Raw genomic sequence first — 132138 nt, forward strand, 5'->3', positions numbered from 1 at the left:
GATCCTTAGTTCATGCACAGATAAACTGTATGTGTTTATGAATAGTACTGAAAACAACTTAAAATGGATAAATTTCATTATGTTGCTAGATGAAAGATGATTTATACAAATATAACAACAGAAACAACATAAAGAAGATGTATCATTTATAATTCTATACTTCATATATGACATCATTAAAAATAGCTAAGTAACAAACTGGAAAAATATTTGCAACAATATTCTTAATATATAAAAACTAGTCAGTAAGAAAAGTGCAAATAATGTAAATATCAAAGTCAATGAAGGAAGAGACAAGTTATGAACAAGTGTAAGAAATGCTTGACTCTACTAATAATGAGATGTGAATCAAAATCGTATTTGCTAACAGTAAAATTGTAACATTGTTGTAGAGGGCACCAGGTCCTTCTGCTCACAGAAAAGCACTAGGAAAAACGAGGAATGCTAAACGTGCAGGGTTGTCTCGTCGATGGAAGAGATGTATACCTGTTTCTGCCCAGAAAACTCCAAGTAGATGTAGTTTACAGTATGGTGATCTGTGCTGTCTGTAGGGCCAGGCCACACCCAAATCCCCAGACTACTGTGTTTATCCCAGACCCTCCCTCCTTAGACCTTTATCTTGAGCACTGTTCCTCAGTCAGTGGAACCCATCCTTAGGGGAGATGTCACATGTTCAAATCCTCCTCTAGGCCCTGAAACTATAGAACCCATTCTTTTGTTGTTATTTTTTGTTTTTATTTTTCAAGACAGGGTTTCTGTGTATCCCTGGCTATCTTGGAACTCACTCTGTAGACCAGGCTGGCCTTGAACTCAGGGAGATCCTCCTGCCTCTGCCTCCCAAGTGCTGGGATTAAAGGTGTGCACTACCACTGCCCAGCAAAACCATTTTTTTAATTATTTAACCTTTATTTTATGTGCATTGCTGTGAAGGTATCAGATCTCCTGAAACTAGAGTTACAGACAGTTGTAAACTGCCATGTGGGTGCTGGGAATTGAACCCAGGTCCTCTGGAAGAACAGTCAGTGCTCTTAATCGATGAGCCATCTCTCCAGTCCCCAGGCAAAACCCATTCTTATAAAAGAGGTCAAATCAAAGAGTTTTGATGTAGTCATACCTTAAGCTCTATTGGGGTAATTGTCACCAGAAAACTTTTTTCCAAAGTTGTACAGTACTTAAATATGTCTTTAAATAAACTTCCCCAGGGTCAGACTCCAGAAGTTTGAACCAACACTGGCTACAGAGTCCTGTTGAACCGGATTTCCTTCTTGCCTCACATGGAACATTATTCTGCTGTTCCTGGTGTCTGCAGAGATCCACACACATTGTGTCCTAGTAAAGTACTTAATAAGAGAAGTGCTGTCGTGTCACTGGCAGGAAGACAGGATTGTTTTTGATAGGAAACCAGGTGGAGACATAACAAGACCATTAAAAATGTTCACATGCAGGGCTGGGGATGCATTTCAGTTGGGAGAGTATGTTCCTAACATGCAAGAGGCCCTGGCCTTGACCCCCACCACTTGGAACAGCCCTCAAATCCTGGCATTCTGGAAGCGAAGGCAGACTTGAATCTGGACTAGTGTTCACATCCAGCCTGGGAACAGACACCTTTGCTATCTCAGATGTCACAGGTGTGACGAGACGAAGAGGGTTTGCCAGCCTTGACCTAGTCCCGCAGTAAAGTTCTAGGGTTCTCTATAGCCACAGCCCGGCTCACAGCCTGACAGTCCATCATAGTACCCTCCACAGTAACCAGAGAGAAAAGCTGTCCACCAGGAGCTCAGCCCAGTCCTGCTCAAATGCAGGCTTTTCAGAGTTCCTGTGAAAGTGATTATGTACAAGGCAGCCCAAGACAATCAACCCAAGAGAGGGGAAACTATGAGAGCAGAGTCAAAATGCAACTTTAGTGTACTGAACGTGCTGTGTACAGTAGTGAAGACCACGAGATACCTAGATTCCCCTGCACAGTCAGTCACTCTGTGCCTCAGTTTTCTCTCCTTTAAAAGGGAACATATTACTGCCTACCTTCGAATGTTAAGTATAAGAACGCCTGCTGCATAACAGAAGGAAACGTGTGTTCACCTTTGCATCGCTATTCTCTTTGTAATTCTGGAGGTTCGGCGGTTATTCGACCGACCACACCACCGTGTGGGCACACGCAGAGGTCAAAGGCCCTGAAGGCTGCTGTGGCTGTTCTCTACAAGGGTCTCCTCCCAGGGGTCGACGGAATTTATTGAAGCCTCAGGCCGTGAAGTTTCCTAGCGGCTCCGAAATGAATCCAGGTGAGCAACTTGGGACCCAAGCCATGTCTACTTAGGCTACTCAGGGCCAGAAAGCTCCGCATTTGAGCGAGCCGTAAGGAAACGACAGCTACTTTGTTTCCCACCAGAAACCACAGGACCCATGCCAGAGCATCTCAGGAGGGTCTGTCAAGTGCTCCCAGAACTAGAAGGGGATAGCTTTGCTTGAACCACATCTTATGCCGTGAGCTAGACTCTACCCGGGCGTGATTTGTTTAGGCTAGGCTAACACCAGCTGCACTCAGTGTGAAAGACACATGGGCTGAGTGGCCTTCATGGCTTTCACCTATGTGGGGTCCCTGCAGGAGAGGAATGAGTGCCCGACCTCCGGGCTCTGTGGCTAAGGATGCTAAAAACTTCTACCCTCAGGATAGTGGTGGACTGAAGGCCTGCACGGATTTTGAGCTCTCAGAAGGACTTTTGTAGTAGCAGAGCTACAAGGGCAGCTTGACCCAGGACAAGTGTCCATTCTAGAAGCCTCCACTGCCTCCAGTGAGTAGTTCATACGGCAGCTCTTTTCTTCAGGCAAAGTAATCAAACTGATTTTGGGTAATCTGTTCATTCTCCCTCACTACTCAGATTCCCCTGGGACCATAGATACTAAGGATAAATTTGCCCAGCTGGCCCCAACCCATTTGCTCCTCAGGGCCAGAAAGAAGACAAGACCTCCAAACCTGGGCTTGGTGCTCGGTTCACAGGGCTTCCCAAAGGGGATATTTGGCTACCCTTGAGACATACAGTGACTAGAAAAAAATTCCAAGGAAGCAGGCCACCAACTTCATGGACTGTGTTACAATGGCTTGAACCCGAGGTTTAAGTTGAAGCTTTAATCCCAATGTAATATTTGGAGATTAAGCCTTTGGGAAGTCATTGAGATTAGAGGATGTCATGAAGATGGGGACCCCATGATAAAAGTAGTGTTCTCACAGGAAAGACCACCAGAATACTCATTTTCTCCCTCTATGTGAGAACTATCGGACAAGAAGCCCCCCCCCATCAGCTACCCTCTGGCAAACAGCATTCAACTTTCAGTTAACACAGTCCCAGTGTCTCCCAGAAACTATGCCAGATGCTGGGATCCAGCTATCAATAAAACCAATTAATCTGTCCTCATCCACTGCAGTAGAGCCTACAGGTAGGCTAAATGGACATTACATAAGAGCCCTGTCTGTGAAGAAAAGAAAGGTTTCTCCTGCTTCCCCACTTAGTCCCCTTAGGAAGAGAATCTGAACAGGAACCAGAGTTCAGCACTCTCTAGCCCCACTCTCCTGAGTAGTGAGTAACATGGGCTTGTTTCGGAAGAGCTCAGGAAGTCTTCATAATAGTGACTATGTGGTGGTGGTGGTTTGCTCCAAATGTCCTCAAAGCTGCTCAATAATTCATTTCAGGGCTGGAGCAATAGCTAAGTTGCTAAATCACTTGCTTTGGAAGCACAAGGACCCGAGTTCAATCCCCAGAACCCGTGTGAAAAAAGCTAGGTGGATGCATTCTTATACCCTCCCACCAGTCAGGCAAAGACAGGATCCCTGGGGCTCCCTGGCCGGCCAACCAGCCTAGACTTCATGATGTGTCCCTAGACATACACATACATGGACACATGGACCTGCTCACACAAATATGTACACAAAAATAAGCAATCCATTTCAGTTTTACAGTCCATGAGTATCTATACCCTTGAACTTTACTTATGACTTCATTCTGCTTTGCCACTGTTGGCTTAAACAACTCGTCTTCCCTGAACTCATCACTTCAATTGTCTTTTCACATGGGAGCATCTCCTCTCTGGTGTCTCCTTCGGTTCCCATAAACCACTTGGTTCCCCAGGACTGCTTCCAGCCTCATTAGACCATTTGGAGGATATCTTTGCCCAAATCTGCCCACATCCTCCCTCTATCCAAGAGCAAACCTTCTCCATCTGCCACTACAGGCCCAAGAAAGCCATGATCCCAGCACTTGCCCCTGCAGGGTGGACCCTCCTCGTTGACACTACAATTCATTAGTTCTCAAGCTCTTCCAGAGATGTTTTTCTCACTTGATACGACGTTTTTGAGAGGTAGGCAAGCAGATTCTAGCGTCCCTGTGTTGCAGGAAACAGATCCAGTATAACTAACACAATAAATCAATTACAGTGTCATAAATGAGGGAATTGAACTCTGGCTCCTGAGTTACACTAGTCCCATCAACCGCTATCCAAAGCTAGGCACTCCATCTCCTACTAGCTGCATCAGAGCAAAAGCTACCTCCTCCTCTTGAATTCAGAGTAAAATCCACATCCCCCACAGTCTACGTGACTCACACCTTCATGGTTGACCTTTTTTCTTCCCCAAGTTCCTCGATCCCCAGTGGTGAGTCATTTCTGCCCTGCTGCTACTGCACAGACTAGTAACTGCTCAACCTAACTCCAAGTTGCTGCCAAGCACTCAGCCACGCTCATGGAAATGTTCCATGTTTGACAACTTATTAAAGAGGGAAAACAGCTTGTTGTCCTCAGTCTGGTCGTTTTCTGACTCACTGTCTTACATTGTCCTGTGACTCTGATGCTCTGTACTCTTTGTCATTGCTGTCCCTGCTGCTGACAGCAATGACAAATGCAACACTAGGTTCCCAGAGCTGGCTTCAAACTCCTGGGCTCAAGCCATCCCCCACCTTAGCTTCCTTGAGGAGCTAGGACTACATTTGCATGCCACTAAACCCCACTAAGATAACCTTTAAGACCCAATGTTAGGGCCAATGAGATGGCTTAGCATATAAAGTTGCTTGCCATCAAGCCTGATGACGAGTTCAATCCTTGGGACCGACCATCTCTCTTAAGTTGTCCTCTGATCTCCACAAATATAACGTGGCCATGTACACCAACACATACACACAAAATTAATAGATGAGAGAGAGAGAGAGAGAGAGAGAGAGAGAGAGAGAGAGAGAGAATTTTAAACAGTTGAAACCAATTGGGCAGGGTAGTCCATGCCTTTAATCACAACACTCTGTGAGTTCAAGGCCAGCCTGGTCTACACAGCAAGTCCTAAACCAGCCAGGGGAACATAGTGAAAGCATGCCTTAAAAAAATCTTTTTTTTTTTTTAAATTTAAGGGTCTGGAGAGATGGCTCAGAGGAGGGTAAGAGCACTGGCTACTCTTCCAGAGGACCCCAGCTCAATTCCCTGCACCCACATGATGGCCCACAAACTGTCTGTAATTCCAGTTCCAGGGGATCCAACACCCTCACACAGACATACATTCAGGCAAAACACCAATGCACATGAAATAAAAATAAAATGTCAAATGTTTAAAGCCTGATTTGGGGGTCAAATTTCTCATAAACAATCCCAGCCCTTCCAATTCAGAGGTGCCTGCTTCTTACTGTTGTTTTCAAGGGTACTTGGTGTGTACACAAAATACAGTCTCCCATTGTCCGACAGTGTGATCTCATCTATTAGGACAGAGCTAAACAGACCCAGAAGCATTTAACCCAAAAGAGACTGAGTGAGAAGGATGGGGTAGGAAAGCCTTCTAAGCAGCTGGGCCAGCCTTTAAAACTGAGCAGGGGGTCTGGAGAGACAGCTCAACAATTAAGAGCACTGGCTACTCTTCCAGAGGACCTTGCTTTAGTCTTCAGCATCCTCATGGTGGTTCACGGCTGTCTGTTACTCCAGTTCCAAGGAGTCCTCTGACCTCTCTTGACCTCCAAAGGCACCAGGCATGTACAATGTACACAGACATACAAACAGCCAAAACACGCATACACATAAAAGAGAATAAACTGAGAGGGACCGACCCAGAGGGGGAAATGGGGAAGACACTCTATGCTCACATGAACACACGGTGTGAGAAGTTGACAGACTGAGAAGTTCAGCATGGCGGGAGGGAGGGTTGGGATGGGGTAGCAGTAGGAGATAAGCTTACAGAAGAGCCTGTGCCAGACAAGGAAGGACCTGAGTGGCATGCAGGGGTGATGGCTGTGTACTCAAGGAGACAGTCATCCTTGACGAATTCTCACAATCAGATTTGTGGGAACATTCTAGATGCAGAAGGAGACCTTTTAACATTGAAGGGAGCCAAACCAAGTTTTAGGATTAAAAACACAATAACATAGAATCTGTCTGAAACCCAGCACTATTTTCATCCACTCATTGGAACCAATGGGTTTATTTCCTTAAAAGGAAAAATTCTTCAGCAGCAAAGAATGCATTCACCAGTGTTCACTAGAGAAAATGTAACCTCTGTCCAATGGCCAAATGCCTATGAGTTCCTGTAGGGAACCAGTATTAAAGTGTTAGAAAAGTTGGGAGGCCAAACACACTGGATACTAAGAGAATCTGGGGAGTCAACACAGTGACAAGCTGCTAGCTACAACCACTTTAATAAAAACCAGAAGCCAGGGCATCAGCAGAGGACTGGGAACTCAAGACACCACCTATAGCAGAGAAATGAGAGACAAAATGTCAGACACCCCAGGGGTGAAATGTGACTAGAAGCCAACTGGTGTCAAAGAAGCTTGGGAAACAGGTCTGTGGCAGTCCCCTTGATATATGGAGTGGAGGAAATGGGTATAGGGTCTCACAGCACACAAGAAAATGTATGACACAGTATCCCAGCAATGAGCTTGAATGGTGTCTGAGAAAGAGAAGTCATTCTTTCTCTGCCCGTGGGAAAGAACCTGGTACCTCAGTCCCTCTAACTGTTCAGGTTTATTGTCTTTAAACCATAGTCTTCCAAAGAGCAGTTCCACCACACCAGGCCAGACCCACAGGCATCAGCATCTTAATCTGTGTTTACGCTTTGGGCAGCGGAATGGGCATTTCATCATCTCTGCCCACGGAGGATCAGACAAATCAGCTTTAAACTCTGTGCACCTTTCAAAACCTCTGGACTTTGCGCGGTATCCAGACTTCGGACCTTTGCCCCGCCCCGTGATCTGTCGGCACTTCCCCGGTTCCAGCAACTCTTTCTTCACAAAATTGATAGAATAAGAAACAAAAGTCTCACCGTGGTAAATGTACTCTACTAGCTGATGCTGTGACTAAAGCGCACATGTTTTTTGTTGCTTATTTGTTTTGTTTTGTTTTGTTTTCGAGACAGGGTTTCTCTGTGTAGTTTTGGTACCTGTCCTGGATCTGGCTCTGTAGCCCAGGCTGGCCTTGAACTCACAGAGATCCACCTGGCTCTGCCTACCGAGTGCTGGGATTAAAGGTGTGCGCCACCACTGGCCTAAAACACACATGCAACAAACATTAGGAGGAATAAGGCGAGGAGGCACAACAGTGCGAGCTAAATCCTCATGTGACACAGGAGGTTGTCAGGTTCCATGGGAAGTAAATCAATCAAGATGGACCTGCATGAGCCTATTAGAGACTTGAAGAAACCACCAGAATTGGAAACAGGGATGACTGAGGAACTGGGACTGTTGCCTTTGGGCAGTGGGCTGCAGGAGGGAGTGGAGAATTCTTCTGCATTCACTGGTGTTCTTAAGCCACCAGGGATTTCTGTACTCAGATCTTGTCTTTGGCATTCTCTACCTGGAATGCGCTTTGCTCAGACACTCGCTGCCTCATTCCTTCATTCCCTTCAGATCTTTCCCAAATGACCCAATCTTTTTTTCTCCATCTCCACCCATACCACTTTACACTGTTAATACTTACATGCTTTTCTTGCTCACATTACTTCTTGCCTGGCCAATCACAGTCTAATCTCCATGAAAGCTGGGGCTTTGTCTCATTCACCAGTCAATTTCTAGAATCCGGACCACGATGGGCACAGTTGACAGACTCAGTGAACACATCGCATGTGTTACCACGTGGAGAATGCTTTGGTGACTGACAAATGTCTTTGAAAAACTCGTTTCTTTTCTTGGGTTGTTATTTTGTTGTGTCCTCCTGAGTTAGTTCTTTAGTCTTAGCTATGGCTGAAGTTTTCCAAGAGGGTTCTTTTGTGTACTCCTTCAGAGTCCCTTGAATCCCACCTGGAAAAGTATGAGGCTCAACAAGTTCAAGGAACTAATGCCATTGGACAAAAGGAACCAAGTCTCCCCAGGATTATACTCCAAGCCCTGAGGATAAGGTTTCTGATGGCAGGGGTGGTGGCGATACCCAAAAAAGAACCTTCCAAAGGCAGTCAGTCAAACTCCACTGGGGAATGACATGACAAGTGTGGGGATTTGTCTGGAAATTTCAAGTGCTGAGTCTAAAACACTGAAGGGTTGTGGGTTAGACAGTATTGCTGCCTATTAGACAAAATGGCCTTTTCCAAGAACTTAAATTGCAGTCGGGGTGCCTTCCTTCAATCTCTGTTACAAAGACAGGTGATTCCTTGTGAAGGAGTCTAGAGGCATCTAACAGCACCAAAAACAGCCTCTCCTTCACCTGCAATTCTGCTTGAGTGGATCCCCACTCAGACTGAATAAGTAACTCAGCCAGGTGGGTAAGGCTAGAGTGCAGAGGAGGGTACACCCACCTGGGCTCCAGGCTGTGCGGTTCAGCTTGAGTGGCCACAGGGCTCCCTTTTATCTGCTTTATCATGGTAAACATACTTCAGAGTCTTTCAGCTTGCTGATCTCAAATTTGTGGATTAATGATTCCTCATCTGGTCTGCGAACCCTCCCTCAAGAAGTACTGCCCACCCCCTCCCCTTACTGGATTGTACTTTTTATGGTGAGCATGGATGCCAGGGTAACTATGGGAACTTCATATGCCCTATGTCACAGAAGAGCCACTGCAGAGAGTTTGGCATTAGCTGAGTGGTTACTCATTTTAATGTTATCTCTTGGTATGAGCACTTGGGAATTATGTGGGTATATATGAAGCTGAACTCCACTCACAAGTATATAGTGGATTGATGATGGTTGGATGTATAATGAAGATTTACACAGTATGAACTTTAGGCTTTACATTTTCTGTTTGAACTACTCAGATTGGCCATTATATTGCAAGAATGGCTAGACAGGTGAATTTATTGGGGGAACTTAGAGGAGCACAGGCCACTCACAGATAGCTGTACCACTGAGAAGTCCTCTGGGCAACTTCTGGGTAATACAGTATGAAGAAGTCCAAATTCCAGTTAGCATTTTACCTCCTATACATTCTAGCATCCTGCAAGCCATGCTAACAGCCTCATTACTATGGTTACCGCAAACCTAGCTAGTGGTGTATCGTTCTGCTTATTTCATTGTCATCACTATGGCTGAGGGTCTTCTGCAAGTCACCACAGCTTCTCTGTCACACCCAAAGGAGCAGATAATGTAGAGTGGAGAGGGTCAGGGTGGCTTGAACCCAGGACCAAGGCTTGAAATCCCATCAATCCCTGAGCTTGCCCCAGAGTCAGGCAGCAGAATCCCACCAAACCCTGAGCACAGAATCCCACCAATCCCTGAGCTTGCCCCAGAATCAGACCGCAGAGATCCACCAATCCCAAACTACCCTGGAAAGCTCCTACATAGGCTCTGTACCCTGTTCAGTTTGCTGCTGCTTCTCACCCTAGAGGCAGCCACCTTCCTGGATTCTTCCTTCCCAGTAAATCTCCTGAGTGAGGTTTGTTGTACTGTGTGACATTTTTGCCTGAGCAGAACCCAGCTGTAACAACCTTCATGGGAGGCAGAATAGAACAAAACTGTGACACAAAACTGTGGCACTTTTGCTGAGGAAGCTTTCCCCTAGAAGAACAGAGATTTTACACACTGGGTGGGGGTGGAGGTGGGGGGGGACGACATTGACAATGACACACACCCTAAGCAGAGATGTACCACTTTCTCTGGGGAAACTTTCTCCTAGTGGATCAGAGTTGTTGCACTCCAGGGGACCTAAGCAGAGCTGTAACACTTTTGCTGGAGAAACCCTCCCCTGCCAGAACAGATAGCACTGGCACAGGGAACTCTTTCCCCGGAGCAGGGCTGTAAGCTGCTATGCTTACGGTGACTTTGTGGTCTTCCTTGGCTCCCGACTGCCAGGATACCTTTCCATCTCAGCTGCAATGCTTACAAGATACACTGTGGCATGGGTGTGTTCCAATAAAATGTTATTTACAAAATAGACCCAGCAATTAGATTTGGCTGTAGTTTGTACTATACTTTAGTTTGCCAACATCTGAGATAAATAGTCAGTATATAATGTTCATTATATAATTCTTTTAGCATTTTTTAAGCAGAGTTGGAATTTATTAAGAGACTTTCACCAATTCTTTTAGCTTTTGTGTATAGTTTTTTAAAGCTTTTGTAATGAAATATTCAAAATAATATGTATCATATAAATGTTTAAACATTAAACACTTATAAATTGCCAAGTGTTGTCGAGCATGTATGTAATCTCAGCACGCAGGAGGATGGAGAATTTGAAGCCAATGTGATGAGCTACATAAAGAGTTCAAAGCCAGTCTGGGACAGGTTGTGAGACTATGTCTTAAGAAAAGTTCATATATTCCCTTCAAGTTCATTTTTTGCTCTATGCATGCTCTTTGATATCAGCTTCCAGATGATAAAATTTGTATATCAAATTATCTGACAAGCTCCTCAGAGTGAGCATTCAAACTTCCCAAGAGAAGATGATTGATCCAAATGTGGTTAGTTCTTGGCAATGAGAGGATGAAATTTTTCTTTCCTGCTTTTCCCAGCCAAAAATACACAGTGACTTTCACTTCACTGTGACCTTTCTATTTCTGCCAAGAAAGGGGATGTGGATTTTTTAAGGATACTAATATATATAGCATATGTGCCCCCTTTCCAGGATTTTTTTAAACGCACATTTAAGTTAACATTATCTAAAGCTGACAGCTGTGACTTTTCAAATTATTCCCCTTTGAATAAATTCTATTACCTGATGCTTATTATAATTTGACATATTTTCACTTCCTTCACACTGTGGATTTTTAAACTACGTCTTACGGAAGTTGTGACAAATTACTTGAAATGTTAAAGGGTTCTAAATCTGTATGATTTTAGGCTGTCACTGCTGCTGAACAGACCAAGACTATAACCAGACCACAAGATACCTTTGGCCTTCTTGAATGAAAAGGGGTGGGAATCTTTCTTAAATCATAATTCAAACTAAGCATGAGGAGAAACCTATAATGTCTTTGTCCCTCACAGAATCTCTCTTCAGTCCCATTAAGCCATCTAGCCCTGGGGCCAACTGTTCTCTATAGAAAACAAAATGTGGGAACAGAAAGAAAAATACCCCATGCTGTGAGACCATTATAACCACCACAGTCACCAGGTGCTTCTGTGGTGACGGTGACACTCAGCACCCCTCCACGCTAAATGCTGCCCACATGGGACCTCCCCACGGAGCTACGGTCACCTGACTCTTTTAAAAGCATGTCAGTGTAAGACCACAGAAACCTCCCTAGAGGACCTTGTCCTCTGCTTGGACTACAGTTGCCTCTAATCAGCAACCCAGTCTTGAGCTGGGGTATCAGTTTGGTGAAGAATTAAACAGAATGAGACAATGTAGCCTTCCCTCCCGCTTGGTGAGTCCACATGCCTGCTCTTCCATCTGTCTTACTGCCACCACTTCCTGACAGGAGAGCTGGCTTGCAGATGTCGACTTTGAGGACAGACTGTGAGTCAAGACATCAGGGATCTGCTCTTACGAATGCCATGAACAGCTATACATTTTGGTCAAGTTGCCTAATATTGCTGAGGTGAATTAGCAATGGCTACGCAGGTGTGTCCATGTCTGAGACCCTGGAGCCTGGGAAGACCCCTTAGTACAGTACCACTTTTGAAGGTTATTAAGGAAGGATCTTTTTTTATTTCCCTGGGTAGCTTTGGCTGTGCAGAACTTGCTCTGTAGACCAGGCTGGCCTCAAACTCAGAGATCCACCTGCCTCTGCCTACCAATTGCTGGGATTAAAGTCATGTGCCACCAATGCCCAGCTTTAAGAAAAGATCTTGAAGTGAGGAAATGATCCTTATTTTCTAGGTGGGGTCTAAATGTCATCACCGATGTCCTTAAAACAGAGGGTGAGTGGACTCCACAAACAGAGGAGGGGAAATGAAGCTCTGTATAGCAGGCACCTAGACATTGCTTTGCCAAGGAGCATTGACCCTCACAAGGGAAATCAGGTGAAAGCCTGGCATCTGCTTCATTTCAAGACTTTCTCCTTCACTTGGGAGTCAGAACTCTGCACAGGTATGCTAATTACACAAGGGGTGTCTGCACAACCTGTCTCAGCCCTCTCAAGGCACAGAAACAAGTCATAAACAGCTGAACTTTACAGGGCAGATCAGGTTCCATCCCCAGATGAGAGTAATTATCCATACTGGCAAGGTTGTGGCCCGGCACAGAAGCGATGACCTTGTGGGAAGCAGATTGATCCCTCCAAACTACCACAGCTGTAAGGACTTCTGGCCACTCTGCAGAGCCTGAGCTGACACAATGATCAACCAGGGCTGCTTAGTTATGCATACCTCTTACCTTATGCCTCAACTCTTTCTCTACTTAAACCCAAAGCTCATGCCAGTAACCCCGACAGACTTGGGGTCACTGGACTCCCTTATCTGTTCTTCCTTTTCATAACCGCCCCCATACCAAGGACTGAACCTAGGCCCTCACCCATGTGAAGCAAGGCCTCATTGCTCCTCTCTGTAATTGGCATGTTGGGATGGTGGCCAAGCCTAGCCCGTGGGCACTGCCCACAGTCAAGACTTTTGCTCTACACTCCAGATAAAGATGAAGATAGAGATTGGAGTGATTCAGCCATAAGCTAAAGAATGCAATATCCCCGTGCTTGAAGAGGTGTCTCCAAAAAGAATCAGCTCTCCAGACAATCTGATTCTGGACTTCTGGTCTCTACAACTGTGGGGAAATATATTGTCATTTTAAGCCACTTAATGTTTGGTTGTAGTTTGTAACAGCAGCTAAAGGGACGCTAATACGTCCATTAAGTTAAAGTTTCTTCCTCTGTTAAGCAGAGACAATGTATGCCTTGCTGGGTTGTTATGATAACAAATCCCATAAACACAAGATGCTAACTCCATGTCTGGCACAGCATACACACAGTACACACCAAAAGTTGTTCTGTTAGTATTGCCATCATTGTTTTTGAACCCAGAGAGAAAAGTAGAGGTAGCTTATCCCACACTGCATTTTAAGGGTCAAACTAATACTCAGTGACATCAGCTTCCTCTGGAGGAGAAAATGCAATGTATAATTTACTTCAAAATAGTGCCTTTAATTAAGAAGTCATCTTCTTGACCTATTGTGCTGATGTTCCACATCTATCCTTGCCAATAATTAAATAAGCCACGTTACAGCTTTTCAAGTATTTAATTGCACATTGACTATAAATTATATGTTCAAAATGGGAAAATAAACATTTCCAGCTGTTTTGGTAGCCCCAAAGCTAATTTCTAGAAAATTAGTTCTAGAAAAACTACAGGGCTTTTAAGTATGCTGCAAGTGGTTTAGGCCAGCATCACCCCTTGCTGATTTAGAAGTTAGGTCGTCACCAGGGCAGTTAGAGAAGCAGGGCATTCATGTGATAAAATACATTTGCTCCTTGAATCCAGAGGTGTACTGTGTTGGGGGATAATCAAAATACAAAAATAGAGAAGGCAGAATCCCTCCTTTGGACGGACACACAGGCCTGTGAAGGCAGTATAAGCAAATAGGTTTAAATTCAGATGATAATGGTGGGTCTGAAACTTAGCAAGGATCTGCTATCATGTTCCAGAAACTGTATGGCACTTTCTTATCTTGTTTAATCTTCATAGTGGGTTTTTAGCAAAGTTACTCGCCGAAGATAAAACAGTATAAGAACAAGAGCGTAAAAAGTTGAAAAGTCAGATGTGGTGGTACACTAGAGAGGCTGAGGGAGTCAGATCACTACATTTGAGGACAACTTAGGGCTCCATGGTGAGTTTGAGATCAGAATGTGCTATACAGAACTTTGATAAATGTTTAAGATTGGCTTATTTTATTTTGTGGGTATTTTGCCAGCAGGTATGTCTATGCACTATGTGCATGCAGTACTCATAGAGGCCAGAAGAGGGCATCAGAACCCCTGGATCTGAAGTTAGGCTTGTGAGCTGTCAGGTGGGTGTGAGAATTGAATCCAGGGCCTCTGAAAGAGCAGCCAGGGTTCTAAACTGCAGGGGCCATCTCTCCAGTGCTTTGATGATTTTTTGAAAGATTCCATAAGTATGTTACCACAGGACAAAAGCATAAACCATTCAAGAAAAAACTTTTCATTTACCCTCGCCCATCCAAGCCTGCCGCCGTCTTACAAAGCTCAGTAAATGACACCACCATCAGATGAATAACTCAAACCAGAAACCTGGAAACAAACATTGACGGCCCCCACTTCCTGCCTCGCAGATCTAACTGAGCACCAGTGTTTTCCAATTCTGCCTCCAAAGTAAGTCTCAAACCCATAATATTCTTTCCTCTGAGGTTTCGGGACCACCCAAGGCAGCTTTGTTTCCCCTGTTAGCTTCAGCTAACAGCTCTTTCATTGATCTCCCTTCTACTCCTCACTCATTCCCATCCATCTCACAGTCGCCAGAGAAAAAAAAATAGTCTTGAAAAGTAAACCTGATCAACACTGTTGAGTGCTGTCCTATTAAAATTAAGATAAAGCCAGGAAGCAGGAGGATTGCTGCACATTCAAGACCAGGCTGAGCCACAAAAGCAAAATAAAATTAGGATAAAAATCCAGAATCTTTACCACTCTTACACAGGATCTAACTTTTCACCCCTTCTCAACTTCCCATCTCCCTCCAGCAACCTGCTATTCTTTAAATTTTTCAGAAGTATCAAATTCCTCCCATTTCAAGGAGTCAGTATACATTCTTCCCCTTAGCAAGCCACTACAGTCTACAAGTCTACACTTCTTCCTGTGGCAAACATAGTTGGAAATTCTAAAATGACCGGTTTTCCGGCCACAGTTTGCTGCTGAAGACATTGCTAATTTAAGCCCTTCTCCCACCAGGAGTAGAGATGGTTTGAAGACCACCCCGGCTCCCCACATAGCCAACTGGCTTTCTCAGAAGGGCAACTTCACGAGTGCACAGAAATAATTGATTAAGCAATGCCTACTCAGCAACCACAAAGTTGGCAATGTGTTTCAATCACCAAGAGGAAGCAATGCGGAGAGGCCTTCGTGGGCACTGTTCAAATAGACTGAGAATGAAGAAGTCCATCCTCTGGGAAAGACTCGGCATGTGCGGGCAGAGCTCCGTCACCGGTGGTGTTGCAAGCACCGCTGTTTCACAGCCAGATGGGCTTCTTTCCTGCCATGCTTTCCAATAAAAGCGAAGAAGCTGAATGGTCTAACCCCATCTCTCCTGCACTAAGAGAAAGAAGCTAAATGAGCAGTCTGGGCTGGATGAGAAAACTTGGAAGGTGTCTGCAGACAAAGCAGGTGATTTAACAACTCTTCTGGGCTGCACTGTGTATGTAATGTCTGGATCAGTAGCAGCCATCTTGAAGCTATGAGCAACAAGCCAATAAGGAGGATGGGAAGATATCGGTCTTCTGGACCGACAGGTAACATCTTAACCTGGACTGCTTACTCCCAGGTCTTTCTGTTACATACGAAAACCATGGGTTGGGGATTTAGCTCAGTGGTAGAGTGCTTGCCTAGCAAGCACAAGGCCCTGGGTTCGATCCTCAGCTCAAAAAAAAAAAAAAAAAAAAAGGAAAGAAAGAAAGAAAGAAAGAAAGAAAACCAAACCTTCTCTGAGCAAGCCACTATTCTTACAGCAGAAAAAGTTCTACAATGACACTCTGTCTGCAGCAGGTATACGAAAACACTGCTCAAAGCCAGAAGCAGTGCCCTGGAATTGCTGGGAGCTGCTGGGGATGTGAGATGTGAGTTCTTTTCATCCCCACCTGCAGCCCACAACTGACCAGCTTCTAGTCTTTGCCTTCCCACCTCTCCTGTCTCTTCCAGTTTCCCTCATTTCACTTCTTGGATACTTCTTGAACCTTCTCACTTCCCCATTTTTTGCTTGTCCAAGCTATGAGAACTGAAAAGAGACATCTTATAAGTGTGTGAAACACGGTTGGTGAAATGGAGGGCTAGAAAGAAAACTGTAGGGCCAGAGACATGTTTTGGCCTGTGAAGGTGTGTGGCACCAAGTCTCATGACTTGAACTAGATCCCTAAAGTCCCCTTAGTAGAAGAGACAAGTTGTTCTCTTTCTGACCTCCACGTATGTACCATGGCACATACATGCTGAGAGACAGAGAGAGCGAGACAGAGACAGACAGACAGAGAGAGAGAGAGAGAGAGAGAGAGAGAGAGAGAGAGAGAGAGAGAATAAATGTAATTTAAAGAACATTGTGGACATTATATTTTTTTTCTGGTTTTTCAAGACAGGGTTTCTCTGTGTAGCCCTGGTTGTCCTGGAACTCGATTTGTAAACCAGGCTGGCCTCGCACTCACAGACATCCATCTGCCTCTGCCTCCCAAGTGCTGGAATTAAAGGCGTGTGCCACCACCACCCGGAGACATTATCATATTTCTAAGATGCATCTCAAAAATTTAAAAATACAGAACCAAACACTTGATTTTCTCCCCCAGATTGTTCCTAGTGTTCATTTTAATTAATGACATTTCCATTTTCCTAATTGTTTATGTCTTTCAAAAACTTGGAGTTATTCTTGACTCCGTTTTTTTTTCTCCCACAGTGCCACATTTGATCCATTAGCAAGTGCTGCTTGCTCCAACCTCTTAATATGTTCCAAACCCAATTATTTCTCGCCTCTTCTAGCTTGGCCTCAGCCAGAATTACGTATGCCTAAGCCACTGCAAGAGGCTCCTGCTTGCCTCACCTTTGCCCTCCTGTGGCCTGGTTTTCAAGGAGTCTCTGGAATAATCCTTTTGAGAATGGGAAACTTCAGCTGGGCAGTGGTGGCACACGCCTTTAATCACAGCACTCGGGAGGCAGAGGCAGGCAGATCTCTGTGAGTTTGAGGCCCGCCTGGTCTACAGGAAAGGTGCAAAGCTACACAGAGAAACCCTGTCTCAAAAAAACCGGAAGGAAGGAAGAAAGGAAGGAAGGAAGGAAGAAAGAAAGGAAGGGGAAACTTGCCACATCACTCTTTTTCTGAAATCTTCCAATGCTGTTTGCTTTGGTTTCATTTTGAGACTGGGTCTTGGTATATGACCCAGGTTGGCCTGGAACTCTCTACTAGCCCAGGCTAGCTTCTAACCCACAGTCTTCCTGCCTCAGTGTCTTGAGTGCTGGGTTTGCAGGTGTAAGCCACAAATATCTTTTTGGTGGGTGGAGGGGTGGAGGGGTTTGATTTTTAAGATTTTATTTATTTTTTGTGTGAGTGTTTTGTCTGTCTGTCCATATGTGTACCACATCCATGGCTGGTGCCCAAGGAGGTCAGAAGAGGGCATTGGATCCCTGAAATTGGAGTTACAGGCAATTGTGAGCTGCTGGGAACCTAGCCCTTGTCCTCTGCAAGAGCAGAGAGTGCTCTTAACCACAGAGCCATCTCTCCAGGCCCACCAATGGTTTTTAATGTGATTAAATACAAACTCCTTAACAAGCTGTCACATGATCTGGCCTCATCCACATTGGTATCTACCACTCATCTCTCATCCACCCTTCATCATTACAGGCCTTTGTCACAACTCAAGCATGTCAAACACATCTACATCAGGGTCTGTATTAGTCAGGGTTCTCTAGAGTCACAGAAACTATAGAATGAAACTAGATAGATAGATAGACAGATAGATAGATAGATAGATAGATAGATAGATTCTGTAAATGAGAAGTAAGGAACTGCTTAATAAACATGGTCCATTCTCATAAAAAGACCTAGAAATAACGTAAGCTTTGCAGTCATCCTGTCCTTCCTCTTGGACTACAGATATTTTCTTTTCTCTCTCTCTTTTTTTTTTTTTTTTCCAAGACAAGATTTTTCTGTGTAACAGCACTGCATGCCCTGGAACTCACTCTTTAGACCTATCTGTCCTGGAACTCACAGAGATCCACCTGCCTTTGCCTCTCAAGTGCTGGGATTAAAGGCGTGCGCCACCACTGCCCCATCACATATTTATAAAATGGATGTTTTCTTTCCTCCTACCTAAATCCTGTTCTATCCCTTGAGCCTAAGTTAGGTCCAGTTTCCACTCCCTCCCCAAAAGAAACCTTTTATAAGGTATGACATCACAAACAAAAATCAATAAATGAAGGGCCAGATCCTTCTTAGCGAAGCTCTGGGGAGTCCACCAATGTTGAGGCACTGTTATTCGTAAAGTCTTCCCTAACAAAGAAGGTCAACACAAGAACACATTTGGTCAGATGTAGGCGGAAGTTTCTCTCCCACCCACCTGTTCCCACATACCCATTAGCCGCTCCCAAATAATTTACTCGGAGGCTTAATATCCCCTTTTCTGTCTAATCAAAAAGGAAGGTTTTAAGTTTAACATAGTAAAATTACATATAACAAAACAGTTATCAAGTAAGAATTACAGTAACACTATCTAATCCATTTGCATTTGGCAAAATTAGAGAAAATACTTATCTATCTTATCTTGGTGAGTCTAAAGTTTTGTATCTAATTTACTTTCTATTATAACCAAGGAAAACTATAATTATAACTATCTAGTCTTCAACTTCATCAAAGACCTGAGAAGGGTGAAATGTTACCTAAGACAGGGACTCAAACTGCCTGGACAGTCACCCAAAGTTCCTCTGCAACATTGGGGCATCCATCTTCAGCCTACAGGTCTAGCATATCTGACAGACTTAGCTGGGAAGCAGGATTTTTGAAGGATTGACCTTCCTTGTCTTGGCAAAGTTCTGCAGCTGCTTTCTTTTGTGTCCTGCCTGTCCAATTTGTACAGCATACTGTCAGCAGTCGAGGCAAAGGGCACTTTCTTTACCCATATGGATAGTTTTTGCCATAAAGAAAACAAACTCCATATGCCATTTCTTCAGTGCCCATCATCCTCTTTGAAGTAATTGGTGCTACCAGAAGTAGACATGTCTCACTGTCAAGAAAAGTAAGTTCTTAAAACATTTTAAATGCCATATTCTGTATGTCTTTGAAGTGTTTGAAGAGTGCCTATCTATTTGAAATATATCTCTGTATGACTGTGAAAACATACCTAACATGACTATAAGTTTGTTACTATAGATGACTATTAATCTGCATTTCTTAATTATGTATTTCATTTTTAGATGAGCTACATAAACATAGTACCCTAAACAAGAGCAGAAATATACATACAGTATAACAAAATTAACTTTAATTTTGTATCTATAAACTAAAACTCCTGCCTACATGTTCCAAAATATTCAACAACTGCTTCCCAAATAATTGATTCAGAGACTTAATATTACTTATTAATGCTCAGCTGGTAGCTCAGGCTTATTATTAACTAGCTCTTACACTTAAATTAACCCATAATTCTTATCTATGTTTAGCCACATGGCTTGGTACCTTTCTCAATAGGACATTCTCATCTTGCTTCTTCTGCATCTGGCTGGCAACTCCTTGACTCTGCTCTTCCCCTTCCCAGCATTCTGTTTGGCTTTCCTGCCTAACTTCCTGCCCAGCTACTGGCCTGTCAGCTTTTTATTAACCAATGAAAGCAACACATATTCACAGCGTACAGAAGGACAGCCCACACCAGTCAGACATCAATCACCCTCACCCAGTCTAGCCTTCCCCCTACCCCCAGCACCCTTACCATCCCTTTGCCAAATCAAAACTGTGTGACTTAAATCAGAATACAGTTTGCCAATCAGAAGAGAGCAGTTCTTATGTGCCGAAACTCAATTGCATCCACTTTTCTCTCTCTGCAGTTCCTAACGGTTGGCTCCCTGTCTCAGTGACAAAACTTGGGAGCCAGGACAGTCCTGCCTCATTCAGTGTTGGTGAACTATGAGAAGTCAGCAGGCAGCCTACAACATGCCTAAGGGGAGTGGAAGGGACTTGGGCTCCCTAGTTCACGACCTAAGGGAAGGGCATGTTTCTCTTGCCCGTGGACAGTGACTGTTTCCCCGTTTTTTGTAGTCATTAGCTGATTTTCTTGGCAGAGAAGATGTGCATAACCTTTCCTCAGATGGGCTGGTAGCCTTGGGGAAGTATTAACTGAAACGAAAAGCCCAGTTGCTGATTGCTTCCCTGTTTGCGCCCATACATACCGAGACACCTCACTGAAACAAATTCACACCCCCTTCTGTTTCTGCCCAATAGCAAGCGATCCAATTTTTGCTTTTCTCTCTTGTCTATTTTCTTTTCCTTCTGCTTAATTAAAATAATTTTTTGTCACCCACAACCACTGCTTTCCACATTTTCATTTTTCTGCTCTCTATCTAAATGAGAGACTTTTTAAAACTAATCTAGACAGGTGCACACCTTTAATCCCAGCACTCAGGAGGCAGACACATGTGGATGGATCTCTGTGAGTTCCACGACAGCCTGGGCTACACAAAAAATCCTTGTTTTGAAAAACAAACAAAAAACTAATCTAAATTGTGGGTAATATAAAATTGAAATTTAATTTAAATGTATAAAAATAATATAAAATGTGATTCATTGGATAATTTCTTTCTTTTTTTTTTTGTTTTGTTTTGTTTTGTTTTTCGAGACAGGGTTTCTCTGTGTTGTTTTGGTGCCTTTCCTGGATCTCACTCTGTAGACCAGGCTGGCCTCAAACTCACAGAGATCCACCTGGCTCTGCCTCCCAAGTACTGAGATTAAAGGCATGTGTCACCGCTGCCCGTGATAATTTATTTCTTACAAATCTGAATACAGATGTGTTTCATGTTCATTGTAAACTGATTTTAAGGAGAAATTTAATACTTTTCCTTAGGAAAGCTACTTTAGAAAGCTATCGCAGTCTGTCAATATCATGTTTTAGTAAGATAATGAAAATGAACTACTGTAAACTCTTGTACCAGAATCAATGGCAAGAGTGCTAGGCACTCCAGAGTCCCGGCTTCAATTTCAATCAATCCCAGTGTCAACTATTATCATATGTTCCACTTAATGAGTAACTAGCCGAGGGGAAAGATCTGAGTTTGATTGCAGCATGATACGGACTGACTAGATCACTAGTTTTTCTGCTTTTAACTCAGTTAAAGAGTAACAGACAGGATTTTCAAGGCCAGAGAAAACTACCACATACTGGGAGAATTACAAAAAAGAAGTGTCAGTTGCAGGCCACCTTACTTTCATGATCTGGGTTTGCAGAGGACCCAATGAAATGCTGAGCTGCTAACACTTGCACAAAAGGCTGGAGCATTTAAGCCTTGGACAGCTGGTGTGAAGACTGAGTCAATCAGTGTCAGGCACACCCAAGACATTTTTTTTAACCTTTCCCTAATGTGCATGAAATACTTCATTCGCTGCCTGAAATCTACTGAGTTTCTTTCACATTCATTGATGGCGTGTTGGATCTGTATTTGTTCTTACTGTTATACATCAGCAGGGATGCTTGTGGATATCCCTCCCACACCTCAACTGCATTGGGTTGAATATGTTTTTACTGATATATGGTCTTGTGAAATATATCCTTTTATGGACTGTATAAGTATCTCATTGAACTTCATATTCTATTTTGTTTTGTTGTTTTGTTTTGAGAGACAGGGTATCACGTGGCCCGGGCTAGCCTCAAACTCAGTATATAATGAAGACAATTTTGAACTCCCGATCCTCCTGCCTCCGTCTCCCAAAGGCAGCTATAAATAGACTTTCACAGCTCCTTATCAAGGCAAAGTCACAAGTGAGATTTTGTAAGTCAGGTATTCCCAAACTTGTTTGAACATCTTTATCGAAAGAGATTAGATATAAATGCCAAGCAAATAATGATGAAAGAGGGCAGGAGGTTGCTTCTGTGAGCCCTTTAGGGATGGAGGGTGGGTGGGTGCTCCAGGTCCACCCACAGGGTGGGGTTACTCATATTCCTCATTTCAAGTCCCATCATCATCATTCATCTGTGCAAAGCCTCGCCCTTATTTTATTTATTCACTCATGTTTTATTTATTCACCCTCTCTTCCTCCTTCCTCCCCCTTTTATCCTCCTACAGGCAACTGTGCCAATGAGTATAAGGAATACTTGCTTGGATGCATTCTTGCAAAATATATTATTTTTGCATGAAGATTTTTCTCAGCCCACACTATGCTTGTATGTTCATTTATAGCCCATGTTTAAATCTACTTAGCTGCTTCTAATTCTTGTCCTGTTCCCATGGTAACCAATTTCCACATTTTACCTAGCCACTTTCCGAGAGAAGGACACTCGAGACACCATCCAAACACTGACCACCATAAGTAATGCTAAAATGGATATTCTTGTGTGAACTTCCACATGAACAACCAGCTATGAGGAAAGGTGTAAGCACACATCCCTTGATCTGAGTCGGCTGTTTCTGCCTGCCTTAAACAGACCTAGAGATTCTAGATATGAAATCAGAAGAGTTAGAGAAAGGAGCTTAGAGACCATATCTATACATTTTGATTTTCTTCAGGATCTAAATTAATGCAACAGGAATTAGACATAACTAGTCAACAGGAACATCTGTCGCCTTGACCCACTTAGAAAAAGCAATTGTTTTGTTTTGGTTTTTGGGGGAGGGGGGTTGGTTTTTTTGTTTTTTTGTGTTTTTGTTTTGTTTTGTTTTTTGGGTTTTTTGTTTGTTTTTGTTTTTGTTTTTGTTTTTGTTTTTGTTTTTGTTTTTAAGAAAGTTCTCTCCACATAGCCCTGGCTGTTTCTGGAACTCACTATGTAAACCAAACTGGCTTTGAACTATGCCTCCCAGGTGCTGAGATTAAAGGTATGGGCCACCACTCCCGACTAGACCAGATAATTTTTAAAAAATATGTACTAGGGTTTGGGGACAGGTTTGTAACCTTGTTGGAGCCCATCTGGGTTTCCTAGTGGCTTTACCAAGCAGATCTGCATAAAAGGATGATTAAACCATGGGCATGATTATCAGGTGTTTGGAAGGGTCTACACTTGGCTGTATTGAGCAAGGGGGAGGTCCTTTGTGCCTCCTCTTGGCATTGTGATAAAAAGTCCTTCAGAATAAAGTTCAGGGCTGGTGGGTTGAGTCCCAGGTCCTCCCAAGGCTATCCTGGGTTTTCTGTCTTTCCTCTCACCATCTAGGTCTCTTTCTAGCTAACTAGTTCTCATTTCTCCCTGCTCAAGAGTACCCTGGTAGTAAAAGTGGCGGCTGGTCCATCCCATAACCTGAAAGGTTTCCCTTTCTGCTTAAAAGTAGAGACAGGGGAGGCCACTCAGCAGTGAAGAGAACACACTGCCCTTGTGAAGATCCACACTGAGTGGTTCAGTCCCTGGGACTTGCATGGTCAAAGGAGAGAACTGACTCCCAAACTTATCCTCTGGCCTCCATATGCACCACGGCACATGCTCCCCATCCCAAAAAATAAAAATTTAATAAATTTTTTAAAGGTGGAGAGTGATTGAGGAAGACAACCAATGTCAACCTCTAGTTTCCACACGCACACATATACACAAACAGGTATACACATATAGACACACACACATATATACAACAAGTAGATACATACAGACACACATATACAAACAGGTATACACATACAGACATACACACACACATATATACAAACAGGTATACAAAGACACACACAAAGGGAGGGGAGTTGCATTTATTCTTTAAGGTGAATATTCTAGTTACAACTAAAGGATATGTGTGTGTATCTTTTTGTTTGTTTGTTTGTTTTTCAAGACAGGGTTTCTTTGTAGCTTTGGAGCCTGTCATGGACTAGCTCTGAAGACCAGACTGGCCTCGAACTCAGAGAGATCCACCTGCCTCCCAAGCACTGGGATTACAGGTGTGTGCCACCACCGCCCAGCATGTGTGTATCTTTAGTCACACTAAGTTCTAAGAACAATGAGGCTATTTATAAACAGGACACTGGGCTGGAGAGATGGCTCAGAGGTTAAGAGCATCAACTGCTCTTCCAGAGGTCCTGAGTTCAATTCCCAGCAACCACATGGTGGCTCAAAACCATCTGTAATGAGATCTGGTGCCCTCTTCTGTATGCACAATAAACAAATAAGTCTTTAAACAGGACACAATCTAAGAACTAATGCACCAACAATAATACAAATGCAGCATTAAAAAGAAATACATTTTGTGGACCTAAATATATTTTATGGCAAAAATATATATATAAGTTTTGGAGAGGATGCAGAACCACTGATGTCATACACTGCTGACTAGGAAGATAAGCTGGTACAACCACTATGAAAAACTGTCAACCCCTAATGACATCAATCATGTGAACTCTATGACCCTGAAAGAAATGAAAATATTCATCCAAAGACTTGCACACAAAATAATCAAAGCAATCTCATACATAATAGAAAAAAAGTTGGGGTTGGGGATTTAGCTCAGTGGTAGAGCGCTTGCCTAGCAAGCGCAAGGCCCTGGGTTCAATCCTCAGCTCCACATACAAAAAAAAAAAAGAAAAAAAAGAAAAAAAGTTGGGGGCTGGAGAGATGGCTCAGTGGTTAAGAGCACCAACTGCTCTTCCAGAGGTCCTGAGTTCGATTCCCAGCAACCATATGGTGGCTCACAACCACTTGCAATTAGATCTGGTGCCCTCTTCTGGCCTTCAAGGGACACATGCAGGCAGAACACTGTATACATAATAAATAAATAAACCTTTAAAAAAAAAAAAAAGTAAAGAAAAAAATCATGTACTTTAAAAAAAAAAGAAAAGAAAAAAGTTGGAAACAACTACATTTCCATCAAGAGAACATAAATAAATAATAAATAAAATAAACCCACCCTGTAATTATGTATGCTGGAATGCCACTCGGCAATTTTTTTTTTGCCAGAGCTGAGGACTGAACCCAGGGCCTTGCGCTTGCTAGGCAAATGCTCTACCACTGAGCTAAATCCCCAACCCCAGCAATTTTTAAAAAAGCATAAAATGCAGATGCTCAAAATAACATTAATAACCTCACAGACAAAAAGCACATGCTGTATACTAAAAGGAGTAGTTAGACTGGCCTGTGATTACCTTCTGCAGGGGTTAACTGAGAAGGAGGTGTGCTCTGTCCTCCCGCTGGGTTCTGGGGGTCAAACTCAGATCGACAGACATGGCAGCAAGTATCTTTACCTGCAATCTGGACTTTCCTTTTTTTATTTTTGTGTACATGTGTCTTAAATAGGGTTTCTGTTACTGTGATGAGACACCATGACCATGGCAACTCTTATCAAGGAAAACAGTTAATTGGGCAGCCCACAGTTCAGAGGTTCAGTCCATTATCATCATAGCGGGACATGGCGGTGTGCTAGCAGACGTGGTGCTGAAGAGGTAGCTGAGAGTCCTACCTCTTGGGCAGGCAACAGGAAGTAATCTGTTTCACTGAGCGTGGCTCAGCATATATGAGACCTCGAAGCCTGCCACCACAGTGATATACTTCCTCCAACCAGGACACACTTCCTAATAGTGCCACTCCCTTCGGGGGCCATTTTCCTTCAAACCACCACAACACATATGTGCCTGCTTGTCTGTGTGTGCACCTCATGCATATAGCAACCATGAAGGCCACATGAAGGATGTCAGGTCCCCTGGAACTAAATGCAGGTAGTTGTAGACCACCCAGTGTCGGTGCTGGGAGTGGAAGTTCAGTCCTCTGCAAGAACAGCAGTTCCCTTAACCACTGAGCGAGCCATCTCTCCAGGCCCCAAGATTCACGTATGTTACTGTATGTAAATTGTGTGTGTGTTGTGTATGTGTGTTGCTAGGGGTTGAATTGAAGCCTTGTACAAACTAGACAAGTGCTGTATCACTGAGCCACATCCCCAGCACCATTTTAAGATATATAGAGTGCACATCAATAAATATAGAAGAAAAACTTAAGCATTCCAACCATATAAAGCTACACATGCACATATATACACATTTCCATTCTTAGGAATGCTTTTTTAAGGATTGTTGTGAATTTTGAAAATCATTCTCAATTTTCCATTTAAAAATAAAAGTCGTGCTTGGGCTTCCAAGTATCACCTGGGTTGTCTAATCTGGTTGGTTTTTTTGGTTTTTGGTTTTTGGTTTTTTTGGGGGGGAGGGGGGTTGGAAGACAATTGAATTGCTTTCAGACAATTATTACCAAAACCCCTACATTTGGAGTCTCATTCACAGTGTCTCCTTGCTGTCTTCAAAAATGGATGCCATTTATTTTCTACTATGTTTTGATTTGGGTTTTTGTTTTGTTTTTGAGAGGACAGAGTATTCCTATGTAGCTGGGGCTGACCTCAAATCTCCCTGAATTAGGCTCTCTAGTATTGGAATTACAAGCACATACCACCATACTCATTCATTTTCTCTCTCCCTCCCTCACCCATCCGTCTCCCTCCTCCTTCCCTCCCTCCTCTCTCTCTCTCTCTCTCTCTCTCTCTCTCTCTCTCTCCATCTATCTCTCCCTCTCTCCCTCTCTCTCTCTCCTCTCTCCTCTCTCCCTCTCCTCTCTCATACCTGTTTGTTTCTAAAAGTAAAGGAAATGAGTGTGATGCTACCTAAGAAGTGTCTACATTATACAAATTACATCTAGGTGAGCAGTTCCGCACAGACTGGTCCTCTAAACTGTGCTGTGGTACAGCCTTTCCCTTGTGGGCAGCAGCCTCAGCTCTCAGAATTAGTCCGCCTGAGCTGGCCTTGCTCACAGGCCCAGCTGATGGGAATGAGGGCTGCCAAGACAGCAGCAGCCCAGGGTGGAAGGGCCCTGGGCTGACACACAGTGAGAACACCCGTGTTGGACTGTTTCTCCATGACTCTGGAATATTGGGCCTAACTGGAGCCCAGGCTTTAACTCTGCTCTGGCTGGGCCTACCTTAAGGCATCCCTTGGGAAACTCTCATTCTAGTTAGTTTCTTGTCAGCTTGACACAGGCTGGAGTTACCTGGGAAGGAAACCTAAACTGAGAAAATGCTTCAATCAAATTGCCTGTAGGAGCCGGGTGGTGGTGGTGGTGGCCGGCGGCGGCGGTGGTGCACGCCTTTAATCCCAGCACTTGGGAGGCAAAGGCAGGTGAAACTCTGTGAGTTCGAAGCCAGCCTGGGCTACATACAGAGTGAGTTTCAGGATAAGACCCAAAGCTACACAGAGAAACCCTGTCTCAAAAAATAATAATAATAATAATAATAATAATAATAATAATAATAACAACAACAACAAACATACAAACAAAAAAATGCTTCAGTCAAACTGCCTGTAGGCAAATCTGTAATACATTTTCTTCATTAACAATTGATGTGAGAGGGCCCAGCCTACTGGGGTGATGCTACCCCTGGGCAAGTGGTCTTGGTTGTAGGCTGAGCAAGCCAGGAACAAGCCAGCAAGATGCAACATTCCCCCGTGGCTCTGCTTGACTTCCTGCCTCCAAATTCTTCTTGAGTTCCTCCTTGCCTTGGCTTCTAAGTTGGCTGGTCTTATGTCAACTTGACATACAAACTAGAGAGAATCTCAATTGAAAATATGTGTTCACAAGATCCAGCTGTAGGCATTTTCTTAATTAGTGATTGACAGGGAGGGCCCAGCCTGTTGTGGATAGTTCCATCCTTGGGCTGGTGGTCCTGTATTCTATAAGAAATCAGGCTGAGCAAATCATGAGGAGCAAGCCAGTAAGCAGTACCCCTCCGTGGCCTCTGTATCACCTCCTGCCTCCAAGTTTCTGCCTTGCTTGGGTTCCTGTCCTAACTTTCTTCAATTATGAAAGCAATATGGAAGTGTAAGCCAAATAACTCCTTTCCTCTCCAGCTTACTTTCTTGGTCATGATGTTGTGTTGCAGCAGTAGAAACCCTAACTAAAACAACTTCCCTCAGTGGTAGACTGTGATTAGGACATTTAAGCCAAATAAATGGCTTCTTCCCCAAGTTGCTTTTGGTAATGGTGTTTTATCACAGCAATAGAAACCTAAGCAGGACAGCCTTCATCCACCAAGAGCTCAGGGGCCAGCAACTTAGCCTGGAACTCTGAGCCTTCCATTAAAATGGCCATGGGGACGGCTTGCAAATGATATGTGGCCTGCCAAAAGTGGTCAACAGCAGTCAGGTGGAGTACTGTAGCATGAATCCTAATTGGTCTTATTAATAAAAACCCGGAGTCAGATATCAGGGTGAAAGCTGAAAGATCAGAGAAGCAGAGCAGCCAGCCACTAGTTCTTACCTATATGCAATCCTCAACCAAAAGGGCTCTCAGCTCCTGTCTCCTCCGACCTTATATTCCTCTCTCTGCCCAGCCATATCACTTCCTGTCTCCACCTTCCTAGTGCTGGGATCAAAGGTGTCACCAATGCCTGGCTCTGTTTCTCTTTTAGACCGAATCAATCTTGTGTAGCCCAGGGTGACCTTGAACTCACAGAGATCCATCTGCCTCTGCCTCCCGAGTGCCGGGATTAACACCACTGTCTGGCCACTATGACGAACTAGTGGCTTATTTCCATGCTCTGATCTTCAGGCAAGCTTTATTTGTTAGATCACAAACAAAAGATCACCACAAAACACTCAAGAAGCAGAAGCCAGACATCCAGTTCTTGTCATCAATGAGCTCAAAATCGCCAAAGTCTGTAGCAAGTATTCTCAAACCCATATCCCTGGAACTCAGATGAAGTTTAGCAATTTCAGAGGGAAAAATAATAAAAGGATTTTGTACACACACACTAAACAAACATAGCTAGCACCTGACATATTGCCTCAGTGTAAGAAACAGAAAAACCTGACAGTGATCAAGATACATCTAATAAGAACATTAAACTAAGGAGAAGAAGATACCTTTCCAAAGGTTCAAACCAAGCTGGGCATGGTAAGTATGTCTGCACTACCAGCTCCTTGACAGATGAGGCAGGAGGATCTCTTCAGTCCAGGAGATGGAAGCCAGCCTGTGAAGTGAGCAAAAGCCATCCCCAAAGAGAAGATAAAATGAGAGTATGTCAGTTGGATGCACACATTTTTAATATGAGGAGTAAAATTTAGTTCTAGATTCTGATAATGCTGGGAAAAGCCCATTTAAAAAATTTCAAACAACTGCCTTAAGTTGCCAATTTCTTCACTATATTTGATATTAACTAGCTGGAACATCTTATTTTAAGGTAAAAAGAGATTTGTTGTAATGACTTAAAGGGTTAAGATTTCATAAGAATAAAAAGAATGATTATGAAAATTATTCAAAAGGTAAGTGCTTCATTCTGTTAAAGAAATCTGAATTACATGAGGCCTATTTTAAAACTACAACCAGAGGGGTTTGGAGAGATGGCCCAGTGGTTAAGAGCATTGGCTCTGCTATGTCCTGAGTTCAGTTCCCACCAACCACATGGTTGATCACAACCATCTATGGTGGGATCTGATGCCCTCTTTTGGCATAAAGACATACATGCAGACAGAGCACATTAAACAAATAGATAAATAAATCTTTACAAAAAAATACAACCAGGGCCACTGAGATGGTTCAGTGCTTGTCTCATAGGCCTGCTGTCCTGAGTTCAAACTCTGGCACCTCCGCAAAGACAGAAGGGCCTCTACAAAGTCGCTCTAAGACTCCACACATGGGCCAAATCACACATGCCAAAATGGACACATTATATATAGCAACAACAATAATACTGATAAATTAAAACTATAATATAATATCAAAATCCTTTCTTAGAGCTACCCACAAGCAGAGATGTTTAAAGTATTAGCACGTGACCTAACAGAGAGCCAGATGTGCCGCTCAGGGGAAAATCTCACCCAAATTTCTGGATTCATGTTCAATCCAAAACTCCGAAACTACCAAAGTTTGCCAAAATTTGTGCCCCTTTATTTTTTAATATTAGGGACAAAACCCAGAACTTCGTGTGTGTTAGGTGGGCATTCTAGCACTGAGAGCTACGGCCTTCTCTGATTTCTCATGACTCATAACTGTGAGTTAGTTCCTTCTAATTCAGAAGAGAAAAAACCCTGCATACAAAATCTGACCTAGCTCAAGCACCCATCACCAAACCTGCCACATTACTAGTCCTTTTAATAGCCTTTATTATGAAAAAGCCAATAAAGTTTTAAGCCTAAATTTGAAGAGTTGCATATGTCCTAAAAACCTTGAACGGACCTCAAGAGTTGATGGTGGCTGGGAATTTATTCTGCTGGCAGACATCTGCCTAGCATATGCAATGCCCTGGGTTCAATCTCAACCTCTATAAATGATGCACACAAGCTGTTCCTAAGAACATGTCATCACAGACCCAGCGACCTCAGTGCCACCATCTTCCCTGCCGTGATGGACTGTTGTTATTCCCTGGACCATGCCCCAAACTAACTCTTCCTCCCTCAGATGGCCTCTGTCTAATATTCTGCCATCATCAGAAATAAGAACAGTAACTAGTACTCCATCCTACAAAGTCAGCCTCTTCCTGCCACTGGAGGGGGCAGTCAATGCAGACCAAAGCAATGCATCTGAGTTTGCTGTTCTCTGATCTGATGGCTCTCTACTCCCTGAACCAGGGTACGAAGACCCCCCCTCCCCCACCTGCCCTCTGCTCTCTCCGCTGTCAGAACTAGACATAAACAGTATCTGAATATGGATTTGGTTTTGTCGTTTTAGGTTTGGGGTTTGTTGGTTGGTTGTTTTGTTTTGTTTACTTTTTTTGGGTTTGGGGTTTATTATGTAGTCCTTAAAAGTGAACGAGGGCCTTACACCTACCAGGCAGCCGCTTTTCTACTGAGCTATATCTCCTAGTCCTTCTTTTTATTGGTTTGTTTTGTGGAGACAAGGCATATAGCATTGTCTAGCCTAATACTCACTATATAGGCTAGGCTTCTTCCTCTGCTTCCCAAGTGCTGGGTAAAGGTACATGCCACCATACCCAGCCCAGCCAGTCTCTTCAAAAGCCTTAAATCAACATTGCAGTTTATTCATTTTATCTGATGATCTCCAAACATTGGTAGCACCATTATTTCCACTAGGTGGCTGTCTTCACCAAGAAGTGTCAGAGCTGTGCTGGCTTCTGGTAATTTGAAAACTTCAACCTTACATTTTATAGAGGTAGGCATGTGTTCGGTCATTTCATAGATGTTCCCATACAAAGTATCAATCTGTAATTTTCTTTTAATGCCTTTACATTAGGAGGAAAGGGCAATGTGTTTAAAAAATGTGCTCTCAAAAGTACTAGGAGAGATGAGTAGGTGGGGCATCTCTGGGAAGAGCTAGAAGCCTAGCACAATGGAAACTTCCAAGAATCTTTGAGGGTGACCCTACCTAAGACTCTGAGCAACGGGAGATAAGGAGCCTGAGCATGCCCTCTCCTGTAACCAGACAAGATTTCCAGTGGAGGGATTGGGCCACCAATCCAACCACAAAACCTTCAGCCTACAATTTGTCCTGCTGGGGTAAAGGTGGCACAGAAATTGTGGGAGTGGCCAACCAATGACTGGTCCAGCTTGAGACCCATGCCATGAGAGGAAGCCCACCCTTGACACTTCATGGAGGGGCAGGACCCAGAGGCAGGATAGCCCAGAGACCTGGGATAGAACCAAACATGACTGGCAAAAAAAAAAAAAAAAAAAATCAAACAAAAAAAGTCAATGAGATGATTCCTAATAATATTCTGCTCTACTCATAGATTGGTGCCTAGCCCAATTGTCATCAGAGAGGCTTCACCTAGCAACTGATGGAAATCCAAAGCTTGAGGAACCCTGTGGAAGAGAGAGAGGAAGGATTGTAGTATCCAGGGTGTCAAGAACATCACAAGAAAACGCACAGAATCAACTAATCTGGGCTCATAGGAGCTCACAGAGACTGAACCAATAACCAGGAGCCCTGCATGGGACTGATGTAGACCCTTTGCATGTATGTGACAGTTTTATAGCTTGATCTTCTTGTGAGACTCCTAACAGTGGGATCAGGGGCTGTCTCTGACTCTGTGGCCTGCTTTTAGGCCCCTTTTCTCCTACCTGGTGGCCTTGTCCAACCTTAATAGGAGAGGAGGTACATAGTCTCACTGCAACTTGACATACCATGGCTGGTTGATATCCACAGGAGGCCTGCCCTTTTCTGAAGAGAAATAGAGGAAGAGGCATGGATAGGGAGTGGGGACTGGAGGAAAGGAGGAAGGGGAAACTATGGTCAGGGTATAAAAACAAAAACAAAAAAAAAACGTGCTTTCAAAATAGGAAAGAGAATTTTCATATGATGTTGAAATTACTTTTAAATGTATTAATTTTTATTTATGTATATATACATGTGCCTGCACAAGTTTACATGCTTACATGTGGGTGCCCTTGGAGGTCAGAAGATCATGTCAGACCCCTGGAGCTGGACTTACAGGCAGTTACATGTAGCCATAAGTTTCTCCAGTCCCACCCTGCCTGTGGTCTCATATTTCTCAGGTCCAGTATTTCTCCGGTCCCACCCAACCCCTGTGGTTCCATAGCAGCTTATAAAATAATCACTCAGAGGCTTAATATTAATTGCAAATTATATGGCCTACAGGTCAAGTTTCTTGCTAGATCTTATAACTTAACTCAACCCATTCCTATTAATCTATGTGTTGCCATGCATCTTGTTGCTCCATCAGCTACAGGCTGGGGTATTCTCAACTCCACCCTTCTTCCTCCTGTCTTCAGTTTCAATGTACTGCCTAACCTTATCCTGCCCTGCTATAGGCCAATGCAACTTTATTTATTAAGCAATCAGAGCAACACATATCCACAGTATACAGAAAGACATCCCACAGCACTGATAAGCTGCCTGACACAGGTGCTGAGAACTGAACCTGGGTCCTCAGCAAGAATATTAAGTGCTCTGAACTTTTGAGCCATCTCTCCAGTCCCTGGAATCATTCTATCTTTACTTACTTTTTTCTGTTTTAGATTTATTTATTTTATGTGCATGAGTGTTTTTCCTGCATGTATATATGTGCCCATGTGCATGACTGGTGTACACGAAGTTCAGAAGAAGATATGAATCACCTTGTAAACCATCATGTGGCACTGGGAACCAAACCTAGGTCAACAATGCTCTTGACCCCTGGGAACTGTGAAGTGGGGACTAAAGAGGCTGGAGAAATGCCTCAGCAGTGAAAGAGTGCTTGCTGATCTTGCATCAATGTCAGGAGGCTCCCCAGCTGACTATAACTCCAGCTTCAGGGGATCTGACACCCTCTTCTGGCCTCTGTAGGCACCCACATGCACATGTTCTTCACACATACACACACACACTAATAATAATTATTATTATTATTAAATAAAATTGAAAATAAGTCTAAAAAGAAAGAAATATGAAGTATCCAGCTATCCCGCTCTTGGATAGATTCCTAAAGGACTATGAGTTGATATACCACAAGATACTTGTACATTCATGTTTGCAGTTACACTATTCACGACATCCAGGATGTGGGCAATGTGACTATACATGCACAATAGAATCTTAAGCAGCTGAGAGAAAATTTGAAATTACGTCATTTTAAACAAATGCAACTGGGGATCATAATAAGTAAAATAGACTCAGAAAAATACCACATTTTCTGTCATATATGGAACCTAAATTTATGTGTGTTATGTATGTTTTTATGTCACAAAACTAGAAAGGGGATGAGAAGAGGCGAAGAGGAGATCTTAAGGGAGATGAGAAAAAGTGAGGGTAATGTTAAGTCAAAGTGGGTGACTGACTGGGAGATGGCAGGCAGGCAGCTGGACAGGGAGGGAGGAAGAGGGAAGGGAGTGGAGGAGGAAACAAATGAGAACAATGTGTAATGACACACATGTATGGAGACGCCGCTACTTTGTGTTCTGTGTATGTCCTATGATGGCTAGTGTCAATTTGACAAATTTGTCAATTTGACAAAATCCTTTGCCACCTTGAAGGTCGGCCGCTGAGGATACCTGGGGATTGGGGTTATCTTGATGACTGTTCATTGATGCGGGACAGCCCATCAATGGGCTGTGGGGAAACGTAACTGTTAGGGTCCTTGACTACGAAGGGAGGACCGGAGCTGAGCCGAGGCGGGCATTCCTTGCTCTCTGCCTCTTCACGGTGGGCGGGGTGCGAGCAGATCCTTCAAGCTCCGCTGCCGGACTCCTCTGCCATGATAGACTGTCTGCACCTTGAACTGTGAGCCAGAACAGATCCTCTCTCCCTTAAGCTGTAAGAATACTTTAGTAATAACTAAATAACTGTTCTGGCTCGCAGTTCAAGGTGCAGTCAGTCCATCATGGCAGCCTGGGCTACCAAGTGAGTTCCAGGAAAGGCACAAAGCTACACAGGGAAACCCTGTCTCGGGAAGGAAAAAAAAAAAAAAAAAAAAAACTTTAGCACGCTCAAGATCCAACTTAAAAAAAATAAAATAAAAATAGGAACTAAAGTATGAAGTTAGACCCAGAAGATCAATGAAAGGCAGATAATATTTTAAAATTATCTTGGAGCAATTGTGGTTTATGTTGTCAAGTCAAAAAGCACTTATTCTTGGAGCTTGAAGAGATGGCCCAGCAGTTAAGAATGTTTACTGGAGGGCTGGAGAGATGGCTCAGTGGTTAAGAATGTTTACTGATCTAGGACTAGGGCTCAGTTCCTGGCAGCCACGTGGTGACTCACAACCACTTGCATCTCCAATTCCAGGAGATCCAATGCCCTCTTCTGATCTCTGTAGGCACCTGCATACACATTGTGTACAAGTGTACTCAAAGTACACACACATATACATAAGATAAAATTTTAAAGGATGTATGTCATATATGTATTCACACTTGCACATAAGATAAAACTTTTAATTTTTATACTTGTAATTTTTGAAGGTTGTATATCATGTATATATAAACTTTATTGTAATGAACTCACAAAAAATATCATAGAACTAGGCTAAGGTAGCCATTCAAAGAAACATTTCTATACAGTTAGAATGAAGTCATGGAGCTTCACTTACAGCTTTACACTTTCAATCTCATGATATAGAAATATAGGATAAATATTTTATATTGCTATAGATTTTAGTTTATTAATACAAATTTAAAGTTAATTTTGTTATACTGTATGTATATTTCTACTCTTGTTTAAGGTATTATGTTTGTGCAGCTCATTTGAAATTAGTCATCTATGATAATCAAACTTACAGTCACGTTAAGTTTTCTATGTATACATAGATATAATTCAATTAGGTAAGTAATCTTCAAACACTTCAAAGACCTATAGAGTATGGTATTTAAAATGTTTTAAAAACTTAGACTTTTCCAAACAATGCAAGGCAGAATCCAATCAGCTCTCTTTATAAGTTGAATTCCATCATTTTGGGGATATTTGCCATTGATCTCTCCCAAAAAATTACTGCAAGCTCTTTGCCAAGGTTTACTTTCTGCCCATAATTTATCAATTTCATCCTTAGTTAAAAGTACTACAATTTCTGCTGGGTCTATTCTTGCTAATTGACAAGTCTTAATTTTCCTTTTAAAATCAAGTCAGAGATCTTTTCCTCCTGAGTTTTTTTTTTTTTTTTACTCTGTTTATTTGGTAAAAATATCCATTCCAATATAATGTCTTTGCTCTGCATTAAAATTCCTATAGGAGAATGCTTAGAGGGTAAGCAATTCTCCAAAATGCAACCCAGCTTTGGATCCACATGTCCTTCCTGTACTTTCTTTTCCACCAAGGACAATTCTCTCTCAGCTTCAGCAGATAATTCTCTTGGACTATTTAGGTCCTTGTCACCTTCTAAGGTTTTGAACAAATTACTCAATTCATCATTTTTCACCCCAACAACAGTTCATAGATGGGAAATGTCTCCAAATAATCTTTGAAAGTCATTAAGAGTCCATAATCAATCTCTCCTAATTTGCACCTTTTGGGGTCTAATTTTTTGTAGCTCTATTTTATATTCTAAATAATTAATAGAATCTCCTCTTTGTATCTTTTCAGGAGCAATTTGTAATTCCCAGCAAGGCAAAATTTTCTTTACTTCTTCAAACATTCTTTCTAAAGTATCTGCATTTGCGCTGGGCAGTGGTGGCGCATGCCTTTAATCCCAGCACTCGGGAGGCAGAGGCAGGCAGATCTCTATGAGTTTGAGGCCAGCCTGGGCTACCAAGTGAGTTCCAAGAAAAGCGCAAAGCTACACAGGGAAACCCTGTCTCGGAAAAAAAAAAAAAAGTATCTGCATTTGAATCAGCTAGTAAAACATTGTCCACGTAATGATAAATTATAGATTTAGGAAATTGTTTACATATTACTTACAATGGCTGTCATATAAAATACTGGCACAGGGTTGGGCTATGTAACATTCCCTGTGGGAGGACCCTCCATTGATATCTCCTAACCGGCTGAGAATTATTATAAGTAGGCACAGTGAAGGCACATCTTTCTCTGTCTTTTTCTTGTAAGGGTATTGAGAAGAAACAATCTTTTAAATCAATAATTATAAGAGGCCATCCTTTAGGTAACAGAGCAGACAAAGGAATTCCAGATTGTAAAGAGCCCATTGGCTGAATTACTTTGTTAATTGCTCTTAGGTCTATTATTACACTCCATTTACCAGATTTCTTTTTTATTATAACAAATACAGGAGAATTCCAAGGGCTGGTTGATCTTCAATATGCTGAGCATTTAACTGCTCTTGTACCAGCTCTTTCTGGTACAAGCCTGAAGTTTCTCTATTGTTAAAGGCCATTGCTGAATACATACAGGCTTGTCTGTTTACCATTTTAAAGAGCAGCAGTCGTTGTACCTTATTCTTGTACAGTCTGGATGGCCAGTGATTGTTCTTTATAATAATATCTCCTAATATTTCTCTCAGAAACATGTGTTAGTTTATAGTTTGTTTCTGAGGTTGGAGGGATGTTAATCTGAGTGTTCCATTGTCATAATAGATCATGGCCCCATAAATTCATAGCTATATTAGCCACATATGGCTTTAATTTTCCTCTCTGTCCTTCTGGTCCTATACATTTGAGCCATCTTGTGCTCTGTTTCACCCGAGATAGTGTTCCAATCCCTAACAGATGAACATTTACCTCCTAAAGAGGCCAATTTGGATGCCAAAATTCTGGTGCAATTATTGTAACATCCACACCTGTGTCTATCAAACCTTCCAAGAGAATGTCATTTATTTGTATTTTCAATTTTGGTCTTTGTTCATTTATAGAAGTTTGCCGAAAAAAATTGCTTTATGGTTTCTTCTGAATTTCCTATTCTCTCTGCTACAGCTTTTCTATCACCCCAAGCAGCCTGGTTTATTTCAATAGGTATTTGGTTATTTAATTGCTCTGAGAAGGGGTTTCTTCTATGATGGCAGGAAAGGTCTGAACTGAATTTTCTGTGGGGGCCTTTGTGAGGCCTCTCAAGGAGTTTCCTGACAGCAGAGGCAAAGCGACTGAGAGACTCTAGACATATGTGCTGAAGATGGATGCCCCAACATTGCAGAGGAACTTTGGATTACTGTCTAGGCAGGCAGCTGTCTCTGCCATTTCCAGAATTTTGGAAGTTGCTTATAATGAATTTCCTATTTACTTAGATAATATTATATCCTTATGACGTCTGTGGTGTAGTTGAAGACCAAATAGTTATAATTATACTTTTTCTTGGTTATGATAAAAGATAAATTAGATATGAAACTTTAGACTCACAAATATAGGATAGGTAGAATATTTTCTTTAATTTTGCCAAATACAAATAGACTAGATATTATAGCTGTAATTCTTGCTTGATAATTGTTTTGTTATGTGTAATTTTACTATATTAAAGTTAAAACCTTCTTTTTGATTAGACAGAAAAGGGAAGGTGCTGTGGGATGTTCTGTATTCTGTGAATAAGTGTTGCTCTGATTGGTTGATAAATAAAACACTGATTGGCCAGTAGCCAGGCAGGAAGTGTAGGCAGACAAGCAGACAAGGAGAATTCTGGGAAGAGGAAGGCTGAGTCAGGAGTCACCAGCCAGACACAGAGGAAGCAAGATGACAAGGCAGAACTGAGAAAAGGTACAAAGCCACATGGCTAAATATAGATAAGAGCTATGGGTTAATTTAAGTGTAAGAGCTAGTCAGTAATAAGCCTGAGCTAGTGGCCATACAGTTCATAATTAATATAAGCCTCTATGTGTTTATTTGGGTCTGAGCAGCTGCAGACTGGGTGGGACACAGGAAAACTTTCAACTACACTATCAATTATATTTTTATACACTTATCTACCCAAAAGAAAAAGAAAGAAAAACATATAAGCTCTGGGGTACTGGCTCAGCACTTAAGAGCACTGTCTGCTCTTCCAGAGGACCTGGGTTTGATTCTCAGCACCTACATAGTGTTCCTGGAGCTCCAACTCCCTCTTCTGATCTTCATGGGCACTGCATACACATGGAGCACAAACATAAATGCAATCAAAACACCCATACACACAAAGTGAAAATAATTAAAATTTGAGGGAATATGGTCCACTGAGGTGGGGAAGGCATGGTAGCTGTGACCAGAGGCAGCTGGTCACACTGCATCCACAGTAAGGAAGCAAAGAAAGACCAGAAAGTAGGGCCACTTTATAACCTCAAGGCCACCCTCAGTGACCCACCTCCTTTAGTGAGAGTACACCTCCTAAAGGTTCCACAACTCTCCACCACCAACACCATCCACTAGCAGGAGACTAAATGTTCAAATCCATATGCCTTTGGGGGACATTTCACATTCAAACAACATTCTGTCCCTGGCACCTATAGCCTTATGGCTATTTCATGGCTCAAAACGCATCCATTTCTAACTAAAAAATCCCTACAAGGGACTTTGACTGTTCTAACACTATTAAAAATTTCTAAGTCCAATCTCTTCTGAGACTCGGTGCAATTTCTTAACTATGAGTTCCTATAACACAAATTATATTACGAAGTTCCAATACACAATGCCATAGAGTAAACATCTCTAATATGGGATGTATGCTGTGAATATGTGTTGCTCCTATTGGTAATAAATAGCTGACAGGCCAGTAACTGAGCAGGAAGTTAGGCAGGAAAGCCAAACTGAGAATGCTGGGAAGAGGAAGGGCAGAGTCAGGGGTTGACAGCCAGATGCAGAGGAAGCAAGATGAGAATGTCCTATTGAGAAAGGTACCAAGTCACGTGGCTAAACATAGATAAGAATTATGAGTTCATTTAAGTGTAAGAGCTAGTTAATAATAAGCCTGAGTTACCAGCCAAGCATTTATAAGTAATATTAAGCCTCTGAGTCAATTATCTGGGAAGCAGCTGCTGGGTATTTGGGAACAGGCAGGCAGGAGATAAACTTCCGCCTACACATCCCTGTTCTAAAATGAAGAAATGAGACATAACAAGGAAAAGTTAGGGACATACAAGAACAAAACCCAGCAGGGCAAACACCAACTTCTGTAGCTCTCCCACATCTTGGATTTATGATGGAATTACCTGAGTTCTAAAGGGCTGGGTGGCTTCTCCTCCCACCCCCCCCCCACCCCAGCTCTGCCATCTGCAGCCTCTCTCTCAGGAACAGGTCATTCTGTGCCTACAGCTTTCCTCAACAGGTGACCCATGATTCAGGCATCTGTATCATCCTGGTATCTCTGGTGCAGCCTCAACTTGTCCCTTCCAATTTTATCCAAGTGGGTCTCAGGGCCTCCTTTTAGGGATTCTGACACTGCGATGCATTTCATGGCTGCAGATACTCTCAGGAACCTTGGAGGAAGTCTGGATTACCGCCTCAATCATGTGTCATTCATGCCTTAAAAACACCAGTGTCACAGTTCCCTTTTGCCTTGGGGCAGAGCCTAGCCCCCTTGGACCACTGCTGTAGTAGTTTCTGTATGCATTGTCGGCTGACTCTTCAAGATTGCTTTCCTTAGCTGGTTTTGAGCAGGGAACCATGATAGCTGCATTCTCAGTTTAGGCTCTGTCCTTTCAAATCAATTTGAATTCTCACAAGTTGAAGGGGGTCAGTTACAGAAACAGAATAACCCATCAAGCTCTGCTCACAGACTCTTAGGGCTTTTCTTACCCCAAGTTCCAAATTCTCCCAAATTTCTTCAGCCAACCAGTTGCAAAGGCCTAGCAACCGCATTGTCAGGTTTATCACAGTAGGGGCCCCCTCTCTTGGTTACAAATGTCTGCACTCACTAGGTTACTTTTCTGGTTGCAAAACACTTGACAAGAAGCTTAAGAAAGGAAGGGTCAGTTCTGGTTTAATTCAAGGGGACATAGTCCATCAAAGAGGGTACAGCAGCAGGAACAGGAAGCAGCTGGTCACATTGTACCCACAATCAGGCAGCAGAGAGATCAGGACATGGGGCCAGGTTATAAAAACCTTAAGACCCACTTCCAGTGACCCACTTCCTCTAGCAAGACACACCCATCCCTACGAAGGTCCATGACCTTCCCAGGCAGTACCACCTGCTCCAGACCAAGTGATCAAACACATCAGCCTATGGGAAACATTTTACATTCAAACCACCCAGATAGCTTGAGTTTGAAGAGAACATTCTCTCACCTTTCCAACCCTTCTTTTTTTCTTTCTATTTTTTAAGTGTTTTTTTTTTTTTTTAAGATTTATTTATTTATCATGTATACAGAAGAGGGAGCCAGATCTCATTACAGATGGTTGTGAGCCACCATGTGGTTGCTGGAATTGAACTCATCCATCTCTCTAGCCCTCCAACCCTTCTTTCTTATGAGCACTCTTCAGTTTGCTATTAGTCCCCCTAGAGGACATAACAAGTTGACATGACAGAAACAGGGAACAGACCTCATGAGATAGACTCCATGTCTGCCAACACTTTAACTTCCTAGACTTCCTAGTGTGAGGAATAAACAATAAATCTCCAGTATATTCTCTCTCTCTAGTATACTTGCTTCTCTCTCTGTCTCTCTCCCTCTCTCCTTCCCTTCCTTCCACCCCCAGGGATCAAACTCAGAGCCTCACACTGGAGTGACTGTGTCATAAATGGACTGATGCATTCAACTCTATTGCCCCTCCCATCTCCACCATTGTCAAATATATAATGTAACCGTGTTGTTATGCAATCTGTCAATCTCCGTAACTTTTTCATCTTATAAAACTGAAACTCTATTAAATACTCCCATCTCATCCCTTCCCTAATACCTAACAATTATTTTGTCAGTTTCACCACTTTGTGTACCTCATGTTATGAATTAAATCATGTTCCTTCCTTAACTATGTTGAACCCCTAATCTCTAGTGCTGCAGAGTGTGACTATATTTAGAGAAAGGGCTTTTAAGAGATAGAGTTATTTCTTTGTTGTTTTTAGATGCCATATCATATACCCCAGGCTGGCACACAACTTGTAGTGGAGTTGCCAGAAACCTTGAACTTCTGAAAGTTTGACTCTAACTCCTAAGTGCTGAGATTTTGGGGCAGGTACAGTCACACTCTGCTAATTTGGTCCTAGACATTGAACACAGGAGTCCATGCATGCTAGGCAAACACTCTAACAATGGAGTTACTATGGTGTGACACCATTCCTGGAGAGGTGTGAACACACAGACTAAAATAAGGATACTACCAAAATCAAACTTGGGGAGCTAATGAGGGAGGGTTATTTACAGGAGTATGGGTGAGAGATCACTTACAGGAGCAGAAACAACCCAGAGACAGTTGCACCAAAAGCCCACCCCAGCATGGGTGACACCTCATGAAAGCAGGAAACCTGAAGCTCACTATACAGTGTGCAGGCAGCTCAACAGGTTGGAAAGCTTCTTTCAGACAGCCCCTTTAGCACAAATACTGATTGGACTTAATAATAAAAACCCAGAGTCAGACATCAGGGTGAAAGCTGAAAGATCAGAGAAGCAGAGCAGCCAGCCACTGGAAAGACTTCTTACCTCTAAGAATCCTCAGTCTGAAAGGGGCTTAGCTCAGTCTGTCTCCACCTTCCTTATGTTCCTCTCTCCACCCAGCCATATCACTTCCTGTCTCCACCTCCCTTGTGCTGGGAACAAAGGTGTGCGCCACCACTGCCTGGCTCTGTTTCTCTTATAGGCTGGATCAATCTTGTGTAGCCCAAGGTGGCCTTGAACTCACAGATACCGTCTGCCTCTGCCTCTTAAGTGCTGGGATTAGAGGTGTATGCCACCACTGCCTGGCCTCTATGGCTAACTAGTGGCTTAGTTCCACACTCTGTTCTTCAGGCAAGCTTTATTTGTTAGATCACAAACAAAATACCACCACATTTCCCCTTTTTTGTCTAAAGTAAGTAAAGGTTATAACTGATATAAGAGAAACTATATACAATAAGTACAATAACTATATACAATATATACAAACAATAATTATATTAACAATGTCTATTCCATTAACAATTGACAAATTCAGAGAAAATACTCCATTATTTATCCTATTTTGGCAAGTCCAAAGTGTTGTAGCTAATTCACTTCTATCCTAACTTGTATTACCAGGCAAAAACTATCTTTTGATGTCTCTCAAACTTATATACTTTACATCTCTTTAGAGTTTCTTTTCTGAATTTGTTAACAAGGAAAACTATAACTATCTAGTCTTCAAGTCCATTAGAGTCCTGTGAAGGAAATAATATTAACCGAGTTAGCAGAAAGTATAAGCAAGCAACTTCCAAAAATTGTAAGAAATGACAGAACCAGCTGACTGCCTGGACAGTCCCCCAAGGTTCCTGTGCAATGTTAGAGCATCCATCTTCGGCCTACAGGCCTAGCATATCTGATAGACTTATCTGTGAAGCAGGATTTTCTGAAGGGCTGTCCTACCTTATCTTGGCAAAGTCCAACAGTCATTTTCCTTTGGGTCCGGCATGTCCAGTTTATACAGCATACAGTCAAGCAGTCAAGGAAAAAGCAGTGTCTTACCCAAATGGCTAGCCTTGCCACATCGAAAGCAAACTCCATAAGGAGCTTCTTCCATGCCCATCATCTCTGAAGTGAATTGGTACTGCCAGGAGCAGATGCATCTCATTGTCATGAGAAACGTTATGTTAACAAAATATTTTAAATGCCACATTCTATAGGTCTTTGAAGTGTTTGAAGACCATCTATCTAAAATGTATCTCTATATGATCTTGAAAACATACCTAACATATCTATAAATTTGATTGCTACAGATGACTATTAACCTATGGTTCTTGATTATCCTAAATAGTTTATATTAATATATTTCAAAAATTAGAATAAAAAAATGTAAGGCTGGAGAGATGGCTCAGAGGTTAAGAGCACTGGCTGTTCTTTCAGAGGTCCTGAGTTCAATTCCCAGCAACCACATGGTGGCTCACAACCACCTGTAATGAGATCTGGTGCCCTCTTCTGGTCTGTAGGCTGAACACTCACTGTATACATAATTAATAAATAAATCTTTTTAAAAATTAGAACTGGGTTGGGGATTTAGCTCAGTGGTAGAGCGCTTGCCTAGAAAGTGCAAGGCCCTGGGTTCAATCCTCAGCTCCAAAAAAAAAAAAAATTAGAACTTTAACTTATATTTTAAATGAACTACATAGGTACAATACCTTAAAAAAGAGAAGAAAAATACATACAATATGTTGTAACAAAAATAACCTTAAATTTGTATCAATATATAAAAATTATTTAAATAAGTATAGAAACATACATATGGTATGACAAATTAATTTTAAATTTGTATCACTATATGAAAATCCATGACAAAGCAAAATATCTGAGATTAATAGTTGTCTTTTTATCTTATATTTTATATTCCCCTAAATTATAACACACATCCATAATCCACCAAATAACCACAGACCACCCCCACACCCCAACTCTTGGCAATGTGGGTGTAGTTTTCTCCATACTGCTTCCTGCTGTTTGTGGGCAAAGGCATCACCAAGGGTTACTGAGAAAATTTTGAGACAATGACCAAGTCCTGGGAAGACCAGAAGTAACCTTTGTTGATAGATATGATCTGTCAAGATTTAGGAGGTCTCCCTTGTTCAAACCTGATTCATATTATTCCTGAAGGAATCCATAGCCCCCCCTCATCTCTTGTGGGAACAAAACTCAAAGAATTTCTGATTTCCATTTGACAAAATTTTTTTTTTACTTCTTTTTTAAGTTAAGGTGTTTCTAAAGTGTCTACATTGGTTCCATTTAGTAGTCTAGTTCACAATCCCATGTCTTTTGCTTTTCAACAACCAAAAAATTAAAAATCAGCACTATAACATACAGGAATGAGACTCCCTGTGTATTTCCCATCTCTACATGGCTTGTTCATTTCTAGATTTTTGGAAGTTGCTTGCAAGGCACTTGCTGTTTACTCAGGTAATATTATATCCTTCTGGGGTCTTTGATGGAGTTGAAGACTAGACAGTTATAGTTTTCCTTAGTCATGATAAAAGGTAAATTAGGTATGACACTTTAGATTCACAAAAATAGAATAGGTGATGAGTATTTTTTTCTTTAATTTTTTCAAATACAAATAGACTAGACATTGTAACTGTAATTCTTGCTTGATAACTGGTTTATTATATATAATATGTAATATATATATTACTATGTTAAAGTTAAAACACAGTTTCTCTGAGTAACAGCCTTGGCTGTCCTGGAACTCACTCCGTAGGCCAGGCTGGCTTCAAACTCACAGAGATCCACCTGCCTCTGCCTGCTTCCTGAGTGCTGGGATTAAAGGCGTGCGGCGCCACCACCTGGCTCAGATTGTAGCTTTATGTCTAATTTTTAAAATAAATTTATCTGTCTGTTTCTTTCTTTCTTTTTCTTTCTTTCTTTCTTTCTTTCTTTCTTTCTTTCTTTCTTTATTTATTTATTTATTTAACATCTAGGCCACAGTTTCCCTTCCCTCCTCTCCACCCAGTCCACCCCACTCTGCTCCCACCCTTCAATCCACTGCCCCTCCATTTCTGTTTAGGAAAGGGCAGATGGGATAAAACAAAACATGGCATATCAAGTTGCAGTAAGATTAAGCACCTCACCATGTTTTAAGCCTGGGCACAGTGACTCAGTTTGAGAAGTAGAAGAGTCAGAGACATCCTCCACTCTCACTGTTAGGAGTCCCACGAGAGGACCAAGCTCCACAACTGTAACATATATGCATGGTTAGTCCCATGCAGGCTCCCTGGTGGTTGTTGGTTCAGTCTCTGTGAGCCCCCATGAGCCCAGGTTAGTTAATTTTGTGAGTTTTCTTGTGATGTACTTGACCCCTCTGGCTCCTACAATCCTTTCTCCCCACCTTCTACATGATTCCCAAACTCCGCCTAATGTTTGGCTGTGGGTCTGCATCTGTTTCTGTCAGTTGCTAGATGAAGCCTCTCTGATGACATTTGGGCTAGGCACCAGTCTGGTCCCAGGAGATGACCAGTGCAGGCTAAGTAGCTGTTAGTACTAAGAGTTGTTTTGTTTTGTTTTGTTTTAAAGATTTATTTATTTATTATGTATACAATGTTCTGTGTGCATATATTCCTACACCGCAGAAGAGGGAACCAGATCTCATTATGTAGATGATTGTAAGCCACCATGTGGTTGTTGGGAATTGAACTCAGGACCTCTGAGCCATCTCTCCAGCCTGTGCTAAGAGTCTTAACTAGGGTCCTCCTTGTAGATTCCTGGGAGATTCCCTTGCACAAGGTTTTTACCTGACCCCGAAATGCCCCCTCTTTCAGAACTCTCTTCCTCCGCCCCCCCCCCCAACCTGATGGCTCATGTTCCCATCCTCTCAGTCCACTCACAAAATCTCTTCTATTTCTCTTTTCCAGGGAGATCGAGGCATTCCCCCACGAACCCTCCTTGTTACCTAGTCTCTCTGTGTCTGTGGGTTGTAGCAGTTATCCTTATTTTACAGCTAATATCTACTTAGGAGTGAGCACATACCATTTTTGGCTTTCTAAGTCTGGGTTACCTCACTCAGGATGATTTTTTCTAGTTCCACCCATTTGCCTTCAAATTTCTTGGTGTCCTTGTTTTTAACAGCTGAGTAGTACTCCATTGTGTAAATGTACTACATTTTCTTTATCCATTCTTCAGTTGAGAGACAGCTAGGTTGTTTCCATTTCTGGTTATTACAAATAATGCTGCTATGAACATAGTTGAGCAAGTGTCCTTGTGGTATGATTGACCTAAGAGTGATATAGCTGGGTCTTGTGGTAGATCGATTCCCAGTTTCCTGAGAAACCACCACACTGACTTCTGGAGGCCAGAAGAGGGCAACAGATCCTGAGACTAGAACTATGGTTATACACAACTATGTGGGTTGCTGGGAACTGAACCCAAGTCCTAAGAAGAGCAGTGCTCTTAACCACTGAGCCATCTCTCCAGTTCCAACATGCCAAATTTTGTGAGGAGCTCCCAAATTGTTTTCTATGAGTACACAATTTATTAATGATCTCATCGAGTGTGAAAAATGATTCTAATTTGTCCTATCTCACCAACATTTGTTATTTTCTGTTTGTTTGCTTTAGAGTAGCCATCCTAATGTGATTTCCAACTGCATGTCTCTGGAAATCATATACCATTTTTTTTAAATGTTAGGGGTGGGAGATGGATCAGTAGGTAAAGTGTTTGTTATGCAAGCATGACGTTGCATAAGATACACATATTGGAAGGAAATACGTAAGCAGAAATTATTTTTAAAAACTAACGATAATTGGGACTATATTTGGCAAGTAGATGAAGAAAAATGAGACACAATCCTATTAGTGGTGTTCTAATCCTTAGGTATGTTCATGAATGTTTATTTTATTTATATGCATCAATTTAAATTTACACTAAATAGCCTAAAAACATGATTATAGAATAAATATGTATAACAATGCTCCCATTTACTAAAATGCTCAAAAGTGTACCCTGCTTTTCTCTCACAGCATTGAGTCAACACTCCCAAACAAAAACTGGATTTCCTGAAAAACAGGTTAAGTCAATTCACAGGGGGAAATGCTGGTCAGCATGACAAAAGCCAGCACTTTCATGAAAGCAAAATCTATATATACCTTTCTTTCGGGTTCCTGAAACAAGATCACACCCAAAGGACGTTACTACTGCCTTTAACACAAAAATGAGTTGTGCGCTTGTATTCTTTGATCACGGGGAAGAAAAAAAAAAGAACTTCAGAAAACTTTCTTGATGTGCATGCTCGGTGTACCGGGACCTCGGCCACATCCGGTAACAATACTGACTTATATATAGATTCTCTAGTCAGCACTGAGCTAATAATTTACCATGGGAAATGTAGCTAATCAGAGCCACCCCCATCCGCAAGATTTGCTTTAGAATTGAGGTTAACTTTCATCGCTTTCTTAATTTAGGGCCGTCCATCCAAACTTCTCCATAAGAGCAACGCGTCCATTTCTGAGAAGAGGCTTATTAAGAAAAACAAAAACAGATGTGGAAGGTTAAGTGAAGAAACACTGTAAAGAAAACGGGCGAGGGAGGGAGGAGGGACCAGGAATCTCCCAGGGGAAGGTATGGAAACAAAAATACAGAAATTTTCCACACCAAAACTTCCAAAAGAAAACGCGTGCCCGGAACAAAACTTGCCAAGGTTCATTTCCAGTACACGAGCCCTGAGACTCATCTTGGGAGGTCTACGCTTTCAGAAAAAGAGAAAGCAGCAAGCCCTCCGGTTTGCAGCCGAGGCTCCGTAAAGATGGCGGTGGGCCGAAGCCCCTTCTCTTCCCGCAACCAAGGGCTCTCGCTGCACATTTCCCACAAACCCCTCCGCGCGGCCCCGCTCGCCCAGACCGGCCCGGCCGGAGTGCAGCCAGTGCGCACGCGCGAGCTGACGTCACGCGCGCTCCCAGGCCCCGAGCGAGCTGGCAGGAGTGGTCTCGGCTGCTTCCGCCGCCGCGTCGCTCCAGGGCTCGGCGGGCGGGTTCGCGCTGCCTCCGCCGCGGTGGGGCAGCCGGGGGTCACGGAGTCGAGCAGGGGGCGCGCGGCGGCGCGGCCATGGGACTGCGCCGGCTCTGGTGACAGCGGGGAGCCAAGCGGCCCGGGCCCTGAGCGCGTCTCCTGCCGGGGGCCTCGCCCTCCTGCTCGCGGGGCCGGGGCTCCTGCTGCCTTTGCTGGCGCTGCTGCTGGCGGCGGCGGCGGCCAGGATCATGTCTGGCCGCCGCTGCGCCGGCGGGGGCGCGGCCTGCGCCAGCGCGGTGGCCGAGGCGGTAGAGCCGGCTGCCCGCGAGCTGTTCGAGGCTTGCCGCAACGGGGACGTGGAGCGAGTGAAGAGGCTGGTGACGCCCGAGAAGGTGAACAGCCGCGACACGGCGGGCAGGAAGTCCACCCCGCTCCACTTCGCGGCAGGTAAGCGCCGGCCCCGCGTCGCCTCCCGCACGCCCCCACCTGCAGGCTCGGGCTTGCAGGCCGCGAGCCACACAGCACTGCCGTGTCTCCGACCTTTCCCCGGGACGCTCACCGTGGCCATCTCGCTCTCCCCTCTCGGGGCTCGTGACTCGGGGTGGGGTGAGCGTGCTCTGGGGAAGTTGTTTTTATGGTATGGGTTTTTGGTTGTTGTTTGCTTGTGTGGTTTGTTGGGGGGTGGGATGCTTTGTTTTACTGTATCAACAATACCTGCACCGACTTCCGGTCTTGCTACCCTGAAGGGCCTCGGCACACAAGAAAGGCTTAGTAAGAGATTGTGATTTGAAAGAGTAATGGTCTCAGCAATTCACCCTTCTTTGCAAGTTCCACCGTAACTCCTACCAGTCTTAAGTTCTAGCGGCCTCCGTAAACTGAAAATGTAATTTAGGAGTTGTTTTATTGGGTATTGACTCATTAGAGTTAATTGGTTTAGGTTTCTGGAGAGTCTAAAACCGGAAATAGGCAGGTTGGGAGACCTGAGATCTACTTAGGCTGAGTGTGGGTGGCCTCTGCCACACACACGCACTAGTTGGCGTGGAAAGTAAGTGAGAGACAAGAAAGCTTGGATCTAGGATTTTAAGATTCATTTTGAGTCATCCTGAAATTTATTTTAGATAGTTTGAAATTAGTTTTAACTCCTGGGTTCTCTTTATGATACCAGAGCGCTAAAGTTTGTCGAGTTATTTAAAATAGCCAGGGATGGGACCAGCTTATTGACTAAACCTTTTACGCTTCTCATGTTAAGGACAGATTGTTAACTTTTTAACCTTGTGAACCTCCGGAATCGAAAAAGGTCCTCATGGCATGGTAACATTTGCTATAGTCTACATCAAGATTGTTTAGAAGTTCTTTTTAAAAAAGAAACATTTTGAGTTACTTTTGTTCCTTTGGGGCAGGAATGATGGGCAGAAGAACATGAAAAAGATTTCCTTGTTCGCAGACATTGCTTGTGTGTGTGTGTGTGTGTGTGTGTGTGTGTGTGTGTGTGTGTGTTTTAATTTTACACATCAGCCATGGGTTCCCCTGTCCTCCCCCTCCCGCCCCCACCCCCACCTCCCCCCTATCCCCTCCCCTCCATTCCCATCTCCTCCAGGGCCAAGACTCCCCTGGGGATTCATTTAAACCTGGTGGATTCAGTACAGGCAGGTCCAGTCCCCTCCTTCCAGGCTGAGCAAAGTGCAGACATTGCTTTTACAGTTTTACCAATTGTAGGTCTGTCTCTTTGCTGTGACCTGCCCCCATGTTCAAATGAATCATGTTTCCTTAATTGAGTGCCCCTTTGGGAGCCTTTCTAAGAGGTGAAAGTTTGGGAAAACCACAGTTGCGAGCTGAGAACGCCTGTGGCACCGGGAAGAAGAGCACTGAATGAAGCCACATCTCTGGTAGAGTGTTGCCTTTCTTCGGCGAATTGGAATTGTCCTGCTCGACCATTTAGCCAACTATTTGGCAAACAGTCACAACCAACTGCTCCATAATCCAAAGGGGTAATGTTACTTAGATTATGTTCACTTGATAAAAATAGCCAAGGACGATCTTAGTTGCCACCTTTCAAGAATTTGATGTATTAGTGAGTTCATGTCTGAAAATAGTAGTATTTAGAGATGTGGGTTTATGGTGTGACCTTGTTGCCCCTACACCATCCCATCCTCAGTTCTTCCCCAGTATATCCCTCCTCCACCCCAAGGATGGAATCTAAGGCCTTGCACATGCTAAACAAGTGTTCTGCCACCGAGTGAGTAGAGTATATCCAGCCCCTGGCCCAACATTTCAAAGCATATTTTTACATGTATTTTATATTGTTTGTCCAGGTTGAGATGGAAATTTAAATAGCGTGTGGACCAGCTCACCACTCATGATTCACCTGAATAGACAGTTTTAGGTTGTAAAATTAAGAAGTTAAGATATAGAACAATCATAAAGTAATTTCTGAGGAGGCTAGGGAGGTGGTTCAGTGGATAAAGTGCTTGCCTTGAAAATATAGGACTTGAGCTCAGATCCCCAGCACCCACATTTAAAACAAACAAACAAACAACAACAATGACGAAACCATTTTTGATGCATGCCTATAATCCCAGCTCTAGGAGGTGGGAGCAGAAGGACCCCTGGGGCTTCCTGGCTAGCCCTTAGTTAACGAACCCAGGGTCAATGCAAGACCCTGTCTAAAAAAGTAAGATTGGAGAGCCGTAGATGAAAATGCCTGACATGGCACACCGGCGCGCGCTGGCATATACCATACACACAGAATAATAAAAAATGATTACTAAAGAATTGATATTCAATCACAGTTTTGAAAGTCCTGCATTTAAACCCTAGAAAATAAGGAAGTTTTTAAAAGATGGCAAGATGGCTTTGTAATTTTGGTTTTTTTTGTTGTTGCTGTTGTTTGGTTGCTTGTTTTTTTGTTTTTTGTTTTGTTTTGTTTTTTTAGACAGGGTTTCTCTGTGTAACAGCCCTGGCTCTCCTGGAACTCCATTTGTTGACCAAGCTAGCCTTGAACTCACAAAGATCTGCCTGCCTCTGCCTCCCTCGTTCTGGGATTCAAGGCGTGTGACACCACCACAGACCGGCTTTGTAAATTTTTTAATCCAAATTATTAGATTAATGAGGCAGTGATGAATTCTGTTTTCCTTGGCTGGGTATGGAACTCAGTACCTTGACCCTACTAGACACATTTGCTACCACTGAGCTACTCAGTCCTATTTATTTTTAAGTAAGTATGCCCACCCACATTTTCTTTGTGGGTAGTGAGTTACCATTTTTTGTTTATGTAAGCATACTGTTGCAAGCTAGGTCTGTGGTCTGTAGGTGGTGGTACTTGGTAATTGCCTGACTAAACAGTTACTTGTGTTTGTATTTTATAGGGTTGGAGAAGCAACCTCTTTTTTAAAAAATTAAAATAGCCAATTATAGTTTAGAGGTTTAATTGAGCAGGAAAGGCATGCTTTGTCAGTAGGAATGAGAGGTGTGAATGCTACAGAAAATGAAAAATGTTTTTGTCTTTCCTTGCACACAGCTCAAAAAAGAAAAAAAAAAAATTCCAGCCCCCTGAAATACTTTTGGAGTATGCAGAAAAGTGTCAGTGAGTAGAGGAAAATGTGAAATGACTGAGGTTTAAGAAATTCATGTATGGGCTGAAGAGATGGCTCAGTGATTAAGAGCACTGACTTCTCTTCCAGAGGACCCCAGTTCGATTCCCAGCACCCACATGGCAGCTCACAACTGTCTGTAACTCCAGGATCTGACACCCTTACACAGACATACATGCAGGCAAAATATCAATGCAGATATAATAAAAATAAATTAATTTTAAAAATCCAGGCTTGTAGATAGATGTTGGATAGAAAGACAATACATAATGCTGTGCTTGAAGAATGAAAAGTTGAAAATAAATGTTCATTCTATAGTTCTATCCAAGAAATGTAACACTGTTTTGATTTGTAGTATGTTACTGGTACCTATTTTGAGCTAGTTAGATTCTGTTAGAATCATCCAATATATGAACTGCTTAGGAGGGGATTTTTTTTTTTCCATAGCAAGAAAGTAGAGTAAGAGCATCTAGAATTTACCATACAGGCAATAGATGGAAAATTGGATTTCTAAAGACAAGGAGACTGGACCATGTTCACATATTTGCGAGAGTCTTTAGGAAGAGTGAGTGGATATGGCTGATGTAGCTTCAGCTACAGTAGGAGGAAGGTTACAAGGAGTTAAGTAGCCATTTCTGTTCACCCATGGACCTAGTTGGAAGTATCAGAACATGGGGTTGCTTGGCATCTTTCAAAGGCATACAGGATTTCTGCATAAAGTAGGCAGTTTGACTGACAGGTCATTCATTCTTTGGTATAGAGAAGTAGGATAGCAGTTGTCTCAATTCAAGTTTTTGACATGTCACCTACAAACAATAAGATGACTTCTGTCGTTTTTATTGTTTGCCAAAACAGTACTTTTAAACATCTCAAAAACCAGCTGGAGAGAACAGCTCAGTGGTTATAAACACTGACTACTCTTCCAGAAGACCTGGTTCAATTCCCAGCACCCACATGGCGGCTTACAACTGCCATTTCCAGGGGACCTGACACCTTCACACAGACATACATGCAGGCAAAACACCAGTGCACATAAAATAAAAATAAATAAATTATTAAAAATCTCAACCAGCCAGGTGTGGTGGTGCATGCCTTTAATCCTAGCAATTGGAGGACAGAGCAGGCGAATCTCTTTGAGTTCAGGACAGCCAGGACTTAAACAGAAAAAAGAATCTGACAAACCTTTAATAGCATTTCTTTTTTTAAAAATGTATTATTTGTGTGTATATGTATGTATATCTGTATATGTGCATGTACCTGAAGTTAGGGCCATTCCCTGGAGCTGGAGTTCCAGGCAATCATAAGCTACCTGATGTGGGTGCTGGGAATTGTACTTGGGTCTTCTGCAAGAACAGTACATGTTCTTAACCACTGAGCCATCTCTCTGGACCCTTTAATATTATTTCTAACATTATAATCATGAGTGATGCACTAAATGTATCCACACTCTTTGCCTGGGACTACAACTGTACATTATTATTTTCAAGATGGGGTTTTGATTCAGGAATTAAATCTTACAACAGAAACTCCAGTATTGATTCGTCTGCTCAATAGTTCAGTCTTTGCTTTACTCCATCCTGTAATATGAGATCTTAGCTATAGCATTTGCCTTGACTCTTCCTGGACCTAGAGTGGAGAGCTGGCTGGAGTACTCTTCAGGGTGCTCCCTTAATTCAGATTATCAGGGTTTTATTGTCTCAGCCTACCACATTCTTTTTTACATTCCTTCTAGTCTGGCTGGATAGTGTACCTGCTTCAAGTCAAGGTGGACAAAGCCCTCTTCCTTTTATTCCGTATTCTAAAACATTTAAGATGGAGGTTGGCATTGACTCTTATGATATGTCTACTCTTGTTCTACCTTGCCAGTGATAACAGATTGGAAGGTAGCTGTAAAGCGTTCCCCTCTCCACAGAAATTGCTGCTTATCAGAAGTACTTTGTGTCATTCTTGAGAACCTAAGAATGAAAATTTCATCAGAGATTATCCCTGAGAATTTGGAAAACATCTTTTTATTGTTGTCTGTTTTATTTTTTGAGGCTAGATCACATGTATCCTGGTTGACTTATTAAACTCTTGATCCCTCTGCCTTTGCCTCTGAAATAGTGAGGTTAGAGGTATGGGGTACCATGCCTGGCTGTGATGCATCTTAGGTGGATATGTTTTCCCAGCAGTGGGAAGATCTGGGATTAGAGGCATGCACCAGTGCAGTGGTTCTCAACCTGTGAGTTGCGTTTAGGGGTCAGACAACCCTTTCATAGGGGTTACGTATCAGATATTTATATTACAGTTCATAACAGTAGCAAAAATACAGTTATGAAGTAGCAATGAAAATAATTTTATGGCTGGGGGTCACCACAACATGAGGAACTGTATTAAAGGGTCACAGCATTAGAAAAGTTGAGGACCACTTCTTTAGTGTTAGGATGTGGCTTCAAATGTTCAAATTTTCAGGCTCTTGATCTTGGGCAGTATAGCAGATTTCACTTACATGTATTGTAGTTTTTCCATGTGTCTTTAAAAGCATGCCAATCTCAGGGCTGGAGAGATGGCTCAGAGGTTAAGAGCACTGACTGCTCTTCCAGAGATCCTGAGTTCAATTCCCAGCAACCACATGGTAGCTCACAGCCACCTAATGAGATTTGGTGCCTTCTTCTGGTGTGCGGGCATACAGGCAGATAGAATACTATATAATAAATAAATAAATCTTTTTTTTTTTAAAAAAAGCATGCCAATCTCTACTATGAGTCTCCAATCTGATTTTAGACATAGTGATAGCTAGGGAATCATGTTGATGGAAGTCTATCATTTGACATAGAAGACATCAGTGTTGTGGAATAATGGTAGGTAGCTATATAGATCTACTCACTCACTCCACTCCACTCCACTCATTCTAACTATCTCCTCAGGTGAAACTGTAGTCGGTGTCCCTTTAATTCTGGCTTGAAGCAGCCCTCTTCTCGGTGGGATTTTGCCAGGTAGTTACAACTTGACCTTCAGCTAAGTCACCAGCGCTTTGGAACAGGTATCTTCCCAGCTGACGCTATTTCCTGTAACAGTAACAACTACACATCCTACTTTAGCTTTTGCTATGCTCACTAAGTTCTTCTAGTGAGGATTGGCCTTATGTCACCATCTTTATCAATGATTGTTACCAGTGAAGAAGTAGGGATCCTCCTCAAGGTGGGTGTATCAATGACTTTACAGTGAGGAGCGGTACTTACTGGATTTGTCCTCATCCTCTTTCTTTTCTTTTACTTTAGGAAGCCTTTTCTAAACGCATGTGTTCCAGATGAGTGCTGAGTGGATGGGAGAGGGTCAGTAGTAGAAGACAGCACCCCTAAAGCAAGGTAGTGGTAACAGTCAGACCGAACACAGTAAAATCACTGCTTCCTTCAAATGTTCCTGCTTGGCTCTCAGTACCATTCCCAGTTTCCAGTCTTAGCTTCCTTTCTCATACCCTGCTATATTAATTAAGCAAACATCAACAAACTGTTAAACACCTCATCCTCTGAAGAACTCCAGGAAATAATGATGAACTAAGACATTCACAGCTCTCAATTCTTGTGGAGCTAGCATCCAGGAGCTGGGTTTGGTGGTACATACATGTTGGTAATCTCAGCCCTAGGAAGCTGAGGTAGAAGGATCTTGAATTTGAAGCTAGCCAGCTGCTTACTGAGACACTGTATACAGAGAAAGGTAGATGATACAGACTAGGTTAATAAACCATGTGTTAGTTCACAAATTTTAGTAAGGGCCAAAACCCTGCTGGGAACAGCAAAGACAATCCCTGCTCTTAAGGAGCTTTCATCTTAGTAAAGGAAAGGAGTCAGCCAACCAGTGTCAGGTGATAACAGGAGGGCACAGTGGAGGACGGTCAGAAGTGGCCTTGTTTGGGTTGACTTTTAAGTAGACAACAATAAATGAGGGTTGTTCATTCAAAAGAGCTTTCTGAGTGGACAGACAGCATTTACTAATTCCCCAACATACCCGACAAACTCAAAGGAAGCTGGATCACAGTTAGAAGAGGGAAGAGGGCATGAAACGGTGCCAAAGGGCAGTTCATCCAAGATTCTTCATGATTCATTGTGGAGTATTTGACTGTAGTCTGAGTATTGTCATGGGTATTGTGTTCCCCAAAATAAACATATCTGGGGTCAGAACAGACAGCCACTAGATACAGAGCCACAAATGGTGGCTAGAAAATGGGAAGAGTAAGCCATAGCAGAAGTTGGGTGGTGGTGGTGCACGCCTTTAATCCCAGCACTTGGGAGGCAGAGCTAGCCGGATCTCTGTGTGTTCAAGACCACTGTAGAAACAGCTAAGCATGGTGACCCACGCCTTTAATCCCAGAAACCCAGCCTTTAATCCCAGGAAGTGATTCAGAAAGTAGAAAGATATATAAGATGTGAAAACCAGGCACCAGAGTTAGTTAAGCATTTTGGTTGGTTAAGCATTTGGCTGGTTTAGTGTTCAGGCTTTGGAGCAACACAGTTCAGCTGAGAGCCATTGGGATGAGGACTCAGAAGCTTCCAGCCTGAGGAAACAGGATTACCTGAGGAGCTAGCAAGGTGAGATAGCTGTGGCTTGTTCTGATTCTCTGATCTTCCAGCATTCACCCCAAAAACTGGCCTCAGGTTTGATTTTATTAACAAGTACCTTTAACATTCATGCTACAGAGTATCCATGGGAAGCAGGTGAATTGTTTTAAACAATAATGTTATATGATGGAATTAATTTTTTGTTTTGTTGGTTTGTTTTGTTTTTGTGGGTAGTTGTGTTTTATGGGGAGGGGTTGTTTGCAGAGTCACTAAGCACAGGGTACCTTCATATTTGTAATCCTTCTGTCTTAACCTCCCAAGGACAGAGACGATTAACACAAGACACAGAACTGAGGTATGATGTGAAAGAGTCATGTATCTCTTTGTTGATTATTTCCCCAGGATTATAGTTTGCTTCCTATTGTTGTGATAAAATACCATGACCAAAAGCAACTTTGGGAGAAAAGAATTTATTTGGCTTACACTTACCCATCACAGTTGCTCAAGAAGGGACGTGAGGGCAGGAACTAAAACAGAAGCTGTTTTACGGAGTACTATCTTGCTCTACATAGCTCCATCAGCTAGCTTTTTTATACAACCCAGGACCACCTGCCCAGATCAATCACCAATCAAGAAAATGCCCTATGGACTCTGGAGGCCAGTCTGGTGGAAGCTCTTTCTCAATCGATTCCCTCATTACTCTAGCTTGTGTCAAGTTGATAAAAACCTAACCAGCATACTTGGTGTCCTTCACAGTATGTTGATATTTGCTGGATTGTTATATCATAGTATTAGAAAATAGATAAAGAAGAAAAACTATAAAAGAACAGCTTTGTCCTGGTATGTGCTGCCAGAAAGACTGTTGAAAGCAGAAGTGAGAAGGCCGAAGGAAAGAGATTGGGATGACTGGAATAGGGCAGTGTCTGTGGAAGTATGGAAAAGCTGAGGGCATGTTGAGCTAGAGATAGATGCCTTTGAAGGATCAAAATGAAACATTCTAGAACTTTGGTGACAAGTTTAGACTGGAGTTTGAAGGCTGTGTATCTAGGTGATATTTATGGCCATAGGGATAGATATAATCATCTAAAAATAGGATAGAAAACTTGAGTCTTACAGAATTCGGGTATTTAGATATTGGGGAGAGGAAACAAGCCCCTGGGAGATAATGATTTGTCCAAAAGAACAACTTTTTATTATTACTTTATCTTTATTTGTATGGGTGTTTTGGCTACTTGTATGTCTGTGTAATACATGTGTGCACACATGCACCTGGTGCCTACACAGGGTGTCAGATTCCCTGGAGCTGGAGTTATGGATTATTGTGAGCCACCATGAGGATGCTGGGAATTGAACCCAGGTCCTCTGGAAAGAGCAGTAAGTGCTCTGTTTTGTTTTTTGAGACAGGGTTTTTCTGTGGTACGGTCACAGTCAGTGCTCTAACTTGCTGAGCCATCTTTCCAGCCCCCAGAAGTTCAGCTCTTTATCAGCATCACACAGAGCTTTCCAACATCTCAGTTGATGACCCTCTGTTATTTAGGACAAACCTCAGGGTCCTGCATGACTCCTCACTCAGTCCCACCCAATTTTGCTCTTTCTCACCACCTTACCCTATTCTCACCCCACATCTAATCAATCAGGAAGTTATGTTGGCTCTTTCTACCCCAGAGTATCCAGAATGTGCCACCCATCATTCTGAGCAGTACTCTCAGGTTATGATATAAGTCATCATGATCTCATCTATTTACCCTACTTAACCCTAACACAGCAGCCAGATTAGTATAAGACATATCTTGTAACTTACCAGCTCAAAACCCTGTAGTGACTCCCATTTTCCATGTACACACACACACACACACACACACACACACACACACACACACACAAAGCCACACTTGGCGATCTTCTTCAGGTTTCACCCGGTGCCTTTATCTGTCCTTCCTTGTTGCTTTCCTTCCTGCTCTACTGCTCCCTTTCACTGTTGTACCCACTGTTAGCCAGAAGTCAGAGTCTTGGTTAATGTATTGGTGATAATTACAGAAACCACCATGTTCAGTTTTGTAGACTTCTCCCACATGTACTTTAAGCACTCCTCAGCTTGCTCTTTTTTTTAATTGCCTCTTAACATATGTTCTTATGTTTATTGTCTTCCCCCATACCAATAAAAAAAAGTTCCTCAAAAGCAGAAATTTGGTGAGCTAGAGAAATGGTTTTGAAGTTAAGAGCACTTGGTTCTCTTGCAGAGGACCAGGGTTCATTACCAGCACCCATAGGTGACTCGACCATCTATAATTACAGTTCAGGGGGTCGAAAGCCCTCTTCCAATTTCCAAGGGCCCCTGTGTACACACACACACCACTTTTTTTTTTTTTTTTTTTTTTTTTTTGGTTTTTTGAGACAGGGTTTCCCTGTGTAGCTTTGCACCTATCCTGGATCTCACTCTGTAAACCAGGCTGGCCTCGAACCCACAGAGATCCGTCTGCCTCTGCCTCCCAAGTGCTGGGATTACAGGCGTGCGCCACCACCGCCCGGCCATAATTTATTTTTTAAGGCAGAGATTTAGTTTGTTTACTGGTTTGTCATATACACCAGAAAAGTATCTGGCACATAATTGATATTTTCTTATTATTTGTTAAATGAATGAATGGGATAGGAATAAGACCTGAATCATGACTCCTTAAACTCTTTGGAGAAAGGATTTCAAGCAGCAAAGACTAGTGAGCTGTTGAATATTGCTGGCATGTCTAGTCAAATACAGACAGAATCCTTTGGATTTGGAAATGTGGCCATTGTAAGTGCCCTTGTCCAAAGCAGCTGTGAGAAAGAAGCAGAAGCTGGCTGAATTTGAGAAAAGAAAGGGAGGTGGACCTTACAGAGTGGATTATGAGGGAGCAGAGCTGAGAATGAGTTCAGGAAGAAGACTTTCCTTGAGACGAAGAAATGAGTGTGAGCACAGGGAGAGCAAAGGTCTTGAGAAAGATTGTAGGTACACTTCCCGCCATATAACAAAATATCAGTGTTCTCTAGTTAGTCTCATTAATATTCATGCCTGACTTTATGGCCAGTACTCCAAAATGACTGTCTCCAGCTTGGACCAGTTTCCGGAGTTTAGGACCCACAGAACCTACTACTTACTGGGCATTTGTCCCATGAGCACTTCTACTGGGATAAAACACCATGGCTTGTTACACAGAGAAACCCTGTCCAAAAACAAACAAACAAACAAAACAAAACAAACAAACAAAAAAAAACCACCATGACTGCTGGGCAGTGGTGCTGCATGCCTTTAATCCCAGCACTCAGGAGGCAGAGACAGGAGGATCTCTGAGTTCGAGGCCAGCCAGGTTTACAGAGTGAGTTCCAGGACAGGCTCCAAAGCTACACAGAGAAACCCTGTCTAAACAAAACAAACAACCATGACCAAAAAGCAGCTTGGGAGGAAAGAGTTTATTTTGCTTGCCCTTCCACATCACTGAAGGAAGTCGAGGCAGGAACCTGGAGGCAGGACTGAGGCACATAGGCCTGAAGAATTGTGCTTACTGACTTTGCTCAGCTTGCTTTGTTATAGCACTGCAGCTCAGGGGTGTGGCACTATCTACAATGGGCTGGGCCTCTTGAGTCACAAAGAAAATGCCCTACAGGTGCCTACAGCCAGATCTTGGGAAAGCAGTTCTCTATTGAAGTTTCCTCCTTTCAGATGATTCTAGCTTGTGTCAAGTTGGCAAAAAGCTAGCCAGCACACTCACAAACCCTGTTTTATTCTGTATCTCATTTGAGAATCTGCTTACTGTGTTAGCCACTAGAGCCTATCATATTCTTTTCTTTCTCTCTCTAGTTATTTATAGTGTCATGTGCAGTAGTAAAAAGACTGCGAAATCACTCGCTGTCTAGATCAGATGGAACTAGTTAAATTTTGATATTCCGATAAAGAAAGTGTTTACAAATAAAACTTAATTTCTAGGGTATCACTAGATTTTAAATTAAAAAAAAAGGAATATGCAAATAGTACCTTTCAAAAATATTGATAGGGATATGAGTAGAAATGTGTGTAAAAAGCAATAATCAAAAAGGAATATGTAAGAGGCTGGGAATAGGAACTGAAGGAAAGCCTCACTATGTGAATGCAACCTGGCTTAACAACTAACCCTGCCTTATTGTGTGCACTCAGCACATGTCACATGGAATGGAACAGTAACCATGTCAAATCTTGACTTAGCTGTCTCCTGTCTCTATAGTCCTTCCATTTATTTACATGCCACCAAAGTGATCTTCCTAAACAAAACTTCAGGGCTGTTGATGTGCTATACCAGTATTGTTCAAACTTTCTCCAGTGGCTCAAAAATACAAGAATATTTTCTTTTGAGTCTTTGTGAAAGAGAAAAAGGCAACTCTGAGTGTCAGCTATGTGCCAGCATTGGGTATTTGACAGTAACCATGGCATAAATTTATTGGATCATAAAAAGGATTTCATTGAAATCTGCTGTCTGAAAACTACAAGTCTGTAGGACAGAGTCCAAACACTGCCTTGTGAGTCATGTAGATCTTTCCAAACTGCCCTCTGATTATTGAAGTATTATGTATCCTAGCTGTCATAAAGGTTTTGTTCTTTTATCTCTAAAAACAGATACATGGTTTCTTCTTGCACTGCAGTGTTTTCCTCAAGATGTGTCTTTGTTGAGAGAGAATCTAGCTACAAAAAAGCTGTTGGTAGAGTATTTACCTGCTCTGGGTTTGGTTCCCAGCACCACACAATGGGACATGGTGATGCACTTGGGAGGAGCAGGAGGATCAAAAGTTTAAGGTCATACTTGGTTACATAGCAAATTCATGGGTAGGTAGCATGAGCTGTAAAAACCAAAGGGGTGGGGCAGGCTAGGGAGATACTCAGTGGTAGAAACGCTTGCTGTGCACGATTAAGAACCAAAGTTTAGATGCCAGCACTCAACATGTAAAAAGAAAAACAAACAAGCTCAGTTGTGCTTGCCCTGATAATCTCAGTGCTGTGGGGGAGCAGAGGCGGCTGGCTGGTCACTAGCTTAGCTTCAGGGTCAGGGACCGGCCCTGCCTCAGGGAAATAAGGAAGGGAGTGACATCCAATGTCCTGACCTACATGCTTGGTACATGTGTATGTACACACACATGTGCACACACACACCCACCTCCTCCAAAAACCCAACTGACTTCCTCAGCGCTGTTTCTCCTTCATTCCCAGTCAGTTTCCTGTCCACCTGGAAAGACCATTCCATTCTTTTGATCTACAGTGGATTACATCCACTTAACGATTCTAAGAATATTATGGAGAAGCTTCAGAAGACTGAGGAATTGAGGTTTTTCTCTGTCTCAACACACACACATTTACCCTCCATCACCTGCTTTACCGTATGCCCTAAATCCTTTCATTTCACAGTTAAATTTTAAAGGTATTGAGTATTAATAGTATAAGAATGATAGGAGCCAGGCGGTGGTGGCGCACGCCTGTAATCCCAGCACTCGGGAGGCAGAGGCAGGCGGATCTCTGTGAGTTCGAGGCCAGCCTGGGCTGCCAAGTGAGTTCCAGGAAAGGCACAAAGCTGCACAGAGAAACCCTGTCTCGAAAACCAAAAAAAAAAAAAGAATGATAGGAGATAATATTTCATTGGTACTAAATTATTCTGTAAACCAGAATAATCATTACCAGCTATGATAGTTTGAATGTAATTGGTCCCCATAAGTTCAGGAAGTGGCACTACTAGGAGGTGTGGCTTTGTTGTAGGTATGGTCTTGTTGGAGGAAGTGTGGAGCTTTGAGGTCTCATATATGCTCAAGATACCACCCAATGTCTCAGGTCAATCCTTGTTGGCTGCAAGTGAAGTGTGCTGGCAGCCAACACCATGTCTGCCTGCACACTTCCATGCTCCCCTCCATGCTGATAATGGACTAAATCTCTGAAACTGTAAGCTGCCACCTCAGTTATATGCTTTCCTTTATAAGAGTTGCCATGATGGAGGCATCTCTTTACAGCAGTCAAAACTCTAGCTAAGACACCAGACCTTTTTGCTTCACTTGGTTTGGGGATGCTTGAACAGACTGGCACCCATATAAAGAAGGACGCCTACCTAGAAGTTGTTTGTGTTGTGCACATAGCGAAATAAAGACTTCTATTTCACCTCTCATCTCGTAGGCAAGTACAAGCTGTAAGCTGCTCTTATTTTGTTGTTGCCTCATGGTCCCCCCACTGGAACAGAAAGGGATTCTGTAAGACTTTAAGTCGGCCACTTCTTTAGTAGGTACTCATTTACATACTTGGGTTGCATACATGGAGTGTCTGAAAATGTGTGCACACTAAATATGCAGAATTTGGTATTTACAATTGGAAATGTCGTTATAGAGTTGGAATCATTTGGGGTTTTAGCTTTTGCCACCTCGCCCGCCCCCAATCATCTCTGAAGTTAGTAGCAGCAGCAACTAAGGCTGTCAACCATTTAGGTGGTGTGGGCTACTTAGCAGAGGGAGAGACCTTGAGCTTAAACATTAAGGTTAGTTGTATATATTTCAGGTCATCTTTTCAACAGTTCTTGAAATTGTTAATCTTGTTATTTTTTCATCCTAAAACATTTTAGCATGACTTGTCATTTTCCTTGGTAAATTTAAATGTGGGAAATTTGCTTTCTTTCTAGGTTTTGGACGGAAAGATGTAGTTGAATATCTGCTTCAGAATGGTGCAAATGTGCAAGCACGTGACGATGGAGGTCTTATTCCTCTTCATAATGCATGCTCTTTTGGTCACGCTGAAGTCGTCAATCTCCTTTTACAACATGGTGCAGACCCAAATGCTCGAGATAATTGGAATTATACTCCTCTCCATGAAGCAGCTATTAAAGGAAAAATTGATGTTTGCATTGGTAAGCTGGTATTTCTTTTTCAGAATTTTCTAGAAAATGTAACTATTGTAAATCTAATTTTGAATCTAATTTATTGTTCTACTAGGCTGAACTTATATTTAAATCTGTTCATGATTTAATCTAACCTTTTTCCCCCAGCTTTTAGTCTAACCATTCTTTACTGAATGTCTTTTCTTAAAATCTTAAAATTCTTTGAGAAAAAAAAAAACATTCTGTAGAAACTTGTGTTCTCTTGAGAGATAAGATGCTCAACAAACCAAATAAAGGCAGCTGAGCATGGTGGATTTTAGTTCCAGCACTCGGGAGGCAGAAGTAGGTGTATCTCTCAGTTCAAGGCCAGCTTGGTCTACAGAACAAGTTCCTGGACCTGTCTATAAAAATCAAGTTCCAGAAACCCTGACTCTAAAAATCAAAAAACAAAAGAACCAAATAAAGCCATGGTGGAAATGAACACTGAGTATTAGAGAGTAATGGTATAAGTTAGTATGCTGGTTAGGTTTTATCACCTAGACACCAAGTAGAATCACCTGGCAAGACTGAACCTCAATTGAGATTGCCTCCATTACATTGGCATTTTCTTAGTTGACGTAGGCAGGCTCAGCCCATCGGGGCAGTGCCTTCCTAGGCAGGAGAGCCTGAGCTGTGTAAGAGAAGTAACTAAGCAAGACAGTGAGCAGTGTTGCTCCAATTGTCTCTGTTGTAGTTCCTGCCTCAGCTTCCCTTGATGAGAGTAGAACCTATAAGGCAAATAAACCCTTTCTTCCCCAAGTTTCTATTGGTCATGGTTTTATCCTAGTAACAAAAACCTACTGGAACAGTTAGCCAGAGTCAGGTCTCAAGGCTCAACTTTCTGGCATCTTTGTACTGGAGAAATGTAGGAAAACAGAAAGAGGCCTTATGCAGAACTCTGGTTGTGGTTTGAGGGTCTTGTAACTATATAGGCCCTGTTCAGTAATTGCCTGGATCAGCCTTGACCTCTCCATTCTTCAAAAAACTTTTTATTTTTTTGCTTCTGTGTGTGCAAGTGCACACAAATGCATCCTTGTAGTCACATAGGTTTTAAATCCTACAGCTTTCTGCCTGGTCTACACAGCTTTAGGCATTTCATAATAGAGGAATCTTTCTAGCATAGACAAGAAAAGCTTTCAAGCCAGCTTTCCCTTTTCGTCCTTCATCACCTGTCAATGGTGATAAAAATATCTAAGAAAGGGCTGGGGATTTAGCTCAGTGGTAGAGTGCTTGCCTAGCAAGCGCAAGGCCCTGGGTTCGATCCTCAGCTCAAAAAAAAAAGCTAAGAAAAAAGCTTACATTGAATGAGAAAACTTAGCATGCTCTTAGTGTAATAAATAATTAATATGTTACATTTTCTTAAATTTAAACATTTACCATATTATTAGTATACAAACGGTCTAGATAATTTTGAGAATTCTATACTAGGACTTTTGTTTTAAATTTATTTTGTTATTAATATTATTGTATATGTCTGTGATGTAGAGGACATTTTTGCCCAGACACGTGTGAAGGTCAGAGAACAACCCTGTGGACTTGTATCTCTTTTTTCCACCTTTAGATGGATTCTAGGATTTGAACTTGGATTGTGAGGTTTGCACAGCAAATGCCTTGACCCACTGAGACATCTCATGGTCCCTGTACCAGAACTATTAAAAAACTGATTTATTAACTCAGGTTGCCATGATCACCATTTTGAAAGGTAGTGTTGCTGTTTTTGGCAGTGCTTTTACAGCATGGAGCTGAGCCAACCATTCGAAATACAGATGGAAGGACAGCGTTGGATTTAGCCGACCCGTCCGCCAAAGCTGTACTGACTGGTAAGTCTGTGTACACTTTGGTCATTCCAGGAAGAATAAAAATACTTAATGGACTAGGTAGACGCACTGTCTCATGCAGTTAATGAAACAGTGTAGTTCACTTATTTTGCTGTCTATGGAGAGTTTAATTTGATTCTTATCTAAAATAGAAATTTTTTTCCTTTCAAATTTGTGTTTAAGTTTGTCATTGTATAGGTGGCAGGGTGTGATAAACTTGTGTTGCTTCAGGTATTCAGTATGTTTTAAAAATATCCCCAGGTTTTTCAGACAATTAATATACTCCTTTATATACTGTTTTTGTTGTTGTTTTTTTTTTTTGGTTTGTTTTGTGTGTGTGTGTGTGTGTGTGTGTGTGTAATTTTTAAGGAAATCCTTTCAAAAAGCACTAATTTTCTTCTACTTATTTCAAATCAAGATTTGGGACACGTTTCAGTACCATGGTATGGCTGTCTTAACTATAATTCATTTCCTTGTCGTCTGTTGACATGAGTTCAGCTCTAGTTTAAGCTAGTGGGCTTGGTTTGAGCTGTATCTACTTCATGTGTTTCTGCCTTTACCCAGTATGCTGTCTAGTTTAAGTAACTGCCATTATTTGTTGGATTCTTTTTTATAAATATTTATTTAATTTTGTGTGTATGTGTGTCTGTAACTGTTAGAATTATGTCTGATCTAAAAGGCAGAAGCCTGAAGTTTGGCTGTACTGTGAGCCTTTGTGCTTAGACTCTGATATTCCTTCTGGCATTGCTAAGAAATTTTAAACTGGTCCCTGAAGATTTCTGGAAATGTGAGTTGTCATTGTGACTATCAATTCTGTTTGTTCAATTCTGTGTTTGTTTCCTCCTTTACTATTCTCTTATTCTGTGCCTTGATCAATCAATATAAATTCAGTATAGGCTGCAGTGTAGATATTCTTACTGCAAATCTTTACCTTAACTTAAATTTTATTAATTTTATAAATAGTTTTGTTTGGGGCCTGGAGAGATGGCTCAGAGGTTAAGAGCACTGGCTGGTCTTCCAGAGGTCCTGAGTTCAATTGCCAGCAACCACATTGTGGCCCACAACTATCTGTAATGAGATCTGCTGCCCTCTTCTGGCCTGTAGACTGAAAGTTTTGTTTGTATTCATTTGTAAATATAAAAACTGTTCCCATAAAATATTATATAATTAATTCTTTTATTTTATTGTAATGTTAAACAAAAATCCTAGTATAAATTTAGATTCATAAAGATGTTAGTGATTGTGTAGAAGATTTCATCAGCTTTATAATGTTACTATGTAAGGATTTTGGTGTGTGTCTGTCTGGTGTTGGAGGTTTTGTTTGGTTAGTTTGGTTTGAATTGGGTTTTTCATTGGTTCTGGGACTTGAACTCAGGGCTTCGTGTGTACCAAACAAGCTGTCTACTATTGTACTGTTGAGTAGCACTCCCCGATTGGGTTTTGAATGAAGTGGTGGACTGTGCCGTGCTGCCGCCATCTCCGCTGCAAGCATACTGTACTTGTTTTAGGAGAAAAGGAAGTTTACTGGTAGCCTCACTCTGTGTCAGCTTTGTTAGTACTTCTTTCTGGACCTTGCTTTATCTGGGCATACTGTTTTCACAGTTGTGGTAATACGTTCTGTAGCATTGAATCATTCTTTTTCATTTTACTAGCAAAGGCATTCCATGTTTAAACTGCGTTGATACTATTTTGATTAACTACTTTCTAATTCTTAGGAGTTTATTTCTAGATTGATCTAGATTGATTGAACAAAGGCCTGGGTTCAATCACCAGTAAAACACACATATGCGCACGCACACGCACACGCACACACACAAACTTGGATAAAGCAGATGATGATGATTCACGTGGGACATTGAATTGGAGAAACTGGTTAAACAAGTTTTAGAAGTTTTGATGTTTCGTGGGCATCTTTATGCATAAAACTATCACTGAGGGTTTTTGTTTTTGCTTTTTTTGAAAATTTCTGATCTTTTTTTCCCTTACACAGGTGACTATAAGAAAGATGAACTCTTGGAAAGTGCCAGGTGTGTACTACTATTATGTATATGTGCCATGAATACTTCACAGTGAGGGGATAGAAAGATGGCTCAGGGGGTTGGGGGTTTAGCTCAGTGGTAGAGCGCTTGCCTAGCAAGTGCAAGGCCCTGGGTTTGGTCCTCAGCTCTGGGGGGAAAGAGAGAGAGAGAGAGAGCTCAGTGATTAGGGCCACTTGATATTCTTGCAGAGGACCCAGGTTTGGTTCCCAGCACCACAAGACAGCTCACAACCATCTGTACTCTAGTTCCAGAGGTTCCTATACCCACTCCAGACCTCTTTGGGCTCCAGACAAGAGTTTCTCTATGTAGCTTTGGAGCCTGTCCTGGAACTTGCTTTGTAGACCAAGCTGGCCTCGAACTGATAGAGATCCACCTGCCTCTGCCTCCTGAGTGCTGGGGTCAAAGGTGTGTGCCACCACTGCTCAGCTAAAAATAAATCTTTAAAAAGCAAGTTTTCGCTAGATATAGTGGTGGACACCTTTAATCCCAGCATTCCAGAGGCAAAGGCAGGTAGATCTCTATGAGGGGATGTAGAGATGACTCAGTGGTTAGGAGCACATGATGTTCTTGGAAAGGACCCAAATTCAGATCCTGGTACCTACATCAGAGGGCTTAAAACTACCGTTAACTTCAGCTCCAGGAGCATCTGGTGCCTCTGACCTCTGTGGGCAGCACACATTAGCATGTATGTGTACACACACACACACACACACACACACACACACACACACACACACTTAGAAAGAATAAAAATATTTAAAAAGAAAACAGATTTCACTGTGACTCTCTGGTTGTTCATCTCCACTCCTGAAATGTGTTGGTGGCCCACACTTGATGGCCCACACTTGTAATCTCCATCCATGGGCAGCAGAGTCAGTAAGCCTGCTATGAGTTCAGGATAGCTCGAGCTACATAGAGAGTTCTAGGACAGACGGTCTGTGCTACAGAATGTAACAGACCTTTTCTTTTTAAAACATTGTCTTTTTAATGCCATAAGCATCCTTTAAGAGAAGACTTTGGCCAGGCAGTGGTGGTGCACACCTTTAATCCCAGCACTCAGGAGGCCAGCCTGGGCTACCAAGTGAGTTCCAAGAAAGGTGCAAAACTACACAGAGAAACCCTGTCTCGAAAAACCAAAAGAGAGAGAGAGAGAGAGGACTTTGTTTTAATGGTCTCAATACATAGTATAAGCTACTGATTTTTTGGTGTATTTCTAGGAGTGGCAATGAGGAGAAAATGATGGCTTTGCTCACACCATTGAACGTCAACTGCCATGCAAGTGATGGCAGAAAGGTACTTGCTTTTTGATCTTTTTTTCATCTAGTGATAGGAATGTATATTTGTTATAAATTAAAACATTTAGAGAGAGTTCTGGTGTTTCTTTTTAAATAGAAATTGAGATTCTTAAACTTCATAATGAATATTTGTCTCTGTATGCAATAGTGAACTTTAAACTTTTATGCTATGCTTTCTATGTATGTGAATTTTATAGAACCAAAATGATTGTTTATTAGCAATGAAGTCATAGTTAGATTTTGTTTTGTTTTATGTTTGGGTTTTTATGTTTTCAGACATTTTGTGCAGCCATTATGTGAATTTCATTAGTTTATTTGGTTGCTGTTTCAGTCAACTCCATTGCATTTGGCAGCAGGATACAACAGAGTGAAGGTTGTACAACTGTTACTGCAGCATGGGGCTGATGTACATGCTAAAGATAAAGGGTAAGCTTTGAACAAAAGTGAGGTCTTGTTCAAGTCCTGGTAACACACTATCTCCTTAACGAAAGCACTTTCCTGGGGCTGTTTAAGCAAATCGTTTGTGTTTATTGAGCTTTTTATAAGATTCAGGTTGAGCCGGGCGGCGGCGGTGGTGGTGGTGGTGGTGGTGGTGGTGGTGGTGGTGAATGCCTTTAATCCCAGCACTCTGGGAGGCAGAGCCAGGCGGATCTCTGTGAGTTCAAGGCCAGCCTGGGCTACCAAGTGAGTTCCAGGAAAGGCGCAAAGCTGCACAAAGAAACCCTGTCTCGAAAAACCAAAAAAAGAAAAAGAAAAAGATTCAGCTTGTTCTGAGCACCATAGAGATTATAAAGCGAGTCTACCACTCATAAATTATAATTTGTAGCTTGTGAAAGATGCCTCATAAATTTGAGTGGTAAGTAGAGATTGATGGATAAAGTTATTAGAAAATCTTTGAGAAGATGTATGCTCCACCCATATCATAAGGGCAGGGTGTGATACCACATGTCTATAATCCTATAACTTGGAAAGGTATAGTCAGAAGACTCAGGAGTTCAAGGGCATCTTTAAATGCAAAGCAGTTCTGGGCTATATGGAATCTAGACTCAAAAACAAATAGAAAGCAGAGGTGAGGCCAGCCTGGGGCAGTTTAGTCAGATATTCATACCACCCCACCCCCACCCCTGGTGAAAGAAGGTAAATGTAGCTCAGTGGTAGGACTTTTGTTTTAGCATGCACAAAGGCCTGCGTTTGTTCACCAGTAACACACACACACACACACACAAAAACTTGGATAAAGCAGATGATGATAACACATGGGACAAAATATCAGAATTGGAGAAACTGGTTAAAAAAACAAGTTTTAGAAGATTTGATGTTATTAGCATAAGAAATTCAACTTTGTTCTGTAGTCTTAAGCATTTTATGATCTGAAAGGAAGAACTGTTTTATCCTCAAAGGAACTTGAGAGGTGCATTATGGGATAATACATTTTGGATTAATTGGGGAAGGAGGAGACTAGAAGAGCAGTAGCTAAGAGTGAGCACTGTGGAGCTTCTATACAGCTAAGATCTCTTGCAGTGATTGAGGGGAAATGAAAAGGAAGGCAGAGACATACTGCAGTGTAATACAGAGATAGTGAAGATCTGGATGTCAGGCAAGAGAGAGGAGTAGAGAAACTTAGATCCTGAAACATGTTAGGCCCACAGCACACATACTGAAGTGCAGGGGGGAAATTGACTTGGCAGAAAACATGGTGCTGACTTTTAGAGCTCTTGGTTTTGTGAGACTGGAAATTCAAGCGGCAGTATTAGTGAGTGGCAGTACAGTTGGTGTTCGGCAAGAAAAGGGCTGTGTACCGCCAGAAGCTGCTCTGGCAGTGCTTGTACGAGTAATAATGCCGATCCCAAGGAGAGGGAGAAGCTTAAAGGTAGAAGCCAGAAGTTCTTCCATTGCATTATAAAGGACTGAGAACTACACAGCATTTATCTTAGAGAAGTTCAAAAGATGTTTCAAAGAAGACCTAGCTAGTATTCAGAATAAATCTGAAAAAGCTATGTAAATGTGAGCCAGAGCCACAGAAGGAAGGAAAGCTGTACTTGGGAACAGTACATGTGCAGACACACACACAGGGAATTGCAAGGCCAGAGAGAAGCTCAGAACCTTGTGTGTATCATGCTAACTTAGAACCAGATGCCCAACTTTAATCCTAACACTGGGAACACAGAGGCAGGTGGATGTCTGTGAGTTCAGGACCAGCCTGGTCTACAGAGTGAGTTCCAGGCCAGCCAAAGCTGCATAGTGAGACCTCGTCTAAGGAAATATTAAAAAATTAGAACCATCTCTTCAAAGCAAGGATGAATAATGATATTAAAACAAGAATGCCTATAATGCCTTTATAAAAACCTGGCTAATGCTTAGAGGATAAATTGGTTTAGCAGTTGTTTCAGAAATATAGTTTGTAACATTATGTAAGCCCAAACTACAATCAGTAATCGTGGTGGGGAAAAAAAGGAATATGGATTTGAAAGAGACTCAGGAATTACAATTTGAAGATTGCCCTAGACTTAGGGAATCTGTTGTAATGATAGGCTTTTTTTCCTCATCTTGTTGTAGTGATCTGGTGCCATTACACAATGCCTGTTCTTACGGTCATTATGAAGTAACTGAACTTCTGGTCAAGGTTAGTTCTTCTGTGCCTTATTTTCTATAATTACATAAAACGATTTGAAATGCATAATGTTTCTGGCTTATTCTTTATTCTGGGTGCTTGGCAGAAAGCAGGAATAATCATAGCATGCAGATTATTGATAAACTGGCATTTGAATGCCTTCAGAATTTTGAGGTAGCATGCAATGTCCAGTATAAAGTAAGGAGGTCGTACCGAAGTGTCACTGGAGCGAGGGAGCAGGGGCCTACCAGAATGAGACTGAAGATACATGCAGAGGCCCTAGGCACGCACCAGGTTGACAGCCCTCGCTGAAGAGTCAGGCTGACAGAAGACGTTCATGCAGCAACTGCATCTATGACCAGAACACTCACTCATGCAGCAACTGCATCTATGACCAGAACACTCACTCTACCTAGGAACAGAGGGTGCCAAGTCACACCCTTGAATTAAATAATGAGGTATGGCACTAGCAAACATAAAAGTAGCAAGGGTTGGCACAAGCAAGATGTCTTAGTGGATAAAGCCCCTGCTGCCTAGCCTGGTGACCTCAGTTTAATCCCTGGGGTCCACATGGTAAGAGAAACAAACTCCTTCAAGTTATCTTCTGACCTCTGCATGTGTACTGTGGCACATGCATGTGTGTGCACACCATAATTTAATTTGACAATAATGTACTGTTTGGGTTTGACGTAAAAGCATGTGCCACCACCACTGGGCTGACAGTGTACTTTGTAAAAAAAAAAAAAAAAAAAAAATTAAAGAATAACAAGTTTGGCACTTTAATCTCAGCACTCTGGGGGCAGAGGCAGGTAGATCTTATTGAGGCCAGCCTGGTCTGCATAGTGAGTTCTAAGCCAGCCAGGAATACATAGTGAGACCCAGTATCAAAGTGTCACGGATGGATGGATGGATGGATGGATGGATGGATGGATGGATGGATGGATGGATGGATGGATGGATGGATGGATAGATAGATAGATAGATAGATAGATAGATAGATAGATAGATATTTTTAAAAGACAGCAAGGCATTTTCTCAACTTTCATCTTCATATCCTCTAAGTTCAAGAAAGCAAGTGGCCTGACCTGAGGAGGAGAAATTCTGTCAGATGCATAACTAAACAGCTCTCCAAGAGCTAACTGCTGTTCTTCGCTTGAGGGAATGTCACAAACTCTAGTGGACTGCCTGAAAGTTCTGTCTGAAACTTTGTGATTCGGGTTTTAATGTTGTCTTGATACAGAATTAGAGAATATAAAGCTAATTGTTTTTCTGTTTTTAACTCTTCTTTATTTTTCTTTATGTGTGTAGAAGGGGGCCAGTTAAGTGCATAAAAATATAATTGGAAGTGAAAGTAAACACAGTGTAAAGCTCCATAGATTCGGAATAAGAGTGTACTAGCTATGCCCATTCATTGAGACGATATGGCTTTGGGTCTGGCTCATCTTACTGAGTAATATTTTTATTTGTGAATTATTCACAATAAAGTTTTGACCATTAAAACAATTAGAAAGACTGGATGGTAGTGGCTCATCCCTTTTCCAGTACTCAGGAGGAAGAGGCAGATGGATCTCTGTAGGACAGCCAGGGCTACACAGAGAAATCCTGTCTTGAAAAACAAAAACCAAACAAAAAAGGAATTAGAAAGGATATATAAAAGTAGGCAGGTTGACAGGAAGCTTGTAAGAATAAATGTGAACAGCTTTGGTTGAAGCCAGTGTTATCAAATTTAATAAGATTCAACAAGAAGACCTAAGTTTACAAAAATAGTGCATGAGATGTGATGTTTTAAAAATTCTAGAGTTTGGAGACTAGAGAGGTGGTTGGGGTTAAGAGCATACACAATCTTGAAGAGGACCGACCAGAGTTTGGATCCCAGCAGTCACTGTGCACCTCTAATGGCCTGTTAACTCCAGTTCCAGGAGATCTAACTACCTCTTCTGGCCCCCAGAGGCCTTGCACTGGTGCACATACCCACACACAGACACGTGCAGATACACATAATCAAAATTTTTAAAAAAGTGTATCCCTGCCCAAGTTTTGAAGTTGCCCAAGTATATTGTGTGACATTGGCTATTTGAAAGGCTACCTTCATTCTGTGATAATGGAAGTACAGTGTCAGAGTCAAACCACATTTAGGAATCTTTTTATTTCCGACTTCTCCTGCTCCCGCTGCCTTACTCTTCTATTCCCTCTCCTAGAAACAGTCCAGTTGTCCAGTAACAGGCTAAGCAAATCACAATGTAATAAAGTTTAAAAAAAAAAAGAATCCAAACTAGTGATACAGCCTGAGTCTTAGGAACATTAATATGTGAAAGTGCTAAACCCGGACAGTCTACTGTGATTTGTTTTTTTAATGAAATCAAGAAACACACAAATATGGTACTAAAAGAAGGGGGCAAAAACTGTCAATTCAAGAAGCTAGCAAACACTTGGTGGTGGCAGCGGCGCACGTCTTAATCCCAGCAGTTGGGAGGCAGAGGCAGGTGGATCTCTGTGTGCTGGAGGCCAGCCTGCTTTATGAAGGAAGTTCCAGGACAGCTAGAGCTATTATACAGAGAAACCTTGTCTCAAAACAACAACAACAAAAAAGATATGAGTCTTGTTTCTTGTGTGGTGGAATAGATGTGTATCTGTCAAAATTCACTAAGCTACACTCATTAAGAGCTCCATTTTCCTCTATGTTAATTATACCTGCAAAAGGAAAGGGAGGTTCTTGCAGAAGACGTTTTTCCCAACTTGCATGTTGTTAAACTACACAGGGTTAATCTAAATTCTCTTAAGAATTGAACATTAACTATACACCTTTTCTTCCCCAGCATGGTGCCTGTGTAAATGCAATGGACTTGTGGCAATTTACTCCTCTTCACGAGGCAGCTTCTAAGAATAGGGTTGAAGTGTGCTCTCTTCTCCTGAGTTATGGGGCAGATCCAACCTTGCTGAACTGTCACAATAAAAGTGCTATAGACTTGGCTCCCACACCACAGTTGAAGGAAAGATTGTCATGTGAGTATAAAAATGATGTTCAAGGATGTGGTAACACATGCCTTTAATCCCAGCACTTAAGAAGCAGATGTAGGTGGATCTTTTTAGTTCAGCCTGGTGAGCATGTAGTGAGGTCCAAGCCACCCAGGGCTACATAGTGAGACTCTCTGTCTTGAAGAGGAAAAAAAAAAACATGTGACACTTAGCTAAGATACATGACCTCAATGAGTGAGCTTTTTTTTTTTCTTTCTTCCTTTTGGGAATGTTTAAATAGTAAAATATTTTCTTTAAGGATGGATGTCTGTTCCTGTTTGCATAGTTAATAATTTAAATACTGGGTAGAAATATATTTGGGTTAATTTTTAAATTTTTTTTTTCCAGTGCTGAGGACCGAACCCAGGGCCTTTCGCTTGCTAGGCAAGCGCTCTACTACTGAGCTAAATCCCCAACCCCTAGTTTTTAAATTTAAGAACTATAAATTATAGCCTTTGAGCCTTTAATCCCAGCACTTGGGAGGCAGAGCTAGGCGGATCTCTGTGAGTTCAAGGCCAGCCTGGGCTAGAGTGAGTTCAAGGACAGGCACCAAAATTGCACAGAAAAATCCTGTCTCAAAAAAAAATAATTATAGCCTTTGAATTTTACTCATGTCTTTGGGACTTGCTAGTTAATTTTACAAAAAGTTGTTATTGTCTTGTAAATATAGTCCCTGGATTGTGACATATAATATTCTTTACTACCTGGACCAAATTCTATGGTTTTCTGTGTAACTAAAGAAAATACAGTAAGAAATAAGCACTTAATTCAGATACAGTATTCCTACATACAAGTGAACAGCGTGACCTAAACTTGAATTATTCCAGAACAGTAAAATGATAATGAGTGGTTTCACAAATCTAATAAGTAAAAGAGAAGCTTTGAAGAAATATTTTAATTTTGTTCATCCTGAGGAGTTATTGATGAGATGTTTGACCTACAGTTACCTGATAGGCCTGAGCAAGACTATCTTATACTGTAATACTAGCATAGGGGTGATGGTCACCCCTTTTTAAGTTCTCAGAACACTTTGCAGTCGGAATAGATTGTAATAGTGTAGATATCTCTAATCCAGTCAGAGAATATCAACAGACCATGGATTTGCCTTGGCCTAAATTTATGTATATTCTGGGGAATGAATTGTGCCATGACTATTGAGAACTAGAATGCCATTGTGTCTGTTAATTGTTGTTATTAGTCTTATCTATAGAGCCTTAATCTGGCTATTTTGGATATTATTTTGAAAATACTAGTATTGTGCGAGGCAAGCCTCATTACTATGATAATTTTCATGTGAATGCAAATGCTTCTTTGTTTAGATGAATTCAAAGGCCACTCATTGCTGCAGGCTGCACGGGAAGCTGATGTTACAAGAATCAAAAAACATCTTTCTCTGGAAATGGTGAATTTCAAACATCCTCAAACACACGAAACAGCATTGGTAATGTTTCAGACTTAAGCTTTTAAAATAAAATAGCCAAAAACTAATAATGTCTGATTTTAGTGGCATCGTTTTTTTAAATAATCTGTTTGTTGATTGGCTGGTTGATGTTTTTGTTGTTGTTTGGTTTTGTGAGTCTAGTGTCTTGTTTTAGAGCCCAGATTTGCCTTGTGTTCATGGTAGTCCTACCTCGGCCTCTCAAATGTTGAAATAGGCATTTGCTACCATGCTGAACTAAATCCAGTTACCCATGTATATATAAAGGAAAAAGAAATCTAAATAGACAAATAGACAACCCACAGAACAAGTCATTTGTGGTTTTCCAGGTTTGAATGTGGTATCTTAGAGTTACTTCCATTTACAAACTGGGCAGGATCCAGAAGGCTAAGGTGGGACCACAAGTTTAAGGCCAGCCTGAGTCGCACGAGCAAGACTATCTCAAAAAGCAAGTGGAGCAGAGCATGGAGCGAGAGAGGTGACTGCCTTAAAAAGTAGAAATTCCAAAAGACAACAGGAAACTGTTATATAAGCTTCATCGTGTTCTTCAGGTAGAAGGAAATGAGTAAAGTAGACTGTCTGGTAGATAATGTATTTTCTTCCTTTATGCCTTAATATAAACTGTGAAACTTGCCACTTAACTTTTTTTTTTTTTTTTTTTTAGTTTATTTATTTTATTTGCATTGATGTTTTTGCCTGCATGTGTGTGTGAGGATGTCAGATCTTGGAGTTACAAGACAATTGAGTTGCCATGTGGGTGCTGGGAACTGAACCCAGCTCCTCTGGATAGGCATCCAGTAGTGCTCTTAACTGCTGAGCCCACCATTTAACTCCAGCCCCCAACATTTAACTTTTTAAAATCCAAGTTAAAAGAAACTAAAGCTCTAGACTACTAATAAAAAATGCCAAGCGGGGTGGTGGTAGCGCACACCTTTAGTCCCAGCACTCGGGAGGCAGAGGCAGGCAGATCTCTGAGTTCGAGGCCAGCCTGGGGTACCAAGTGAGTTCCAGGAAAGGTGCAAAGCTATACAGGGAAACCCTGTCTTGGGGGGGAAAAAAAGCCAAACAGAAAATTAAAACCATAGCAGCATTAAACTAGTATGGAGAAGCTTAGAAAGACTAACGGTCATGGAAATTTTTCTAGTATGAAAAATCTCATTATCTAAGGAGGATATCTTCCAACTCCCCAGTCACTGCCTAAAATTACAGATAGTGATGAACCCTAAATATATCATTTTTTCTTAAATAACCATACCTGAGAGTTTAATTTATACTTTACACACAGTAAAATTAACGACCATACCAGTAGCTCTTAGTGCGGTATGCAGTATCTTGTCTGTCCTTCATCAGTTGAAGCTTTTCAGTTAAAAATAAGCACTTTACAGCCTCTTTCTGGCATATCATAGTTGCCAGCAAAACTGCCCCTGCACTTTAGAGCCGTTAAGTAAAATAAGCATTTCTTTAACACAAACACTGTTACACTTCATTTGATTCAATGATAACAGACAGCTGCAAAGTTACTAACGAGTAGGCAGCATATGCAGCCTGTATACTCTGCACAAAGATATGGTTCACATCCCAGAGCAAAGGACAGGATTTCATCACACTTCTCAGAAGCATGTTTATTTCTGGAGCTTTTCTGTGTAGTAGCAGATCTTAGTGTTCTCAGGTAATAAAAGCAAAACAGCATAGTTGAAAGAATGTTCTACTGTGTGTGTTTTCCTCTAAGTGTCCTACTGTAATGTCTTTAACTTTAAAACATGCTAGGACTTAAGTGTGCAGGGGTAGTTGTGCAGGGGCAGTTTCTTCCTGTTTCTAGAGATTGCAGGCCCTTCCCTAGGAGGGACAGAAGAGTAGAACTCTAATTTGTGGTGGGTGTAATAAAAACTTCTTGGAAATAAACTATCTCTCTCTCTCTTTTTTTTTTGTGTTCAGAATAAATGTTCTAGGGTATTACTCTTAGTGTGTCTAAAGAACTGTGTACCAGTTAGATTTGACTTTATTGAAGGTAAAGGAATTATTTGGGTGACTGCAGCAATATCAAAAAATGAATCAGGAACATAATTGTGAGAAACTGACCATGTATGATTAATAACAGGACAACAGGGGCTGGGGAGATGGCTTAGCAGTTAAGAGCACTGGCTGCTCTTCCAGAGGTCGTGAGTTCAATTCTCAGCAACCACATCATGGCTCACAACCATCTATAATGGGATCTGATGCCCTCTTTTAGCTTAACGGCATACATGCAGATAGAGTATTCATATACATAAAATAAGTAAATATATCTTTAAAAAAAAAACAACAAATTTCATTATTGCTGTATGTTTAGAAATATAAAGCAACTTTGCTAAAATTTTAGCCAAAATTTTTAGCTCACAATTTTCGGATTTGGGTTTTGACAAATATTCACATATATTTGGTCAATTCTCAGTCAGATATTGAGTATCTGTGAGACAGCATTATCCAGACATTGAGAATGTAAAGATTGTGCCATAACCAGAGGTAATAAGTTTATAAAAGGCAAATCCCTACCTCCTTTCTCTTTCCCTTCTTGATACTCAGAAATGCTGCAGCCACAAGCAGTACAGGTTGTGCCAAACAGGAAGTTCAAGTCCTTACTCTGCTGTGGACCAGTTAAGGAAGATACACAACCTAGCAGCTAGCCCGGCAGTGCTGGTAAACCAGCAGAATGAGAACAGAGCAGATGGGTATGCTTTGTTCAGGCAACAGCCCAAACTCTGGGCTGAGGACACAGCCCAGTGGAGAGCTGGGATGCCATCTCTGAAGCTGTGTTAGCTCTGCAAGAAGAAACACTAAATTTTGAGTCTGTCCTAACCTTCAAATATAACATTCATCCTATCAGCAGTGGCATTTTCAAAAATTGAGAACAAGGTTTAACCAAAACATTTAATAAGACAAAGTATTTGATCCTGTGAGATTTTCTGGCTATGTCAGAATCTATAATTACTACACGTTCTCTCCAATAGAGAGTTTTTCAAGAGCAAAGTTGGGTAAAAAGAAAACAAAGAAGTTATATTGCATTTATTTATTATCCATGACTGAAAACACAAGTGTACTTAAGTGAAAATGGTTCTGTATGGTCCTTGATTAATGCTGCAATTTGAATTATTTAGCATTGTGCTGCTGCATCTCCATATCCCAAAAGAAAGCAAATATGTGAACTGCTGCTAAGAAAAGGAGCAAACACCAACGAAAAGACTAAAGAGTAAGTGTACCTTTGACCAGTAGATGTTATTAATATCTCTTTGTGTGGAAAACGCACTTATTGCGGCTGGCCTTTTCTCTTTAAGATTCTTGACTCCTCTGCACGTGGCTTCTGAGAAAGCTCACAATGACGTTGTGGAAGTCGTGGTGAAGCATGAAGCAAAGGTACATCCTCTCTGGTAACCAACCGCTGGTAATCTAGTCAGTCACTCTCTGATAGGTGATATCTAGCTCCTTAAACTAGTCACGCTATCATAAAGGGTTTTTCTTTTAGTTTACAGTTCAAAACAGCCCTAGGCTGGGGAGTAAAAGTACTTGCCACACAACACCCCTCAACCAAGTAGCCAACCCCAACTCTGCCATCTTCAGGGGAGCCAGGCCCAGAGAGGAAGTAGTTCAGAAGGACCAAGAATGAGCTTAGGTTGGGAGGGAATGGGGCATGGGGGAGCTGCAGCAAGACCACAGCCCAGCCTGGTGGCGGCCAGTCCCTGCAGGCCCCACTCCCGCCTGGCACTGTCCTCCTTACAGCAGAAACACAGAGCTTGTGAGTGCATGTCAGCTGTAACAAGTGGTTCTAGTACAGTCTTGGCTTTTCTAAATTTAAAAAAAAAGTACTTGCCACGAAATTGTGAGGACCTGAGTTCAGATTCCCAGAATCCATGGAGCAGGAAATAGTGCTCCTGCGGCTAAATGGGAGGCACAGATGGAAGAGCGTCTAAATGCCTGTAGGCCAGCTAGCCTGGCATGTACAGTCCCCAGTCTTGTCTCAAACAAGATAGAGGGTGAGGAACCACGCCCAAGGCTGTACTCTTGACCAGCTTGCACACATACACATGTGTGTACATACACATACCACAACCCTCATATGCACAACTTCCCAAATCTATTTTTTGTTTTTATTAGGAAATTTATGTATCTATTCTTATGTACGTTATTCCTGTATGTCCTTTATTATTCATTCCTTTTAATTCACTGATCAACGTTACACTTGACTTTTTCTTAACAGTATACAGAACACCTCTTGTCTTAGCAGGAGACCAGTTCTACTCTGGTTTTCTTTTCTGACCCGCATCTGAAATTCCTTTAGTAATATAAATAACTCCTCTTATTTACCAGTGCAGACTTTGTACTTTCCACAATTTCTTTAGAAGAAGTAAAGAAATAATTTGACTTAAAACAACATATGTAACCATTTTGATGAATTAACATTCTTTAGTTGACATTTACATGCAAAACATTTTACCCCTTGAATAACTACTTCCATCAAAACTGTAAATCATTTTCTTACTCAGTAACTTTAAAATATAATTAGTAATGAGTTCAGAGAAATGGCTTGGTGTATAAAGTGCTTGCCATTCAAGCTTAACTACCTGAATTGGATCTCCTGGAATCTATGTGAAAAGCCAGGTGTGGTGGCACACATCTGTAATCTCAATGCTCTGATAGATGGGAGAGACAGGGAAGTTGGCCAGTTCACCAGCCAGCCAGCATGGGGGAAGGTGAGACCTGAGTCCCAGAAGATGTCCTCTGACTTCCACATGGTTTTACACACACACACACACACACACACACACACACACAATTTCAAAAATTAATTTAAAGAATGCTTGGTAAAAAGTATACATAGCAGAAATGACAGTTGATAGTTTCCAGTTTTCAATCCAAAGACTTTTACCTTCCTCAAAAAAAAATTTAGTGAAAATTTAGTATGTGGTACAGACATGGAGCTGCTATGAGTGAAGGGAAGAAAGAGCAGGCCCCGAGTGGCCCTGAAAGCTTATCCTTACAGGTTTGCAGGTCAGTTTTCTTACTTTTCCTTCCTTGGATTTCTCCCCTCTCAAGGAATTACTTAATATTTTCAGTTTCTTTTTCTGTTACCTTTAATGTCCTAATCTCTGATTTCGGGAAGTTCCTAATAATGTATAAACGTGATTTTTCCTATTGTAAATTACTCAATAAAATAAAGTTGGTTTCTGCTTGACTGCTTGGCATCCTCATTTGTCTCTGCTCTGTGCCTTCTTGTGGATTGCTCTCTCCTTACATACGGCACACTACTTGAAGAGTATCCAGGCACACACTGAATCTGAGTTATGAAACTTAGTGAAACAGTTGTGACTAGAGACCACTTACTTGCTTTTGTCCAGGACTTGGTAGTTTCTAAACACCTGTGTCATAGTGCAAAAACTGAAGACGGCCCAGGCAAACCAGCAAAAGTTGGTCACCCTAATATATATTACTCAAAGCTTTCAGGGGTTGTTTTTCAACAAATATTATTTAGTCTGTGAGTAAACATTGCCCTGAACATTTTAAATAGGTTTTCAGTTCTGTGACCGTGGACACTCACATTTTAGTTTTATGCTTGCTGTGTCCATCTTTAAATATTCTCTGATGACATGAATCATTAATTAGCCAGTGTCTCAAAAAGACACTGGTGGACATAGGATTGGTTAGTTATATATTGAGTTATTCTAAAGGTAAGAAGGCAGAGTGGAAATGAGGTGCTCTTAGAGGTAATCTTATTTTCTTGTGAAGAGTTTCAAAGATATAGCCAAATTAAAAGAACTTTACAAAAAATAATTCTGTACCCACTACCTGGATACTATCACCAGCTATATTATGTTACATATCCATCAACATGTGTTTTTTGACATGTTTACAGATTACTGTGCACATGCTAAATACTCTGTGTATACACATCAACTAGAGTTGAATGTTTATAGTTTTTCTGTAGGTACAAAAGTTATATGGGGTGAAATGTGCAAACACTCAGTATGTATGTGCTGAATTTTAACAAATCTCTACATATATGTATGTGTGTGTATATGTATACATATATACATATACACACACACACATACATATACAGTTTTTCTGTGTAGCCAAGAACACAGGCTATGGCAGAAGTGGGTGATGGATAGTTCAGTGGTAGAGTGTCTCAATGTGTAAGGCCCTGAATTCAGTCTATAACAGTGCTTCATCTCAGGCATTCTCTACCCCAAACATTAACAGCCATTTTGAGATTTATCTATCACAAATGTGTACTCTTTAGTGTAAGGTTTTTAGAGATTAGTATAATGTTTCAGAGATTGATCAGCATGTCCACAGTGCCTTTGTATTGTTTGGTGAATGTTCTATTGTGGATATACAGTATGTTTATTCACATAATATTCTACATGATACATGGTGTAGAAGGAATTAAATAGGAATGAGTATTTGAATACTAACTCACCTCTGGAGTTCTCCTTGGCTGTTGTATGTCTTGGAGCCAGTCATAAAAATGATGTATCTCAAAGACCCATAAAATTTCAATGGATGCAGCCTTTTCAGTTACTGTCTAGTTCTGAATAGGGTGAACTCATAAATGCTTTAAGGTTAAACATAACTTAAATGTTGAACTTATTGTACTTGGCAACCCATGTGTTTAACCCAAAATTGAATCTACATTCTTGATACCAGTTTTCATGGATTGGTGAATTTGTACTCTAGTATTGAATGGGAAAAATGCCTCCTTTGGCACTGGACAGTTGGTTTCTTTTTAAAAAGCTAGAAACTTTTAGTAGTAAGTATTAAGTATAATTAGCAAATTGGATTATTTTAGATGGTGCACCACAATGCTAATTTCAGTGTTTTCTGCATTATGAAGGTTAATGCTTTGGACAGTCTTGGACAGACATCATTGCACAGAGCTGCACACTGTGGTCATCTGCAGACCTGCCGCCTGCTCCTGAGCTATGGGTGTGATCCGAACATCATATCCCTCCAGGGTTTCACCGCCTTGCAGATGGGAAATGAAAATGTACAGCAGCTGCTTCAAGGTATTGGGTGCTTCTCTGACATTCTGTTTTAAAGATTAACCTTGAAGGTTTTTCACATATCAGGTGTTAGGTGTAGGAGTTGATAATAAACAGAAAAAATTTGAGAAATGTTGGTCTTCTTAACTTAAAATTCTCAGCTCATGATATTTGATACCATGATATTTGATACTTAAATGTCATTAAATTCTAATTATGACTTGTTCAGTAGCATAGTACATAAAGCTGATTTGCCAGGCATGGTGGTACACACCTTTAATTCCAGTATTCAGGATACAGAGGGAGACACATCTCTCTTTGAGTTCTAGGACAGACAGGGTTGCATAAACCCTGCTTTTTTTTTTTTTTTCCCCCTCTCCTCCCCTCCTCTCCCTTTCCAAAAGCACTGGGACTGCTTTCTTGTATTTTTAGATCTTGAGTATGTAAGGCATGTATGTATCTTCTAATAATGCATGTTACAATGTGATTCTTTTCATCTTGTCCCTGGCTTTGTTATTTTGTTTATGGGAGATTTACCCTGGCACCTTCTCACATTAGTTTTTTATTTGACTCTTCCTTTGATACACTGTTCTAGATGTTTATCCTAAGACATAAACATTTATCTCTGTTTTCTTTTAGTTCTTTTAAGGTTTAATTTTTAAACTTAAACCTTTACCTGGAACTTATTCTTTTCAGAAATTTTGAGTTTTGAGTCAGTTTTTATGGTTTTTGTTTTGTTTTATTTTTGTTTTTTTGAGGCAGGGTTTCTCTCTGTAACAGTTCTGACTGCCCTGGAACTCACTCTGTAGACCAGGTTGCCATTGAACTCACAGAGTTCTGCCTGCCTCTGCCTCCTGAATGCTGGGATTAAAGGTGTGTACTACCACTGCTGGCTCAAGACACAATGTTAAACTTGAAATGTCTAGCTACTTTCTAATCCAACTACACTCCTTAAAATTGAAAAAAAAAAAAAAAAAAAGCCTGAGGCTCTGGAAATTAAAGTGATTTGTCCAGGTTCAGATAACTAGTAGATAACTTGTTAATGTTAGAATCGTGTTTAGATTTCTGCTGGTTGCTCTTTACCAGTGCTCACACGTGGCTTGGTTATAATGCAGGCAAGCTTTCACTTCGGTTATGTTCCTTTACACCACCTAAATAGCATATAGCTAGCATGCTTACACATTTTGTTCAGTGTATATTTTCAAAGGTTTAATAGCCTTAGTGTTTTCCCTGTGGTGATACTATATAAGCTAGCAAACCCAAAACTCCTCTGTAAAATAGGACTCCCTCGAAGCTTGTCTAATTTTCTACATGGAAATTAACCTCTCTTCTCCCCGCTTCTAGAGGGCATCTCACCAGGTCACTCAGAGGCAGACAGGCAGTTGCTTGAAGCTGCAAAGGCTGGTGATGTAGAAACTGTAAAGGTAAGAAACAGTTAATATTTTATTAATCTTTGGTTTTTATTTTGGCATTGTTTAATAAACCTGTACTGTTACATCAAACAGCTTTATTAAAAGGACAAAAAACACCAATTCCTGTGCAGTAAGGAACACCAAGAAATGGGGGTATTTCACATGTATTTTAGAAAATATCACATTCACAAATTTTATTACTCTTCTTGAAGCATAAAATGCAGTTATCTTAAAGGCCTCACTTGTCCCTATAAAAAGAGAATCAGGGGCTGGAGAAACAGTTCAGAAATTAGAGGCACTTGCAGCTCCTGCAGAGGCCCTACATTCAGTTTCCAGCACCCAGAAGGTGGCTTACAATCGTGGATAACGGAGTCCAGGGATGTAACACCCTCTTCTGACCTCCATGTTTATCAGGCACACATGTGGGACACAGACAAACATGAAGGCAAAACATTCATAAACATAAAATCATCTTTTTTAATAAAAATTATTTTAAGGATAAGTAAGTATGGACCAGGCATGATAGTGCACAATCCAAACACTAGGGAGTCTCAAACAGGAGGATTAAGGGTTAACAAAGACTCTGTCTAAAAGCAATACTAAGAAAAAGAAGAAAGTTTCATGTTGCTGTCTATTACTGTTATGTACAGAAATGTGTGTCTGGGTAAATAACCCAAAAGCCTGATGTTTTAAAAGAGCAAGGCTCACACTTCAAGTAATACAAATCAGAATTTGACTCATCTGTTTCATGAAGTAAATAATTCTTCAATAGTGCAGTAATACTGTTTCAGTTTTCAAAACTAGCCAGGGAGAAAAGCCTTCTTATTTTTTTATTGTTTTATTTCTTTCCTTAAAGACTTTTCAAAACTAGGCTACTCAAGTTGAGGGAGCACTCGTGTACAATAAGAAATTTTATATAGCTAGGTGGTGGTGGTGTACGCCTTTAATCTCAGCATTCAAGGAAGGCTGACCTCTGAGTTCTAGGGCTACGGCCAGGGCTCCACAGAGAAACCCTGTGTCAAAAAACAAAAACAGGGTTTTTTTGTATTACCTAATTTGTGGCAGAAGCAGCTGTTTGAAATAATTTTGTTGAATTTCTACACAGATTTTCTATAGATTTATATAGTTGTTGGGTTTTGTTTTTTTAAGATACACAAGCCAGACATGGTAACACTTGCCTTTAATCCCAATACTAGGGAGGCAGAGGGAGGTGAATCTAAGGTCAAAAGTCCTGTTAGGGTTACACAGTGAGACCCTGTCTCAGTAACAACAAAAAAGATTTCCAAATATTGGTCTCTTTCTGGAGCTCTGAGAGTTTCTTCCCTGGTCTCTTAAGTGGGCTAGGTGTTTGGGGGGCGCATGGTATGTGTTCTCTCCCGACTTGCACAGCACCCGTACCAGCAGAGCCTCTTGCTAGCCCTGAATGAGAGTACGTATGATCCACTCACTGCTATGCCAATGTGAATAGAGATGTCACATGATTTGTTCTTCATGAGTCAGGTGGTTGTGTTGTATTAAATTCAAGATATTTATTCAAGTTAAAACTAAATAATTTTATTTGTATATGTATGTAAAGGAGGAGCCTGATGAATTTTAAATGTTAATTTACTTATAGACCATGAAAGTATTTAATAAACAAAAGACTTAACATTACCGGAAGTGGTGGCATACTCTTTTTTTTTTTTTTTTTTTCTTGAGACAGGGTTTCTCTGTGTAGCTTTGGAGCCTGTCCTGGATCTCGCTTTGGAGACCAGGCTGGCCTCGAACTCACAAAGATCCACCTGCCTCTGCCTCCCAAGTGCTGGGATTAAAGGCGAGCACCACCACTATTCGGCCAGTGGCATACTCTTATGATCCCAGCACCTGGGAGGCTGAGGTAGGGGGTCACAGTTTGAGACCAGCTTGGGCTAATTCTTTTTTGTTGTTGTTGGAGGTGGTTTTGATTTTAGTTTTTTTGTTTGTTTGTTTGTTTGTTTTTTAAGTATGAACTCTGTTTTCATCTGAATAGAAGGAGCCTAGAGGAAAAAGACATGAATTTAAAATACAAATTGGACTTAGAAAACAAAGTAATGCCATTGAATTAAGGAAGACACCCATTTTCTGTGATAAACATTAGGCTAGCTTCATTGCCCTTTGACTCTGAAATCACTTGAAAATGTATCTACATCAGCTTTTCTGTTTCTTTTCTATCTTAGGGCATGTGATTCTGTGTGAATTACTAGGATAGGAACATTCTCCATACTACCCAGTGAATATTTACATTTTTACTTAGATTTTGTTTACTATTGATCTATCAGGTTACATCATTTTCTGGATACCCGTAATACCTCACAGAAACAACCTAAGAAAGGAAGGGTTTATTTGGTCTTACAGTACAAAGTACAGTCCAGCATGGCAGCAGGAGCTTGGGGTAGCTGGTCACATTGCATTTGCAATCAGAAGGCAGAGATCAGTGAACACAGTTTTTTGAGTTCATTTTCTCCTTTTTATTCCATCCAGGACACCAGGCCATGAAATGGTGTCATCCACAGTTACAGTAGGTGTTCTTAATTAATAGATGGTTCCTGGCAGACATGCCGAGCGAAAGCTATTCTAAGTCATCCAGCCTGACTGTATTAACTGTAACAGTCCCCAATAGCAGAGTAGGCAGTATTAAATTGAAAAGGTATTAAAATGTTGTGTGGTAACTATCACTTGTGGCAACAGCTGGTTCACAGTGGAAACACTCATTCCTAGATCATGTTTCAGACCCACTAAAACACTGCTTTGGTACTGGAACCTCACTCATTGAATCTAGTGTATTTTGTAAGCTAGGAAAAGCCTTGCCAGTGTGTGGCTTTTCTTTGGGATAAAACCACTGATGGGGCTTACTGAACTTACCCTTATTCTTAAGGTAGACTTAGTAAAATGATTCTTTACTAATGCTGATACTCTCGACTCCAAGCATTCATTGTCTGTTGTCTGTTTTATTTTCTGCATAGTACATAGAATATTTGGGGTATACTTCTGATGGAGCTAGACTTACTCATCTGAACCAAAGAACATAAGAAAATAATTTTAGCAATTATTTTCTTCGTTCTCCAAGGATGGTATATAGCCAAGAACATTTTGTTAGTTCATTTTATTTATTTATATATAGTGCAGAATGAGTCATTATCTTAAATGTGGTTCCTTGGCTGCTAGATCGCCTAGAAACTTGGTAGGAATGCAAATTTACAACCCCAGACACTGACTTAGAAAATTTGGAGATAGGACCAGTGTGTGTCAAAATTGTGAACCACTGGTCTGCAGCATCCCTTCTCAGACTTTATATACTTAGAGTGGAGGTCTTACTAGAATGTAGATTTGCTGTGGGTTTTGTTTTTGTTTTTGTTTTTTTGGGTTTTGGGTTTTTTGTTTGTTTGTGTGGTTTTTTGTTTTTTGGGTTTTTTGTTTTGTTTTGTTTGTTTTTTGTTTGTTTGTTTGTTTGTTTCCCCCAAGACAGGGTTTCTCTGTAGCTTTGGAGCCTGTCCTGGAGACCAGGCTGCTGTGGACTCGAACTCACAAAGATCCACCTGGCTCTGCCTCCCGAGTTCTAGGATTAAAGGCATGCGCCACCACCGCCCGGCCTGCTGTCAGATTTTTATTTGTTGTTTGTTGGAAAGTCTTACCATGAAGTCCAGACTGGCTTGGAACTCATAATCCACCTGCCTTCACCTTCCAATGCTGGGATAACAGGCATATATTATCTTACCTAGCTTAAAATGCAGGTCCTGACTATAGATGTGGATTTGGGACTCTGAATTGTTCCTCAGTGCTGCTGTGATCTGGTGTGCTATTACATGTGTTTACCACCAAATGGAAGTTACAGTAATATTCTTTGACATTACATTATCACTTTGATGTTACATTATCAATATATAAATAGGAAGTTTAGTACCTTTCAAAAAAGTAGAACATAAAAGTATATATGAAGGGTTGGGGATTTAGCTCAACTAGGTAGAGCACTTGCCTAGCAAGCAAAAGGCTCTGGGTTCCTTCCTCAGCTCCAAAAAAAAAAAAAAAAAAAAAGTATATATGAGAGGACCAGAAGAATTCTCAGTAAATGGCAAACTGAAATAAGAAAATAAGCCAGACATTTGAAATTTCTATTAATTCTGTTAAAACAAGACATGAGACTATGTAGCATTGTGTGTGTGCTGTGTTCAATCCTACAGAAACTGTGTACTGTTCAGAGTGTCAACTGTCGAGACATAGAAGGTCGTCAGTCAACACCACTCCATTTTGCAGCTGGATACAACCGAGTGTCTGTGGTGGAATACCTGCTGCAGCATGGAGCTGATGTTCACGCTAAAGACAAAGGGTAGGAAACAACTGCCATGGCTGGACCTTACCTTTACATGACCCTGAGAAACTGATCCATGATAAAAACACTTCTGTCTTTTAATGTATAATTATGTTTTCTAACATTGGTATAATGATACCTTATTAACTTCAGTTAAAGCTTTATGCTAAGCATGGTGGTGCATACCTGGACTCAGGCACTGGGGAAGATGAGGCAGGAGGATCACCACAAGTTTGAGACTAATACAGGCTACATACAGTGTGGGACCCTTTCTTTAAAAAAGAATGTAAATGACTCAAGTTTACATTAAGATTAACTTGTATAATGTCTTGTCATTTTATAATTGCCAGAGATTTCATTTTTGCAATTTTGAAAGTGTTTAGTGTTCATTGAGGATATTTGAAATGTTTTATTAATCTCGAAATTGTTTTTCTTAAAAATACACAATTCCAGATGTTGAGTCTATATGTGAATGTTTATCATATTCTCTACATTTAAAATATTTTGAAATCCTTTCTCCAAAAAAGTCTTTTCCTGCTTTCCATAGGTTTAAGTTCTACAGAGTATTACCAGTATATTTTCTTAGGCAGTTCTAAGGAATGTCTTTCATTAGTTGCGTATAATTACTGAGATTCAACCAGGTTTTCTGCCATTACTGCTTCTTTAACTTTTCAGGGGCCTTGTGCCTTTGCATAATGCGTGCTCCTATGGACACTATGAAGTTGCAGAACTTCTTGTCAAGCATGGAGCGGTAGTTAACGTAGCTGACTTGTGGAAGTTCACACCTTTACATGAAGCTGCAGCAAAAGGGAAATATGAGATATGCAAGCTTCTGCTCCAGGTATGCTTAAGTCCTTGCCATGGACAGTGTGAATTACCTAAAGTATCAGCTTATCTTTCAAATACCACTAATATAGAATTTAAACTAATGAGGGGGGAGAGGGAGATTTCAAAGGAAAACGTCATGAGCACTTTTATTTTTAAATCTACATATGTATTTCCCAGCATAGGGGTTTTATTTGTATAGCCACCTAACATGTGGTAATTCTGGTTGCTATCAGATTTTCCTGTTTGGTAATTTAGCCTCAAATTACTTGATTTACTTGATTATGTCGTTTATAAGCCCAATTTGTTTAACATTCTATAAAATTGATGGTCCTAGTCTAATATAGATACAGATACTTTGCTATAAAATATTACAGCATAGATTCAGTCATATAGTGTTTGTAAAAAGGAAAAATGCAGCTAGGTGTGGTGGTGCACTCCTTAAAACCCAGCACCTGGGCTTCAGAGTTTTTATGAGTTCAAGGCCAGCTTGGGCCTCAGAGTGAGTTTCCAGAAAGTTAACCAAGGCTACATAGATGAGATCCTGTTTTTAAAAAAACAAAAAACAAAAAACAGAAAAGTGCAGTCTTGCATTGTGTGATAATTCAATCAATTATGGACTACATTTTTGACAGTGGTCCCATAAAACTATCATGAGATAGCATGCAAAAGTCTGTGGGATTTATTCCCAGCACCACATGGATAGACTCAGTGGTACATACCTGTATTCTCATTATGTAGGAGGTAGAGACAGGAAGATCAGTGTGGGTCAGGGTCAGCTTCAACAACAGAATAAATTTCAGAAGTCTAGCCTGTGCTGCATAAGAGTCTGTCTAAAATAATAATTTTTACATTATATTTTGTCTTTTTTTTTTTTTTTTTTTTTTTTTTTTTTCCAGAGCTGAGGACCGAACCCAGGGCCTTGTGCTTGCTAGGCAAGCACTCTACCACTGAGCTAAATCCCCAACCCCAATTTTTAAATTATATAACTGAAAACTTTTACAGTAGTTTATCTATTCTTAGGTACATACTTACTAATGTGTTACATTATTTAAGCATTAATAACAATGAGGTTAGATTTTAGTGTAAAATGATTTTCTTTGCTCTGGTTATTTTCTCAATGACAAAATACACACTGACCCACCTCTTCCCCCACCCACTTTTTTTCTCATGCCTAGCATGGTGCAGACCCTACAAAGAAAAACCGAGATGGCAATACTCCTCTGGATCTTGTTAAAGATGGAGACACAGATATCCAAGATCTACTTAGAGGTGATGCAGCTTTGCTAGATGCTGCCAAGAAAGGTTGTTTAGCCAGAGTGAAGAAACTGTCTTCACCTGATAATGTAAATTGCCGAGATACCCAAGGTCGACATTCTACACCTTTGCATTTGGCAGGTAAATGAGTGAAACTAGATTTAGGCTGGTGACATGTAAGATCTATCTTTATTTATTTATTTATTTGGGAGATGATATGTGGGGTCTGAGGTTAAAGAACAATTTGTTGGAGGTTATTCTTTCTATCACGTGGGTTCCAGGGATCAAAGTCGGGTTGTCAGGCTTGGCGGTGGATGCATTTACCTGCTGAGCCATTTTTACCAGCCCTACGACTCATTTTTACTTTTGAGTAAAATATTTCCTCTAAGTAAACTTGAAAGAAACGAGTCAAATTATCTACCAAAGCTTTCATTTTCCCTAGTGTGTGTGTTTGTACAGAGCCGTTGTGTTTGAACATGAAGTGCTGGCTGAATTTCACTTCCTTCGTCACTGACTACATTCAGAAGAACAGTTGCCAGATGTAGTGGTGCATGCTTTTAATCCCAGCAGAGGCAGGCAGATCTGTGTGAGTTCAGGGCCAGCCTGATCTACATAGTGAGTTCCAGTACAGCCAGAGCTACATAGTGAGACCCTGTCCCAAGGGAAAAAAAAGAGAAAAGAAAAAAAATCAGTAAGAACAGTTGAAATAGTCTCTGCCGATCATTCTGAACTTTGGAATCCTTTCTTGGAGATCACTACATTGATTAGTGTTTGAAGAGCATTATGAAAAACGTACCTGCATAAACCTGCCTTCATAGAAAACTAAAGTTTTCATTTTGTAGTGATAGCTGAGTGTAAGCTGCAAAATGAATGTCTTCAAAGACTTCTCTTCCATTATGTAGGTTCTGGGAATCAAACTTAGATTATCAGGCCTGGCAGCACGGGGCCTTCCCACTGAGCCATCTCACCAGCCCCAACTTTTATAAGCTTTTTTGTGGTATATATATTTTATATTTATGGATGTATGGCAGGTCTTGCTTTAGACTGCCAGCTCCCAAATAATGACCTGCAGACTTACTAATTAATTATGAAAGCTTGGCCTTAGCTCTTGTAACTTAAATTAACCCGTTTATAGTGGCTACATGGCTCATTACCTTTCTTCCATACTGCATGTCCGACCACACACACACACACACCTGCCACCTCTCTCTTGTGAATCTCTGTGTGAGTTCCTATCTCTGCTGGGAAGTCCTGCCTATCCTTTCCTGCCTAGCTATTGGCAGTTCAGCTCTTTATTAAACCAATCAGAAGGTGCCTTGGCAGGGACATATCTTCACAGTGTACAAGACGATTATCCCACAACATGAGTTTTGCCTGCATGGATGTCTGTGTACCACCTATGTGCCAGATACTTGTGGAGGTCAGAATAGGGCATTGGATCCCCTAGAACTGGAGTTACAAGTGGTTCTGAACTGCCTTGTGGATGCTGGGAACCAAATCTAGATCCTCTGCAAAAACAAGTGCTCATGACTGCTCAACGATCTCTCCAGCCCCTTATCTTGAATGTTTGGCATTACTGTTTTGTTTTTTAATATTTATTTATTTTATGTATATGAGTGCTTTATCAACTTCATGCCAGAAGAGGACATCAGATCCCACTATAGATGGCTGTGAGCCACCTTGTGGTTGCTGGGAATTGAACTCAGGACCAGTAAAGCAGCCATCTCTCCATCCCCCTTAGCATTACTATTTTAAATCCACATTGACTTTGTAAGTTGCAAATACATTGTTTTGTTTCTTGAGACTGGATTTCTCTGTGTAGGTTTGGCTGTCCTTGGAACTATCTCTGTAGACCAGGTTAGCCTCGAATTCAGAGAACCCATCTGCTTCTGCCTCCTGAGTGCTGGGATTAAAGGTGTGTGCCACCTTTAACTCCACTGCCTGAAGTTGCAACAAATTTTTTTTTTTTCAAGAAAGGGTTTCTCTGTGTAGCTTTGTGCCTTTCCTGGGACTCACTTGGTAGCCCAGGCTGGCCTCGAACTCACAGAGATCCACCTGGCTCTGCCTCCCTGTGCTGTGATTAAAGGCGTGTGCCAACACCACCCGGCGCAACTATATTTTATACATAAAATGTGTCTACCCACTTCTAATAGTGTTAATACTACACCTTGGGCTGTGAAGAAAGTCATAAAATGTTTGCCATGCAAGCATAAGAACTTGTTCACATTCCCAGCACTGGGGGCAAAGATAGACCTTGCTGGCTATCTGACTAGCTGAGTGAGTGGGCTCCAAGTTCAGTGAGAGACCTTGCCTCAAGTAATCAGGTTGGGGATCTGTGAGAAGCCTGACAAACTGCATTTAATATCCGTGACCTACATAGTGAAAGGAGAAAGTCAACTCCCACAAGTTTTCTGACCTGTGGTGTATACCACAAGCATGCACAGATGATAATACACATTTTTCTCTAAATTGGAAAGTGGCTGGGCCTGGTGGTACACACCTTTAATCCCTGTACTTGGGAGGCACAGGGAGGTGGATCTCTGAGTTGGAGGCTAACCTGGTCTAGAGAGTTGCAGTACAGCCAGGACTACACGGAAAAGCCATATCTTGGGGTTGCAGGGGAGGGCAGAGAGCAATCTATAATTAAGTGTTTAGAGATACTTTGCCATAAGAGAACGCTCAGCTAGCTGACAAGATATAGGTTATATCATGCTGCAGAGTAATGAAGCCTTCCTCTTTGGTCTCTACCATTTGTCTCCTAAGTGTTCTCCTTAGGCTGAAGCCTGTTCCTACAATCTCCTGAGAAAGGATGCTTTCTGTTTTGCAGCTAGATGATTGAGTGCCTGTGGTTTTTAGCTCTTGGGATCATACACCTGAATTAGAACATTGTATGTAACAACCATGAAAGCAGGGCCTTTGGTAGAGAAGTCCGTCCTTCCTTCCTTCCTTCCTTCCTTCCTTCCTTCCTTCCTTCCTTCCTTCATTCATTCATTCATTTATTTATTGCTTTTATTGATTCTTTGTGGATTTCACATTGTACATCCCAATCCCACTTATCATCCTGTCCCCTCATGTCCACCCTCTGCCCTTGCAACCCCTCCCTCCCCAAACAAAACCAAATTTAAAAGTAAAAATAAAACAAAAATTAAAAAATAAAAATTTGATCATGGCAGCTGTGGTGTGGCCCGTTGAGTCACACAGTTTACCCTTTAGTCTGTGCATCTTAACTTACAAGTGTTCATTACCCTGAGTCATTGGTCTGGGTCGAGGCTTCTGGTTTCTGCCACAACACTGATAATAGGCTTTCACTGGGGCTCCTCTTGGATAGCCTGTTGTTGTCCTGTGCAATGGAGATCCTGCAGTTTTGGAGGTAGAGAAGTTTTCAATGGATAGAGGAAATCTTTCTATAATTTGGTGGGTCTCCAAAAGCTTCTAACATTTTAGGCCAATGGAGGATTTTTTTTTTCCCACAAGATAAAATACTATAATTTCAAACTTACATAAAATTTAGTAATATCTATTTTAAAATATGTAGCTATATAGTAATACGTAACTTTTCTACATTTGTTAGTAAAAGTAATGTTACTTCTTTCCTGAATTAGCTGGTTACAATAATTTGGAAGTTGCGGAGTATTTGTTGCAACATGGAGCTGATGTGAATGCCCAAGACAAAGGAGGACTCATTCCTTTACATAATGCAGCATCATATGGGGTAAGTTCTTCTGTGTGATTTTTCAAAGTGGCTGTCAGTATCACAGCATGGAATTTGATGTGACTTGTTTCACAAAGAACAAAATAAGAAGTTAAATAACGTAGAAGTTGTAGTTCGTAATCTGCTATAAGCATGCTATGTGACATGGCAATATATTTGTCATTTGTTGTAGTATCCTTGGCACCTGTCTCTTAGTTTTGATGAAATACTAATTTGTGTGTGTCCAGAAAATCCATAAGTTTCATAGGAATCTTTAGAGATTCAGATACATTGTTACAGACTTCCAGCAACCCTGAAGATTCTGGTCAGCATTGGCCATTGTCAGTGGTCTAGTTTGAATAACTGAGGAAGACTGCTAGTTTGTAAATTTATATTCACCAGTTATAATACACAAATTAGTTAGAAACCATTGAAGTTATATTAGTTTTGTTTTCTTTTGTCAGATTCTAAACTGTAATTCTTAAGCAGCTACCCATAAGTTATAATGCTGAGAAGTAGCTTTACTTTTCATTTCCAGAATAAGTTTGAAAATAAGAAGGTAGGTACAGAGCCAGGTCTTGTTTCGTTTTGAGACATGGCCTCTCTACATATCCCTGGCTGTCCTGGAACTCACTGTGCAGACCAGGCCAGCCTCAAACTCAGAGAGATCTGCCTGCCTCTGCCTCTGGGATCAAAGGCATGCACTTCCACGTCCAGCTCATAACTAGTTTCTTAAGAAGTGAAGTGCCATAAAACATTTCCAACTGTAACAGGAATATTTTCTTTTCCAGCATGTAGACGTAGCAGCTTTACTGATAAAGTACAATGCGTGTGTCAATGCCACGGACAAATGGGCTTTCACACCGTTACATGAAGCAGCCCAAAAGGGACGGACACAGCTTTGTGCTTTATTGTTGGCCCATGGAGCTGATCCTACTCTTAAAAATCAAGAAGGACAAACACCTTTAGATTTAGTTTCAGTAAGTGATGGGCTTTTTGAAAACTCAGAAAGTTCACATGGCATGCATAAGACGTCTGCGTAGTGAATGTGGTTTTAGCTCAAATTTAAATTTAGGAATCCTTTGGTGTTGTGAAGTAGATATGTTACTAGTCAGTTATTTATACTAAGTACTTTGGATATGGGGGAAAGAACAGTAGTTGAGAAACAAAACAGGCCCAGGTCCTCTGTAAATGCTGTTGCAGTGCATGATACTATAGACTGAAGATGACCAGCTTACCCAGTTAGGTCATTACCTCGAGGTGTAGTTGCAAAGCCTGCTACTAGCAGAGATTCTTTGTCCTTCCTCACTGTTTCTTCCTCCTGTTACTGTTTACCCTACAAGAGCTATCTGTGAGAGCCAGCTGGATGGCTCAGCTGGAAAACACTGCTGTCAGACCCAACAGCCTGAGTGGAATCCCAGGACCCTCCCACAAGTTGTCCTGTTATCTCCACATGTGCACCTTGGCATACATGCACCCATATACATACAACACACAAAATAAACAAAATTAATGCTTACTGTTTTTTAAGGTTTATAAAATAAGCTGGGTTTTTCCTTTTCTTTCCATGGCCACTCATGTAGGAGCCTCCTTTTTAGTTCCCAAATCTGTGTCAGTCACTGGAATAGGAGTACTTCCTTGCCTTTGCCATGGAGGTCACTGACAGAGCAGTAAAGTAGAAGGAAGGAAGGTTGTGGTCGTCCTTTCCCAGCCCCAGATCTTCAGGATATGTTATGCAGTCCTAGCTGGCCTGGAGTTTTTTTGATGTTTTTGTTTTTTGTTAAGGTTTATTTTTATGCATATGTATGTGTGTCTGTATGTGTTATATGCACCACTTGTATGCTGGTGCCAGCAGAGGCCAAAGAATGTCAGAACTTTGGAACTAAAGTCACAGGAGGTTGTAAACCCTTAATGTGAGTGCCTGGAAACCGAATCTGAGTCCTCTGGAAGAAAAGCAATTGTTTTTGGTTTTGTGTTGTTTTTCAGTAAGTGTTCTTAAGCTCCTGAGCCGCCTCCAACCCTTTGTGCCAATCTCTTGCCTGCCTCCTGAGCATGCTGGGATTACAGGCGTGTGTCACCACACCCTGTAAGAGACATTGGAATGGGAAAGATAGTGTCTTCTATGGAGAGAGATTATTCCAGCCGATTGACCCAGAAAGTGATTTAGTTTAACTGTATTGAGGTTTAAAGAGATGTTCCCCAGCAGGCTAATTAACCTAACCATATTTGCAGAAAGACTTCTTGGAAATGTCTCTTTGGTTCCAAGCTGATTAAGAAGTAAGCATTTAGAGTTCATTCCTTCCAGACACTGATTCACCAGATGTAATCAGTGGCTCTGGAGAATGCATAAGGCCTGGGGGGATGGATAACTGACTGAGAAAAGCACTTGTTGCACATATGGGAGCACCTGAGTGTGAATTCCCACAACAGCCTGCATAAGATCTGGACACACGGTATGAGTCTGTGAGAGAGGAGTTCTCCAGAAACCCAAGGGCCAGCCAGCCTGGCACCACAGTGATGCTGAGACAGATTATCTCAAACATGGTCAAAAGTGAGAACCAATACCCCAGACTCCTCTAACTTCCACGTGCACAGATTTATACACTCATAGACGCACATACAAATTATATACATACCCACAAAATGAAATTTTACGGATGGTTTTTCAGAGTGAAAGCATACATGGTGAGCTTTGGAGTCATGGCTCTACCACTTAAAGCTGCAGTCTTGTTAGCTGCCTAGCCTGTGAAGTTTAAGAGCATCCTCTGTAAGGTGTACAATGTATCTGGTGAGTGCAGTTAAGCATAGTGATAGTATCTAAAGCCTTCAGATAGTTTCAGGTACCAATGTACCCAGTAAATGGCCTTTTTTAATAGATAAATACTGTATACAAACTGTAAGGTCAAGAGATACACAAATTGAAGAGGAAAAGAAAGGTAAGGGTGTGGACATATAAATGGCTAACCAAGAAAGCATCCCTGTTGATGATTACTTAGCATCTTTTTATATATTATTTTGTAATTGTTTGTTGTTGTTGATATATTGTGTACCCTAATAAACTTATCTGGGGGTCAGAGAGCAGAACTGCCACTAGATTAGACATAGAGGCCAGACAGTGGTGGCACACATGCCTTTAATCCTATCACTCGGGCGGCAGGATCTCTGTGAGTTCAAGGCCACACTGGGAACAGAGCCAGGTATGGTGGCACACACCTTTAATCCCAGCACTAGGAAGGAAGTGATGTCTGGGCAGAGAAAGGTACACATGCCTTTAATCCCAGGAAGTGATGGCAGGAAGCAGGAAGGTATATAAGGTGTGAGGACCAGGAACTAGAGGCTTTTTATCAGCAGTTCTGCTGAGATCCATTCAGGTGAGGACTCAGAGGCTTTCAGTCTGAGAAAACAAGATCAGCTGAGTTGGCGAAGTGAGGTTGGCTGTGGCTTGTTCTGTCTCTCTGATCTCTCAGATGAGTATATTAAGGTACCCAGTATATCGACCACAGTTGTTTGGGAGAAGAAGCTCAAGTGTGCTTTAGTATACCTGTAGAAAGAAGTCAAAGGATAATTTGTGGGAGTCCATTCTCTCATTACATCATGTGGGTACCAGGGATCAAACTGGGGTCATGAGGCTTACTGTCAGCTACCTTCCCACTGGGCCCTCTCTCCAGCCCAGTACTTAGTGGTAAATAGTTGTATGTCATTAGTGAAGCAGATATAGCCCTGAATAGGGTTGGTAGTTCTCTATTGATCAGTAGTTCTGTAATTTCAGTGCCTTTCAGTCATGGTGTTAAAATTAGCATTTTGTTCATTGTACTTTGCAACATTTAGCAGTTTTTGTTTGTTTAATTAAATGTGACCTGGAAAGGGTGTTCTGAATTATGTTTTATATTTAGTGACAATTTAGCTAGCTGGGTATCAGCCTGTATATTTCACTCTTAAATTTTCTAGTATTTCTCAGTGTCATATGGTAACAGACCCAGTGTGAATTTGCTAGGTTTGTCCTGTTTTTATTGCATCTTGTTAGGCACAGAAGAATTGTAAAGCTTGTTTCTGACAGATTCATCTCCTTGAAATGTGTCCTAGGCCGATGACGTCAGCGCTCTCCTGACAGCAGCCATGCCCCCCTCGGCTCTGCCTTCGTGCTATAAACCTCCAGTGCTCAGCGGCGTGAGAGGCCCCGGAGCCACCGCAGATGCTCTGTCTTCAGGTCCTTCCAGCCCCTCGACCCTTTCCGCAGCCAGCAGTCTTGACAACTTATCTGGGAGTTTCTCTGAACTGTCCTCAGTAGTTAGTTCAAGTACAACAGAAAGTGCTGCCAGTTTGGAAAGAAAAGAAGGTGAGAAATCCTGTAAAAATAACTATAGCTCATATTGTAGCTCCATGTTTGTCATTTAGAGTAGTAGGAAATTGTCCTTTAAATCTTAAATACAACTCTCTATGAAATTAACATAGGCTGAGAGTATCCACATTTTATTTCCTTCTATTCATAATGTAAATAGAATTCCTGTAGAAACTCCATTCAAGTCAAAAGTTGGTGAGCGTGGCACTGCTGACCTTTTTTTTTTCCTTCTTTTTTTTAATTAATTAATTAATTAATTAATTAATTAATTAATTGTTTGCTGGTATGTGTGTGCAAGCATGTGTGCAAATTCATGCCATGGTATGTGGGGGGGGGATCAGAGGACAACTTTGAAAAGTAGGTTCTTTCCTTCCCCCTTTAAATGGGTTCCAGGGATTGAACTTAGGTTGCAGATTTGCCCAGTAGGTGCCTCTACCCACTAAGCCATTGCCCCAGCCCTGACCCATTCTTTTGATGTCCGTTTTTACCAGTCAAATCCATCTTACTCTATACAACATCATAAAACTTTTTTTCATGAATTTTGTTGTAAAGGAACCTGAAAGAAGGCTGATTTTTTTTTTTTAAGATAAGACTAAAAGTAAATTTTAGAATGAAAGTAAAGTGGGAAATGTAAAGCTGAGAAGGCTCACGGCTGAACTACTTAAGCTGAGCGTGATGGCATATCCCCAGACACTCTGAGTTTGAGCCCAGCCTGGTCTTCCTAGGGCGTAGCAGGCTAACCAGGGCTATATAGTGAGACCCTGCCTCAAAAAAAAGCTTGTAGAATTCTTGTTAGTTTTAGTGTAGCATCAGTGGCTGTTAGTATTTGCTTCTTTGTGTTTTGTACAGTGTTGTACAGTATTCGAATGTGAAATTTTGTTCTGAACTTTTTCCTCCCAGATCCAGGAGTAGATTTTAGTATAACTCAATTCATAAGGAATCTTGGCCTGGAGCACTTAATGGATATATTTGAACGAGAACAGGTGAGTAAATGAATTGTATTGTTTGATTTAGTGTTTCATAGAAATTCAAGAAAATCTGGGAAATGCTTGAAATTGCTTAAACCTTATAAACTATTGGTAAATGTTTTTATGGGTGTCTGTTGTATTTAGTGCTGGGCACTGAACCCTGGGCCTCCCGCATGGTGAGGGTTCTGTCTGCTGCAGCTCTGAGAGTGTTAGGAGACTGGAACTCAGTCACTACCTGATTTGGCTTGACTTTGGAGTCTCACTTAGTTCCTTTTATCTAAAAATTGACTGATACGGAGTAATAGAACATCCTCCTTGATAACATGGTTCCCTGATTCAGTCCTTGAATTAAGTTATCTTCAAGCTATTTCTTCAGTTCTTTTATTTCATCACTACCCACTTGAAGCCTGACATTCTACTACCTACAATGGACAGGAATTTGAATGTGCCAGTCATACATACATTTGAGCTTTTCTGAGTAGTCCCAGTGTAAAGTATTCCATCAGGATATATGTAGCTATCCTTTTTAAGATTTACTTAATGTGTGTGAGTGTTTTTGCGTGTTTGTATGTATACCACATGCATGCCCCGTGCCCATGGAGGTCAGAAGAGGATGTCAGATCTCCTGGAACTGGAGTTATGCGTGATTGAAAGCCACCATGTGTGGACTGGGAACCAAACCCCAGTCCTCTGAAAGACTGACAAGCTGTCACTCTAGCCCCTGCGTGTGATCATTTTGTTGTTATTGTTCAGAATTATAATTATTGTAGGCTTAAACCTGCAGTGACCTGCAGTCTAGTTATGGAAATGGAGCAGAGACATGAAAAGTTACAGTCTGGCAAAGATTTTAATAAATTTAAAGAAGAAGATTACTGTTAAATGGATTTATTAGGGTTGGATTTGTAGAAGTTATATAAATGAAACAGGATTAATGGCTTCAGTTTCATGAAGCAGGACTGATTTATTTTAGGTAAAAGTTTGAACAGTGATGCAGAGGTACCACTCAGCATAGTCCACACCCTGGAGGAACCATACAGTAGAGAGAGTAGAGCGGAAAGATGAAGTATAAAAGGACATTTATGACTCCAACTTTTTGAGTTTAACAGACGATTTGTTGGTTTTTTTGGTTTGGTTTGGTTGGTTTTTTTATTGGAGTTATTAAAAATAATAAGAAATGGAGCAGTCGAGGTGCCTGGGGTTTGATTCCTAACAACTAACTCCAGTGTGTGGGGGGTGAGGCCCTCTTGTGGCTGCCAAGGGAAATGCATACACAAACATACAGCCAAAACATTCATAATGTGTAAAGTATATCTTAATGAAAAATGAGAAATAAATATGAGTATTATGAGAATATAAATACATGAGTGTCTACCAAATGAGCAAGCATTCTGAATAATTTCATTCTCTTTTTTAAGATCACCTTGGATGTGCTAGTTGAGATGGGGCACAAGGAGCTGAAAGAGATTGGAATCAATGCTTATGGACATCGACACAAGCTAATTAAAGGGGTTGAAAGACTGATCTCTGGACAACAAGGTATTTCATTTTGATAACTGGTTGACAACTTAGCTATTTATATAAAGGTAGCCTCAGTGTAACACTTTAGAAGTCTGTGACAGGCTCTCTTTAGTAGAGAGGACACTAATAGGGTTTTGAACACAGATAAGGCCTCTATTGATAGTTCAATTTTCCTGACACTACTAATGTTAATTATATGAGCCAAAGTAAAATTTCTTGGCCCATGCAGAAATTTTAGGATTATGTTAACTCCTAAAAAATGGGAAGGTGTAATTAATGAAGTTACTCTAGCTCTAAGTGTCATAATTTTCAAAGATCTGGGTCATGGGTGTCTCCTTCTTACTTTAAGATGCTGGAGAATGAGTAGGGATTAGACAGTTGGTAAGGTACATAATGTTTTGGGGACTGGAAAGATGGCTCAGCAGTTAAGAGCACTGACTGCTCTTCCAGAGGACCTGGGTTCAATTCCCAGCACCTATATGGCAGCTCACAACTGTCTGTAACTACAGTTCCACATGATCTGACACCCTCACACAAGTATATATGCAGGCAAAACTCCAGTCCACATAAAATAAAAATCTTTTAAAAGAAAATTTCCATAATGTTTTAGCTGAAGGAAAATGCAAATTGCATTCACTCAACAGATGTTAGCATTTGTGTGTACTAGAGCTAGGTAAAAATGTGAATTAATTATTTTGAGAGTCAGAACCACATTTTTTACTTTACCATTCAACTGAAATGGTGATTTACCCTGATGCTCACACACCACTAACAGGAACATAAACTAGTACAGCCACTATGGTGGTAATGATTCAGTATTACCACTCCTGGGTATGTATGTATGTATGTATGTGTGTATGTGTGTGTGTGTGTGTGTGTGTGTGTGTGTGTATGTTTTGTTTTGTTTTGTTTTGTTTTTTTAAAGATTTATTTATAATATAAAGTGTTCTTTCTGCAAGTTTGCCTGCATGCCAGAAGAGGGCACCAGATCTCATTACAGATGGTTGTGAGCCACCATCTGGGAATTGAACTCACGACCTCCAGAACAGTCAGTGCTCTTAACCTCTGAGCCATCTCTCCACCCTACCTCCACCCCCATATAAAAAAAGACTCTAAACCAGCATACCACAGACATAGTTGCATATCCATGTTTATAACCACACAATTCATAAGAGCTAGGACATGGAACCAGCTGAGATGTCAGTTAACAGTTGAATATATAAACAAATGTGATATACACAGTTCTATTCAGCTGCAGTGGACAAAATTACGACATTTGCAATAAACTAACTCTCCCTAAAGAAGCCAGACTTGGATAAATAGCATTTGTTCTGTCTCATGTGGAACCATATTTAAATTTGTACATGTATGACATGGGAGTAGAAAGGGATTAATGAGGGAGAGGAGCAAGAGAGGATAGAGCATATGTGTTATAGAAACAGAAAGGGAGCTAGGAGGTGGTAGTGCACACCTTTAATCTCCCAGCACTTGGGGGACAGAATCTGGTGGATCTCTGAGTTCGAGGCCAGCATGGTCTACAGAGTGAGTTCCAAGACAGCCAGGGCTACATAGAAAAATTCTGTCTTGAAAAACAAAGAAAAAAGGGTAAAATAGAGAAGTGGGGGCAGGACACGGAAAGGGAGACTATTGGGAACAGGAAAGACTGGTAAGGGGAGGCGGTAGGGTGAGGGCCTAGAATGGAACCTTTCATTTGGCTTGCCAATCCAAAGAATAAATTTTTAAAACATTGTAAAATAAAAGCTCCACAACTAGGATTAAATAAAAATTTCTATTTACAAAAATGAATAGGCTTTTCAAAGGGGGAAAATATGTGCTAGCCAGGTTCGAATTCGATATTTGTGTTTTCTGTGTATGTGTGAGCACCACCTGCATTCAGTACCACAGGAAGCCAGAAGAGGGTGTCAGATACTCTGGGACAACAGTGTATACAGTTGTTAACCACTGCCTTGTAGGTTCTGGGAACCAAGTCCTGGGAGAGTGAGTGGCCAGTGCTCTTGAGCACCAAACCATCTCTCCAACACCTGGATCCACTTCTTGAAGAAGAAAAACCAAAGACCACTCAAAGTTGAGGTGATTGACACTAAGAAATCCTTAAACTATGAGGTCATTCTGCGCTGTGCCTGGTATAATGACAGAATTTTGAAATGTAAAATAAAAAACCACAACTACCTCTTGCCTTTAGTCCCAGCACTTAGAGGAAGCAGAGGCAGGAGGATCTCTGCACTTGAGGCCAGCCTAATCTACATAACAGGTTTCAGAACTAAATAGAAAGACCCTTGCCGTGCACGCCTTTAATCCCAGCTCTCGGGAGGCAGAGCCGGGCAGATCTCTGTGAGTTCGAGGCCAGCCTGGGTTACCAAGTGAGTTCAGGAAAGGCGCAAAGCTACACAGAGAAACCCTGTCTCGAAAAACCAAAAAAAAAAGGAAAAAAGAAAAGAAAGAAAAAAGAAAGACCCACCAGCAGGACTGCTAAGCTAACAGTGTCTTTCCTGTGTGGTGGCAGCAGTTATAATAGGACACACAGTTTCAGGAGCAAATGGAGTGGAACAATACCAGTAGATTCTTCCTGGTGTTAGCACTACCTTCAAAGGAATCGGTGCTAAGTAAATTTGCTGTCTCCAGGTTCAGAAGAGAAGTACTTCGGGGCTACTTAGGACCTGTTGTCACTCTCACATGTCCACTGCAGTTGGTGGGAGCACTCCTCCTTCATGGAGGAGAAACGAGTCTTAGGCACAGCGCTGTTCTGGTCTAGTGTCAGCGTCACTGTGCTTTGTAAAGTTGCTGTCTGTTGGTATTCATTTGAAGCCAGGATTCTCTCTTCCCATCTGATTTGCAAAACTAAATTGGTTGTTGTCTGTCAGGTCTTTTGACAGTCAGTCTGCTCTTGGTGACTGACAGCCTTTCCTTACCTTTCAATACTGGGTTACAGATCACTAAATCAAGGCTTTGTCCTAGTCTATTTAGAGGAAGGGTACCTTTTGGGTTTGGGGAGGTTTGATTGTTGACTTTCGTGGGAATTTTGGCTTTGTTTTGTGTTGTGTTGTTTTCTGAGGCAGAATTTCACTAGGCTGGGCCCAAACTCAGGTAATCCTCTTAACCTTACCTCCCTGCATGCTGGGACTACAAGGGTGTGCAGCTGTGCCTAGCCATCATAGTATTCTGTAGAGTAGTCTCCATATGGGCCCCATACTTCCTACAGATGTCATTAAGTCTCTGCAATCTTCCTTGGTGATAGTCCTGTTTCTTAGACCATATCTCAAGCTCTTAATCTCCATAGGCTCCTCTGTGCACTAGCCCTAGCAGTGACAGATTCACTTCTGCTAGAGAAAACAGCAGAGATTTGGCAATTTAGTAGATTTTAAAAGATGAAAACTATATTGCAAATAAGACAAATAAATTAGAAGTTTTTGTTTGAAACTCCATTAAAGAATTTGTTTTACAGTTAATACATAAAAACGTGTTTCTTGACTGCTAACATTTTAAAAAGCCTATCAAGGGGCTAGAAAGTTGACTCAGCACTGGCTGTCCCTCCAGAGGACCTGTGTGCAGTTCCCAGTACTGCATAGAGGCTCACAACTGTCTGTATATGTAACTCCAGTTCAAGAGACCAAACACTCTTCCTCTGCAGACACCAAGCATGACATGGTACACAGACATACGTGAAGGAAAAACACTCAGGCACATACACGTTTTCTAAATAAAAATAGAAATCATGACAGATTAATTATAGAAGTAAAGAATCTATTCATTTTTATTAGTAGTCAGGTAGCAAATTTTATGAACTTATAGGATGGTTTTTAATTGCCTGAGGCTGTTAATTCTTACAGAAAATGAAGGGATAACTTTACTAGAATAAAGGACTGAATAGTTACTAAAGGAAGTAATTTGAAGAAGAAAGGATGTTTATGAACTCATTAGCAATAAAAGAAAAGGGAAAGGGGATTTTCATAAATAGCCCCTAAAAACCACTATAATCTGTCAGGTTAAACAGTAATTACTTGAGGGCTGGAGAGATGGCTCAGCAGGGAAGAGTGCTGTACTGATTTTGCAGAAGATTCTCATGCAGCTCTGTAAGTCCTCTTCTGGCCTCTGAAGGCATTCACATGGTGCACACACATACATGCAGACAAACATACAAAATAAAATATCTTAAAGAATTAGTGTGCAGAGAGAAAGCTGCAGAAATGACTTCGTGGTTAAGAGTACTTGCTGCCCAATTATAAGAACCAGAGTTGAGATCTCAGAACCCACATAGCAATAACAAGCTGAGCAGTCACCTCTAACTCAGCTCTGAGGGATGTGATACTGATTTCTGTCCTTTGTGTACACTCACCCACACGCACTCACTAGTAGTCTTGAATATAATGTGCTATCATGGTTTGATCCTGTTAAGAGAAAGAGGACATTGGTAGGAAAAACTCGTGCAGTCCAAACGAAGCATGTGTTAGGTAGTAAGTTCTGACGATTGTAGTATGTTTACATAAAGTACTATATAAGCCTGGGGGAAGTTGGGTGAACTGTGTACCTGTCTGCATTTCTATAAATCTAAATTTATTATGAAATTAAGATTTTGGGGAATTGATAGTATCAGATAAATCTTGATTGTTTTGGGTTGATACTGTTTTATTTGCAGTTTTTTACTTCTAAATTTCATTTCATAGGTCTCAATCCATATTTAACTCTAAACAACTCTGGAAGTGGAACAATTCTCATTGATCTGTCTCCTGATGATAAAGAATTTCAGTCTGTGGAGGAAGAGGTATGTTCATCACGCTTAAGAAGATGGATAGCATGGATCTAAGTACTCACGTTGTTGACTTGGTCGCTGTTTTCCTTGACGTTTCCAGATCTGTTCGGATGTGTTTTCCGCCTCTTTTCACCACCTGGAAAATTTGGAAGTGTTTATAATACATTTCTCCCCCTCCTTTTTTAAAATTTTATTTTTATTTTTATGTTTCATTGGTGTTTTGCCTGCATGTATGTCTGTGTGAAGGTGTTGGGTCCTCTAGAACTGAAGACAGTTTTGAACTGCCATGTAGGTACTGAGAATTGAACCTGGGTCCTCTGGAAAGAGCAGTCAGTGCTCCTAACCACTGAGCTAGCTATCTCTCCAGCCCCCTACAATGAATTTTTTAATTAACCTTAATTTTGGGGGTGGTAGAGCGCTTGCCTAGCAAGTGCAAGGCCCTGGCTTTGATCCTCAGCTCTGGGGGGAAAAACACCCTAATTTTAGGTACTTGGATTACTACTTCAGTTAATGTGGAACCAGAATTCTGTTGGAAACAAGGTCTCTGTCATTTGAAAATAATGCTAGTATGCACTCCCTTTATGAAGACAATTACAAAGTGAAGAATCTCAGACAGTACTTGACATGCAGATAGTATTTATCTGGGAAATTTTTATTATGGCTTTCTTTTCAAAGAATTATTGAGCCCACTGAAATCTTGGAAGTGTTACCCCCTTTGTGGGGTTTTTGTTTGTTTTGAAACAAGGTCTCAATATGTAGCTCTGGCTGTACTGGAATTCACTCTCTAGATCAGGCTGGCCTTAAAACTCAGAGATCCACCTACCTCTGACTCCCCAGTGCTGGGCTTAAAGGTGTGTGCCATTACACCCAGCTGAAGAGTCCTCTATGCCTCATCTGTTTGAATTAAGCACAGATACAAAATTGAGTGAGTTTTAGTTCTAAAGTTCATACTCCCAAGAAAATATATATGTTGTGCTTTATTAGGCTAGTATCAACACAAATAAACCATTGTTTTTCTTTTTTGTTTAATATATTTTGCATTCTCTTTTATCTTAGTTTACATTGTGTAACTTTTCACCAATGAATATGTTTTCAGGATGCTTAATAGTCCTCTCTAGAAGATAGTACTCATGGTAATCCCAGCTCTCAAAAGGCAGAGGCAATTGGGTCTCTGAGTTCAAGGCCAGCCTGGTCTACAGAGCGAGTTCCAGAAGAGTCAGAACTACACAGAGACACCCTGTCTCGAAAGAAGAAAAAAGATAGTACTCATGAGTTTCTAGAACTTATTTCCTTTCAAGAAAAATATTAAAACCTGTATTGAATTCTCAAAAATTAGGATCAAATGAATCAAACCCATGTTCCCCAAGTCAGAAATGACAAAAACTAATGTATCTATTTTAAATTATTTTTCCATCAGATGCAAAGTACAGTCCGAGAACACAGAGATGGAGGTCATGCAGGTGGTATCTTCAACAGATACAACATTCTCAAGGTAACAAATGAGTGAAAATAAAGTTTCCCAAGAGCGTTACTTTCCACAACCCAAAGCCTTAAGTAGCTTTGATAAGAACATAATGATCTGTCCAGCACAGGGCTCTTTGACATGGCCTCAGGAACTATTGAAGGGGAACACTGTCCTCTAAAACTTGAAATTCTCAAAAGCTCTGATCACATTTTTCAGATAGGGTCGCACTCTACCCAGGCTAGTCTAGAATTTGAATCTCCTGCCATCGCCTCCCTAGTTCTGGTACTGAGATTAGAGGTGTGGGCCACTGTGCACAGCTTTTCTAAGATTCATTTATCTTTAGGTTAGACGTGGTAGTGCATGCTTTTTAATGCCAGCACTTGGGAGGCAGAGTCAGTTTAAGGCCAGCCTGATCTACAGAGCAAGTTCCATGACAGCCAGGAATACACAGAGAAACCTTGTTCTTGAAAACAAAATGAATAAGTAAAAATAAACATATTGAACATTGTTAGTATGCCCTGAAGTGGATGCCTTCTTTTGGTTAGTCAACCCTAAAGCTTTCTTAGTTTGCTTGATTGTATCTGCTACAATCAGATCATTCAGGCAAAGGAGGTTTGTGAGGCATGAAACAGGAGAGAAGCTGGTTGATGCTCTTTCCTCCTCCTCCTTAAAGGTATTTCAGCACAATATTTAATTGTGTGCGTGTGCGTGTGTGTGTGTGTACACACTAAAATGGCTGTATTTTTGTTCCCAATGTAGACATAAATAAGGGTCCTTGATTACATCTGTTACCAGTGTTTTGATTTTCTTTTGAGCCAATACTGAAACTGCAGCTCTGCAGCTCTGCTATGTGCTCTTAGGAACCACAGGGGATGTAGCACTTAGTGCTCATAAACATACTCCAGTAGGAACTAGAGGGGAAGAGTAACAAGAGGGAGGGTGGCTGGCTGCTTCAAATCATGTTTATGCAATTTTTTTTGTAAGATTTCTTTATTATGTATACAGCATGTGTCCCTGCAGGCCAGAAGAGGGCGCCAGATCTCATTATAGGTGGTTGTGAGCCACCATGTGGTTGCTGGGAACTGAACTCAGGACCTCTGGAAGAGCTGTCAGTGCTCTTAACCACTGAGCACCTATGTTTATGGAATTTTGAGTCTGATAAAGTCAGAAGAGCAGGGTACTGTGCTCTTCTTCTCTACAAAATTTGCATGTCTGAGGTATTTCAGTAATGACTTAGTGATGGTTTCTATTTAAGTAAGATTTCCTGTTTTAAGTGATGTTAAAATTGAAGCATTTCATGCAGCTTTCAGGCATTCTCGGCCCTTCCTAGTCACGTGTAGTCTTTCTCTCCTGGAAAATTGTTACGTGTGTGTGAGCTTACACAGACACACTCTGCATGTGTCCAACCACATACATAGGGAGGTCTGAGGACAACCCAGAGGAATTCTCTTTCAGTTGTGTGGTATTTTTTGGCAAAATAAAAAGAATTATTTAATTTCCCTGATTTTTAAAGATTCAGAAGGTTTGTAACAAGAAACTGTGGGAAAGATACACACACCGGAGAAAAGAAGTTTCTGAAGAAAACCACAACCATGCAAATGAAAGAATGTTGTTTCACGGTAAGTTCTCATCCTGTCCTCCCTGTGAGACTGCACACCATAAATGTCCTCCTTGTCGTCTGTCTTTTTTTGAGTCAGGTTTTCTCTGTGTAGCCCTGGCTGTTCTAGAATTCACTCTGTAGACCAGGCCGGGATTAGTAAGTCACCACTGCCCAGCAACTTACGTCTTCTTAATAAAGATAATGTTTCTCTGACTTTTACATTTTTGTCCACATTTTCAATTTCTTTTGTGATGATGTACCTTATAATGAACATTTTTATAAATTAAGATTACCCCATTCAGGGCCAGCAAGATGGCTCATTAGGGAAAAGCCTTGTCACATAAACCTTATGACTGGATTTCAGTCTGTACAAGTGTGCCACTACACATTTCAGAACTTACTTCTCTCCATCAGATTTTGAGAGAAGTAAGTTCTGAAATGTGTAGTGGCACACTTGTACAGGCAGATGCCCACACACAATGAATGGATGGATGGATGAATGGATGGATGGATGAATGGATGAATGAATGAATGAATGAATGAATGAATTTTTAGTGAATTCCCCTGATAGGAAAAAGCAGAAATAAGAATGCTGGCCTGTCAGTGGTGGTGCATACCTTTAATCCTAGCACTTGGGAGTCAGAAGCAAGTGGATCTCAGAGAGTTCAAGGCCAGCCTGGTCTACAATTCCAGCACAACCAGGACTGTTAACACAGGGAAACCCTTTCTCAGAAAGAAAGAAGAACGCTGACTCCTCACCCCTGTTTTCCTTACAGGAGTTTGTTGTTTAGGTCACTCTGAAAAGTTGCATCTAGCTGATTGGATAAAGACAGGAAAATCATTTTGCAGAATGATTGCATCCTATTCTGTTTTTGTTTGTTTTGTTTTGAGACAAGTTCTCACTACCAGCCCAGGCTAGCCTAAAACTCACAGAAATCTACCTGCCTCTGCCCCTATTTCTGAAGTACTGGGATTAAAGGATGTGCTGGCATACCTGGCGCTCCTGTTCTGTGTTTAATGTCAAAACCACATTTAACTTCCTTCTATACTAAAATATCCATTGTCTTTGGGCCTGTAAAGGTTACTGCCAATGTTTGTGAAACTGAACATACCATTATTTGTTATGCTTAAAATATAGTGTTTATTTCCTGAGTTGGCAGGTGTTTTTCTTTTCAAGTTTATAACAGGGCTAAATATAGATTTTTCACATTGTTGATCAAAGCCTTTGGGCATCTTACCCATAGGCCTTCAGAAACTATGAAGGTTGATAAAAGTGTTAAGTTTGACAATCCCCTATTAGAATAGTTATAACTGAACAAATTCTTATACAGTTTTTAGCTATTTATGCTCATTCTAAAGCCATAAAAAGATCATCACAATGATCTCATGGCACAGGCACAATACTTACTTATTAACTTGGTGTTATAATGAATTGGTTGTCTTGTTTTGGATAGCATCTCTCGTAGTCACAGCTAGCCTCAAGATTACTGTGTAGTGGAGGATGACCAAGTTCTGAGACTCCTGTCTCCATCTCCCAAGTGCTGAGCTTACAGGCATGTGCCACCAAGTCCGGTGTTCAGTGTGTTGTTTCTTGCTTTTTTGTGTTTTAGACTAAGTATATGGTGGGTTGGTTTGTTGGTTGGTTTTGGTTTTGGAGTTAATCCAAATATGGCTCTATTTCTATATTTCTGTGAGGTAGAATTCAAGAAATGTTCGTTTCCCTTGGTGAATGGAGTGCTGGTTTTGACGAAGCACTTCACTGAGTTGTTGCGTTTTCATCACAGCACACACATGCCCTACCCTGGTTCTCCTATTCAGTGTGGTTTGGGCGAAGCCTCTCTTAGCAAGGAGAGGAAGGAGGAGCAGTGGAATCTTCTGTAGCGGATGATGAAAGAGAAGTGGGAGAACAGAAGAGGCACAAGGAACAGACTTAAGAGCTGACAGGCTGCTTGGGGACTTTCGACTAGCTCGTAAAAATGCGAGAACAGTCATGGTTGCAGACCTGATTGCATTTGGCCTTGCTATTTGAAATGAACTGTAACACTTGTTTGACTCTGGAATCTGATACTTTTTACATTGATATTTCAAATAATCTGTTTTTGTTTGTTTGATTATTTTGTTCTCTGATGAATCTGTCCTTTGGCATCTGAACCACCACCTATTGGAATTATTAGAATTATTATCAATTTTAGGAATTCTTAACTCTGAAACTAGCAAGCCAGGGTCTGGAGAGGTGACTTATCAGTAAAGAGCACATACTGGGGGGTTGGGGATTTAGCTCAGTGGTAGAGCGCTTGCCTAGCAAGTGCAAGGTCCTGGGTTCGGTCCTCAGCTCTGAAAAAAAAAAAAAAAAAGAGAACACATACTGCTGTTGCAGAAGAGTGGAGTTAGGTTCCCAGCACCCACTCACTGCGTGGCTCAGACCACCTGTAACTCCAGCTTCAGAGAATACGCCACCTCTGGCCTCTGCAGACACCTGCACTTGTGTGCACATACACACACAGACGTACACATAACTAAAAATAAATGTTTTTTAAGCATTTAAAAATGGAAGGTGGGGGCATCTTTAATCCCAGCACTCAGGAGGCAGAGGTAGGTAGATCTCTGTGAGTTCAAGACCAGCCTGGTCTATCGAGTGAGTTCCAGGACAACAGAGCTATTGCACAGAGAAATTGTCTTAGACAACAAAAACAAAAATTAAAGAGTGTCAGGCCAGCTGACAGTTTATTCCAGTAGTGGCTCCTGCTCAAGAATTAACATTCAGGGGCCAGGTGTGGTGACAGACACCTTTAACATAGCCTTTAGAATCAGAAGCAGGTGAATCTCTGAGTTCAAGGCTAGTCTGGTCTGCATAGTGAGTTCTAGGACAGCCAGGACTATGCACAGACACACTGTCTCAAAAACAGTTTGAGGCCGGGCGGTGGTGGCGCACACCTTTAATCCCAGCACTCGGAAGGCAGAGCCAGGCAGATCTCTGTGAGTTTGAGGCCAGCCTGGGGTACCAAGTGAGTTCCAGGAAAGGCGCAAAGCTACACAGAAAAACCCTGTCTCGAAAAACAAACAAACAAAAAAACAGTTTGACATTCAGGGCGGGGTGTGTGGCTCAGTGCTTGACAGGCATGCACAACGCCCTGGGTTTAATCCTGGTTCCTCAGGAAAGTTAACTTCCCAGAAGCTTTTGTTTGCTTTCTAAGTTGTTGTTGCCCATTTGTTTGTATTTTAGGGTCTCCTTTTGTGAACGCAATTATCCATAAGGGCTTTGATGAAAGGCATGCATACATAGGTGGCATGTTTGGAGCTGGGATTTATTTTGCTGAAAATTCTTCCAAAAGCAATCAGTATGTGTATGGAATTGGAGGTGGCACTGGATGTCCAATTCACAAAGACAGATCTTGTTACATTTGCCACAGGTGAGAGATTGTTTCTTATTATTTATTTTGGTTATAATTAGATGAGAACTGATTTATTACACATCTGAAAAACTTGGAGGGCATGGCATATCTGACAGTGTGAGGGATCCAGATTAAACTTTGTCTCCTCATAAGTTAAAATAATAGCTAATATTTACTGAAGGATCTGAATGGGCCAGCATGATTCTCAGCACTTAACCTGTTTAATTCAGTTTCTCATTTGAATGCTTGGCACTTCATAAAGAACACTGAGGGAAGCCAGCAAGGTAGTGCACACCTACTACACAGCTATATTGACAGATGAGATGGGAAGTGTAGGAGTTCAAGGCTACCTAGGCAAACAGCTAAACCCTATCTCAAGCAGAAAAAAATAGCCAGACAAAGGGTGGGAGGAGGGGGAGGGTCTGTGGATAGCATCGGAGTGAGTAGAAATTTTCTTGATGAAGAAAAATGGAAGAAAAAAATTTAAGAAAAAAAATAGCCAGATATGGTGGGACACGCCTTTAATCCCAAAACTGGAGGCAGAGGCAGGTGAATCTGTGTAAGTAAAAGAAGGGGGGGGGGGGGACAAACAAACCCACAACTGTTGAATAGATGGTAACATTGAGCACCAAAGAGAAATTATTAAAGCCTTTGAATATTACAGGCCTGTAGATCCCAGAAATCCTGTTACTGGGGTCTGGGAATATAACAAGGTATTGCTACCTCTTGCCTGATAAGGCAATTAGCTAAAAGGGAAGTGCAGAGTAGTCATTTGATAATTACATTCTAAAGAGAATTAAAGCATTTTAATTACCTCTCTTACAGATGTAATGTTAGAAACTGAGGATTAGGATATTATAATGAAAAAGAAACTCCTACAGGAATTGCCATAAAATGAGTTACTAGACAACTATCTGCATTGTGTGTTCATGTGTGTGTATGGTGATAGGCACTAAACCCAAGTCCTTTTAGCTAATTGCCTATTCTCAGTTCTTTAAATCATCCACGTAACTTGGCCCTAATTTATAAAATCTTTGTAGGTTAGTTGAGAGGTCAAGTCACATTAGTTACTAAGATTTATTCCAGTTAGGGCCCTGATTTTTCAGGCCTGAGCAATATTTTTCAAGCCTTGATATGTCAGAATTACCTCGGGTTTGTTACAATGCAGACTGCTGAATCTAAAGAAAAAGACACATTAGGAAAGAGAACTTACTCTTGCAGAAGACCAAGGTTTTTAGTTCCTTTTGCCCACGTGGTGGCTCACATCTGTAACTCTCAATTCCAGGAGATCTAACACCTTCTTCTGGCCACCTTGAGCAGGCACACACACACATACATGAGATAAATACCCATATGTAATATAAAAATCGTGAGAAACACCAAACAAGCCTGCAGACTTGTAGGCCCCACCTTTGCATTGCTGGTATTTAGTAGGGCTGCGATATAGCACTGGATTTTCCACCAAGTTCCTAGGTGATCCAGAAGTATGCTAGAGCAAACTTCTGTCTTGACACCACATGTCATCCCTGCCTGCCCTAGGAGACAGAGATAGCAGATCTCTGTGAGTTCAAGGCTAGCCTGTTCTACAGAGTGAGTAGGACAGACAAGGATACTGTCTGAAAAAAAAAAAAAAAAAAAAAGAATTAATGCCTCCCCACCCACCCACACACAGCTTCTTACTTTCCTGGTTTCTGTCTTCTGTTTCTTGTGTGCCTCCCTCTCCTCCTCTCCCCACTCTCTTGCTCTCCCTTCCTTTGTCTCTCTCCTACTCTTCCTCTCTGTCTCATACCCTCTCTCTTCCCCTGCTTGTCTCCCCCTCTCCCGCACACACTTGCGTGCCTGCTTGTGTGGTGAGACAAGTCTCCCTCTGTCCCAGGCTGTCTTGGAACTCAGTGTGTAGCACAGGCTGGCCTCAAACCTCTGGCCTCCGCCTCCTGACTGCTACATTCACTAGGCCCGGCCATTATTTTCTTACTGCCATTGTTCCCCTTAAGTTTAGGCTTATGTCTTTCTTATATTAGGAAGTTCCTTCTGGGTGTGAATTACCCCCATTTCTGTTCTGGGTCACAGATCTGTAGTGTTTAGGGGGCTACAGAATTTCTAATTCTGTACCTTGAATGCTTACGTTTGACTTGTCTTCTATGGTTGCGATTATTAGTAATAAGCAATGTACTCTGATTTCCCCTAAGCTGTTGTTGAAACTCAATACTTATTGGTCGTCTAGAAGTAGTTATTAACATAAAACTTCACTGTTCTGGGTTTGTGTGTTCAATTTGTTTTCAGGGTGAAATTTCCTTTTCATGTTTTAGGCAGCTGCTCTTTTGCCGAGTGACCTTAGGAAAGTCTTTCCTGCAGTTCAGTGCAATGAAAATGGCACACTCTCCTCCCGGCCATCACTCAGTCACTGGCCGGCCCAGTGTAAACGGCCTGGCGTTAGCTGAGTACGTTATTTACAGAGGAGAACAGGTATTTCCCTTTTATTGGTTTGTCTTCAACAGAATGTGGCTCTTACATGGACAGGGCATGTTGCCTTAACTGGATTTGGGTGGTGGGGAATAATTTCAGGCTTGGAAATTTACAAATAAAATGTTTGGCATAGGTTTTCAAAATCAGAAAAGAACCATTGATATATCTATCTAACTGTTCAGAATTTGTTGATCATTACTGGATCTCTTTCCCTTTTTTTTCTATAAAATACAGCAATGGTGTTTAATTCCTTCCTGCCATCAGTGACAAAGACCTAATGGAAAGCTGCTCTAGAGCAGCATTCTAAGTCAGGGTTGGTAGCAGATTTCCCTCAGTTACTGACAGCAGACAAACATGTACTTGATACTCACCTAGACCTGCCTACTGATGAGAAGGAGGAGGAGGGTCAAGGTGGTAATAGTCAGAGAACTATCCCAGGGAGTTCTGGTCTGCAGAACTCCTCAAGATTTGGAATGCTTATACAAGGACACTTTAACATGCAATAAAATAAAACACACCAACACTTGAACTAATCTTTCTTTTCCAGGCTTATCCTGAATATTTAATTACTTACCAGATTGTAAGGCCTGAAGGTATGGTTGACGGCTGAAACCAGTTCCACCAAACCTAACGTCTCGAAGCAGCTGGTGGCCTCTTAAGTTTCACTTCTTGGCTGGAAAAAAAATTCATCCTGACTACAGGCCTGTGGCAAAAGTGATAAAAATGTGAAAGAAAGCTTAACATTCTGACTTGATAAAGCTTTAATAATGTACAGTGTTTCTAAGTATTTCCTGTTTTTCAGCACTTTAACAGATGCCATTCCAGGTTCAACTGGGTTTTATCTGTACTAAATTATAAACAGTTAACTTGAATCTTTTATACGTTGTGTATCGATTCTAACGAAAATGGTAATGCCCTCAACAGAACTCACTTTACTAATCAGTACTGTGTTCTTTAAAACACAGCATTTACACTGAATACAATTTCATTTGTAAAATGTAAATAAGAGCTTTTGTACTAGCCCGATATTTATTTACATTGCTTTGTACTATAAACTGTTCTAGAGCTTCCGCGGTTTGCAGAGTATTTTCATATGTGTTACTCATCTGTGTTTCATCTGTCCTGGCCTGAGTGATTGCTACATTTGATTCCAGAGGCTGCTCAGCTGCTGGTGGAGACCTAGTGGGGAAACACTGATTTGTCAAGTTTAATTTGCTGATGGAAGCATCTCTCTCTCATAAGAAGTATTTTCTCATTTAAGAATTTTATGAATTCTCTGGGAATTTAATTTGTGATGCCTTTGTATCTGCAAGGCACACATTCCAGAGAGCTCTGGTGTGAGGTGGTGGGATGGTAACTAAAGAAGCTTCTTCGATGGCCTCAAACTCTGGTTCATGCTTCAGAGAGCTCTCTGATGTTCTGGGCATCAGAGCAAGCGCCCCCAAATTTTCAAGAGGCTCATACCCTGGCTTCTCACTGCTTAGTGTTCTGGTCATGGCATGTGAGTAGAAGTTAAGCTCCAGACTTGGGAAAGGCAAGCCTGGACAATTTCTCAGCCCTAGTTATCTTCAGTCAAAAAAGGAGTAGCAGGTGGGAGTGGGGACTTCTTGTTTTAGGTTTTTCTTGATCTCACGGTTATAGTTATAGCTAAGTCTGTTTCTCATGAGGAAACACAATCTAGAACCATAAGCGTGTGGGTATCCTCTGGACTGGGCAGGCCCAGTGCATCCTGCTCCTGTCCAGGCGTTCTGCCCAGTTGGAACAGCGCTGCCACAGGCTTCTGTTCAGTGTGGCGGCTGTGGAAGAAACTGCTTTCAATGAAAGGCCACTCCAGACTGTTCTCTGCTGTAAGCCTGTGCTCTTGTCTTACACAGAGGCCTACCTTCCTGCAGTGCACTCAGAAATCAAGGAGAGACTTTTACCCACCTTAGTCTTTGTAAATGAGGACATCATCCTCGCTCTCTGTAACACCTTATCTTGGTTTTGCATTTATTTGTCTCTTAATTAACTGGTCCTTTAGAGAAACTTGTACATATAGTTGCTCGAAAGTCAAATTTATTGTCCTATGAGTTAAGAGAAATGTATTTCTGGAGTTGTTCCTATGATGTAAATTGTGGTCAAGATTTAAGAGGTCAAATCCTGACCTGGAAATGCTTTTATACAGCGCTCTATTAATTATAACTGTGATCTTAAAATCATTTCTTAGAACATAAAAGGAATATGCCAAATTTTGTAAAATTTTCAGGTTGTGTAAGCTTCTGAGTTTTATAGTTAAAAGATAATGAAATGAATTAATGGGGTTTATATTTACATACTTCTCAAAGTTTGGCCTGTGTTACTCTATGCGTGGATCTGGAATTGTTTCTCCTGTAAAATCATGGTCTAGTTCTGAGCTGTGATACCTCCTCTAACCCATGGCTTACTTGTGTTGTTTTCCACTGTGGTTAATACACTAGCATGGCAGTGTTTATTGGGAGCTGGGAGTTTGGGATGTGGCTTAGTGCTTTGCATGAAATATCTTACGTTATAATGATGGAATTGCTTTTTCTTTTGCCTTGTGGCTTTTTTTTTTTTTTTAAGTGAAATTTAATTTTTGTGTGTGGTGCTCTTCTGCCCATCTGAGAGTCTGTCTTGTATCACATTCCATGCCCTCACTTAATTCTGAATAAACTGTTGACTTGTTTTCTGGGTAGCATGGTAATTACTGGAGTAGTATAAATGTGTTGAGTGGTCCTTGAGAAATTTATGGAGATTACAGTAAATCATAATTGCAGGAAAACAGTGTAGTTTTAAGTCTGATAGTGTCGGTTCGGCATAAATGTAAAATGTTCCATGTTGTGGCCATACTTATTCAGAGGCTTTATGATAAAAGTAAGATGTGTTTGGACATTTATACCATCCAATATGATGTTGGTCGTCCTAAAAATTCATTTATGAGAAGCAGTCTGCTTAACTTAATTATAAAGAGAATATATTTTTGTTTTCTATGTCATAAAAACATTCTTGATACATTTCCAAGCTAGTCATATTTTTTTTCTCTAAAAGGAAAAAAAAGTAGTATATTTTATATTTCCATATGCTAATGATCTGTATGTAATCAGTCCTCAGCGTTCCCTAAAAAGAGAGTGACGGTACAAGTGTCCTAAGTCTCACTTTGGAGTCTATTATTAAGCTGCTTTATCTTCCTGCTTCGTTTAAGATGTTGAAGTGTTTGCTTGCTGTTTCCTGAGTGCATGCCCACGTATGATGTGATCCAATTGTTCGCAGGTTGAGGCAAGAAAACATGCAAATAAATTTCCCAAAGCTCTTAACAGTGAGTTCTCTTGACTGTGCCTTTACCTCCTGTCCTGTCCAGTTAGAAGACTACAGTGACAGAATTGTGCGGGGAGCCCTGGTCACCAGAACTTTTAGACCGAGATACTGCCTTTCACTGTCTCCTAAGTCCTCATATACACCCTGTGTTTCTTGGCTTACTGGGTTGTGGCCTGAAGTAGTTGTTACTATTACGTGTCTTCTCCACTTAGGCACTTGCAGTGGTGACTCCCATAACAGACAGCCGGGAGTCCCCAGAATGGTGTGCTCTGCTAGTGGGCTTAGTCCTCTGACACTCTTTGTTCCACCCAGTGGAAGAGGAAAAAAATGAGCATGTCACTCGCTGGTAGAGCACTTACCAAGCAATAAGCAAGCCCATCCAACACTATAAAAAAATTAATACAAATTTTTAATTTTCTTTTATAAAGTTATTGATCTGCAAGAGACTAGAAATGGTTGTGATTTGAGTCACATATGGTGGCACATACCTCTAAGACCAGCACTCAGGAGGCAGGGACAAGCGGAATGGTATGCTGGCACACCATTCTGTGTAGACTGCTCTATGGTATGCTGGCTCGCCATTCTGTGTAGACTGCTCTATGGTATGCAGGCACGCCGTTCTGTGTAGACTGCTCTATGGTATGCTGGCACACCATTCTGGGGACTCCCTGCTGTCTGTTATGGGAGTCACAACTGCAAGTGCCTAAGTGGAGAAGACACGTAATAGTAACAACTACTTTAGGCCACAACCCAGAACCTAGTTTTAGGCCATCCTAGTCTGCAAAGTGAATTCCTGGACAGCCATGGCTGTTACACAGAGAAACCTTGGGGGTGGGGGCTGAGGGTAATTTGAGAAGTTTAAGAACCAGTGTGTAGAACCAGGTGGTGGTGGTGCACACCTTTAACCCCAGCACTAGAGAAGCAGAGGCAGGTGGATCTGAGTTCAAGTCCAGCCTCATCTACAGAGTGAGTACCAGGGCTACGTAGACACCCTGTCTTGAATGAATGAGTGAATGAATGAAAAGAAAACCAGTGTCTGGGTGAGCAAATAACAGCTGATCCTGGGATCCACTTGGTGGAAGGGAAAAACTGAGTTGCCATCCTTTGTGTATATGTGCACATATTCACACATTCCCATTACATGTTCACACAAAATAAAATATAATTATTTTATTTGTTTAGGTTTTTTTTTAAACAAGCCTTCTTACCCCAGGGTGCTCTCAAACTCAGTTTAATTCTGTCCCACCCTCCTTGGTACTAGGATTACAGGCCTATGCTAAACAGGTGGTATACAGGCATATATGTAGGCAATATACCCATACACATAAAAATAATAAAACAATGAGAAACTAAAAGGCAACGCAGAAAAAGTAGAAGTCTACCACTTGAACCCTTCATTGCCCCAGAACAGAAAAGGGAAGACAGCCACAAACTCAAGAGTATGGCACTCCAGTTCTTATGGTGGTCATTGGCATCCTAACCTTACAAGGAACCCAAGGTTCTTGTTACTGACAGGGTTTAAACCCGGTGTGGAGGGATTAGTCTGAATGACTAGCTTTGCACAAGAGATCCATTGATACTGCTCACCATGTATTGTAACCAGGAGTTATATGGATCAGGCAGAGCTCCTCCTGGGAACTGATCTGCTTTGGGAATCAGGAAAGTAGGGAGACAATCCTGTTTCATACACTCTCTGATCACACAGTAGTGTGTTACTCCATTCCACATTACTGCACACCACCAGCTTTGTAAGTGGGCGCTGAGGGTTTGAACTCGGGTCCTCATGTTTGTGCAGCAAGCATCCTGAGCCATCTCCCCAGCCCACTCCTAAAGTCTGAGCACTGTTATGTAGAGGGAGCAACAGCTAGGAAAGACACTGCAATAACAGCATAGCAAGCCTACAAGTAGTAATAGAAGTAAGCCGACGTTTTCTAAGCAGTTGACTGCCAAAAACACCATCAAGAGGCAAAGAAGACGACTCGGGGGTACTCGGCTCTAAAGTAGGGCAGCTGTGTCACACACACACACACACACACACACACACACACACACACACCTCAGGGATCATCACAGAAAAGGGGGCCAAAAGGTTCTAAAGAGCTTGAAGTATGTCTGCAACAAAACGATTTGCTGGATGTGACAGGGCAGTTGCACATACATCTGACTCGCCAAGAGATCTAAGTGGAAGAGGAGCTTATGATGTCCTCCCCTTACCTGGGGAACTATTTGGCTGCTGAAAAAGAGGAAGTAGCCATTTTCAGGAATACAGATCAAGCTCCAGTAGATGGCCCCACACCTATGAACATCTGCTCAAACACTAAAGACTCTGGGTGTTGGTTTACGACACTGAGAAGAAAGAGTGGGAAGGGGGGGGTCACTGGAGGAGGAGGAATAGTGGAATGGACTGCGACCAATCGTATGAGTATTAATTTTTAAAATACCTATCATAGCCTCAAATTCACCACCAGTTCTATCAATACTTTATGTCACCCATCTCCTTATACACTGGGCCAGTAGATCCCATGTTAAGAGATTAAATCCATCTTCAGATTAGGGCAGGAAAGCTCAAGAATTCAACTCAAAGCCCATGACTGGTAAGTGGAGTCCCTTCGGACACCCCTATTTCCAGAAACTCACCCCAAATGTGCTATGTCCCTGGCATCTGGGAGAAAGCCACTGATGTACCCCACTGAGATGGAGGATGGGTAGCTATCTGTGGTTCTTGCAGTCTCAGCTCATGCTGAGGCTCTAAAGGAACCCCCATTTCCTCATCCTAGCCAATTCACAGACTTACCAGAAACTTACCTTCCAAGAAGGCCAACAGAAATCAGTACCTAGACCAGAACAGTGCATCAGATCCCTGGACCTAGAGTCAAGGATGCTTGTGAGCCACCATGTGGGTGCTGAGAATTGAACCTAGGGCCTCTAGAAGGTCGGTCAGCCAGTGCTAACTGCTGAGCCATCTCTCCAGGTACCCCCATCCACCCCGCCCTCACACGTATACACCTGTATTTTAAACCGACCTGGGTAGGGTCAGGTGGAATCAGGATGAAGCTGTAATGGAAAGGCTTATAGCGTTTCCTAGTGACAGTTTCAGCACACGTATTTGTTCACGGTGTTCTCTCTGTTGATGAAGAAGGAGAATGTTTCTATTCTAACCACTGAACAAAAGACTGAATCTGGGTAGAAGTGACCATGCTGCAGGTTAATGGATTTTCATATAAAAAGACTAGCAGGTTCCAATGGAAGTGAATATAGTCTATTTGTTATTTATAGACAGGGATTAAAAAACTAATCCAATGGGAGTTTGTGCTGTCCATTGAGAGTAAGATGGACCCTTGTACGTGCGAAGAATTGTGAATGAGCAAGGATCCATGGCTCACTGGACAGGAAGGGCGAAGGGGAGACCACCCGTCTGGATAATCAGACATTCACATTTCCCACTGTTTTGCTCCATTGTATCCAAATGTGAGAAGCTGCTCTCCAGTCCTCCTGTACAAAGCTCTTTATTAGACTTAACTGAGGCATGATCCCAGCTGCTGCACTCCAACTGCCAGCTACTGAAGGGGTTTGGCTTGATGGTGTCTGGCAGCTTTGCCCCCAAGGAGATTTATGATCTGTGAAAGATAGTCAAATTAACACCCTGGGCATTCCTGATAGGATTAGAGGCCTGCATTTGCATGCTGCTCTGACATACTACATGATCTTTTCCCAGTCTTGCTGGGTGAGGTTTGGGGAGGTAATTAGAAGGAGCTGGCCACACAGCCCTCTCCCAGCTGGCTGGCAAAGGGTCACTATGCATTTCCAGATGGACTATTTGGGATTTAACACTTTGCATTGCCACACCGTTTGTGGAGGATTGAGGACAGCCTCAGGTTTCAGTTCTCACCTTGTTAGAGACAGGGTCTCTGCTGTTTCTCTGCTGCATAAACCAGACTAGCTAGCCCTTCAGCTTCCACTCATTCTATTGTCTTCGACTCACACTGTGCCTCCAGCTTTTATATAGGTTCTAGAAATTCAAACTCAGATCCTCATGTGTATGTGGAGGATGCTTTCATCCATTAAACCATCTCCGCAGCCTGCTACCATCTTTTTGCCTTATGAGGCAGGACCACTAATGGAAGGATCCTATCAGCATACTTGAGCCCCATGAAATAAAAGTAACACTCCAGGGTACAGCAAGCAATGACTGTCCTGGCAGAAGAATGTCTGTGTGTATGTGTGTGTGTATACATATCCAGAATTTCATGTACCCTCCAAGAGAGAAAATGGAACCCAATGTGTTTTTTCAAATGATAAAATGCCTTCTAGATTCTCCCAGGCTCTGTCTACAGGGTGGAACCATCCTCTGCAAACACAAGCCCCAATCACTTAGTTGCATATCATTGTATTACTACTACTGGGTATTTTTTAAGTATGTACTTGCTTTTTATTTCAGGGTTAGATTGTTTCTGGTATGAAATCTGTTTCGGTATACTTGAACTATGTACCTAATCAGGATTCAGAAGTGAATTTAATTTTTCGGATTTAATTGAAGACTGTGGCTCAGGAATGAATCACTTTTATCATCTTATCCAATAGGAAGTTGCCTGATACCTGCTGTAGAAAGGAGTTCTCAAGGCTGGCTGCCATTAGAATCAGTACCTCTAATCCCTCCCCTAGGGGTCAGGAGAGCTGAGGCAGGAAGACTATGCTGTCTTCAGAGCCTGAGCTGCAGTATGAGGCCCTCCCTTCCTCCCCAGCGCGCGCACACACACACACACACACACACACACACACACACACACACACTGGAGGATTTAAAGAACACTTAATCTGATTATCTGTTAAGTATGAACTTGGAAATTCTAGTTAGCATCCAAACGCAAGTTTCTCACAAGCAATAAATTGTGAAGCTACCTCCCAACAAGGCTGCTTGCTCCATGTAGACAATAAGGAGACATGTCAGTCTTGTTCATGACTCTTCCCAACATCTGGCCTGTGCCGGGGACGACCTTCATATATAATAAGCACAATAATGCCATTGGATGGCGGTCTAGTTAGACTACTGAGTATGGGGGAACTGAGGACTCTTGGCACTACTCTGCATCAGCTTTGGAAGTAAAGGAGGCAGATGAACACTTGGTGAGCAGTCAAGATCTTAACAAGGTTGGGGCAGTCTTGGCTGGCTTTGAGACGGATTTCTTAGGAAGGCAGTTCCTCATCTCTTCAAGGGCTCTGGGGTACTTACATGTATACAGCTGTATGTAAACTCATAGCTACATCTAGCTCAATGTACTTCACCAAGTACCACTGTTGTGGAACATTCCTTTACACTGTGTGACATGTACCACTGTGATTGCTTTAATAAAGAGCTGAATGGCCAATAACTAGACAGGAAGAGGTTAGGCGGGACTTCTGGGAAGAAAGGAGGAGTCATCAGCCAGACACAGAATAATCAGGATAGGCATAATGGAGATGAGGTTACGAACAGGTGGAAGAACATAGATTTTAAAATATGGGTTAATTTAAGTTATAAGAGCTAGTTAGAAACAAGCCTAAGCTAAGGCTGATCTTTCATAATTAATAAGTCTCCATGTCATTTTTTGTGAGCTGGTGGCCCAAAAAGAAAAGTCTGTCTGCGTACCACTGATTGCCTTTGATGATATGTCTGTTGGCAGTCAGTTTCTTTTCTTCTAATTTTTATTTTATTTTATTGTTTTTATTATTTATTTTTTTAGTGCACAGACCTATGGAATGACCGTGCAGGAAAAAAGAGAAGGAATAGGTAGAACCCACTTTTATAGCACCCCCACATGCGCATATGGCTTTACATAGCTATGCCATGCATGCACATAGTATGTGATCATACAGCGCACAGATTATATAGGATGCAAGGCACAGCACATATCAGACAGGTATTTTTGGATCCCCAGTAGTAGTTTTCTCTACTGGGCAATAAGCCAGATCAAGCTGAATTAAAAGTCTAGGCTTAATGAGCTGAGCACTCTCAGTGACTCTCAAGCCCCCCAGAAGTGAGGTGTGGGAGGGAGGAGGAGACATCACATGGCAGGTCTAGGGACCAGAGCTTAAATACCCTGTGGGTACGCTATGGAGCAGCTCCAGGGGAGGAGCCACCACTTGGTGGTGGGCTTTCTCAAAAGGGCAGGGTTTGGAATGGGGGGAGGGGAGTGAGGCCGAATCAGCTTCTAACTGAACATCCCGATCTTCTTGGATATATGGGCGCCAGTTCAAGTCTGGCTACTTCCTGTTGGCATGGGATGACATGGGCACGGGGAGTCGGGAGTCAGTGGGCTCATGCTTGGTGGGAGGTGTGGGTGAAGAAGCATTTGGTTAACTGCCATCCTGGAGACCTCAGGAATCTGTTTCTTGAGGAAGTGGCGAAGGCAAGTTGCATTTATCCTAAATAAGTGCCCCCTTGAGCCTGGAGAGGTGGTCCCAGCACTAAGTCCCAGGAGCTTGGGGGATGGCATGCCAAACCAAGGGATGATGTGTTCCAGGAGTACCTGAACCATCACATCTGCTGTTTCTCTGGAAATGAGGAATACCTCTGTGCATCCTGCAAAGGTGTCAATAAGAGTTAAGAGGTAACAGAGCTTTTTATGAGTGGGCTTGTGAGTGAAGTCAACCTGCTAGTACTCACTCGGTTGGTGTTCTTGGAGCCGGTGCAGAGGCTGGCACATCTGGAGAGCCCCCTGCAGGTTGGCCTTGGAAGGAGGAGTGGACCTGTAAAATATGGGCTTGAAGATGGGTGGGGCCAAAGAGGGGCTCTAGAGACTGATATTCGTTTCCACCAGGCCAGATAGATTCCTGGATAGAGTAGCAGCATTGTTTCCCCAGGAACATGCAGGTGTCTATAAAACAGCTGGAATAGATTTACACCTTGGTGTCATGACAAAGGTTATGGCTTTGGGTTAAAAGGCATAATAAACATTTTTCCTCGGGCCTGGTTTTAGTCTATACTTAGTCTGAACAAAAGAGGTTGAGCAAGCAAAGGAGGAGGAGGAGGGAAGGAGGCTGAGGAGCCAGAGAGGAACGGAGTTGAACACACCTGCAGGCTTCCATCCCCTCTTTAATGCTGACCTGTCTCAGAGGGGGAGGAGTTGGCATTTCAGCGGAGTTTTGCCATATGTGGCTGGAGACAATACAGTAATGCTGAGAAAGCCTCTATGCAGTCCTAAAAGCTGGGACCAGTGAAGTGCACGGAAATCTAAGAACTTCTGAAAGCTGTTTGTAATCAGTGCTCTATCAGTTTATCAGAACTGCATTTATCAGTGTTAAAACTCTGAACCTCCAAAGTTCCAGTGTAGTAATAGCATAGAAAGGGGGCAGAGTCTGGAACATTTTTACAATACTTACTCCACATTTGCATAATGTTAACCCAATCAAAAGAAGAGTCAAGCTTTGGGGGTGTTGGAACTAGCACATAGTACATGCCAAGCAAGTACTCTACCGTCAAGCTACAACCCCCCCGCTCTGAAGAGGAATTTTTTAAACCTATTCCACTGTGGCTCGGTTATTGTCACTTCTCAATTTTTCTCTCATCTGGACAGAAAGCATCCTAGCTAAACACTGAGATTCTCATCCAATCACAGGCCAAGGGTTGAAAGAACTTCTTCAGGTCACATCTGTTTCTAAGATGCGATTGGGGGTCAGCTAATTATATGCTTTGCTCTCTCTGGACCATGACACAGGAAGAAGAAAGATGTTTCAGAAAGGTCAGAAATGGAGCCTCACACCTGCTCTGTGATAACTGGCTAAGTCCTCATCCAGTACTGATACCTGTCCTAGTAGGCACTTGCAAATCTTCTGTATCAGTGTGTGTGTGTGTGTGTGTGTGTGTGTGTGTGTGTGTGTGTGTGTGCATGTTCATGTGAGTATGTGTATGTATGTATGCATGTGTATGGAAGCCAGAAGTGTCTTCCTCTATCTCTCTCCACCTTTTTTTTTTTTTTTTTAAAGACAAATTCTCTTCACTGAATCTGGATCCTATAGATCTGCTAGATTAGCTGGCCAGGAAACTTTAGGAACCACCTGTCTCCACCAGACAGCACTGACGTTGTAAACCCAAGCTGCCCTGTCCAGTTTTCAGTTTTCAGAGCTTTTATGCCCTTTTTATGGGTTCTAGTGGTCCAAACTAAGTCCTGGTGCTTGTATAGCAAACACTTTACAGGTGTCTTCCCAGGTTTTTTTCTTTGCCTTAGTTACTGCCCGCACGCTGCTCCTTTTTTTTTTTTTTTTTTTTTTTTTGAGACAAGGTTCAGTCCGTAGCTCTGGCTGACTTGAAGCTTAACCATTGAGCTATCTCTCCAGCCCCAATTTACATGCTTTTGTAAGGAACTTCATAGAGATGTAATTTCTCTCTCACCAGATTCACACACCCAAGACGTTGACTCTTTTATGCTTCTCTGCCTGGGGCACCTCCAGCACCTGGAATTCATGCTTTGGTAATATTGGCCCTTTTATTATGCACTTTTCCTCGGGTCGTACTGAGGGCACGACCATGTCCCTAGTCACCCATGTCCCGAAAGTCATCACAGACTCACTAAGTGCTACTAATCGAAGTGACCGATTTATCTTGCGTGGGACGTTTCATTCTGTTCCTGCGTGCATGCTAATTTATCTTCTCTAGCTAAGTAAATGGACTTAAGCGCACTTTCTCTGTTGTGATCAGATGCTAAAATGTGGTCAGTCTGTGGCCTCCTGATGGGTCAACTCCACAGCACTAAGGAGGACACAAAGGGGGAAGAAGCATTTACATTATTTTGTTTTAGAAAATATCTTGGGGAATGTTGCCAGCTCAGTTTATCAATAGAAGACCCCAGAGTGGATTTGTCACAGAGCAGCCTCAGTGATTCGGCCTTGGTTCTGGATTGTTATTTTCATTTAGGTTGCACAGTTTAAAACCTGATTTTCTCACGTACATTTATATTTTATATTTTGCAAAATATGCTTTGTAAAAATAAAACGGCGAGTCCTCCCCCGTCCCCCCTCCCAATTAACATGGACTTGAGAGAAAGACGTGTGACAATCTTTTGCAGCTGTGCCACGCTTTATTTCCAAAATGCAGACAAAGAAACCTTCGCAAACACCAGCGAGTTACACTATAGAAGCGGTCAGAATGCAAGACGGGGCGAACCGGCCTAAAGTGCCTGGGTAACTGTCCCCGATCCTGGCCCCACACGTTTCTAATTGCAGCGACGCCCGCGGACTTCTTAATGTCCGGGCTTTGTAAGCCCACGGGGTCGCCTGAATGGCGGCGAAGGTAACGTGACCGCGCAGCGCCGGGGCGGCCAGGGAGGGGCGCGGGCTCGGCCAGTGGGAGGGTAGGACGAGGAGAGGCGAAATCACCCCACCGGCATCAGACCACCCGCCCCTTTGAACGACGGAATGTGGGCGGGCAGAGGCCCCGCGCCGGCGGTTAACCCAGTGCGCGCCGGGGAGGGGTAGGGGTGGAGGGTTAATACTCCCCAGACCACCTAGCGTGCACGGGGAGCCGGGAGGGGGGCACTTGGCACGTTCACCTTCCCTGGCTCGTGCTTAGGGCTCTGTTGGTAATATCTGTTTCCAGAACCTCACTTTTTGATGACCTTAATTCCATTCCTAGAACCACGAATTCTCACCTCAATTCAAAGAATTTAGGAAACCCTTTCAGGAAGCCGTGGAGCTGGGCTCTTCTCGCTGGAAAATATGGCCCAACCAGGTGCCTCAAACTGCTGTTTGGTGGTCCACGCTTGAGATCCCAACACTTGAGAGGCGGAGTCAGGAGGATTGTGATGCTAGCAAGATCACTGGGAACGGTTCCCATCCAGAAGCCTTGGAGAGACAAAGTCGCTCAGAAAATGAAAAACAGATTGCCCCGAGGGTAACCTACCGATGTGTGCTAAAGGGTGGTCAGTCTATGGGCTCCCGCTGTGTAAGCCCTGCAGCATTAAGAGTGGTTTGGTTGAAGTGCCCGCGCTCCTCTGTCTGGAGGAATTATTGAATGACTCTGAACCCGATTCCTCACCCATGAAATCCATCTCTAACCAGGCATGGTGGCACACGCCTGTAATCGCAGCCCCCAGAAGTGGATGGAGGTAGGAGAAATAGAGTTAAAAGCCGATCCCCAGCTCCACAATGAGTTTGATGCCATCCTGGACCGCATGACACTTTGTCATATATATGTCATAAGTCACCTATGTATGTATGATGTGCAAGAAAAGGATTTGTAACCTGGAAAGCAAACAGATGATTGACTCTGTGAGTTTTCTACTAATAAAGGTTTTCAGAAAAGTACGTGGGGCAGTCGGGCAGGAGCAAGGATTCGGAGAGAGTCCCGTTTTGTGTAAGTTGTAGAACACAGCAGGGACCCTCGGGGATTTCCTTCCCAGGAACGTGTGGAATCTTCTTAACAACCCTCTTTATGTTAAACACGGGTGGTTTCCAGTCTATCTAAGCCTCTACAGTGGTTAACTCACTTCTGCGGAGAGTGCAGTACCAAGTAGAAACAGGGAACAAGGTTGGGCATCCCTGAATCCCAGGAGGGTATGCTGGCCTCCTAAGAGGAGAGGCGCCGCCTGCCCGGGAAGGCCGGATGGACAGACCTCTACCTGAGCTTGCTCTGGAGAAAGCCCATTCCTCACAAAACTGGAACCATATTTGTTAGCCAAGATACAGAATCGACATCCTAGGTGCTCGTAAAGAAAATATAAGATAAACACACTGTAACTTTATTCAGCAATTAAAAAATAAAGGCACAGACAAATGGACAGAAGCAGAGGGTAGTGTGGGAGTGAAGGAAACACTACCTGTTTTCATTCACATGCAAAAGCTGAAAGTTGATGCAATAGAGATGTAAACAGCAGAGCCTGCTCTGTATAGTGAGTTCCGGGCCAGCCAGAGCTATGTAGTCAGTAGGAAAGCCTGAGAAGGGTGTGGGGGATGGGCAGGAGGCAAGCCCCGTGGTAACGGAAATAGAAGTGTGGCTAGGTATAAGGACTAACTTCCAACATTTCCCCGCACAGCAGGCTAACTACTGTTGATAACAACACTATATATTTAAACACAGATCATGAAGAGGATTATGAATATTCCCAACACAAAGAAGTTCTGAGGAAGTATATATTCCAATAACAATAATTTCATCATTATACATTACATACATGTTAAAAAATGTACTCCATAAACGTGTACAGTTACCGAGCATCAATTAAAAAATAAAAATATGTTTTAAGAGAGATTTATTCGGCTGGGCGGTGGTGGCACACACCTTTAGTTCCAGCACTTGGGAAGCAGAGCCAGGCAGATCTCTGTGAGTCAAGGCCAGCCTGGGCTACAGAACGAGATCTAGAACAGGTACCAAAACTACACTGAGAAACCCTGTCTCAAAAAAGCAAAACAAACAAAAAGATTTATTCATTTCATTTTTTGTATGTTTTGCCTGCATGCATGTATGTGACCACTTTTACCTTCTCAGCCATCTTGCATACCTGTATGTTGTGGATCTTCACAGGGCTTTCCAGCAGCATTAAGACTAAAACAAGCCTTTAATCCCAGCACTTGTGAGTTCAAGGCCAGCCTGGGTCTACAAAGCAAGTTCCAGGACAGCCCCAGGACTGTTATACAGAGAAATTCTGTCTTGAAAAACAAAACAAAAAGACTAAGAGGTTGGTTGCATATCCATGTACTGACCTTGGTTACATTAACCAGAGCAGTGGTTCTTAACCTGTGGTCTCCACCCCCTTGGGTATCGAATATCAGAGATCTTGCATATCAGATATTTACATTAAGATTCAAAACTGTAGCAAAATTACAGTTCCGAAGTAGCAAAAATAACTTTATGGTTAGAGGTCACCACCACATGAGGAACTGTATTAAAGGGTCGCAGTGTTTGAAGGTTGAGGACCACTGAGCTAAAGGATTAAAGAGAATACTATCCTAAACATCCTCTTCCCTCCAGATACTATGGCTGCTGGCCATTTTTCAGGATGCTCCAGTCCCCCATCTTGTTTTGTTTCCACTCTTGCCCATGTTTTTAATTGAGAGCATTCAGAGCTTTGAGTGGTCACAGGAAGGGATTAAATTGGAGGAGAGGAGAGGAAATAGGTACCTCTTCATTCTGTTTGCCATTTCACCCTGTGGCATTGCCTAGGAACACTTCTATGGCACATGGCCAAGCACTAATTTTGACATCTCACCCTTCTGGGGCCTCACACGAACAGTTTTCCCTTCACCTCCCTCCCACGTCTTCCAATCGATAAGCAAGGGCCCTATCCCTGTTTTGACTTAAGAGAAGAAACATCCTCATTGTACTCATTGTACCCGGGAACAAAAGAACATATGGATCAAAGCTTTGCGGTCTTCAGTCCCACCACCATCACATGACCACCCAGCTCAAAGGCAGCTACTGTCAACTGAAGCACTGGTCCGAGCTGGAGCTTCTGGTCTCTTTAAAGGAGTCCCTGTGGTTACCTAGAAACAACACCCCCACCACATCCTCGAATTGTTTGAGGCTGTGTTGGCGGTGTTCCCTGTGTGAGACTGTATTTAGCCACTTGAAGGTGCACGCCTTGGTGAAAGCATCTTTCTCTGCTCTTCGAAACACAGAGCCTTCCGTCCTTCCTGCTCTCATACTTCATTGTGCTTTCCTGCTGGAATCTAAGAATCAGCTTGCCTAACTAATCAGATCCGAAAATTTACTGGTGCTTAATTATAATCACATTTACATTAATCGAGGGAGACATTTTTTAAAATGTTAATGTATCTTATGTAATAATGATAATCTATGTTTTCATTTGAGTCTTTTTTTCTATCCCCAAAGTAGTTCTGTGTTTTTGACATGGCTTTCCTACACTTCCTGTTGAGTTCACTCTCCTTTTACCATGTGTTGCTAATAACAGCCATTTCTATTGTGTTTCTTAATTTCTTGCTGTCTCTATATGATGACCACCTTATTTATTTATTTTCTTTCTTTCTTTCCTTTTTTTCTCTCTCTTTTTCTTCCTTTCTTTCCCCCTCATAGTGCTGGAGATGAAATCCAGAATATTGTGCGTGCAAAGTGTTTGCTTTGCCTCTGAGTTACATCCTAAGCACCCATGGTTTTAATATGATTGAAGTAGGCTTCTTCTTTAAAAAAAAAAAAAAAAAAAAAGGAGAGGAGGAGTTTGGGATGCTTTTATAGCTGCTTTTTATATTTTGAAAAGGAGAGAATTTTGAATGTGATGAGCCAGAGGTCACAGGGGGGACAGAATTCAGAGTAAGTTCATCAAAGCCTCGCAGCTGTAAGCACTGGTCAAGAACTAAAGAAACCGTTCTTTGAAGTCCTAAGAAAGCTGTGGAGCTGGGAGGTCAGCTGTGGTCCCCTGGCTCTCAGGCCACTCTCCTTTCCTTTCAAGTCCTCCATGTTGAAGACTTCCCAAGCCAGCCCCCACCCCTATGCTTCTGCGTTAGGGATGTGAGTGCAGGCCGGCCCTCATCACCATGGCATTCACTTTACAACCATCCCTCTGCCCCCCACCCCTGCGCCCTTCTTCCCCCCACCCCTCCCCCCTTTTCTTTTCAGTTGCTAGTGCTGGAGAGTGAAGTCCAGTCTTTGCACATGTCAAATATACACTCCACCACTGAGCCACACATCAAACCTCACTTATTGATTTAAATATCTATCTATCTATCTATCTATCTATCTATCTATCTATCTATCATCGATTGCTGTTCTGAACTGAGATGGAGAGCTGCAGCTGATTATCTTGCATAATTACCTTTTCAGATGGAGATGCCCTTTTCGATGTGAGCATTGGTATACAAAAGAAATAGGCTTTAACAATATGCTGACTACGCACTTGCAGCGAGTCCAGTCGGGTGCAGTGCTCACTGAGTATCCCTTTTAAAATTCTCCACAGTCCCGTGGCGAAAGTACTATATGACCATCCCTACTTTACAAATGGGAAAACTGAGGCTCAGAGAGGGGAAGTGAATTGCCCAAAGTGACAACCTTCAAGACCCCAATCTGAAACCATGTCTATTGGCTTCTATTGCATACATTGCTACTTAGATTTTTTTCCTGGTTTTTTTTTTTTGTTTGTTTGTTTGTTTTGTTTTTTGGGGTTTTTTTTGTTTTTGTTTTTTTGTTTTGTTTTGTTTTGTTTTGTTTTTTTTCAAGACAGGGTTTCTCTGTGTAGCTTTGCACCTTTCCTGGGACTCACTTGGTAGCCCAGGCTGGCCTCGAACTCACAGAGATCCACCTGCCTCTGCCTCCCCAGTGCTGGGATTAAAGGCGTGCGCCACCACGGCCCGGCTTTTTCCTATATTTTAGGGTTTTGGGAGGGGGAAATGCCAAAAATCTTGTCTCGGCCATTCTGAAAGAGTCTTTTTAAAATTGCTTTGTATGGCAGCTATAGGAACTAGCTCCTTTAATTGTGCATGTGGTGACTGGGTAACTGGATGCCATGTTAGCTAGCTACATCTCACCACCAGCATCCTCAGAAGACACCATAGTTCCCCTCAGAGCATCCTTGGCTTGGCCCACTACAAGCGACTGTACCTGCAGAGAAGCTAGGATGAGCAGCAATGTCTGTGCTGTGACTCAACAAGG

At 41.8% G+C, this 132138-nt stretch overlaps 1 protein-coding gene across 3 annotated transcripts; it reads left to right on the plus strand.

Moving 5' to 3' along the window:
* Window positions 1-47920: 47920 nt before the first annotated feature.
* Window positions 47921-117565, plus strand: Tnks2 (tankyrase 2). 3 transcript variants are annotated; one of them, XM_036167659.1, is made up of 27 exons: window positions 47921-48430; window positions 62765-62989; window positions 64723-64818; window positions 66806-66842; window positions 68072-68147; window positions 68481-68575; window positions 70706-70772; window positions 73577-73763; window positions 75095-75216; window positions 78348-78439; window positions 78525-78603; window positions 82082-82253; window positions 83574-83653; window positions 87838-87983; window positions 88641-88806; window positions 89969-90188; window positions 93650-93759; window positions 94530-94718; window positions 97822-98074; window positions 98978-99060; window positions 100461-100581; window positions 105246-105343; window positions 106749-106823; window positions 108310-108415; window positions 111620-111806; window positions 114098-114254; window positions 114802-117565. In XM_036167659.1, the coding sequence occupies exons 1-27, from the start codon at window positions 48232-48234 to the stop codon at window positions 114862-114864; spliced, it is 3501 nt and encodes a 1166-aa protein (XP_036023552.1). In that variant the 5' UTR covers window positions 47921-48231; the 3' UTR covers window positions 114865-117565. The 3 variants fall into 3 exon arrangements, with proteins under 3 accessions (XP_036023552.1, XP_036023542.1, XP_036023532.1); XM_036167649.1 differs by lacking the exon at window positions 94530-94718 and having other exon boundaries at window positions 48159-48430; XM_036167639.1 differs by lacking the exons at window positions 78348-78439; window positions 78525-78603 and having other exon boundaries at window positions 48159-48430.
* The last annotated feature ends 14573 nt before the right edge of the window (window positions 117566-132138 follow it).

This window comes from Onychomys torridus, chromosome 1, assembly GCF_903995425.1.
Source record: "Onychomys torridus chromosome 1, mOncTor1.1, whole genome shotgun sequence".
Lineage (NCBI taxonomy): Eukaryota > Metazoa > Chordata > Mammalia > Rodentia > Cricetidae > Onychomys > Onychomys torridus.

Coding starts and splice junctions, on each gene's coding strand:
- Tnks2 (XM_036167659.1), top strand. CDS start 48,232: ATGTCTGGCCGCCGCTGCGCCGGCGGGGGCGCGGCCTGCGCCAGCGCG. Junction 93,760..94,529: donor ATAATGCAGCATCATATGGG/GTAAGTTCTTCT, acceptor TTTCTTTTCCAG/CATGTAGACGTAGCAGCTTT. Junction 108,416..111,619: donor TGAAAGAATGTTGTTTCACG/GTAAGTTCTCAT, acceptor TTTGTATTTTAG/GGTCTCCTTTTGTGAACGCA.